Raw genomic sequence first — 144,179 nt, forward strand, 5'->3', positions numbered from 1 at the left:
GCCTATCCTATGCTCTATCCTATGCAATCCCATATCCTATCCTCAATCTTATCCTATCCTCTATCCTATCCTATCCTCTATCCTGTCCCATCCTCTATCCTATCCTATCCTCTATCCTATCCTATCCTCTATACTATCGTATTATCTATCTTGTCCTATCCTCTATCCAATCCTCTCCTCAATCCTATCCTTTCCTCTATCCAATCCTATCCTCTTTCCTCTATCCAATTCTATCCTCTATCCTCTATCCTATCCAATCCTCTGTCCTATATTATCCTCTATCCTATCCTATCCTCTATACTATCCTCTATCCTATCCACTATCCTATCCTATCCTCTATCCTATCCTATCCTCTATCTTATCCTTTCCTCTAACCTATCCTATCCTCTATCCTATCCTATCCTCTATCCTATCCTATTCTCCATCCTATCCTATCCTCCATCCTATCCTCTATCCTATCCTATCCACTATCCTATCCTATCCTTTATCCTATCCTATCCTCTATCCAATCCTATCATCAATTCTATCCTATCCTCTATCCTACAATATCCTCTATCCTCTAACCTATCCAATCCTCTGTCCTATATTATCCTCTATCCTATCATATCCTCTATACTATCGACTATCCTATCCTCTATCCTATCCTATCCTCTATCCTATCCTATCCTCTATCATATCCTATCATCCATCCTATCCTATCCACTACAATATCCTATCCTCTATCCTATCCTATCCTCTATCGTATCCTATCCTCTGTCCTATCCTATCCTCTATCCTATCCTGTCCTCTATCATATCTTATCATCCATTCTATTCTATCCACTATCCTATCCTATTCTCTATCCTATCCAATCCCCTATCCTATCCTCTATCCTATCCTCTATGCTATCCTATCATCTATCCTGTGATATCCAATCTTATCCCTTTCTCTATCGTATCCTATCCTCTATCCACTACCCCATCCAATCCTCTACCGTATCCTCTATCCTATCATCCATCCTATCCTATCCTATCCTCTATCCTATCCTATCCTCTATCCTATTCTATCCTCTATCATATCCTATCATCCATCGTATCATATCCTCTATCCTATCCTATCCTCTATCCTATCCTATCCTCTATCCTATCCTATCCTCCATCCTATCCTATCCTTTATCCTATCCTATCCTCTATCATATCCTATCATCCATCGTATCCTATCCTCTATCCTATCCTATCCTCTATCCAATCCTATCATCAATCCTATCCTATCCTGTATCCTACAATATCCTCTATCCTCTAACCTATCCAATCCTCTATCCTATCCAATCCTCTATCCTATCCTCTATACTTTCCTATCCTCAATCCTATCTTATCTTCTATCCTAACCTGTCCTGTATCAGATAATATCATATATCCTATCCTATCCTCTATACTATCGTCTATCCTATCCTCTATCCTATCATCCATCCTATCCTATCCTATCCTCTATCCTATCCTATCCTCTATCCTATTCTATCCTCTATCATATCCTATCATCCATCGTATCATATCCTCTATCCTATCCTATCCTCTATCCTATCCTATCCTCTATCCTATCCTATCCTCCATCCTGTCCTATCATCTATCCAATCCTATCCTCAATCCTATCCTTTCCTCTATCCTATCCTATCCTCTATCCTATCCTATCCGCTATCTTATCCTATCCTCAATCCTATCCTATCCTCTATCCTATAATATCCTCTATCGTCTCCTATCCTCTATCCTATTCAATCCCCTATCCTATCCTCTATTCTATCCTATCCTCTATCTTATCCTATTCTCTATCCTAACCTCTATTCTATCCTATCCTCTATCCTATCCAATTCTCTATCCTATCCTCTATCCTATCCTATCCTCCATCCAATCCTATCCTCTATCCTATCCAATACCCTATCCTATCCGATCCTCTATAATATCGTATACTCTATCATATCCTATCCTCTATCCTATAATATCATGTACCGTATCCTATTCTCTATCCTATCCAATCCCCTATCCTATCCTCTATCCTATCCTCTATGCTATCCTATCATCTATCCTGTGATATCCTCTATCCAATCTTATCCTTTTCTCTATCGTATCCTATCCTCTATCCTATCCTATCCTCTATCCAATCCTATCATCAATCCTATCCTATCCTGTATCCTACAATATCCTCTATCCTCTATCCTATCCAATCCTCTATCCTATCCTCTATACTTTCCTATCCTCAATCCTATCTTATCTTCTATCCTAACCTGTCCTGTATCCGATAATATCATATATCCTATCCTATCCTCTATCCTATCCTCTATCCTATCCTCTATCCTATCCTCTATCCTATCCTCTATCCTATCCTATCATCTATCCTGTCCTATCATCTATCCAATCCTATCCTCAATCCTATCCTTTCCTCTATCCTATCCTATCCTCTATCCTATCCTATCCTCTATCCTATCCTATCCTCTATCCTATCCTATCCTGTAGCCTATCCTATGCTCTTTCCTCTATCCAATTCTATCCTCTATCCTCTATCCTATCCAATCCTCTGTCCTATATTATCCTCTATCCTATCCTATCCTCTATACTATCCTCTATCCTATCCACTATCCTATCCTCTATCCTATCCTATCCTCTATCTTATCCTTTCCTCTATCCTATCCTATCCTCTATCCTATCCTATCCTCTATCCTATCCTATTCTCCATCCTCTCCTATCCTCCATCCTATCCTCTATCCTATCCTATCCACTATCCTATCCTATCCTTTATCCTATCCTATCCTCTATCCAATCCTATCATCAATTCTATCCTATCCTCTATCCTACAATATCCTCTATCCTCTAACCTATCCAATCCTCTGTCCTATATTATCCTCTATCCTATCCTATCCTCTATACTATCGACTATCCTATCCTCTATCCTATCCTATCCTCTATCCTATCCTATCCTCTTTCCTATCCTATCCTCTATCCTATCCTATCCTCTATCCTATCCTATCCTCTATCCTATCCTATCCTTTATCCTATCCTATCCTCTATCATATCCTATCATCCATCGTATCCTATCCTCTGTCCTATCCTATCCTCTATCCAATCCTATCATCAATCCTATCCTATCCTGTATCCTACAATATCCTCTATCCTCTAACCTATCCAATCCTCTATCCTATCCAATCCTCTATCCTATCCTCTATCCTATCCTCTATCCTATCCTATCATCTATCCTGTCCTATTATCTATCCAATCCTATCCTCAATCCTGTCCTTTCCTCTATCCTATTCTATCCACTATCCCATCCTATCCTCTTTCCTCTATCCAATCCGATCCTCTATCCTCTATCCTATCCAATCCTCTGTCCTATATTATCCTCTATCCTATCCTATTCTCTATACTATCCTCTATCCTATCCTCTATCCTATCCTATCTGCTATCCTATCCTCTATGTTATCCTATCCTCTATAATATCGTATCCTCTATCCTATCCACTATCCTATCCTATCCTTAATCCTCTCCTCTATCCTATCCTATCCTCAACCCTATCCTATCCTCAATCCTATCCTATACTCCATCCTATCCTATCCGCTATTCTATCCTATCCTCTATCCTATCGAATCCTCTATCCTATCCTCTATCCTATCCTCTATCGTATCCTATCCTCTAACCGATCCTATCCTCTATCCTATCCTATCCTCTATCCTATCCAATCCCCTATCCTATACTCCATCCTATCCTACCCGCTATCCTTTTATATCCTCTATCCTATCATATCCTCTATCGTCTGCTCTATCATATACTATCCTCTATCGTCTGGTCTATCCTATTCTCTATCGTTTGTTCTATCCTATCCTATCCTCTATCCTATCCAATCCCCTATCCTATCCTCTATCCGATTCTATACTCTATCCTTTCCTATCCTCTATCCTATCCTATCCTCTATCCTATCCTATCCTCTATCCTATCATATCCTCTATCCTATAATATCCTCTATGCTATCCAATCCTCTGTCCTATCCAATCCCCTATCCAATCCTCTATGCTATCCTATCCTCTATAATATCGTATCCTCTATCCTATGCAATCCTCTATCCTATCCTATCCTCAATCCTATCCTATCCTCTATCGTATCCTATCCTTTATCCTATCCAATCCCCTATCCTATCCTCTATCCTATCCAATCCACTATCCTATCCTCTATCCTATCCAATCCCCTATCCTATCCTCTATCCTATCCAATCCACTATCCTATCCTCTATCCTATCCTATCTGCTATTCTATCCTCTATAATATCCTATCCTCTTTCCTATAGTATCATCTATCCTATCCTATTCTCTATCCTATTCTATCCTCTAACTTATGCTATCCTCTATCCTATCCATTCCTCTATCCTATCCAATCCCCTATCCATTCCTCTATCCTATCCAATCCCCTATCCTACCCTCTATCCTATCCTATCCTCTAACTTATCCTATCCTCTCTCCTATCCTATCCTCTATCCTATCCTATACTTTATCCTATCCCATCCTCTATAATATCGTAACCTCTATCATATCCTATCCTCTTTCCTATAATATCATCTAACCTATCCTATTCTATATCCTATTCTATCCTCTCACATATGCTATCCTCTATCCTATCCTATCCCCTATCCCATCCAATCCCCTATCCTATCATCTATCCTCTCCTATACTCTATCCTATCCTATCCTCTATCCTATCCAATCCCCTATCCTATCCTCTATCCTATCCTATCCTATCCTCTATCCTATCCAATCCCCTATCCTATCCTCTATCCTATCCAATCCACTATCCTATCCTCTATCCTATCCTATCTGCTATCCTATCCTCTATAATATCCTATCCTCTTTCCTATAGTATCATCTATCCTATCCTATTCTCTATCCTACTCTATCCTCTAACTTATGCTATCCTCTATCCTATCCATTCCTCTATCCTATCCAATCCCCTATCCATTCCTCTATCCTATCCAATCCCCTATCCTACCCTCTATCCTATCCTATCCTCTAACTTATCCTATCCTCTCTCCTATCCTATCCTCTATCCTATCCTATACTTTATCCTATCCCATCCTCTATAATATCGTAACCTCTATCATATCCTATCCTCTTTCCTATAATATCATCTAACCTATCCTATTCTATATCCTATTCTATCCTCTCACATATGCTATCCTCTATCCTATCCTATCATCTATCCTATCCAATCCCCTATCCTATCATCTATCCTATCCTATACTCTATCCTATCCTATCCTCTATCCTATCCAATCCCCTATCCTATCCTCTATCCTATCCTATCCTGTATCTTATCCTATTCTCTATCCTATCCGATCCTCTATCCTATCCAATCCCCTATACTATCCTCTATCCTATCGTATCCTCTATCCTATAATATCCCCTATCCTATCCAATACTCCATACTATCCTCTATTCTATCCTCTATCCTATCCTATCCTCAAACCTACCCTATCCTCTATCGTATCCTATCCTCTACCCTATCCATTCCCCCTACCATATCCTCTATCCTATCTTATCCACTATCATATCCTATCCTCAATCCTACTATATCCTCTATCCTATCCTCTCCTTTATACTATCCAATCCTCTATCGTCTCCTCTATCCTATCCTATTCTCTATCCTATCCTCTATCGTCTCCTCTATCCTATCCTATCCACTATCTGATCCTAATCTCTATCCTATCCTCTATCCTATCCTATTCTCTATCCTATCCAATCCCCTATCGTATCCTCTATCCTATCCTATCCTATCCTCTATAATATCGTATCCTCTGTCCTATCCTATCCTCTATCCTATAATATCATCTATTCTATCCTATTCTCTTTCCTATCCTATCCTCTAGCATATCCTATACTCTATAGTCTCCTCTGTCCCATCCTATCCACTATCCTATCCTATCCTCAATCCTATCCTATCCTCTATCGTCTGCTCTATCCTATCCTATCCACTATGCTATCCTATCCTCAATCCTCTCCTGTCCTCTATCCTATCCTCTCCTTTATACTATCCAATCCTCTATCGTATCCTCTATCCTATCCTATACTCTATCCTATCCTATCCTCAACCCTATCCTATCCTCAATCCTAACCTATACTCCATCCTATCCTACCCGCTATCCTATTATATCCTCTATCCTATCCTATCCTCTATCCTATCCAATTCCCTATCCTATCCTCTATCCGATCCTACCCTCTATCCTATCCTATCCTCTATCCTATAATATCATCTATCCTATACTATTCTCTATCCTATCATATCCTCTATCCTATACCATCCTCTATCGTCTCCTATCCTCTATCCTATCCAATCCCCAATCCAATCCTCTAAACTATCCTATCCTCTAACCTATCCTATCCTCTATCCTATCCTCTATCCTAGCCTATCCACTATCCTATCCTCTATCGTATATCATCCTCTATCCGATCCTATCCTCTACCCTATCCTATCCTCTATCCTATCCTCTACCCTATCCTATCCTCTGTCCTATCCTATCGTCTATCCTATAATATCATCTATCCTATACTATTCTCTATCCTATCCTATACTCTATCCTATACTATCTTCTAGCGTCTCGTGTCCACTATCCTATCCTATCCTCTATCCTATCCTATCCTCCACCCTATCCTATCCGCTATCCTATCCTATCCTCTATCGTCTGCTCTATCCTATACTATACTCTATCCTATACTATTCTCTATCCTATCCTCTATCCTATAGTATCCTCTATCGTCTCCTATCCTCTGTCCTATCCAGTCCCCTATCCAATCCTCTATACTATCCTATCCTCTATAATATCGTATCCTCTATCCTATCCTCTATCCTATACTATCATCTAACCTATCCTATCCTCTATCCGATAATATCATCTATCCTATACTATTCTCTATCCTATCTTATCCTCTATCCTATACTATCCTCTATCGTCTCCTATCTTCTATCCTATCCAATCCCCTATCCAATCCTCTATCCTATCCTATCCGCTATATTATCATATCCTCTATCCTATCCTGTATCCTATACTATCATCTAACCTATCCTATCCACTATCCTATCCTATCCTTAATCCTCTCCTATCCTCTATCCTATCCTCTCCTGTATCCTATCCTTAATCCTCTCCTATCCTCTATCCTATTATATCCTGTATCCTATCCTATCCTCTATCCTATAATATCCTCTATCCTATCCAATCCTCTATCCTATCTTCTATCCGATCCTATCCTCCATCCTATCCTATCCTCTATCCTATAATATCCTCTATTCTATCCAATCCTCTATCCTATCTTCTATCCTATCCTCTATCCTATCCTATCCTCTATAATATCCAATCCCCTATCCTATCCTCTATCCGATCCTATCCTCTATCCTATAATATCACCTATCCTATACTATTCTCTATCCTATCCTATCCTCAATCCTCTCCTATCCTCTATCCTATCCTATACTCTATCCTATCCTATCCTCTATCCTATAATATCCTCTATTCTATCCTATCCTCTATCCTATAATATCATCTATCCTATACTATTCCTTATCCTATCCTATCCTCTATCCTATACTATCCTCTATCGTATCCTATCCTCTATCCGATCCTATCCTCTATCCTATCCTATCCTCTATCCTATCCTATCCTCTATCCGATAATATCATCTATCCTATACTATCCTCTATCCTATCTTATCCTCTATCCTATACTATCCTCTATCGTCTCCTATCTTCTATCCTATCCAATCCCCTATCCAATCCTCTATCCTATCCTATCCGCTATATTATCGTATCCTCTATCCTATCCTCTATCCTATACTATCATCTAACCTATCCTATTCTCTATCCTATCCTCTATCGTCTGTTCTATCCTATCCTATCCACTATCCTATCCTATCCTCAATCCTCTCCTATCCTCTATCCTATCCTATCCTCTATCCTATCCTATCCTCTATCCTATAATATCCTCTATCCTATCCTATCCTCTATCCTATAATATCATCTATCCTATACTATTCCTTATCCTATCCTATCCTCTATCCTATACTACCCTCTATCGTATCCTATCCTCTATCCGATCCTATCCTCTATCCTATCCTATCCTCTATCCTATCCTATCCTCTAGCCGATAATATCATCTATCCTATACTATTCTCTATCCTATCTTATCCTCTATCCTATACTATCCTCTATCGTCTCCTATCTTCTATCATATCCAATCACCTATCCAATCCTCTATCCTATCCTATCCTCTATAATATCGTATCCTCTATCCTATCCTGTATCCTATACTATCATCTAACCTATCCTATCCACTATCCTATCCTATCCTTAATCCTCTCCTATCCTCTATCCTATCCTATCCTGTATCCTATCCTTAATCCTCTCCTATCCTCTATCCTATTATATCCTGTATCCTATCCTATCCTCTATCCTATAATATCCTCTATCCTATCCAATCCTCTATCCTATCCGCTATCGTATCCTATCCTCTATCCGATCCTACCCTCTATCCTATCCTATCCTCTATCCTATCCTATTCTCTATCCTATCCTCTACCCTATCCTATCCTCTATCCTATAATATCATCTATCGTATACTATTCTCTATCCTATCCTATCCTATTCTGTATCCTATACTCTACCCTATCCTATCCTCTATCCTATCCTATCCTCTATCCTATAATATCATCTATCCTATACTATTCTCTATCCTATACTCTTCCCTATCCTATCCTCTATCCTATCCTATCCTCTATCCTATCCAATCCCCTATCCTATCCACTATCCGTTCCTATCCTCTATCCTATCCTATCCTCTATCCTATAATATCATCTATCCTATACTATTCTCTATCCTATCTTATCCTCTATCCTATACTATCCTCTATCGTCTCCCATCTTCTATCCTATCCAATCTCCTATCCAATCCTCTATCCTATCCTATCCTCAAATAATATCGTATCCTCTATCCTATCATCTATCCTATACTATCATCGAACCTATCCTATTCTCTATCCTATCCTCTATCGTCTGTTCTATCATATTCCATCCACTATCCTATCCTATCCTCAATCCTCTCCCATCCTCTATCCTATCCTATCCTGTATCGTATCCTAACCTCTATCCTATAATATCCTCTATCCTATCCAATCCTCTATCCTATTTTATTCTCTATCCTATCCTCTACCGTATCCTATCCTCTATCCGATCCTATCCTCTATCCTATCCTATCCTCTATCCTATCCTATTCTCTATCCTATCCTTACCCTATCCTATCCTCCATCCTATAATATCATCTAACCTATCCTGTTCTCTATCCTATCCTCTATCGTCTGTTCTATCTTATCCTATCCACTATCCTATCCTATCCTTAATCCTCTCCTATCCTCTATCCTATCCTGTCCTGTATCCAATCCTATCCTCTATCCTATAATATCCTCTATCCTATCCAATCCTCTATTCTATCCTCTGTCCTATCCTCTATCGTATCCTATCCTCTATCCGATCCTATGCTCTATCCTATCTTATCCTCTATCCTATACTATCCTCTATCGTCTCCTATCCTCTATCCTATCCTATACTCCATCCTATCCTATCCTCTATCCTAAAATATCCTCTATCCTATCCTATCCTCTATCCGATAATATCATCTATCCTATACTATTCTCTATCCTATCTTATCCTCTATCCTATACTATCCTCTATCGTCTCCTATCTTCCATCCTATCCAATCCCCTATCCAATCCTCTATCCTATCCTATCCACTATCCTATCCTATCCTTAATCCTCTCCTATATTCTATCCTATCCTCTCCTGTATCCTATCCTTAATCCTCTCCTATCCTCTATCCTATTATATCCTGTATCCTATCCTATCCTCTATCCTATAATATCCTCTATCCTATCCAATCCTCTATCCTATCTACTATCCGATCCTATCCTCCATCCTATCCAATCCTCTATCCTATAATATCCTCTATTCTATCCAATCCTCTATCCTATCTTCTATCCTATCCTCTATCCTATCCTATCCTCTATAATATCCAATCCCCTATCCTATCCTCTATCCGATCCTATCCTCTATCCTATAATATCACCTATCCTATACTATTCTCTATCCTATCCTATCCTCAATCCTCTCCTATCCTCTATCCTGTCCTATACTCTATCCTATCCTATCCTCTATCCTATAATATCCTCTATCCTATCCTATCCTCTATCCTATAATATCATCTATCCTATACTATTCCTTATCCTATCCTATCCTCTATCCTATACTATCCTCTATCGTATCCTATCCTCTATCCGATCCTATCATCTATCCAATCCTATCCTGTATCCTATCCTATCCTCTATACGATAATATCATCTATCCTATACTATTCTCTATCCTATCTTATCCTCTATCCTATACTATCCTCTATCGTCTCCTATCTTCTATCCTATCCAATCACCTATCCAATCCTCTATCCTATCCTATCCTCTATAATATCGTATCCTCTATCCTATCCTGTATCCTATTTTTTTTTTTTTTTTTTTTTTTATCGTGAGGAAATGTTTTATACATACCCCGACTCCCTGGGGGAAGCCGGGGTTATGTGGGATTCTCTCCGGGGGGCGGAGCCCCCGGAGACTACCCACTAAAACCTCACGCCCACCTAAGCTACACGGGAGGTGCCTGGATCACGCGAGTACTCAACAGGACACCTCCCAGCTATCATCATACCCCGGGGGAGGGGTTAGCCTCCCCCACTGCCTACGCTATAAGACCCCGGGCGGAGGGACCCGCCCGGTGTCCCCATCCCTGGAGCCTTCGGATTGGGCTTCCCGAGCCCCAGCTCGGTCCACCCACAGCTCCCGGAGTCTTCGTGCCCCGCTCGGAGCCGGTATCCCGAAGGAACCAGCCCCGGCCGAGGCAAGAAGACGCCGCCACCGGAAGGAAGGGCCGTCGGAGGCGTGATCCGGCACGCCCCGACCCTTCCTCACCCAATACCCCCCACGGATCCCCCTCCCCAATCGGGGAGGGACGGACCGACACCCCCTACATCGGGAAAATAACCCGGGGGTGTCGGCCTATCACGGGGGGAGCTATGCTCCCCCCCGGGGGCCCGGGTCAGCTCACACCCCGGGCCCCCAAGTACACCGCCCCCAGTTGTGGGGGCGTAACAGGGCGCGGGGAAACTTCCCGCGCCAGCCCCACTCCGCCCCCCACAACCGGGGGCACACGTTGGCGCGGGGGAGACCCCCGCGCCCTCCCTAACCTCTCCGCCCCCCTCCGGGGGGGCACACGTCGGCGCGGGGGTCGTCCCCGCGCCCACACCCTCCTCGCGGAGCCCGGGTCCCGTTCCCGGGCCCGCTCGGCGGCCTCCTTCTGCTTGATAACATCATCGCAGAAGGAGGCCACCGCCTTCCACGACCTCACGCTGTCGACCATGTGGTCGACCACGGTCGACAGCGAGAGGTCCCACCCTTCCACCGCGGCTCTAAGGACACGGCGCGGCTCGGCCCAGGCTGGGCACTCCTCCAGAGTGTGCCGCGCCGTGTCCACATCTTCGCCGCAGTGGTGGCACTGCGCAGTCGGCTCCCGCCCCATTCTGTGCAGGTACTCTCCGAAGCAACCGTGGCCGGAGAGCACCTGCGTGAGGCGGAAGGTCAACCTTCCCCGCCTCCTGCACCATATATAAAATATGGGCAGGAGGGCCCGGACAATCGGACGTGTGGAGGGCGTTAGCATCGCCCTCCACTCCGATAAACTTTCCGTCCGGGCCTGGCGATTCTGGCCCTCGAGCTCCTCCTCCTCCTCGCGCGTGAGTTCCACCCCCGGCGGGCGGCGGAAGGAGCGGGCGATGTGGTATAGCTTCGCCCGCTCCGCCGCCACCACAGTGAAGGGTGGAATCACGGCGAGGAGTCCCGCCGCCTCGGTGGAGATGGTGCGGTACCCCCGCATGACCCGCAGGGCCAGCCGCCGCCGCACTCTTTCTAAGAGTTTGCGGCTAGGCGTGCTGGCCCCGAGCGAGCGGTGCCACACGGGGGCCCATACAGGGCTATAGACCGCACCACCTCCGTATAGAGGCGGCGCACTTTCAAATCCGGCCCCCCGACATTCGGCAGCAGCCGCGCCAATGCGGCTGCCGTCTTCTCTAGTCGGGGGGCGAGGAGCTCGAAGTGTTCTTCGAATCGCCAGCGGCCGTCTATGACCAGGCCCAGGTATCTCATCCTGGGCCCGATCTCGACGGAGGTTTCAGCGACGCGAATCCGGAGGTCCTGACCATGGGGTAGCCGCCGCGGCCGAGGCGATCCGTACATCCAGATCGCCTCGGTCTTTGCGGCGGCCACGGTCAACCCCATCCTCCGGATTCGTCCGACCACGCGGTCCAGGGCGGCCTCGCACAGGTGCCTGGTTCTCCTCCAGTCCTCCCCCTCGGCATAGACCAGGGTGTCATCTGCATAGCAGATGACACCCGTATCCGGGGGGAGGACAACCCGCAGCACCGCGTCATATGCCAAGTTCCACAGGAGCGGTCCGAGGACCGACCCCTGTGGAACGCCGCGGTGCGTCTCCCTCGTGTAGACGATGTTATACCGGCCGGTAAACATCACCCTCCTGTCGCGGAGATAGTCTCCGACCACCTCCCGGAGATAGGGGGGCACCTGGAAATGTTCCATCGCCCCCACTATCTCCTTCCAGGGCAGGGCGTTGAAGGCGTTAGATATGTCTAACGACACCGCCACCAACGCCCTGCCCCGAGCGACAGCCCGTTCACGGAGGAGGCGCAGACGCTCCAGGGCGTCAATTGTGGAGCGCCCCCTCCGGAATCCATACTGGCTGTCGCTCAGGTCGGGACCACCCCGCGACAGATGCTCGACGAGGCGGGCGGCAATTATTCTTTCGAACAGCTTGCCCGCCTCGTCGAGTAAACACACCGGCCGGTATGCAGAGGGAGACTCTGCGGGCTTCCCCTCCTTTTGGAGGAGAACCAGGCACGCTTCTTTCCAATCCTTGGGGAAGACTCCCCGGCGCAGGCTCGCGTCCATGACGCTCCTGAACGCCGGGGCGAGGACCTCCATAGCTAAGGCCATTACACCACCGGGAACCCCATCGGGGCCAGGGGCCTTCTTGCCCCTGGCCCGGAGCTCCCGGACGGCCTGGTACAGCTCCCACTCAGTGACCCGGAACTCGTCCGACCAATCCATGGTCGGATCCGGGGCTCGTTCCCTCCTCCCCTCATTCCCATCACCAGGGGGGAAGAGGGTGTCAACGACGCGCCCCAGAAGTTCCGGGTCCAACCGCTCCGTGACCGGGGACGCCCAGGGGCGGAGCTTCCCAAGCACCGCCTTATACGGGCGTCCCCACGGATCGTCACGGAGGGTGAGCAGGAGCTCATTCCAGGCCTTGGCCTTAGCAGCGGCAATCGCACGCTTGAGGGCCACGGCCGCCGATCTGTACTCCCTGTACAGCTCGGCGACCCTCGGCTCCGCGTCGCCGCCCAGGAATTGGCGGCGACGGGCGCGGGTGTACTGGCGGCGGGCTCGGCCGGCCGAACTGCGAAGTTCGGCCAGCTCCCCCGACCGCCAGTAAACAGACTTTCTCGGGGGCTGAGCTCGGACCCGGGGCATCGCCGCGTCGCAGATCATCTGCAACGTGCCCCGGATCCAAGTCGCCCCCTCATTTACCCCGCGCTCCCTGGCCGAAGGCCAGGCGGAGCCAATTATCACGGCCCTCAGGAGGTCCCCGTCTAGTCGTTTCAGCGCCCATCTGGGCGCTGACGGGGTGCCACGTCGGAGGGGCGTGTCCAATGGCGAGTCCGAGACCACAGCCACGTCCATCAAGACGTAGCTGTGGTCAGACAGGGTCTCTCCACTCCAGACCCGCCAATTGGACACACGGCGTGAGGCGGCGGCTGTCGCGAACGACACGTCCACAATTGACCAGCCATTCCACCTCACGCACGTAGGCACGGAGCCCCGGTTTAGCAACCGGAGCTCCATCCCCTCCGCCCAGTCTTCCAGGACTCCGCCTCGGGCGTTGGTCCCGGGGTTACCCCAGGTGGTGGACCTCGCATTGAGGTCCCCCAGGACCAACACTGGACCGGCTATATACGGGGCTATCATTAGCCCCAGCCGGTCCAGAAACATCCCGAGTGCGGCGGAGTCACAACTGGGTGAGTTGTAGCACCCCACGACCAAAAGTCTTCCCCATTTAACCATAACCATCCCCCTGCCCCGTTCGACCACGGAGCAGGGGGGCACAGTCGCCGAGTGGCGACGCCACCACACCGCCACGGAGCCGTCATCGTCCCCGGACCAGTGTGGATGGTCCGGGACTCTGTACGGCTCCGTGGCGACGGCCAGGCCAACCCCCCACTCCTCCAGGCACTGGACCATCAGGTCCTGCGCCCGGCAGCAGTGGTTGAGGTTGGCCTGGACTACCAACTGGGGGGACCGGCTGGACGTGGCCATTAATTGGCTTCAGCCGGTCTCCCCTTTTCAGCCACCGACGAGGGTGGCGGGGGGCATGGGACCCCCTCCCCGCTGGGGACTGCCTCCGCCTCCATCTCCACTGTCTCAGTGGAGGTGGTGGGGGCGGCTACTGCCTCCCCGGCAGTCCCCTTCGTCGCGCTTTGGGGGGGCGCCACACCGCCCCCCTTTGCGCCCTTCTTCTGTTTGGGAGGCGGGGAGCACGCTTTGCTCCCCGCCTTGTGCCCCGCCGGTCGCCCCAAGGCCGCGCATACAACGCAGTGGGGTGGCGCCTTACAATCCACCGCCCGGTGGGCGGCGTCACCGCAGCGGTAGCAGTGACCGCTGCGGTCGACCTCCGCAGTGCACCGCTGCCGAACATGCCCCAGGGCAAGGCAGCGGAAGCACTGCAGCGGCCTAGCCGCCAGCACAACCACCTGGGCGGTGGACCACCCCACGCGAATCTTTCCGGCCTTCTCGATAGCCATGGCCGCCACGGCCGGGCACTGCACCCATATGGTGCCGAGCCCGCTGGGCGGAGCCTTAAGCTCCCCTACCCTAACGGACTCGGCGGTGCAGCCCCCGGCCTTAGAGACCGCCTCCACTACCTCCTGGGGGGTCACGGAAACCTCCAGGCCCGTGAGGCGGAATTCCGCCTTCTTCACGGGCCTGGACACCTTTACGTCCATCCCCCCCAGGACGGCGGCCATCTTGGCGGCCAAGGCATCGGCCTTGGGGCCCCCATCGGCACCGGGGACCTCAATAATGAGGCCCCCGGTTACCGCCCTCTTCCAATGGAGGGCCCCGATGCCAAGGGCGTCTAAATCGACGCCCTGGCGGGCCCTCCTAATGGCCTCCTCATACGAGGCCCCGCTCCCCTCCGGGACAGTCACGGTGACTGCCGCGGAGCGTGGCGGGGCCCTGACCTTGGCCGCTGCTTTCCCGCCCTTTGAGGCGGGGGCAGCGGCCCTCTTCGCCTTCGGGGCGCCAGCCGAGATGGCTGCCGCCACCTGAGCCGCGGCCTTAGCAGCGGCCTTGGCCGCGGAGATGGCCCGCCTCCCGACCACCTCCGCCCAGGTTCCCGGCTTAGCCGGGGTACCCGATGCAGGCGCAGGGGGCGGGGCCGGGCGGGCGACCGGAGGCTGGGGAGCCTCCCCAGCCTTCTTCCCCTTCTTCTTCTTCTTCTTCTTCCTGTCCCCCGTCCCCAGGGCAGGGGCAGGGACAGGCGTCGGCGGAGCGGGTGCAGGAAATGGCGCCAGCGGGACCAGAGGCGCGGGAGGCGGCTTTGGAGGGGCCTTACGCGCCCCCGCAGCCGGGGCAACGGCAGCTATCGCACGCCGGAGCTCCCCCCGCATCTCCTGGCGAATGGACGCCAGCCCCGCCTCCATAAGCGCCCGCATCTCGACCATCAGGTCCGATGCGGGCGTCGCTGTGTCCCCGACGGCAGCGGGTGCCGGCTGGGAGGGAGCGTCACGCAGCCGCTTTACAGCCATCAGTTCCTCCCTGATGGCTTCGAGGGAGCTACGGGTATCCCGCAACTCCCTCTCAAGGGCCGCGCAACGCTCCCTCAAAAATCCCTCCCCGGGGCCCGCGAGAGAGAGAGGATCTGAGTCGACCGCAGGGCATCCCCTCGGGAAGCCCCTGCGGTCGATCTCATTCGCCACGTCCTCTATCAGGTCGGAGGAGTCGCGGAACCCTTTGACGTACGTCCCCTTCAGGTTCCGGCTCCTCTCGGCCATATCCCGGTTCTCGCGGGCTAGCTCCACGAGGAGAGCGGTCAGCTCCCCGGGGAGCAGACTTCTTACCTCCGGGCGGGGGAGCTCGGAGAAAGTTATCCCCCGCTTGTCCCGCTTATCCGGTGCTGGGGTCGGCGAGGCTCTCCCCGGAGACGGGGTGAGCGGACGCTTCGCTCCCGCACCGCTGGTTGAGGGGGTCGAACTGGCCGATCTGGACGATCTGATCGATCTGATCGACCTGATCGAACCCCCGTCATCCTCCTGCTCGGGCACCGGAGTGCCCTTCCCAGGCCGTGGCCTGAGATCCCGGCGAACCGGTGCCGGAGGCGGCATCAGATCCACCGGGGCCGGCAATGGCATCAGCCCTGCCAACTCCTTCTCGTCCGCTTCCGGGTACGGTTCCCTCTCCTTAAACTCATCTTTTATTTCAATATTCTCCATTAAATTCCCACGATTGCGGCGGGAAAAGAGGTCCACCCGGGCAGAGCCCCCACTACCCGGGTAAGGCTATATACGCACTGGAGGCGCCAAGTATCCAGTGGTGGTTGGTGCGCTCGCGACTGGTGTACCCCACCAGCCACGCCCTGTTACCAGGGCGTACCCTCTCACCGCGCACCTAAGCTTAGGGTTGGGGATTTTTTATAGAGGTTATCATCCTCGCGGCCCGGCCGGTTAAGGCAAGACCACCGTTCCGGTAAAACATGACCACCGGTTTACGGCCAGGGCCCTGCGGCGACCTCCCCGGTCGTTATCGCAGGACCCATTCCGCGGTTTTTCATCCCTCCGTGTGAGCCTTACCGGCAAGGGAGGCCCTGCCAGGATCCGAAGATCCCGCCGGCATCGCCTCACACATCATTAGGACTACTTCCCGCGGAATACCCCTCGCTCCGTTAGCAACACACAACTATGTGTGTTCCCAGGGACCACCACGAGGAGGTGGAGCGTAGAGGATTTTAGGGATATGACCACCACCACTGTGGTATACCTAGCAGTGGATCCGAGTCACCACTACTAAGCCCATATCCCCTTGGTCCCCATCCTATCCTGTATCCTATACTATCATCTAACCTATCCTATCCACTATCCTATCCTATCCTTAATCCTCTCCTATCCTCTATCCTATCCTATCCTGTATCCTATCCTTAATCCTCTCCTATCCTCTATCCTATTATATCCTGTATCCTATCCTATCCTCTATCCTATAATATCCTCTATCCTATCCAATCCTCTATCCTATCCTCTATCGTATCCTATCCTCTATCCGATACTACCCTCTATCCTATCCTATCCTCTATCCTATCCTAATCTCTATCCTATCCTCTACCCTATCCTATCCTCTATCCTATAATATCATCTATCGTATACTATTCTCTATCCTATCCTATCCTATTCTGTATCCTATACTCTACCCTATCCTATCCTCTATCCTATCCTATCCTCTATCCTATAATATCATCTATCCTATAATATCATCTATCCTATACTATTCTCTATCCTATCTTATCCTCTATCCTATACTATCCTCTAGCGTCTCCTATCTTCTATCCTATCCAATCCCCTATCCAATCCTCTATCCTATCCTATCCTCAAATAATATCGTATCCTCTATCCTATCCTCTATCCTATACTATCATCGAACCTATCCTATTCTCTATCCTATCCTCTATCGTCTGTTCTATCATATTCCATCCACTATCCTATCCTATCCTCAATCCTCTCCTATCCTCTATCCTATCCTATCGTGTATCGTATCCTATCCTCTATCCTATAATATCCTCTATCATATCCAATCCTCTATCCTATCTTATTCTCTATCCTATCCTCTACCGTATCCTATCCTCTATCCTATAATATCATCTATCCTATACTATTTTCTATCCTATCCTATCCTCTATCCTATACTATCCTCTATCGTATCCTATCCTCTATCCGATCCTATCTTCTATCCTATCATATCCTCTATACTACCCAATCCCCTATACTATCCTCTATCCGATCCTATCCTCTATCCTATCCTAGCCTCTACCCTATAATTTCCTCTATCCTATCCTATCCTCTATCCTATCATATTCTCTATCCTATCCTCTTCCCTATCCTACCCTCTATCATATCATATCCTCTATCCTATCCAATCCCCTATCCTATCCTTTATCCGATCCTATCCTGTATCCTATCCTATCCTCTATCCTATCCTATCATCTATCGTATCCTATCCTCTATCCTATAATATCCTCTATCCTATCCAATCCTCTATCCTGTCTAATCCCCTATCCAATCCTCTATGCTATCCTATCCTCTATAATATCGTATCCTCTATCCTATCCAATCTTCTATCCTATCCTATCCTCAATCCTATCCTATCCTCTATCGTATCCTATCCTCTATCCTATCCAATCCCCTATCCTATCCTCTATCCTATCCAATCCACTATCCTATCCTCTATCCTATCCTATCTGCTATTCTATCCTCTATAATATCCTATCCTCTTTCCTATAGTATCATCTATCCTATCCTATTCTCTATCCTATTCTATCCTCTAACTTATGCTATCCTCTATCCTATCCATTCCTCTATCCTATCCAATCCCCTATCCATTCCTCTATCCTATCCAATCCCCTATCCTACCCACTATCCTATCCTATCCTCTAACTTATCCTATCCTCTCTCCTATCCTATCCTCTATCCTATCCTATACTTTATCCTATCCCATCCTCTATAATATCGTAACCTCTATCATATCCTATCCTCTTTCCTATAATATCATCTCACCTATCCTATTCTATATCCTATTCTATCCTCTCACATATGCTATCCTCTATCCTATCCTATCCCCTATCCCATCCAATCCCCTATCCTATCATCTATCCTCTCCTATACTCTATCCTATCCTATCCTCTATCCTATCCAATCCCCTATCCTATCCTCTATCCTATCCTATCCTATCCTCTATCCTATCCAATCCCCTATCCTATCCTCTATCCTATCCAATCCACTATCCTATCCTCTATCCTATCCTATCTGCTATCCTATCCTCTATAATATCCTATCCTCTTTCCTATAGTATCATCTATCCTATCCTATTCTCTATCCTATTCTATCCTCTAACTTATGCTATCCTCTATCCTATCCATTCCTCTATCCTATCCAATCCCCTATCCATTCCTCTATCCTATCCAATCCCCTATCCTACCCTCTATCCTATCCTATCCTCTAACTTATCCTATCCTCTCTCCTATCATATCCTCTATCCTATCCTATACTTTACCCTATCACATCCTCTATAATATCGTAACCTCTATCATATCCTATCCTCTTTCCTATAATATCATGTAACCTATCCTATTCTATATCCTATTCTATCCTCTCACATATGCTATCCTCTATCCTATCCTATCCTCAAACCTACCCTATCCTCTATCGTATCCTATCCTCTACCCTATCCATTCCCCCATCCTACCCTCTATCCTATCCTCTATCCTACCCAATTCTCTATCCTATCCGATCCCCTACCATATCCTCTATCCTATCTTATCCACTATCATATCCTATCCTCAATCCTACTATATCCTCTATCCTATCCTCTCCTTTATACTATCCAATCCTCTATCGTCTCCTCTATCCTATCCTATACTCTATCCTATCCTATCCTCAACCCTATCCTATCCTCAATCCTAACCTATACTCCATCCTATCCTACCCGCTATCTTATTATATCCTCTATCCTATCCTATCCTTTATCCTATCCAATTCCCTATCCTATCCTCTATCCGATCCTACCCTCTATCCTATCCTATCCTCTATCCTATAATATCATCTATCCTATACTATTCTCTATCCTATCATATCCTCTATCCTATACCATCCTCTATCGTCTCCTATCCTCTATCCTATCCAATCCCCAATCCAATCCTCTAAACTATCCTATCCTCTAACCTATCCTATCCTCTATCCTATCCTCTATCCTATCCTATCCACTATCCTATCCTCTATCGTATATCATCCTCTATCCGATCCTATCCTCTACCCTATCCTATCCTCTATCCTATCCTCTACCCTATCCTATCCTCTGTCCTATCCTATCGTCTATCCTATAATATCATCTATCCTATACTATTCTCTATCCTATCCTATACTCTATCCTATACTATCATCTAGCGTCTCGTGTCCTCTATCCTATCCTATCCTCTATCCTATCCTATCCTCCACCCTATCCTATCCGCTATCCTATCCTATCCTCTATCGTCTGCTCTATCCTATCCTATTCTGTATCCTATCCTATCCTCTATCCTATCCAATCCCCTATCCTATCCTGTATCCGATCCTATCCTCTATCCTATCCTATCCTCTATAATATCGTATCCTCTATCCTATCCTATCCTCTATCCTATCTTATCCTCTATCCTATCCTATTCTCTATCCTATCCAATCCCCTATGCTATCCTCTATCCTATCCTCTATCCTATCCTCTATCATATCCTATCCTCTATCCTATCCTATCCTCTATCCTATCCTAACCTCTATCCTATCTTATCCTCTATCCTATACTATTCTCTATCCTATCCTCTATCCTATCCTATCCTCTATTCTATCCAATCCCCTATCCTATCCTCTATCCGATCCTATCCTCTATCCTATCCTATCCTCTTTCCTATAATATCATCTATCCTATCATATTCTATATCCTATTCTATCCTCTAACGTATGCTATCCTCTATCCTATCCTATCCTCTATCGTATCCAATCCCCTATCCTATCCTCTATCCGATCCTATCCTCTATCCTATCCTCTATCCTATCCTATCCTCTATCCTATCCGATCCCCTATCCTATCCTCTATCCGATCCTATCCTCTATCCTATCCAATCCCCTATCCTATCCTCTATCCGATCCTATCCTCTATCCTATAATATCATCTATCCTATACTATTCTCTACCCTATCCTATCCTCTATCGTATACTATCCTCTATCGTCACCTATCCTCTCTCCTATCCAATCCCCTATCCAATCCTCTATGATATCCTATCCTCTATAATATCGTATCCTCTATCCTATCCTCTATTCTATACTATCATCTATCCTATCCTATTCTCTATCCTATCCTCTATCGTCTCCTCTATCCTATCCTATCCACGATCTGATCCTAATCTCTATCCTATCCTCTATCCTATCCTATTCTCTATCCTATCCAATCCCCTATCGTATCCTCTATCCTATCCTATCCTATCCTCTATAATATCGTATCCTCTGTCCTATCCTATCCTCTATCCTATAATATCATCTATCCTATCCTATTCTCTTTCGTATCCTATCCTCTAGCATATCCTATACTCTATAGTCTCCTCTGTCCCATCCTATCCACTATCCTATCCTATCCTCAATCCTATCCTATCCTCTATCCTCTGCTCTATCCTATCCTATCCACTATGCTATCATATCCTCAATCCTCTCCTGTCCTCTATCCTATCCTCTCCTTTATACTATCAAATCCTCTATCGTATCCTCTATCCTATCCTATACTCTATCCTATCCTATCCTCAACCCTATCCTATCCTCAATCCTAACCTATACTCCATCCTATCCTACCCGCTATCCTATTATATCCTCTATCCTATCCTATCCTCTATCCTATCCAACTCCCTATCCTATCGTCTATCCGATCCTACCCTCTATCCTATCCTATCCTCTATCCTATAATATCATCTATCCTATACTATTCTCTATCCTATCATATCCTCTATCCTATACCATCCTCTATCGTCTCCTATACTCTATCCTATCCAATCCCCAATCCAATCCTCTAAACTATCCTATCCTCTAACCTATCCTATCCTCTATCCTATCCTCTATCCTATCCGATCCCCTATCCTATCCTCTATCCGATCCTATCCTCTATCCGATCGTATCCTCTATCCTATCAAATCCCCTATCCTATCCTCTATCCGATCCTATCCTCTATCCTATAATATCATCTATCCTATACTATTCTCTACCCTATCCTATCCTCTATCGTATACTATCCTCTATCATCTCCTATCCTCTCTCCTATCCAATCCCCTATCCAATCCTCTATGATATCCTATCCTCTATAATATCGTATCCTCTGTCCTATCCTATCCTCTATCCTATAATATCATCTATCCTATCCTATTCTCTTTCCTATCCTATCCTCTAGCATATCCTATACTCTATAGTCTCCTCTGTCCCATCCTATCCACTATCCTATCCTATCCTCAATCCTATCCTATCCTCTATCGTCTGCTCTATCCTATCCTATCCACTATGCTATCCTATCCTCAATCCTCTCCTGTCCTCTATCCTATCCTCTCCTTTATACTATCCAATCCTCTATCGTATCCTCTATCCTATCCTATACTCTATCCTATCCTATCCTCAACCCTATCCTATCCTCAATCCTAACCTCTACTCCATCCTATCCTACCCGCTATCCTATTATATCCTCTATCCTATCCTATCCTCTATCCTATCCAATTCCCTATCCTATCCTCTATCCGATCCTACCCTCTATCCTATCCTATCCTCTATCCTATAATATCATCTATCCTATACTATTCTCTATCCTATCATATCCTCTATCCTATACCATCCTCTATCGTCTCCTATCCTCTATCCTATCCAATCCCCAATCCAATCCTCTAAACTATCCTATCCTCTAACCTATCCTATCCTCTATCCTATCCTCTATCCTATCCTATCCACTATCCTATCCTCTATCGTATATCATCCTCTATCCGATCCTATCCTCTACCCTATCCTATCCTCTATCCTATCCTCTACCCTATCCTATCCTCTGTCCTATCCCATCGTCTATCCTATAATATCATCTATCCTATACTATTCTCTATCCTATCCTATACTCTATCCTATACTATCTTCTAGCGTCTCGTGTCCTCTATCCTATCCTATCCTCTATCCTATCCTATCCTCCACCCTATCCTATCCGCTATCCTATCCTATCCTCTATCGTCTGCTCTATCCTATCCTATTCTGTATCCTATCCTATCCTCTATTCTATCCAATCCCCTATCCTATCCTGTATCCGATCCTATCCTCTATCCTATCCTATCCTCTATAATATCGTATCCTCTATCCTATCCTATCCTCTATCCTATAATATCCTCTGTCCTATCCTATCCTCTACCCTATCCAATCCCCTATCCTATCCTCTATCCGATCCTATCTTATTCTCGATCCTATCCTCTATCGTCTGTTCTATCCTATCCTATCCACTATCCTATCCTATCCTCAATCCTCTCCTATCCTCTATCCTATCCTATCTTCTATCCTCTCATATCCCCTATCCTATGTAATCCCCTATCCTATCCTCTATCCTATCCTATACTCTATCCTATACTATTCTCTATCTTATCCTCTATCCTATAGTATCCTCTATCGTCTCCTATCCTCTATCCTATCCAGTCCCCTATCCAATCCTCTATACTATCCTATCCTCTATAATATCGTATCCTCTATCCTATCCTCTATCCTATACTATCATCTAACCTATCCTATCCTCTATCCGATAATATCATCTATCCTATACTATTCTCTATCCTATCTTATCCTCTATCCTATACTATCCTCTATCGTCTCCTATCTTCTATCCTATCCAATCCCCTATCCAATCCTCTATCCTATCCTATCCGCTATATTATCGTATCCTCTATCCTATCCTGTATCCTATACTATCATCTAACCTATCCTATCCACTATCCTATCCTATCCTTAATCCTCTCCTATCCTCTATCCTATCCTCTCCTGTATCCTATCCTTAATCCTCTCCTATCCTCTATCCTATTATATCCTGTATCCTATCCTATCCTCTATCCTATAATATCCTCTATCCTATCCAATCCTCTATCCTATCTTCTATCCGATCCTATCCTCCATCCTATCCTATCCTCTATCCTATAATATCCTCTATTCTATCCAATCCTCTATCCTATCTTCTATCCTATCCTCTATCCTATACCATCCTCTATCGTCTCCTATCCTCTATCCTGTCCAATCTCCTATCCTTTCCTCAATCCGATCCAATGCTCTATCCTATCCTATCCTCTATCCTATCTTATTCTCTATCCTATCCCCTATCCTATCCTATCCTCTATCCTATCCAATCCCCTATCCTATCCTCTATCCGTTCCTATCCTCTATCCTATCCTATCCTCTATCCTATCCTACCCTCTATCCTATCCTATCCTCTATCCTATCCTATCCTCTATCCTATCCTATCCTCTATCCTATCCTATCCGCTATCTTATCCTATCCTTAATCCTATCCTATCCTCTATCCTATTCTATTCTCTATTCTATCCAATCCTCTAACTTATCCTATCCTATCCTGCATCCTATCCTATCCTCTATCCTATCCCATCCTCAATCCCATTCTGTCCACTATCCCATCCTATCCTCTATACTATCGTATACTCTATCCTATCCTGTCCTCTATACTATCCTCTATCCTATCCACTATCCTATCCTATCCTCTATCCTATCCTATCCTCTATCTTATCCTTTACTCTATCATATCCTATTATCCATCATATCCTATCCTCTATCCTATACTATCCTCTATCCTATACTATCCTCTATCCTATCCTCTATTCTACAATATCCTCTATCCTCTAACCTATCCAATCCTCTGTCCTATATTATCCTCTATCCTATCCTATCCTCTATACTATCGACTATCCTATCCTCTATCCTATCCTATCCTCTATCCTATCCTATCCTCTATCCTATCCTATCCTCTATCCTATCCTATCCTCTATCCTATCCTATCCTCTATCCTATCCTATCCTCTATCCTATCCTATCCTCTATCCTATCCTATCCTCTATCCTATCCTATCCTCTATCCTATCCTATCCTCTATCCTATCCTATCCTCTATCCTATCCTATCCTCTATCCTATCCTATCCTCTATCCTATCCTATCCTCTATCCTATCCTATCCTCTATCCTATCCTATCCTCTATCCTATCCTATCCTGTAGCCTATCCTATCCTCTATCCTATCCTATCCTCTATCCTATCCTATCCTCTGTCCTATCCTATCCTCTATCCTATCCTATCCTCTATCCTATCCTATCCTCTATCCTATCCTATCCTCTATCCTATCCTATCCTCTATCCTATCCTATCCTCTATCCTATCCTATCCTCTATCCTATCCTATCCTCTATCCTATCCTATCCTCTATCCTATCCTATCCTCTATCCTATCCTATCCTCTATCCTATCCTATCCTCTATCCTATCCTATCCTCTATCCTATCCTATCCTCTATCCTATCCTATCCTCTATCCTATCCTATCCTCTATCCTATCCTATCCTCTATCCTCTATCCTATCCTATCCTCTATCCTATCCTATCCTCTATCCTATCCTATTCTCTATCCTATCCTATCCTCTATCCTATCCTATCCTCTATCCTATCCTATCCTCTATCCTATCCTATCCTCTATCCTATCCTATTCTCTATCCTATCCTATCCTCTATCCTATCCTATCCTCTATCCTATCCTATCCTCTATCCTATCCTATCCTCTATAATATCGAATCTTCAATCATATCCTATCCTCTATCCTGTCCCATCCTCTAACCTATCCTATCCTCTATCTTATCCAATTCCATATCCTAGCCTATCCTATCCTCCAACCTATCCTATCCTCTATCATATACTATCATCTATCCTATCCTATCCTATGCTCTATCCTATCCTATCCACTATCCTATCCTCTATCCGACCCTATCCTCTATCCAATCCTATCCTGTAACCTCTCCTATTCTCTATCCTATCCTCTACTCTATCCTATCCTCTATCCTATCCTATACTCTATCCTATCCTATCCTCCATCCTATAATATCATCTATCCTATCCTATTCTCTATCCTATCCTATCCTCTAGCATATCCTATCCTCTATAGTCTGCTCTATCCCATCCTATCCACTATCCTATCCTATCCTCAATTCTATCCTATCCTCTATCGTCTGTTCTATCCTATCCTATCCACTATCCTATCCTATCCTCAATCCTCTCCTATCCTCTATCCTATCCTATCCTATAACCTATCCTATCCTCTATCCTATCCTATCCTCTATCCTATCCTATTCTCTATCCTATCCTCTACCCTATCCTCTATCCTATCCTCTATCCTATCCTATCCTCTATCCGATCCTATCCTCTATCCTATCCTATCCTCTATCCGATCCTATCCTCTATCCTATCCTATCCTCTATCCTATAATATCCTCTATCCTATTCAATCCTCTACCCTATCCTCTATCCTATCCTCTATCGTATCCTATCCTCTATCCGATCCTATCCTCTATCCTATCCTATCCTCTATCCTATCCTATTCTCTATCCTATCCTCTACCCAATCCTATCCTGTATCCTATAATATCATCTATCGTATACTATTCTCTGTCCTATCCTATCCTATTCTGTATCCTATACTCTACCCTATCCTATCCTCTATCCTATAATATCATCTATCCTATACTATTCTCTATCCTATCCTCTTCCCTATCCTATCCACTATCCTATCCTATCCTCAATCCTGTCCTATCCTCAACCTTGTCCTATCCTCTATCCTATCCTATCCTCTATCCTAGAATATCCTCTATCCTATAATATCATCTATCCTATACTATCCTCTATCCTATCCTATCCTCTATCCTATAATATCCTCTATCCTATAATATCATCTATCCTATACTATTCTCTATCCTATCCTATCCTCTATCCTATACTATCCGCTATCGTATAATATCCTTTATCCTATCCTATCCTCTATACTACCCAATCCCCTATCCTATCCTCTATCCAATCCTATCATCTATCCTATCCACTATCCTATCCTATCCTCTACCCTATCCTATCCTCTATCCTATAATATCATCTATCCTATACTATTCTCTATCCTATCCTATCCTCTATCCTATAATATCCTCTATCCTATCCAATCCTCTATCCTATCCTCTATCCTATCCGATCATCTATCCTATCCTATCCTCTATCCCATCGTATCCTCTATACTATCCAATCCCCTATCCTATCCTCTATCCGATCCTATCCTCTATGCTATCCTATCATCTGTCCTATCCTATTCTCTATCCTATCCTCTACCCTCTCCTATCCTCTATCCCATCCTAGCCTCTATCCTATAATATCATCTATCCTATCCAATCCTCTATCCTATCCTCTATCGTATCCTATCCTCTATCCGATCCTATCCTCTATCCTATCCTATCCACTATCCTATACTATTCTCTATCATATCCTCTACCCTATTCTATCCCCTATTCTATCCTATCCTCTATCCTAACCAATCCCCTATCCTATCCTCTATCCTACCCTATCCTCTATCCTATCCTATCCTCTATCCTATAATATGCTCTATCCTATCCAATCCTCTATCCTATAATATCATCTATCCTATACTATTCTCTATCCTATCTTATCCTCTATCCTATACTATCCCCTATCGTCTCCTATCTTCTATCCTATCCAATCCCCAATCCAATCCCCTATCCTATCCTCTATCCGTTCCTATCCTCTATCCTATCCTATCCTCTATCCGTTCCTATCCTCTATCCTATCCTATCCTCTATCCTATAATATCATCTATCCTATACTATTCTCTATCCTATCCTATCCTCTATCCTATACCATCCTCTATCGTCTCCTATCCTCTATCCTATCCAATCACCTATCCTATCCTCTATCCGATCCTATCCTCTATCCTATCCTATCCTCTATCCTATAATATCATCTATCCTATAATATTCTCTATCCTATCCTATCCTCTATCCTATCCTATTCTCTATCCTATCCTCTACCCTATCATATCCTCTATCCTATCCTATCCTCTATCCTATAATATCATCTATCCTATAATATTCTCTATCCTATCCTATCCTCTATCCTATAATATCATCTATCCTATAATATTCTCTATCCTATCCTATCCTCTATCCTATCCTATTCTCTATCCTATCCTCTACCCTATCACATCCTGTATCCTATCCTATTCTCTATCCTATCCAATCCCCTATCCTATCCTCTATCCGTTCCTATCCTCTATCCGATCCTATACTCTATCCTATCCTATCCTCTACCCTATCCTATCCTCTATCCTATAATATCATCTATCCTATACTATTCTCTATCCTATCCTATCCTCTATCCTATAATATCCTCTATCCTATCCAATCCTCTATCCTATCCTCTATCCTATCCGATCATCTATCCTATCCTATCCTCTATCCCATCGTATCCTCTATACTATCTAATCCCCTATCCTATCCTCTATCCGATCCTATCCTATATGCTATCCTATCATCTGTCCTATCCTATTCTCTATCCTATCCTCTACCCTATCCTATCCTCTATCCCATCCTAGCCTCTATCCTATAATATCATCTATCCTATCCAATCCTCTATCCTATCCTCTATCGTATCCTATCCTCTATCCGATCCTATCCTCTATCCTATCGTATCCACTATCCTATACTATTCTCTATCCTATCCTCTACCCTATTCTATCCCCTATTCTATCCTCTATCCGTTCCTATCCTCTATCCTATCCTATCCTCTATCCTATCCTACCCTCTATCCTATCCTATCCTCTATCCTATCCTATCCTCTATCCTATCCTATCCTCTATCCTATCCTATCCGCTATCTTATCCTATCCTTAATCCTATCCTATCCTCTATCCTATTCTATTCTCTATTCTATCCAATCCTCTAACTTATCCTATCCTCTATCCTATCCTATCCTGCATCCTATCCTATCCTCTATCCTATCCCATCCTCAATCCCATTCTGTCCACTATCCCATCCTATCCTCTATACTATCGTATACTCTATCCTATCCTGTCCTCTATACTATCCTCTATCCTATCCACTATCCTATCCTATCCTCTATCGTATCCTATCGTCTATCTTATCCTTTACTCTATCATATCCTATTATCCATCATATCCTATCCTCTATCCTATACTATCCTCTATCCTATCCTCTATTCTACAATATCCTCTATCCTCTAACCTATCCAATCCTCTGTCCTATATTATCCTCTATCCTATCCTATCCTCTATACTATCGACTATCCTATCCTCTATCCTATCCTATCCTCTATCCTATCCTATCCTCTATCCTATCCTATCCTCTATCCTATCCTATCCTCTATCCTATCCTATCCTCTATCCTATCCTATCCTCTATCCCATCCTATCCTCTATCCTATCCTATCCTCTATCCTATCCTATCCTCTATCCTATCCTATCCTCTATCCTATCCTATCCTCTATCCTATCCTATCCTGTAGCCTATCCTATCCTCTATCCTATCCTATCCTCTATCCTATCCTATCCTCTGTCCTATCCTATCCTCTATCCTATCCTATCCTCTATCCTATCCTATCCTCTATCCTATCCTATCCTCTATCCTATCCTATCCTCTATCCTATCCTATCCTCTATCCTATCCTATCCTCTATCCTATCCTATCCTCTATCCTATCCTATCCTCTATCCTATCCTATCCTCTATCCTATCCTATCCTCTACCCTATCCTATCCTCTATCCTATAATATCATCTATCCTATACTATTCTCTATCCTATCCTATCCTCTATCCTATAATATCCTCTATCCTATCCAATCCTCTATCCTATCCTCTATCCTATCCGATCATCTATCCTATCCTATCCTCTATCCCATCGTATCCTCTATACTATCCAATCCCCTATCCTATCCTCTATCCGATCCTATCCTCTATGCTATCCTATCATCTGTCCTATCCTATTCTCTATCCTATCCTCTACCCTCTCCTATCCTCTATCCCATCCTAGCCTCTATCCTATAATATCATCTATCCTATCCAATCCTCTATCCTATCCTCTATCGTATCCTATCCTCTATCCGATCCTATCCTCTATCCTATCCTATCCACTATCCTATACTATTCTCTATCATATCCTCTACCCTATTCTATCCCCTATTCTATCCTATCCTCTATCCTAACCAATCCCCTATCCTATCCTCTATCCTACCCTATCCTCTATCCTATCCTATCCTCTATCCTATAATATGCTCTATCCTATCCAATCCTCTATCCTATAATATCATCTATCCTATACTATTCTCTATCCTATCTTATCCTCTATCCTATACTATCCCCTATCGTCTCCTATCTTCTATCCTATCCAATCCCCAATCCAATCCCCTATCCTATCCTCTATCCGTTCCTATCCTCTATCCTATCCTATCCTCTATCCGTTCCTATCCTCTATCCTATCCTATCCTCTATCCTATAATATCATCTATCCTATACTATTCTCTATCCTATCCTATCCTCTATCCTATACCATCCTCTATCGTCTCCTATCCTCTATCCTATCCAATCACCTATCCTATCCTCTATCCGATCCTATCCTCTATCCTATCCTATCCTCTATCCTATAATATCATCTATCCTATAATATTCTCTATCCTATCCTATCCTCTATCCTATCCTATTCTCTATCCTATCCTCTACCCTATCATATCCTCTATCCTATCCTATCCTCTATCCTATAATATCATCTATCCTATAATATTCTCTATCCTATCCTATCCTCTATCCTATAATATCATCTATCCTATAATATTCTCTATCCTATCCTATCCTCTATCCTATCCTATTCTCTATCCTATCCTCTACCCTATCACATCCTGTATCCTATCCTATTCTCTATCCTATCCAATCCCCTATCCTATCCTCTATCCGTTCCTATCCTCTATCCGATCCTATACTCTATCCTATCCTATCCTCTACCCTATCCTATCCTCTATCCTATAATATCATCTATCCTATACTATTCTCTATCCTATCCTATCCTCTATCCTATAATATCCTCTATCCTATCCAATCCTCTATCCTATCCTCTATCCTATCCGATCATCTATCCTATCCTATCCTCTATCCCATCGTATCCTCTATACTATCTAATCCCCTATCCTATCCTCTATCCGATCCTATCCTATATGCTATCCTATCATCTGTCCTATCCTATTCTCTATCCTATCCTCTACCCTATCCTATCCTCTATCCCATCCTAGCCTCTATCCTATAATATCATCTATCCTATCCAATCCTCTATCCTATCCTCTATCGTATCCTATCCTCTATCCGATCCTATCCTCTATCCTATCGTATCCACTATCCTATACTATTCTCTATCCTATCCTCTACCCTATTCTATCCCCTATTCTATCCTCTATCCGTTCCTATCCTCTATCCTATCCTATCCTCTATCCTATCCTACCCTCTATCCTATCCTATCCTCTATCCTATCCTATCCTCTATCCTATCCTATCCTCTATCCTATCCTATCCGCTATCTTATCCTATCCTTAATCCTATCCTATCCTCTATCCTATTCTATTCTCTATTCTATCCAATCCTCTAACTTATCCTATCCTCTATCCTATCCTATCCTGCATCCTATCCTATCCTCTATCCTATCCCATCCTCAATCCCATTCTGTCCACTATCCCATCCTATCCTCTATACTATCGTATACTCTATCCTATCCTGTCCTCTATACTATCCTCTATCCTATCCACTATCCTATCCTATCCTCTATCGTATCCTATCGTCTATCTTATCCTTTACTCTATCATATCCTATTATCCATCATATCCTATCCTCTATCCTATACTATCCTCTATCCTATCCTCTATTCTACAATATCCTCTATCCTCTAACCTATCCAATCCTCTGTCCTATATTATCCTCTATCCTATCCTATCCTCTATACTATCGACTATCCTATCCTCTATCCTATCCTATCCTCTATCCTATCCTATCCTCTATCCTATCCTATCCTCTATCCTATCCTATCCTCTATCCTATCCTATCCTCTATCCTATCCTATCCTCTATCCCATCCTATCCTCTATCCTATCCTATCCTCTATCCTATCCTATCCTCTATCCTATCCTATCCTCTATCCTATCCTATCCTCTATCCTATCCTATCCTCTATCCTATCCTATCCTGTAGCCTATCCTATCCTCTATCCTATCCTATCCTCTATCCTATCCTATCCTCTGTCCTATCCTATCCTCTATCCTATCCTATCCTCTATCCTATCCTATCCTCTATCCTATCCTATCCTCTATCCTATCCTATCCTCTATCCTATCCTATCCTCTATCCTATCCTATCCTCTATCCTATCCTATCCTCTATCCTATCCTATCCTCTATCCTATCCTATCCTCTATCCTATCCTATCCTCTATCCTATCCTATCCTCTATCCTATCCTATCCTCTATCCTATCCTATCCTCTATCCTATCCTATCCTCTATCCTATCCTATCCTCTATCCTATCCTATCCTCTATCCTATCCTATCCTCTATCCTCTATCCTATCCTATCCTCTATCCTATCCTATCCTCTATCCTATCCTATTCTCTATCCTATCCTATCCTCTATCCTATCCTATCCTCTATCCTATCCTATCCTCTCTCCTATCCTATCCTCTATAATATCGAATCTTCAATCGTATCCTATCCTCTATCCTGTCCCATCCTCTAACCTATCCTATCCTCTATCTTATCCAATTCCATATCCTAGCCTATCCTATCCTCCAACCTATCCTATCCTCTATCATATACTATCATCTATCCTATCCTATCCTATGCTCTATCCTATCCTATCCACTATCCTATCCTCTATCCGATCCTATCCTCTATCCAATCCTATCCTGTAACCTATCCTATTCTCTATCCTATCCTCTACTCTATCCTATCCTCTATCCTATCCTATACTCTATCCTATCCTATCCTCCATCCTATAATATCATCTATCCTATCCTATTCTCTATCCTATCCTATCCTCTAGCATATCCTATCCTCTATAGTCTGCTCTATCCCATCCTATCCACTATCCTATCCTATCCTCAATTCTATCCTATCCTCTATCGTCTGTTCTATCCTATCCTATCCACTATCCTATCCTATCCTCAATCCTCTCCTATCCTCTATCCTATCCTATCCTATAACCTATCCTATCCTCTATCCTATCCTATCCTCTATCCTATCCTATTCTCTATCCTATCCTCTACCCTATCCTCTATCCTATCCTCTATCCTATCCTATCCTCTATCCGATCCTATCCTCTATCCTATCCTATCCTCTATCCGATCCTATCCTCTATCCTATCCTATCCTCTATCCTATAATATCCTCTATCCTATTCAATCCTCTACCCTATCCTCTATCCTATCCTCTATCGTATCCTATCCTCTATCCGATCCTATCCTCTATCCTATCCTATCCTCTATCCTATCCTATTCTCTATCCTATCCTCTATCCTATACTATCCTCTATCGTATCCTATCCTTTATCCTATCCTATCCTCTATACTACCCAATCCCCTATCCTATCCTCTATCCAATCCTATCATCTATCCTATCCAATCCTCTATCCTATACTATCATCTATCCTATTCTCTATCCTATCCTCTATCGTCTGTTCTATCCTATCCTATCCACTATCCTATCCTATCCTCAATCCTATCCTATCCTCTACCCTATACTATCATCTATCCTATCCTATCCTATCCTCTATCTTATCCAATCCCCTATCCTATCCACTATCCTATCCTATCCTCAATCCTGTCCTATCCTCAACCCTATCCTATCCTCTATCCTACCCTATCCTCTATCCTATCCTATCCTCTATCCTATCCTATTCTCTATCCTATCCTCTACCCTATCCTATCCTCTATCCTTTCCTATCCTCTATTCTATCCAATCCCTTATCCTATCCTATAGCCGATCCTATCGTCTATCCTATCCTATCCTCTATCCTATAATATCATCTATCCTACACTATTCTCTATCCTATCCTATCCTCTATCCTTTCCAATCCCCTATCCTACCCTCTATCCTATCCTATACTCTATCCTATCCTATCCTCTATAATATCGTATCCTCTATCCTATCCTATCCTCTATCCTATCCTATTCTCTATCCTATCCTATCCTCTATCCTATCCAATCATCTATCCTATAATCTATCCTATCCTCTATCCTATCCTCTATCCTATCCTCTATCCGATCCTATCCTCTATCCTATCCATTCCTCTATAATATCCAATCCCCTATCCAACCCTCTATCCTATCCCATTCTCTATCCTATCCTATCCTCTATAATATCGTATCCTCTATCCTATCCTATCCTGTGTCCTATCCTATGCTCAATCCTATCCAATCCCCTATCCTATCCTCTATCCTATCCAATCCCCTATCCTATGCTCAATCCTATCCTATCCTCTATAATATCGTATCCTCTATCCTATCCTATCCTCTATCCTATCCTATCCTCAATCCTATCCTATCCTCTATCCTATCCAATCCCCAATCCTATCCTCTATCCGATCCTATCCTCTATCCTATCCTATCCTCTATAATATCGTATCCTCTATCCTATCCTATCCTCTATCCTATACTATTCTCTATCCTATCCTATCCTCTATCCTATACTTTCCTCTAACGTATCCTATCCTCTATCCTATCCTATCCACTATCCTATCCTATCCTCTATCCTATCCTATTCTCTATCCTATCCGCTACCCTATCCTGTCCTCTGTCCTATCCTATCCTCTATCCTATCCTATCCTCAATCCTCTCCTATCCTCTATCCTATCCTATCCTATATCCTATCCTATCCTCTATCCTATAATATCCTCTATCCTATCCAATCCTCTACCCTATCCTCTATCCTATCCTCTATCGTATGCTATCCTCTATCCGATCCTATCCTCTATCCTATCCTATCCTCTATCCTATCCTATTCTCTATCCTATCCTCTACCCAATCCTATCCTCTATCCTATAATATCATCTATCGTATACTATTCTCTGTCCTAACCTATCCTATTCAGTATCCTATACTCTACCCTATCCTATCCTCTATCCTATAATATCATCTATCCTATACTATTCTCTTTCCTATCCTCTTCCCTATCCTATCCACTATGCTATCCTATCCTCAATCCTGTCCTATCCTCAACTTTATCCCATCCTCTATCCTATCCTATCCTCTATCCTATAATATCCTCTATCCTATCCAATCCTCTATCCTATCCTCTATCCTATCCGATCATCTATCCTATCCTATCCTCTATCCCATCGTATCCTCTATACTATCCAATCCCCTATCCTATCCTCTATCCGATCCTATCCTCTATGCTATCCTATCATCTGTCCTATCCTATTCTCTATCCTATCCTCTACCCTATCCTATCCTCTATCCCATCCTAGCCTCTATCCTATAATATCATCTATCCTATCCAATCCTCTATCCTATCCTCTATCGTATCCTATCCTCTATCCGATCCTATCCTCTATCCTATCCTATCCACTATCCTATACTATTCTCTATCCTATCCTCTACCCTATTCTATCCCCTATTCTATCCTCTATCCGTTCCTATCCTCTATCCTATCCTATCCTCTATCCTATCCTATCCGCTATCTTATCCTATCCTTAATCCTATCCTATCCTCTATCCTATTCTATTCTCTATTCTATCCAATCCTCTAACTTATCCTATCCTCTATCCTATCCTATCCTGCATCCTATCCTATCCTCTATCCTATCCCATCCTCAATCCCATTCTGTCCACTATCCCATCCTATCCTCTATACTATCGTATACTCTATCCTATCCTGTCCTCTATACTATCCTCTATCCTATCCACTATCCTATCCTATCCTCTATCCTATCCTATCCTCTATCTTATCCTTTACTCTATCATATCCTATTATCCATCATATCCTATCCTCTATCCTATACTATCCTCTATCCTATCCTCTATTCTACAATATCCTCTATCCTCTAACCTATCCAATCCTCTGTCCTATATTATCCTCTATCCTATCCTATCCTCTATACTATCGACTATCCTATCCTCTATCCTATCCTATCCTCTATCCTATCCTATCCTCTATCCTATCCTATCCTCTATCCTATCCTATCCTCTATCCTATCCTATCCTCTATCCTATCCTATCCTCTGTCCTATCCTATCCTCTATCCTATCCTATCCTCTATCCTATCCTATCCTCTGTCCTATCCTATCCTCTATCCTATCCTATCCTCTATCCTATCCTATCCTCTATCCTATCCTATCCTCTATCCTATCCTATCCTCTATCCTATCCTATCCTCTATCCTATCCTATCCTCTATCCTATCCTATCCTCTATCCTATCCTATCCTCTATCCTATCCTATCCTCTATCCTATCCTATCCTCTATCCTATCCTATCCTCTATCCTATCCTATCCTCTATCCTATCCTATCCTCTATCCTATCCTATCCTCTATCCTATCCTATCCTCTATCCTATCCTATCCTCTATCCTCTATCCTATCCTATCCTCTATCCTATCCTATTCTCTATCCTATCCTATCCTCTATCCTATCCTATCCTTTATCCTATCCTATCCTCTATCCTATCCTATCCTCTATAATATCGAATCTTCAATCATATCCTATCCTCTATCCTGTCCCATCCTCTAACCTATCCTATCCTCTATCTTATCCAATTCCATATCCTAGCCTATCCTATCCTCCAACCTATCCTATCCTCTATCATATACTATCATCTATCCTATCCTATCCTATGCTCTATCCTATCCTATCCACTATCCTATCCTCTATCCGATCCTATCCTCTATCCAATCCTATCCTGTAACCTATCCTATTCTCTATCCTATCCTCTACTCTATCCTATCCTCTATCCTATCCTATACTCTATCCTATCCTATCCTCCATCCTATAATATCATCTATCCTATCCTCTTCTCTATCCTATCCTATCCTCTAGCATATCCTATCCTCTATAGTCTGCTCTATCCCATCCTATCCACTATCCTATCCTATCCTCAATTCTATCCTATCCTCTATCGTCTGTTCTATCCTATCCTATCCACTATCCTATCCTATCCTCAATCCTCTCCTATCCTCTATCCTATCCTATCCTATAACCTATCCTATCCTCTATCCTATCCTATCCTCTATCCTATCCTATTCTCTATCCTATCCTCTACCCTATCCTCTATCCTATCCTCTATCCTATCCTATCCTCTATCCGATCCTATCCTCTATCCTATCCTATCCTCTATCCGATCCTATCCTCTATCCTATCCTATCCTCTATCCTATAATATCCTCTATCCTATTCAATCCTCTACCCTATCCTCTATCCTATCCTCTATCGTATCCTATCCTCTATCCGATCCTATCCTCTATCCTATCCTATCCTCTATCCTATCCTATTCTCTATCCTATCCTCTATCCTATACTATCCTCTATCGTATCCTATCCTTTATCCTATCCTATCCTCTATACTACCCAATCCCCTATCCTATCCTCTATCCAATCCTATCATCTATCCTATCCAATCCTCTATCCTATACTATCATCTATCCTATTCTCTATCCTATCCTCTATCGTCTGTTCTATCCTATCCTATCCACTATCCTATCCTATCCTCAATCCTATCCTATCCTCTACCCTATACTATCATCTATCCTATCCTATCCTATCCTCTATCTTATCCAATCCCCTATCCTATCCACTATCCTATCCTATCCTCAATCCTGTCCTATCCTCAACCCTATCCTATCCTCTATCCTACCCTATCCTCTATCCTATCCTATCCTCTATCCTATCCTATTCTCTATCCTATCCTCTACCCTATCCTATCCTCTATCCTTTCCTATCCTCTATTCTATCCAATCCCTTATCCTATCCTATAGCCGATCCTATCGTCTATCCTATCCTATCCTCTATCCTATAATATCATCTATCCTACACTATTCTCTATCCTATCCTATCCTCTATCCTTTCCAATCCCCTATCCTACCCTCTATCCTATCCTATACTCTATCCTATCCTATCCTCTATAATATCGTATCCTCTATCCTATCCTATCCTCTATCCTATCCTATTCTCTATCCTATCCTATCCTCTATCCTATCCAATCATCTATCCTATAATCTATCCTATCCTCTATCCTATCCTCTATCCTATCCTCTATCCGATCCTATCCTCTATCCTATCCATTCCTCTATAATATCCAATCCCCTATCCAACCCTCTATCCTATCCCATACTCTATCCTATCCTATCCTCTATAATATCGTATCCTCTATCCTATCCTATCCTGTGTCCTATCCTATGCTCAATCCTATCCAATCCCCTATCCTATCCTCTATCCTATCCAATCCCCTATCCTATGCTCAATCCTATCCTATCCTCTATAATATCGTATCCTCTATCCTATCCTATCCTCTATCCTATCCTATCCTCAATCCTATCCTATCCTCTATCCTATCCAATCCCCAATCCTATCCTCTATCCGATCCTATCCTCTATCCTATCCTATCCTCTATAATATCGTATCCTCTATCCTATCCTATCCTCTATCCTATACTATTCTCTATCCTATCCTATCCTCTATCCTATACTTTCCTCTAACGTATCCTATCCTCTATCCTATCCTATCCACTATCCTATCCTATCCTCTATCCTATCCTATTCTCTATCCTATCCGCTACCCTATCCTGTCCTCTGTCCTATCCTATCCTCTATCCTATCCTATCCTCAATCCTCTCCTATCCTCTATCCTATCCTATCCTATATCCTATCCTATCCTCTATCCTATAATATCCTCTATCCTATCCAATCCTCTACCCTATCCTCTATCCTATCCTCTATCGTATGCTATCCTCTATCCTATCCTATCCTCTATCCTATCCTATCCTCTATAATATCGAATCTTCAATCATATCCTATCCTCTATCCTGTCCCATCCTCTAACCTATCCTATCCTCTATCTTATCCAATTCCATATCCTAGCCTATCCTATCCTCCAACCTATCCTATCCTCTATCATATACTATCATCTATCCTATCCTATCCTATGCTCTATCCTATCCTATCCACTATCCTATCCTCTATCCGATCCTATCCTCTATCCAATCCTATCCTGTAACCTATCCTATTCTCTATCCTATCCTCTACTCTATCCTATCCTCTATCCTATCCTATACTCTATCCTATCCTATCCTCCATCCTATAATATCATCTATCCTATCCTATTCTCTATCCTATCCTATCCTCTAGCATATCCTATCCTCTATAGTCTGCTCTATCCCATCCTTTCCACTATCCTATCCTATCCTCAATTCTATCCTATCCTCTATCGTCTGTTCTATCCTATCCTATCCACTATCCTATCCTATCCTCAATCCTCTCCTATCCTCTATCCTATCCTATCCTATAACCTATCCTATCCTCTATCCTATCCTATCCTCTATCCTATCCTATTCTCTATCCTATCCTCTACCCTATCCTCTATCCTATCCTCTATCCTATCCTATCCTCTATCCGATCCTATCCTCTATCCTATCCTATCCTCTATCCGATCCTATCCTCTATCCTATCCTATCCTCTATCCTATAATATCCTCTATCCTATTCAATCCTCTACCCTATCCTCTATCCTATCCTCTATCGTATCCTATCCTCTATCCGATCCTATCCTCTATCCTATCCTATCCTCTAACCTATCCTATTCTCTATCCTATCCTCTATCCTATACTATCCTCTATCGTATCCTATCCTTTATCCTATCCTATCCTCTATACTACCCAATCCCCTATCCTATCCTCTATCCAATCCTATCATCTATCCTATCCAATCCTCTATCCTATACTATCATCTATCCTATTCTCTATCCTATCCTCTATCGTCTGTTCTATCCTATCCTATCCACTATCCTATCCTATCCTCAATCCTATCCTATCCTCTACCCTATACTATCATCTATCCTATCCTATCCTATCCTCTATCTTATCCAATCCCCTATCCTATCCACTATCCTATCCTATCCTCAATCCTGTCCTATCCTCAACCCTATCCTATCCTCTATCCTACCCTATCCTCTATCCTATCCTATCCTCTATCCTATCCTATCCACTATCCTATACTATTCTCTATCCTATCCTCTACCCTATTCTATCCCCTATTCTATCCTCTATCCGTTCCTATCCTCTATCCTATCCTATCCTCTATCCTATCCTATCCGCTATCTTATCCTATCCTTAATCCTATCCTATCCTCTATCCTATTCTATTCTCTATTCTATCCAATCCTCTAACTTATCCTATCCTCTATCCTATCCTATCCTGCATCCTATCCTATCCTCTATCCTATCCCATCCTCAATCCCATTCTGTCCACTATCCCATCCTATCCTCTATACTATCGTATACTCTATCCTATCCTGTCCTCTATACTATCCTCTATCCTATCCACTATCCTATCCTATCCTCTATCCTATCCTATCCTCTATCTTATCCTTTACTCTATCATATCCTATTATCCATCATATCCTATCCTCTATCCTATACTATCCTCTATCCTATCCTCTATTCTACAATATCCTCTATCCTCTAACCTATCCAATCCTCTGTCCTATATTATCCTCTATCCTATCCTATCCTCTATACTATCGACTATCCTATCCTCTATCCTATCCTATCCTCTATCCTATCCTATCCTCTATCCTATCCTATCCTCTATCCTATCCTATCCTCTATCCTATCCTATCCTCTATCCTATCCTATCCTCTATCCTATCCTATCCTCTATCCTATCCTATCCTCTATCCTATCCTATCCTCTATCCTATCCTATCCTCTATCCTATCCTATCCTCTATCCTATCCTATCCTCTATCCTATCCTATCCTCTATCCTATCCTATCCTCTGTCCTATCCTATCCTCTATCCTATCCTATCCTCTATCCTATCCTATCCTCTGTCCTATCCTATCCTCTATCCTATCCTATCCTCTATCCTATCCTATCCTCTATCCTATCCTATCCTCTATCCTATCCTATCCTCTATCCTATCCTATCCTCTATCCTATCCTATCCTCTATCCTATCCTATCCTCTATCCTATCCTATCCTCTATCCTATCCTATCCTCTATCCTATCCTATCCTCTATCCTATCCTATCCTCTATCCTATCCTATCCTCTATCCTATCCTATCCTCTATCCTATCCTATCCTCTATCCTATCCTATCCTCTATCCTCTATCCTATCCTATCCTCTATCCTATCCTATTCTCTATCCTATCCTATCCTCTATCCTATCCTATCCTCTATCCTATCCTATCCTCTATCCTATCCTATCCTCTATAATATCGAATCTTCAATCATATCCTATCCTCTATCCTGTCCCATCCTCTAACCTATCCTATCCTCTATCTTATCCAATTCCATATCCTAGCCTATCCTATCCTCCAACCTATCCTATCCTCTATCATATACTATCATCTATCCTGTCCTATCCTATGCTCTATCCTATCCTATCCACTATCCTATCCTCTATCCGATCCTATCCTCTATCCAATCCTATCCTGTAACCTATCCTATTCTCTATCCTATCCTCTACTCTATCCTATCCTCTATCCTATCCTATACTCTATCCTATCCTATCCTCCATCCTATAATATCATCTATCCTATCCTATTCTCTATCCTATCCTATCCTCTAGCATATCCTATCCTCTATAGTCTGCTCTATCCCATCCTTTCCACTATCCTATCCTATCCTCAATTCTATCCTATCCTCTATCGTCTGTTCTATCCTATCCTATCCACTATCCTATCCTATCCTCAATCCTCTCCTATCCTCTATCCTATCCTATCCTATAACCTATCCTATCCTCTATCCTATCCTATCCTCTATCCTATCCTATTCTCTATCCTATCCTCTACCCTATCCTCTATCCTATCCTCTATCCTATCCTATCCTCTATCCGATCCTATCCTCTATCCTATCCTATCCTCTATCCGATCCTATCCTCTATCCTATCCTATCCTCTATCCTATAATATCCTCTATCCTATTCAATCCTCTACCCTATCCTCTATCCTATCCTCTATCGTATCCTATCCTCTATCCGATCCTATCCTCTATCCTATCCTATCCTCTATCCTATCCTATTCTCTATCCTATCCTCTATCCTATACTATCCTCTATCGTATCCTATCCTTTATCCTATCCTATCCTCTATACTACCCAATCCCCTATCCTATCCTCTATCCAATCCTATCATCTATCCTATCCAATCCTCTATCCTATACTATCATCTATCCTATTCTCTATCCTATCCTCTATCGTCTGTTCTATCCTATCCTATCCACTATCCTATCCTATCCTCAATCCTATCCTATCCTCTACCCTATACTATCATCTATCCTATCCTATCCTATCCTCTATCTTATCCAATCCCCTATCCTATCCACTATCCTATCCTATCCTCAATCCTGTCCTATCCTCAACCCTATCCTATCCTCTATCCTACCCTATCCTCTATCCTATCCTATCCTCTATCCTATCCTATTCTCTATCCTATCCTCTACCCTATCCTATCCTCTATCCTTTCCTATCCTCTATTCTATCCAATCCCTTATCCTATCCTATAGCCGATCCTATCGTCTATCCTATCCTATCCTCTATCCTATAATATCATCTATCCTACACTATTCTCTATCCTATCCTATCCTCTATCCTTTCCAATCCCCTATCCTACCCTCTATCCTATCCTATACTCTATCCTATCCTATCCTCTATAATATCGTATCCTCTATCCTATCCTATCCTCTATCCTATCCTATTCTCTATCCTATCCTATCCTCTATCCTATCCAATCATCTATCCTATAATCTATCCTATCCTCTATCCTATCCTCTATCCTATCCTCTATCCGATCCTATCCTCTATCCTATCCATTCCTCTATAATATCCAATCCCCTATCCAACCCTCTATCCTATCCCATACTCTATCCTATCCTATCCTCTATAATATCGTATCCTCTATCCTATCCTATCCTGTGTCCTATCCTATGCTCAATCCTATCCAATCCCCTATCCTATCCTCTATCCTATCCAATCCCCTATCCTATGCTCAATCCTATCCTATCCTCTATAATATCGTATCCTCTATCCTATCCTATCCTCTATCCTATCCTATCCTCAATCCTATCCTATCCTCTATCCTATCCAATCCCCAATCCTATCCTCTATCCGATCCTATCCTCTATCCTATCCTATCCTCTATAATATCGTATCCTCTATCCTATCCTATCCTCTATCCTATACTATTCTCTATCCTATCCTATCCTCTATCCTATACTTTCCTCTAACGTATCCTATCCTCTATCCTATCCTATCCACTATCCTATCCTATCCTCTATCCTATCCTATTCTCTATCCTATCCGCTACCCTATCCTGTCCTCTGTCCTATCCTATCCTCTATCCTATCCTATCCTCAATCCTCTCCTATCCTCTATCCTATCCTATCCTCAATCCTCTCCTATCCTCTATCCTATCCTATCCTATATCCTATCCTATCCTCTATCCTATAATATCCTCTATCCTATCCAATCCTCTACCCTATCCTCTATCCTATCCTCTATCGTATGCTATCCTCTATCCGATCCTATCCTCTATCCTATCCTATCCTCTATCCTATCCTATTCTCTATCCTATCCTCTACCCAATCCTATCCTCTATCCTATAATATCATCTATCGTATACTATTCTCTGTCCTAACCTATCCTATTCAGTATCCTATACTCTACCCTATCCTATCCTCTATCCTATCCTCTATCCTATCCTATCCTCTATCCTATCCTATCCTCTATCCTATCCTATCCTTTATCCTATCCTCTATCCTATCCTATCCTCTATCCTATCCTATCCTCTATCCTATCCTATCCTTTATCCTATCCTATCCTCTATCCTATCCTATCCTCTATCCTATAATATCCTCTATCCTATAATATCATCTATCCTATACTATTCTCTATCCTATCCTATCCTCTATCCTATCCTATCCTCTATCCTATCCTCTATCCGATCCTATACTCTATCCTATCCTATCCTCTATCCTATCCTCTATCCTATCCTATCCTCTATCCTATCCTATCCTCTATCCTATCCTATCCTTTATCCTATCCTATCCTCTATCCTATCCTATCCTCTATCCTATCCTATCCTCTATAATATCGAATCTTCAATCATATCCTATCCTCTATCCTGTCCCATCCTCTAACCTATCCTATCCTCTATCTTATCCAATTCCATATCCTAGCCTATCCTATCCTCCATCCTATCCTATCCTCTATCATATACTATCATCTATCCTATCCTATCCTATGCTCTATCCTATCCTATCCACTATCCTATCCTCTATCCGATCCTATCCTCTATCCAATCCTATCCTGTAACCTATCCTATTCTCTATCCTATCCTCTACTCTATCCTATCCTCTATCCTATCCTATACTCTATCCTATCCTATCCTCCATCCTATAATATCATCTATCCAATCCTATTCTCTATCCTATCCTATCCTCTAGCATATCCTATCCTCTAGCATATCCTATCCTCTATAGTCTGCTCTATCCCATCCTATCCACTATCCTATCCTATCCTCAATTCTATCCTATCCTCTATCGTCTGTTCTATCCTATCCTATCCACTATCCTATCCTATCCTCAATCGTCTCCTATCCTCTATCCTATCCTATCCTATATCCTATCCTATCCTCTATCCTATAATATCCTCTATCCTATTCAATCCTCTACCCTATCCTCTATCCTATCCTCTATCGTATCCTATCCTCTATCCGATCCTATCCTCTATCCTATCCTATCCTCTATCCTATCCTATTCTCTATCCTATCCTCTACCCAATCCTATCCTCTATCCTATAATATCATCTATCGTATACTATTCTCTGTCCTATCCTATCCTATTCTGTATCCTATACTCTACCCTATCCTATCCTCTATCCTATAATATCATCTATCCTATACTATTCTCTATCCTATCCTCTTCCCTATCCTATCCACTATCCTATCCTATCCTCAATCCTGTCCTATCCTCAACCTTGTCCTATCCTCTATCCTATCCTATCCTCTATCCTAGAATATCCTCTATCCTATAATATCATCTATCCTATACTATCCTCTATCCTATCCTATCCTCTATCCTATAATATCCTCTATCCTATAATATCATCTATCCTATACTATTCTCTATCCTATCCTATCCTCTATCCTATCCTCTACCCTATCCTCTATCCTATCCTCTATCCTATCCTATCCTCTATAATATCGAATCTTCAATCATATCCTATCCTCTATCTTGTCCCATCCTCTAACCTATCATATCCTCTATCGTATCCAATTCCATATCCTAGCCTATCCTATCCTCTATCCTATCCTATCCTCTATCCTATACTATCCTCTATCGTATCCTATCCTTTATCCTATCCTATCCTCTATACTACCCAATCCCCTATCCTATCCTCTATCCAATCCTATCATCTATCCTATCCAATCCTCTATCCTATACTATCATCTATCCTATTCTCTATCCTATCCTCTATCGTCTGTTCTATCCTATCCTATCCACTATCCTATCCTTTTTTTTTTTTTTTTTTTTTTTTTAAAGGTATTTGCCTCTATTTGACTTTTCAATTTCTACAAAAATCGTTAAAAATCTATTATCGCTGGTTACGCATGTACTTAATTTAATTTACTCTAATCGATTCGCTTAGACTTAATGTATTTTATATCTACTAACACTTAAAGTACCTAGACTCGAGATTAACACTAGGATTACAAATCTAAAACGTAAACTCTAATACTTTACTAGCTAAACCTATCAACTAAAAACCAAAAAACTAACGCAAACAGTTGTAATTCTAATTTTTCTATTAACCTAACCTATGTTATCTACAAATCGCACAGAATCGCCGAGGTCCGCAGAAATCTACTTCACGGCTGCAAAGTTCTCTCTGCCTGCTAACTTCGGAAATTTGACGAATTTCGCAAAATTATTAGAATTTTTGGAAAAATCTCGTGCGATCGACGGGAAAAATTCTAAAAACGCTTCGACTTGTCTGCAGTCGTCTGAACGTGACGAAAATACGCTAAAAAATGCTAAAATTCTGCTAAATTCAGGATTTCGCAAGAGGGAAGTGGGGGTTTTTGGATAGTTAACCCCCACTTATTCTTATATGGTTGTAAAGCCCTCGCTGAATGCGTAATTTGCCTTGTTGAAAGTTTTTTCGAAAATCGGCTCCTTCCCCTTGTCAGTGCTGTTATCTCGAAAAGGGGGGGGGGGGGTTCCGAAAAAATTTTTTGCCTTGGGGAACTCCGTTCCCCAGATCAAAAACACCCCTTACACACTCCTACCGAGTCGACCCACGTACTCAGAATTTTTTCTGATCCGAAATTATTTGGTCACCCGGTATGCACGCTAATTTTAAACTATAACCGATTCCGGCGTTCAGCGGCTCGTTGTAAAGGTACGGGCGAGCACTTTACTTTCGTCTGGTCCGTTTCCCTAAATTCCGTAAAATAAGCCTGCTAATCGCTATATCTCCGAAATGGGTGGGTGTAGAGCAAAAAGGTTTTCAGGGGGAAGAATTACTTCTCCTTTCCGGCCCCCTTCGACTCGCCACCCTCCGAAATAGACCCTCCTAAAATTTTATTATGATCGGCCTATTTTCGAGTTCCACCCGTTTCTGTCCGATATTCTAAAACTTTATATCCGGTGTACTTATTACCCTGGCTATCCCTCTGTGGTATAAGTTCTTTCTAATTCCTACCTTACTTTTAGATTGACCGTTAGACCGACCCCTCACGTTGTGTGTGGACCTTTACCGCCGGGCCTTTCGGGTGTTCTCTATCCTCTATTGTTCTTTGTCTTTCTCTCTCTCTCTCTCTCTCTCTCTCTCTCTCTCTCACGTCACTAGACACTTGAAAGTTCTTGGTAACTATGTCTCGAGTGTACTTGGTCGTTTTTTCTACACCTTTTTTCACTGGTTTTAATTAATTATTAATTTTTCGAATCTAATTGAAATTTCTATTATTTTTAACGAGTTTCTAATCTTTTTTATTTCTTTTCAGGTATAGCTGTTCCCGAGGTAGATGCACGGTGCTATTTTACCCGAAGAGTTGCAGTTTTTCGGCTTTTCGGCACTCCCGTTACCCGGATTTTGCTGAAAGTTTCTTTTTTCACGTAAGTATTCCTGTTTTTATCTTTTAAGAGTTTAATCTTTTCTTTTTCTTTTTCAGGTATTCGCGTTTGGTTTTTCGAGTTTCTATACTTAATGATCTGCTATTTTCTTACGAATTATACAATTGTTATTCAATTATTTAATTTCGAATTAAAGCAGTTTATCCGCCCCTGAGGGGCTTTTGACCCGGTTTCCGTGTAACTCGCGTCTTTATTCACTTTTCGGCTTTTATAATCCTTTTGACTTTAAACTTTCCACTCACTTTTTACTTTTATATGTACTCATACTAATTCTATCGAGTAGGAATAAATTAAAGTAAAACTCGCGAGTGCGGTTGAAATTTTCGCGTTTCTATACTCTCTTACGATGTTTGCTCGGTGAGATTTCGATTCGCTCTGCTTTTCAAATTCGATCCTGGGGCACGGGAGGCCTCGGTGACTTTCCCCCTCCTTACCCGTTTTTCCGAGCGTTTTTCGGTCGTGGCGTGTTGTGTTACGCCGAGACAATGTAGTTGAACTCGAGTAACCCCATCATTTCAAAATTTTGATATTTTGATTGCTTTGACGTGGTCTGTTCTAACGTTAACGTCCTCGTCTTATAATTTTTTCCAGTTTTACCCTTGTGGTATAGAAACAGAGGGGCAAGTGTCCTATTTCTTCTTCTATTTTCGGTTAATATTTTGCCTAACTGTCTAATTTTAAAATATATTCTATGCTATCCGGTTAATACTTTCCTCCTGATAAACTTTCTTCGCGCGACCCGCCCGTGTTCTGGAATCGCGGCTATGTACATATTATACTATTACCGCGGCCTGAGCCGCGTATTCTGTGCTTCACGAAATTTCTTTTAATTATAAAATCAAGATTTTTAACATTTTATCTGGTCAAATTTTTTGAGGGCATTTAGAAAGGTGCAAATTTTTGTTTTCATCTTAATTTTTTGGCCCCCCCCCCTCTTGAAAATATCTTTTAAAATAGACCCTTTTCAGTTGTTTTTTCTATATCAGAAGATTCGCCGTTTCCAAAAAACGTCGGGTTTACAATTTGGCACGTTAAAAGTTCCCCTAACACTTATAATTTAATGAAATAAAATTCGCCACGTGTTGATAGCGTCGTCCGCCATCTTGTCGCTTGGTGCTAAGCAATACGCCGCTGGGAGTATGCCCCTGATTTACCTTGTCACTTCTCGCTCGCTATCTTCGCTTTCTCGCGCGATTCCTACTTTATCCTACTTTTCGCGGTGTCGCGCTCTGCCCGGAGTCGGTAAGTGGCGCCTGGGGAGCTGCAACCGGAGCCGCAAGTAATACGCCGCTGGTCCTTTAGCTTCAATGCCTTCCACCGTCTGCTCCGTGCTACAGCGTCCCCGGGGGAGGGTGGAGGGGCCAAGGGGGGGGAGCCGAGATGTTGAAGGGTTGTCTGCGTTGAGCTTGGAAGTTTCTCCCTCTACTTAGCGGTGGTTGATCTCCTTGTTGTCGCCCTAGCCTGGTCCCGCGTATTCGCTTCTTCACAGGCGTCGGTTGACCTTCGGCATCCTCCACCGTCTATTGAGGCCTCCTTTTCCCGCGATGTCCTCCGCTCCTCGCCCCCCCCCCCGCCCCCGGGAAGCGCTGCAACACAGAGAGATTACATTTATTTTAGCGAGTATCATACTTTCTAATATTTATTTTTACTAGTCGCAAATTATGATCTGATTAATACTTATCTAGAGGTCTCCCATGATTTCGGCATCGGCAGATTCCAGATCTTCGTCTGTACCTCTTATTATCAGATTGTCTATCAGCTCTTTCTCTCTTCTTCTTTCCTCTTCTTCCTTCGTGCTTAGGATGTTTCTGCAGAGGACCATAAATATTTTCCAAGTAGGTTCGCTCTCTAGGATACCGTCCATTATTTTCTCCGTAGACAGAGATTCCGCATCGGTTCGTAGGGCTTCCAAGAGCGGCTTCCTCTCCTCCGTCCATCTCTGGCATGAGACAATAGTGTGTTCCGGTGTGTCAGTGGTTCCCGGATGGAACCAGCACTCATCTGATTCGGTTTTGCCAATGCGTTTTCTAAACAAATTAAAGACTCCGTGCCCGGTAAGGGCTTGTGTTAGGTAAAAGTTCAACTCGCCGTGTTTCCTATTTACCCATTTATCTATATCAGGAATAATTTTGTGTGTCCATCGGCCTACAACGTTGTGGTTCCATTCATCTTGCCACTTTTGGAGAGTGATTTCTTTATTTTGTTTCCTGATTTGTTTTTTGAACTTGGAAATTGCTAATTCAACTATTTCTTCCGTAGTTTCTTCCTCTATGCCAGTAGTTGGTGGTGGATTTTGTCCTCTATTCTCCGCGGCGTTAGGCCCATGTTCTCTCAAAAATGACGTCATATCTTTTTCTTCCTCGAAGATTCTTCTTCTTTCCAATACTTTGAGATCCCAGGGGGGGATCCCCGCTAAGACTGCTAAAGTTTCTAACGGTACCGATCTATAGGCTGCTACTACTCTTGTAAGCCCCATTTTTTGCGTTTTTCTGAGTAATCTTCTAAAGAAAATTTTTTCCGCAGCTTCGGCCCATATTGGTGCTCCGTATAACACGATCGATTCCATAGTCATAAAGTACAGCTTTCTTCCTGTTTGTCTAGTCTTCATTTTATTTGTCATAATCCTGCTGAGGGCAGACATCGTTCTTATGGCCTTATTAGTTGCCTTCTCGATTTGTTTTTTAAAACTTTTATTGGATTCGAAGATTATTCCGAGGTATTTCAATTCATTCTTCGGTATTATCTCAGCGTCTCCTATTCTGAAACAAAGGTTCGGGTCAACATATTTACAATTCAGCCACATGATTTCTGTTTTGTCTTCCGCTAGGGACAGTCCGGCCGTGGTCATCCACTGTTTGGTGTCCTCAGCGATTTCTTCTGCTCTCAGCTTGAGTCTATTGGTGGTAGAAGCCTGAATAATAATGGCCAAGTCGTCTGCAAAGGCAATCTTTTGTGTCATCGGCGGTGTCGATCTATTTAGAAGTCCATCGTACACCAAATTCCACAAAAAAGGGCCGAGGACTGAGCCTTGAGGGACTCCCATTTTCATATTCAGTTCTATTGATTTTTCCGATGCTTCGTATTCTACCATTCTGCCCCTGAAATAGTCACTTATTATCCGGACGAGATACTCGGATACTTTCCTGTTTTTTAATTCGTTGTCGATTGCCTTCCAGCTCAAAGAGTTAAATGCGTTTTTTACGTCAAGGGCGATCATGACCGCAAATCTGTTTTTTGCCGAGGCCTCAATTGCCGCTTTCCTGACGATTTCCATTGCATGTATGGTTGATGTTCCCTTAGTGAATCCGAATTGATTTGAGCTGAAAGGTCTTTCTCCTAGCTCTCCATGTAATCTCGCCCGGATGACATATTCCAGGAGCTTGGCCACAGCATCTAGAATACAAATTGGTCTGTAGGCAGAGTGGGAGGAAGGGTCCTTACCTTCTTTTCTAAGAAGAATTGTTCTTGCTACTTTCCATTGCTGTGGTATACTCCCTCTAATTAGAATGCCCTTGAAGAGGGCAGCAAATCTGTCCGGCCTTGTTTCTGCTAATAGTTTTATAATTTCAGGTTGCATACCGTCTTTTCCCGGGGCTTTTCCGGATTTCAGCAATTTGGAAGCAGCTATGATTTCTTCCGAGGTAACCTCGGGTATGTTTCTTCCGATTGTCTCCTCTTGGTTTCTCAGGCTATTTTCCCTTTCTGTCTCATTGTTCTCGCTTCCGTTGTTTCCACTTGGTTGCTCGTCAGGTTGTCTAAAATCTTGTGGGAATAATCCCTCCATCACGTTTGCTACACACTCTGCTGAGAGAGAGGCTGGAGGATTGTCTTTTTTAACCTGTCTTATGATTATTTTATAGGGCTTGCCCCATATGTCCTTATTAATAGTTTCGCATAGTTCGTTCCATGATATCTCTTTCTGTTTGGAAATTAGTCTTTGTAGGTTCTTCTTAGCTCGTTTGTATAGGAAGGTTAAGGCCTCCCTTTCGTCGTCCTTACCCTTCCTCCTCGCTTTTTGGACTGACCTTCTAAGTTTCTGGGTTTTATCTCTTTCTTTCTTTAACTCAGGAGTCCACCAGATATTACTTTTAACCTTTCTATGCGTTGATTCGGGTTTATCTAGCTCTTCGTCGCAGATTTTATAAATATTGTTTAGAAACTTATTTTCCTCGTCTTTATTAAAATAGTTTGCTTCGTTGAGTCCTTCCTCTATGATAGATCTTTGCAGCGCCGTCCCCAGCCTGAGGAGTCCTGTTCTCGTTAATTTCCATTTATTGCTTTGACTTCCCTTGTTCCTTTGCATCTCGTCCTTAGTTTGAATCTCTGTGAACAAATATTTGTGATCGGATGCTGTTTCTTTATTAAGTACTTTATTAATGATTTTGTTGTCTTTTTCTTGTAGGTCCCGGGTAGTTGCTATGAAATCCAGATTTGAGGTGGATTTCCCTCTCTCAAAGGTGTGTCCTCCCTCAGGGATACAGGGGAAGATGTTTATCCTTAGCATTTCTTCCAATAATATAGTTCCTTTAAGATTCTGTTCTACAGATCCCCAGGCTGGGGATTTAGCATTAAAGTCTCCTCCTAACAAAATTCTTTTTCCTTTCAGGCGTTCCTGGTCGACAAACTGCATTAGTTTCTTTATTTTGTATGTGTAGAGATCCGTAGAGATATTTGGAGAAATGTAGGTACTTACTATCGTGAGGTTATCAATTCTTACCGCAACGTAGTCTTCCTGTACCCTGTCTCCGTCCTCTTGTCTTTTAAAGCCGTTTGTATTAGTGACCCAGATTGCTGCTGAATTTCCAGTTGAGTAAATCCAGTTTCCTGGATTGTAAAGTGGCTCTGAAATCAGAACGATGTCCACCCCCGTTTCTGCGACTGTTTGTGTTAGCAAGCAGTGAGCGAGCCTACAATGGTTCAGATTAATTTGCAATAATTTTAAATTGAATTTTATGCGTTACTCCTAGCTGATTGCTCCAAAAATTTTTTATATTGCGGGCAGTTTACCGCCCCCGCAACATGTTCGGCCTTCGATGCGTGTATCCCTTCTCGGATGCAGAGGACACAGCATCTTATTGCCTCACAGCCATTAATTTGGTGTCCTATTGCCCCGCATCTCCTGCAGAGTTCTTGACCCTTCAGATCTAACGTGCAGTTGTACGATAAGTGCCCGAAAGCGTGGCACTTGTAGCATCTTAGAATGTTCTGAGTCCTTTTGACTCTGCAGTTTGTAAAGCCGATTTTTAATTTATTTTCCTGTCCCAATTTTTCCAATATTTTAGCCGGAAGGGCAACTATGGCCATCCGAGTTCCTCCGTATCCGAATCGGATATTTTTTACCTCTATTTCATCCTTCTGAATTCCTAGACTTTTTTCGAGTTCCTCCTGGAGTTCCCCTCTGTCGATTGTTGGATCGAGATCTTTTATTTCGTACACTACCTTGGGGGCCATTCTCCTGATTTTGCAATCTCCCCCTAGGGTGTCCTTCGCGAATTTTTCCAGATCTCCGCCAGTGGTACCCTTTTCCATCTCTATAACGAGATCTCCTCCCCTCGACTTTCTTACGCTATGAATTCCATTCAATCTATCTCCAGCATTGGTCTTTAGTTGTTTAAATAAATCCGCGAAGGTCCTCGTTTCTGATGTTTTAATGATTATAGCTTCCGATTTTGGAGGCGGAGGAAGCTTGTTTCTTTTTTCTCGTTCCTTTTCTTGTTCCCGTTTCCTTTTCTCTGCTTCTGCTGCTTCTTCCTCTTCTTTCTTCTTTTTCCTTAAAGCTTTCTTCTCCTCGTTTTTATTTCTATTCTCGACTGTCTTCCATTCGTTTTCTTTCTCTTTATCATGGTCGATTTCCTTGTTCAATTTGCCGCTTGCTTCTTCCGCTTCACTTTCATACATTAATCTTTTCTTCAGTCCTTCTGCTGTCTTTTTATGCTTTTCGGGTTTCGGTGGAACATTATTTTCGTTTTTAGCTAAGGAGCATTGGGTTCCCATATCTCTATGCAGTATACTATTTTTGAGTTGTTTATTTTCTATTAAAAGTTCAATATTTTTTAGCTTGGTGATCGCCTCTTCGAGTTGTCTGTCTGCTTGGCTGGCGTGACATTTCGTCACGTTTTTTACCTCCGTTAGTGGGTCCGCACAATAATTTTTAACCTCGCGTGTTGAATTTTTAGTTTTTTTGAGGATTTTTATTAGTTGCCCTATTAGTTTTAATACGTCGTCTTCCTCATCCTTCTCTTCGTCGTCGGTCTGGTTGATTGCGTAGAGAGTTATATCTTCTAGTCGTTTCTTTTTTAAAGCCGTACTTCCGACCAGGATTACGTCCGAGATTACCGAGTCTGTGTCGGTTTCCTCTTCGTTTTCTCTTGGTCTTTTAATCAAGGATCTATCCTTTTCCTTTTCCGCGCTATGCTTTATTTTAGAGCTTTTCTTAAAGACATTGCTTTTTGCTGCTGGTTGCATTGGTGTGAGGAACTTTTCTTCCTCATCCATCTTCTTACTTATTTTGTTCTCTCTTTCTTTCGTTTTCTTTTCGGTATGCTATTTTTCTTTTACTGTCGTATTGATTTGAAACCGTATTGTCTGTTTGTGCTAACGTATGTGTCAAGTGAATGCTGTATGTGTGTCTTTGTTTGTGGGTGTCCGTGGTGGCGGTCGTTATCGTCCTCGGAGCGTGTTACTGTGTTAGGCTGTCTCTTACTTTGTCCTCTCGCTTTCGCTCGGGGTCGGCCGTTACGGTTCGGTATCTTAAACCCCCCTGGCTCTACCCTTCTGTACCTATCGTTTTCCCGGCGTTTTTTAACCTACCCTTTACCTTTCCTCTCTTTCCTTAATGCCTGTTTTCCTGTTTTTGTATCTATAAGACTTTAAATTTTGTATTTTAGCTTTTAACTACGAATGTTTTCTGCTATTAGTATCTTTTTCTGCTATTAGTATATTATTTTTGCTAACTTTTTTATTTATTTTATTTTGTATAACTACTACTATCTTGTTTTTATCTACTATCTTGTCTTTTGAAGGGTGATTTATCTGACAATTTGTTGCTTTTTTATTACTAATAGAGAGCTAAGCTATTATGATTTGATTTTAATACTATTTCTATTACTGATTTCTTGTTTTTAATTTTATTAAGCTATTGTATTTTATTGTTTATTTTATTTTATTACATTTTATTTGTATTATTTGTAGGTAGGGGAAGGCAGTAAGTCGGAAGACACGGAGAATTAAAGGTATTTGCCTCTATTTGACTTTTCAATTTCTACAAAAATCGTTAAAAATCTATTATCGCTGGTTACGCATGTACTTAATTTAATTTACTCTAATCGATTCGCTTAGACTTAATGTATTTTATATCTACTAACACTTAAAGTACCTAGACTCGAGATTAACACTAGGATTACAAATCTAAAACGTAAACTCTAATACTTTACTAGCTAAACCTATCAACTAAAAACCAAAAAACTAACGCAAACAGTTGTAATTCTAATTTTTCTATTAACCTAACCTATGTTATCTACAAATCGCACAGAATCGCCGAGGTCCGCAGAAATCTACTTCACGGCTGCAAAGTTCTCTCTGCCTGCTAACTTCGGAAATTTGACGAATTTCGCAAAATTATTAGAATTTTTGGAAAAATCTCGTGCGATCGACGGGAAAAATTCTAAAAACGCTTCGACTTGTCTGCAGTCGTCTGAACGTGACGAAAATACGCTAAAAAATGCTAAAATTCTGCTAAATTCAGGATTTCGCAAGAGGGAAGTGGGGGTTTTTGGATAGTTAACCCCCACTTATTCTTATATGGTTGTAAAGCCCTCGCTGAATGCGTAATTTGCCTTGTTGAAAGTTTTTTCGAAAATCGGCTCCTTCCCCTTGTCAGTGCTGTTATCTCGAAAAGGGGGGGGGGGGGTTCCGAAAAAATTTTTTGCCTTGGGGAACTCCGTTCCCCAGATCAAAAACACCCCTTACACACTCCTACCGAGTCGACCCACGTACTCAGAATTTTTTCTGATCCGAAATTATTTGGTCACCCGGTATGCACGCTAATTTTAAACTATAACCGATTCCGGCGTTCAGCGGCTCGTTGTAAAGGTACGGGCGAGCACTTTACTTTCGTCTGGTCCGTTTCCCTAAATTCCGTAAAATAAGCCTGCTAATCGCTATATCTCCGAAATGGGTGGGTGTAGAGCAAAAAGGTTTTCAGGGGGGAGAATTACTTCTCCTTTCCGGCCCCCTTCGACTCGCCACCCTCCGAAATAGACCCTCCTAAAATTTTATTATGATCGGCCTATTTTCGAGTTCCACCCGTTTCTGTCCGATATTCTAAAACTTTATATCCGGTGTACTTATTACCCTGGCTATCCCTCTGTGGTATAAGTTCTTTCTAATTCCTACCTTACTTTTAGATTGACCGTTAGACCGACCCCTCACGTTGTGTGTGGACCTTTACCGCCGGGCCTTTCGGGTGTTCTCTATCCTCTATTGTTCTTTGTCTTTCTCTCTCTCTCTCTCTCTCTCTCTCTCTCTCTCTCTCTCTCTCTCTCTCACGTCACTAGACACTTGAAAGTTCTTGGTAACTATGTCTCGAGTGTACTTGGTCGTTTTTTCTACACCTTTTTTCACTGGTTTTAATTAATTATTAATTTTTCGAATCTAATTGAAATTTCTATTATTTTTAACGAGTTTCTAATCTTTTTTATTTCTTTTCAGGTATAGCTGTTCCCGAGGTAGATGCACGGTGCTATTTTACCCGAAGAGTTGCAGTTTTTCGGCTTTTCGGCACTCCCGTTACCCGGATTTTGCTGAAAGTTTCTTTTTTCACGTAAGTATTCCTGTTTTTATCTTTTAAGAGTTTAATCTTTTCTTTTTCTTTTTCAGGTATTCGCGTTTGGTTTTTCGAGTTTCTATACTTAATGATCTGCTATTTTCTTACGAATTATACAATTGTTATTCAATTATTTAATTTCGAATTAAAGCAGTTTATCCGCCCCTGAGGGGCTTTTGACCCGGTTTCCGTGTAACTCGCGTCTTTATTCACTTTTCGGCTTTTATAATCCTTTTGACTTTAAACTTTCCACTCACTTTTTACTTTTATATGTACTCATACTAATTCTATCGAGTAGGAATAAATTAAAGTAAAACTCGCGAGTGCGGTTGAAATTTTCGCGTTTCTATACTCTCTTACGATGTTTGCTCGGTGAGATTTCGATTCGCTCTGATCCACTATCCTATCCTATCCTCAATCCTATCCTATCCTCTACCCTATACTATCATCTATCCTATCCTATCCTATCCTCTATCTTATCCAATCCCCTATCCTATCCACTATCCTATCCTATCCTCAATCCTGTCCTATCCTCAACCCTATCCTATCCTCTATCCTACCCTATCCTCTATCCTATCCTATCCTCTATCCTATCCTATTCTCTATCCTATCCTCTACCCTATCCTATCCTCTATCCTTTCCTATCCTCTATTCTATCCAATCCCCTATCCTATCCTATATCCGATCCTATCGTCTATCCTATCCTATCCTCTATCCTATAATATCATCTATCCTACACTATTCTCTATCCTATTCTATCCTCTATCCTTTCCAATCCCCTATCCTACCCTCTATCCTATCCTATACTCTATCCTATCCTATCCTCTATAATATCGTATCCTCTATCCTATCCTATCCTCTATCCTATCCTATTCTCTATCCTATCCTATCCTCTATCCTATCCAATCATCTATCCTATAATCTATCCTATTCTCTATCCTATCCTCTATCGTCTGTTCTATCCTATCCTATCCACTATCCTATCCTATCCTCAATCCTATCCTATCCTCTACCCTATACTATCATCTATCCTATCCTATCCTATCCTCTATCTTATCCAATCCCCTATCCTACCCACTATCCTATCCTATCCTCAATCCTGTCCTATCCTCAACCCTTTCCTATCCTCTATCCCATCCTATCCTCTATCCTATCCTATCCTCTATCCGATCCTATCCTCTATCCTATCCAATCCTCTATCCTATACTATCATCTATCTTATTCTCTATCCTATCCTCTATCGTCTGTTTTATCCTTTCCTATCCACTATCCTATCCTATCCTCAATCCTCTCCTATCCTCTACCCAATCCAATCTTTTATCGTATCATGTCCTCTATCCTATCCTATCCCCTATCCTATCCTCTATCCTGTTCTATCCTCTATCCTATTCTATTCTCTATCCTACCCAATCCCCTATCCTATCCTCTATCCGATCCTATCCACTATCCTATCCTATCCTCTATCCTATAATATCCTCTATCCTACAATATCATCTATCCTATACTATTCTCTATCCTATTCTATCCTCTATCCTATACTATCCTCTATCCTATACTATCCTCTATCGTACCCTATCCTCTATCCTATCCTATCCTGAACCCTATCGTATCCTCAATCCTATCCTATAATCCTTTCTATCCCATCCGCTATCCTATCCTATTCTGTATCCTATACTCTACCCTATCCTATCCTCTATCCTATCCTATCCTCTATCCTATCCTATCCTCTACCCTACCCTATCCTCTATCCGATCCTATCCTCTATCCTATCCTATCCTCTATCCTATCCTCTATCCGATCCTATACTCTATCCTATCCTATCCTCTATCCTATAATATCCTCTATCCTATAATATCATCTATTCTATACTATTCTCTATCCTATCCTCTACCCTATCCTATCCTCCATCCTATACTATCATCTATCCTATCCTATTCTCTATCCTATCCTCTATCGTCTGCGCTATCCTATCCTATCCACTATCCTATCCTATCCTCAATCCTATCCTATCCTCTATCCTGTCCTCTATCCTATCCTATCCTCTGTCCTCTATCCTATCCTATCCTCTATCCTATCCTATCCTCTATCCTATCCTATCCTCTATCCTATCCTATCCTCTATCCTATCCTATCCTCTACCCTATCCTATCCTCTATCCTATCCTATCCTCTATCCTATCCTATCCTCTATCCTATCCTATCCTCTATCCTATCCTATCCTCTATACTATCGACTATCCTATCCTCTATCCTATCCTATCCTCTATCCTATCCTATCCTCTATCCGATCCTATCCTCTATCCCATCCTATCCTCTATCCTATCCTATTCTGTGTCCTATACTCTACCCTATCCTATTCTCTATCCTATCCTCTATCGTCTGTTCTATCCTATCCTATCCACTATCCTATCCTATCCTCAATCCTCTCCTATCCTCTATCCTATCCTTTCCTATATCCTATCCTATCCTCTATCCTATAATATCCTCTATCCTATCCAATCCTCTACCCTATCCTCTATCCTATCCTCTATCGTATCCTATCCTCTATCCGATCCTATCCTCTATCCTATCCTATCCTCTATAATATCCTATTCTCTATCCTATCCTCTACCCAATCCTATCTTCTATCCTATAATATCATCTATCGTATACTATTCTCTGTCCTAACCTATCCTCTATCCAATACTTTCCGCTAACGTATCCTATCCTCTATCCTATCCTATCCACTATCCTATCCTATCCTCTATCCTATCCTATTCTCTATCCTATCCTCTACCCTATCCTGTCCTCTATCCTATCCTATCCTCTATCCTATCCTATCCTCAATCCTCTCCTATCCTCTATCCAATCCTATCTTTTATCGTATCATGTCCTCTATCCTATCCAATCCCCTATCCTATCCTCTATCCTGTTCTATCCTCTATCCTATTCTATTCTCTATCCTACCCAATCCCCTATCCTATCCTCTATCCTATCCTATCCTCTATCCTATAATATCCTCTATCCTACAATATCATCTATCCTATACTATTCTCTATCCTATCCTATCCTCTATCCTATACTATCCTCTATCGTATCCTATCCTCTCTCCTATCCTATCCTGAACCCTATCGTATCCTCAATCCTATCCTATACTCCTTTCTATCCTATCCGCTATCCTATCCTATCCTCCATCCTATCCAATCCCCTATCCTATCCTCTATCCGATCCTATACTCTATCCTATCCTATCCTCTATCCTATAATATCCTCTATCCTATAATATCATCTATCCTATACTATCCTATATCCTATCCTATCCTCTATCCTATAATATCCTCTATCCTATAATATCATCTATCCTATACTATTCTCTATCCTATCCTATCCTCTATCCTATACTATCCTCTATCCAATCCTATCATCTATCATATCCAATTCTCTATCCTATACTATCATCTATCCTATTCTCTATCCTATCCTCTATCGTCTGTTCTATCCTATCCTATCCACTATCCTATCCTATCCTCAATCCTATCCTATCCTCTATCCTGTCCTCTATCCTATACTATCCTCTATCCTCTATCATATCCTATCCTCAGATCCTATCCTATCCTCTATCCTATCCTATCCTCTATCCTATCCTATCCTCTACCCTATCCTATCCTCTATCCTATCCTATCCTCTATCCTATCCTATCCTCTATCCTATCCTATCCTCTATACTATCGACTATCCTATCCTCTATCCTATCCTATCCTCTATCCTATCCTATCCTCTATCCTATCCTATCCTCTATCCTATCCTATCCTCTATCCTATCCTATCCTCTATCCTATCCTATCCTCTATAGTATCCTATCCTCTATCCTACCCTCTATCCTATCCTATCCTCTATCCTATCCTATCCTCTATCCTATCCTATCCTGTAGCCTATCCTATGCTCTATTTTGTCCCATCCTCTATCATATCCTATCATCCATCGTATCCTATCCTCTATCCTATACTATCCTCTATCCTATCCTCTATTCTACAATATCCTCTATCCTCTAACCTATCCAATCCTCTGTCCTATATTATCCTCTATCCTATCCTATCCAATCCTCTATCCTATCCTATCCTGTAGCCTATCCTATGCTCTATCCCGTCCTATCCTCAGTCCTATCCTATACTGTTGTAACGGGTATATAGAAGGCCCGCGACTTCCCCGCCTAACACCGCGCCTCCCACCGCCCCACTCCCAGCGAGCGCGCCGAGACCGCGGCCGAGCACAGCCTCCCGTCACGGCCGCAAGGTGGCCGCCGCGACGAGCCGGCTGCTCGCGAGTGGAAATGGGCGGTGGGAAGGATAAGTAGGCCGCGAGAAGCAGAAATCGGGGCAGTTGAGGCCAGGCATGCGAGACCGAAAGCGACCGCCGAGTATGCCCTCCGCTGTACCTCCAACCCGACCGCACCCCGTTCCTCCCGAAACCACCGTTTCCGCCAGACACCCTCGTTCCCGTATCCAAGCCTGCACCGTGCAAACGGGCAGGAATCCCTCCCCCGAGGGGCGCAAGCCTACGGGAAACTCGTCCGAGCCGGCACCGTGCAAACGGGCCGGAATCCCTCCCCCGAGGGGCGCAAGCCTACGGGAAACTCGTCCGAGCCGGCACCGTGCAAACGGGCCGGAATCCCTCCCCCGAGGGGCGCAAGCCTACGGGAAATTCATCCGAGCCGGCACCGTGCAAACGGGCCGGAATCCCTCCCCCGAGGGGCGCAAGCCTACGGGAAACTCGTCCGAGCCGGCACCGTGCAAACGGGCCGGAATCCCTCCCCCGAGGGGCGCAAGCCTGCGGGACCGTCCTGCGAACCCCTGACCGACTCCCCGACGTCGAGGCGATACCGCGCCGCCGCGCTACCGATCCGCCGCGCTACCGATCCGCCGCGATACCACCGCGATACCGCCGCAATCACGCCACCTATGGGCACCCTCTGTACATAGAGAGAATACGGTCAATAAACACGAGTATTCTACCAGAAAACGACTACCAGTTATTCCTCCTCGAGGCGCTACCGACCCCTGGCAGCCGGCTGAGTCGGCACTCCCTCCACCCCGACGGATACCCGTCACACTGTATTATATCCTATGCTCAATCCGATCCTCTATCCTATCCTATCCTCCATCCTATCCTATCCTCTATCTTGTCCCATCCTCTATCATATCCTATCATCCATCGTATCCTATCCTCTATCCTATACTATCCTCTATCCTATCCTCTATTCTACAATATCCTCTATCCTCTAACCTATCCAATCCTGTGTCCTATATTATCCTCTATCCTATCCTATCCAATCCTCTATCCTATCCTATCCTGTAGCCTATCCTATGCTCTATCCTATCCAATCCCATATCCTATCCTCAATCCTATCCTATCCTCTATCCTATCCTATCCTCTATCCTATCCTATCCGCTATCTTATCCTATCCTCAATCCTATCCTATCCTCTATCCTATTCTATTCTCTATTCTATCCAATCCTCTAACTTATCCTATCCTATCCTGCATCCTATCCTATCCTCTATCCTATCCCATCCTCAATCCCATTCTGTCCACTATCCCATCCTCTCCTCTATACTATCGTATATTCTATCATATCCTATCCTCTATCCTATCCTATTATCTATCTTGTAGTATCCTCTATCCAATCCTTTCCTCAATCCTATCCTTTCCTCTATCCAATCCTATCCTCTATCCTCTATCCTATCCAATCCTCTATACTATCCTCTATCCTATCCACTATCCTATCCTATCCTCTATCCTATCCTATCCTCTATCTTATCCTTTACTCTATCCTATCCTATCCTCTATCCTATCCTATCCTCTATCCTATCCTATCCTCTATCCTATCCTATCCTCTATCCTATCCTATTCTCTATCCTATCCTATCCTCTATCCTATCCTATCCTCTATCCTATCCGATCCTATCCTCTATCCTATCCTATCCTCTATCCTATCCTATTCTGTATTCTATCCTATCCTCTACCCTATCCTATCCTCTATCCTATCCAATCCCCTATCCTATCCTCTATCCGATCCTAACCTCTACCCTATCCTATCCTCTATCCTACCCTATCCTATCTTCTTCCCTATCCTATCCTCTATCCTATCCTATCCTCTATCCTATACTATCCTCTATCCTATCCAATCCCCTATCCTATCCTCTATCCGATCCTATCCTCTATCCTATCCTATCCTCTATAATATCGTATCCTCTATCCTATCCTATCCTCTATCCTATACTATTCTCTATCCTATCCTATCTTCAATCCTATCCTATCCTCTATCCTATCCTATCCTCTATCCTGTCCCATCCTCTATCATATCCTATCATCCATCGTATCCTATCCTCTATCCTATACTATCCTATATCCAATCCTATCATCAATTCTATCCTATCCTATCCTCTATCCTCTATCCTATCCAATCCTGTATCTTATCCTTTCCTCTATCCTATCCAAATTCTACCCTATCTTCTATCCTATCCTATCATCTATCCTGTCCTATCCGGTATTCAATCCTATCCTCAATCCTATGCTTTCCTCTATCCTATCCTATCGTCTATCCTATCCTATTCTCTATCCTATCCTATCATCAATCCTATCCTATCCTCTATCTTATCCTATCCTCTATCCTATCCTATCCTCTATCCTATCCTATCCACTATCCTATCCTATCCTCTATCCCGTCCTATCCTCAGTCCTATCCTATACTGTATTATATCCTATGCTCAATCCGATCCTCTATCCTATCCTATCCTCCATCCTATCCTATATCCTATCCTCTAGCCTATCCTATCCTCTATAATAACGTATACTCTATGATATCCTATCCTCTATCCTATAATATCATCTATCCTATCCTATCCTCTATCCTATCCTATCCGCTATCTTATCCTATCCTCAATCCTATCCTATCCTCTATCCTATCCTATTCTCTATCCTATCCAATCCTCTAACTTATCCTATCCTCTATCCTATCCTATCCTCTATTTTATCCCATCCTCAATCCTATTCTGTCCACTATCCCATCCTATACTCTATACTATCGTATACTCTATCATATCCTACCCTCTATCCTATCCTATTATCTATCTTGTCCTATCCTCTATCCAATCCTTTCTTCAATCCTGTCCATTCCACTATCCAATCCTATTCTCTATCCTCTATCCTATCCAATCCTCTGTCCTATATTATCCTCAATCCTATATTATCCTCTATACTATCCTCTATCCTATCCACTATCCTATCCTATCCTCTATCCTATCCTATCCTCTATCTTATCCTTTCCTCTATCCTATCCTATCCTCTATGCCGTCCTATCCTCAGTCCTATCCTATACTGTATTATTTCCTATGCTCAATCCGATCCACTATCCTATCCTATCCTCCATCCTATCCTATATCCTATCCTCTATCCTATCCTATCCTCTATAATAACGTATACTCTATGATATCCTATCCTCTATCCTATAATATCATCTATCCTATCCTATCCTCTATCCTATCCTCTATTCTATCCCATCCTCAATCCTATTCTGTCCACTATCCCATCCTATACTCTATACTATCGTATACTCTATCATATCCTACCCTCTATCCTATCCTATTATCTATCTTGTCCTATCCTCTATCCAATCCTTTCCTCAATCCTATCCTTTCCTCTATCCAATCCTGTTCTCTATCCTCTATCCTATCCAATCCTCTGTCCTATATTATCCTCTATCCTATCCTATCCTCTATCCTATCCTATCATCTATCCTATCCTATCCTCTATCCTATCCTCTATCCTATCCTATCCACTATCCTTTCCTATCCTTTATCCTGTCCTATCCTCTATCATATCCTATCATCCATCGTATCCTATCCTCTATCCTTTCCTATTCTCTATCCTATACTATCCTCTATCCAATCCTATCATCAATTCTATCCTATCCTCTATCCTACACTATCCTCTATCCTCTAACCTATCCAATCCTCTGTCCTATATTATCCTCTATCCTATCCTATCCTCTATACTATCGACTATCCTATCCTCTATCCTCTATCCTACCCTCTATCCTATCCTATCCTCTATCCTATCCTATCCTCTATCCTATCCTATCCTCTATAATATCGAATCTTCAATCATATCCTATCCTCTATCCTGTCCCATCCTCTAACCTATCATATCCTCTATCGTATCCAATTCCATATCCTAGATTATCCTATCCTCTATCCTATCCTATCCTCTATCATATCCTATCATCAATCGTATCCTATCCAATTCCCTATCCTATCCTCTATCCTACCCTATCCTCTATCCTATCCCATCCTCTATCCTATCCTATTCTCTATCCTATCCTATCTTCAATCCTATCCTATCCTCTATCCTATCCTATCCTCTATCCTATCCTATCCTCTATCCTATCCTATCCTCTATCCTATCCTATCCTCTATCCTATCCTATTCTCTATCCTATCCTATCCTCTATCCTATCCTATCCTCTATCCTATCCTATTCTGTATTCTATCCTATCCTCTACCCTATCCTATCCTCTATCCTATCCAATCCCCTATCCTATCCTCTATCCGATCCTAACCTCTACCCTATCCTATCCTCTATCCTACCCTATCCTATCTTCTACCCTATCCTATCCTCTATCCTATCCTATCCTCTATCCTATACTATCCTCTATCCTATCCAATCCCCTATCCTATCCTCTATCCGATCCTATCCTCTATCCTATCCTATCCTCTATAATATCGTATCCTCTATCCTATCCTATCCTCTATCCTATACTATTCTCTATCCTATCCTATCTTCAATCCTATCCTATCCTCTATCCTATCCTATCCTCTATCCTGTCCCATCCTCTATCATATCCTATCATCCATCGTATCCTATCCTCTATCCTATACTATCCTATATCCAATCCTATCATCAATTCTATCCTATCCTATCCTCTATCCTCAATCCTATCCTATCCTCTGTCCTATCCTATCCTCTATACTATCGACTATCCTATCCTCTATCCTATCCTATCCTCTATCCTATCCTATCCTCTATCCTATCCTATTCTCTATCCTATCCTATCCTCTATCCTATCCTATCCTCTATCCTATCCGATCCTATCCTCTATCCTATCCTATCCTCTATCCTATCCTATTCTGTATTCTATCCTATCCTCTACCCTATCCTATCCTCTATCCTATCCAATCCCCTATCCTATCCTCTATCCGATCCTAACCTCTACCCTATCCTATCCTCTATCCTACCCTATCCTATCTTCTACCCTATCCTATCCTCTATCCTATCCTATCCTCTATCCTATACTATCCTCTATCCTATCCAATCCCCTATCCTATCCTCTATCCGATCCTATCCTCTATCCTATCCTATCCTCTATAATATCGTATCCTCTATCCTATCCTATCCTCTATCCTATACTATTCTCTATCCTATCCTATCCTCTATCCTATACTATCCTCTATCGTATCCTATCCTCTATCCGATCCTATCCAATATCCTCTCCTATCCTCAATCCTCTCCTATCCTCTATCCTATCCTATCCCCTATCCGATCGTATCCTCTATCCTATCCTATCGTCTATCCTATACTATTCTCTATCCTATCCTCTATCCTATCCTCTCCACTATACTACCCAATCCCCTATCCTATCCTCTATCCGATCCTATCCTCTATCCTATCCTATCCTCTATCCGATCCTATCCTCTATCCCATCCTATCCTCTATCCTATCCTATTCTGTGTCCTATACTCTACCCTATCCTATTCTCTATCCTATCCTCTATCGTCTGTTCTATCCTATCCTATCCACTATCCTATCCTATCCTCAATCCTCTCCTATCCTCTATCCTATCCTATCCTATATCCTATCCTATCCTCTATCCTATAATATCCTCTATCCTATCCAATCCTCTACCCTATCCTCTATCCTATCCTCTATCGTATGCTATCCTCTATCCGATCCTATCCTCTATCCTATCCTATCCTCTATCCTATCCTATTCTCTATCCTATCCTCTACCCAATCCTATCCTCTATCCTATAATATCATCTATCGTATACTATTCTCTGTCCTAACCTATCCTATTCAGTATCCTATACTCTACCCTATCCTATCCTCTATCCTATAATATCATCTATCCTATACTATTCTCTTTCCTATCCTCTTCCCTATCCTATCCACTGTGCTATCCTATCCTCAATCCTGTCCTATCCTCAACCTTATCCCATCCTCTATCCTATCCTATCCTCTATCCTATAATATCCTCTATCCTATAATATCATCTATCCTATACTATTCTCTATCCTATCCTATCCTCTATCCTATACTATCCTCTATCCAATCCTATCATCTATCATATCCAATCCTCTATCCTATACTATCATCTATCCTATTCTCTATCCTATCCTCTATCGTCTGTTCTATCCTATCCTATCCACTATCCTATCCTATCCTCAATCCTATCCTATCCTCTACCCTATACTATCATCTATCCTATCCTATCCTATCCTCTATCTTATCCAATCCCCTATCCTACCCACTATCCTATCCTATCCTCAATCCTGTCCTATCCTCAACCCTATCCTATCCTCTATCCCATCCTATCCTCTATCCTATCCTATCCTCTATCCGATCCTATCCTCTATCCTATCCAATCCTCTATCCTATACTATCATCTATCTTATTCTCTATCCTATCCTCTATCGTCTGTTTTATCCTTTCCTATCCACTATCCTATCCTATCCTCAATCCTCTCCTATCCTCTATCCAATCCTATCTTTTATCGTATCATGTCCTCTATCCTATCCAATCCCCTATCCTATCCTCTATCCTGTTCTATCCTCTATCCTATTCTATTCTCTATCCTACCCAATCCCCTATCCTATCCTCTATCCGATCCTATCCACTATCCTATCCTATCCTCTATCCTATAATATCCTCTATCCTACAATATCATCTATCCTATACTATTCTCTATCCTATTCTATCCTCTATCCTATACTATCCTCTATCGTACCCTATCCTCTATCCTATCCTATCCTGAACCCTATCGTATCCTCAATCCTATCCTATAATCCTTTCTATCCCATCCGCTATCCTATCCTATTCTGTATCCTATACTCTACCCTATCCTATCCTCTATCCTATAATATCCTCTATCCTATCCAATCCTCTACCCTATCCTCTATCCTATCCTCTATCGTATCCTATCCTCTATCCGATCCTATCCTCTATCCTATCCTATCCTCTATCCTATCCTATTCTCTATCCTATCCTCTACCCAATCCTATCTTCTATCCTATAATATCATCTATCGTATACTATTCTCTGTCCTAACCTATCCTCTATCCAATACTTTCCTCTAACGTATCCTATCCTCTATCCTATCCTATCCACTATCCTATCCTATCCTCTATCCTATCCTATTCTCTATCCTATCCTCTACCCTATCCTGTCCTCTATCCTATCCTATCCTCTATCCTATCCTATCCTCAATCCTCTCCTATCCTCTATCCAATCCTATCTTTTATCGTATCATGTCCTCTATCCTATCCAATCCCCTATCCTATCCTCTATCCTGTTCTATCCTCTATCCTATTCTATTCTCTATCCTACCCAATCCCCTATCCTATCCTCTATCCGATCCTATCCTCTATCCTATCCTATCCTCTATCCTATAATATCCTCTATCCTACAATATCATCTATCCTATACTATTCTCTATCCTATCCTATCCTCTATCCTATACTATCCTCTATCGTATCCTATCCTCTCTCCTATCCTATCCTGAACCCTATCGTATCCTCAATCCTATCCTATACTCCTTTCTATCCTATCCGCTATCCTATCCTATCCTCCATCCTATCCAATCCCCTATCCTATCCTCTATCCGATCCTATACTCTATCCTATCCTATCCTCTATCCTATAATATCCTCTATCCTATAATATCATCTATCCTATACTATCCTATATCCTATCCTATCCTCTATCCTATAATATCCTCTATCCTATAATATCATCTATCCTATACTATTCTCTATCCTATCCTATCCTCTATCCTATACTATCATCTATCCTATCCTATCCTATCCTCTATCCTATACTATCATCTATCCTATCCTATCCTATCCTCTATCTTATCCAATCCCCTATCCTATCCACTATCCTATCCTATCTTTAATCCTGTCCTATCCTCAACCCTATCCTATCCTCTATCCTATCCTATCCTCTATCCTATCCTATCCTCTATCCTATAATATCCTCTATCCTACAATATCATCTATCCTATACTATTTTCTATCCTATCCTATCCTCTATCCGATCCTATCCTCTATCCTATCCTATCCTCTATCCTATCCTATCCTCTATCCGATCCTATCCTCTATCCTATACTATCATCTATCTTATTCTCTATCCTATCCTCTATCGTCTGTTTTATCCTTTCCTATCCACTATCCTATCCTCTATCCTATCCTATCCACTATCCTATCCTATCCTCTATCCTATAATATCCTCTATCCTATAATATCATCTATTCTATACTACTCTCTATCCTATCCTCTACCCTATCCTGTCCTCCATCCTATACTATCATCTATCCTATCCTATTCTCTATCCTATCCTCTATCGTCTGCGCTATCCTATCCTATCCACTATCCTATCCTATCCTCAATCCTATCCTATCCTCTATCCTGTCCTCTATCCTATCCTATCATCCATCCTCTATCCAATCCTATCCTCAGATCCTATCCTATCCTCTATCCTATCCTATCCTCTATCCTATCCTATCCTCTATCCTATCCTATCCTCTACCCTATCCTATCCTCTATCCTATCCTATCCTCTATCCTATCCTATCCTCTATCCTATCCTATCCTCTATCCTATCCTATCCTCTATACTATCGACTATCCTATCCTCTATCATATCCTATCCTCTATCCTATCCTATCCTCTATCCTATCCTATCCTCTATCCTATCCTATCCTCTATAGTATCCTATCCTCTATCCTACCCTCTATCCTATCCTATCCTCTATCCTATCCTATCCTCTATCCTATCCTATCCTCCATCCTATCCTATCCTCTATCTTGTCCCATCCTCTATCATATCCTATCATCCATCGTATCCTATCCTCTATCCTATACTATCCTCTATCCTATCCTCTATTCTACAATATCCTCTATCCTCTAACCTATCCAATCCTCTGTCCTATATTATCCTCTATCCTATCCTATCCAATCCTCTATCCTATCCTATCCTGTAGCCTATCCTATGCTCTATCCTATCCAATCCCATATCCTATCCTCAATCCTATCCTATCCTCTATCCTATCCTATCCTCTATAATATCGAATCTTCTATCATATCCTATCATCAATCCTATCCTATCCAATTCCCTATCCTATCCTCTATCCTACCCTATCCTCTATCCTATCCCATCCTCCATCCTATCCTATTCTCTATCCTATTCTCTATCATATCCTATCTTCAATCCTATCCTATCCTCCATCTTATCCTATCCTCTATCCTATCCTATCCACTATCCTATTCTATCCTCTATCCCGTCCTATCCTCAGTCCTATCCTATACTGTATTATATCCTATGCTCCATCCGATCCTCTATCCTATCCTATCCTCCATCCTATCCTCTATCCTATCCTCTATCCTATCCTATCCTCTATAATAACGTATACTCTATGATATCCTATCCTCTATCCTATAATATCATCTATCCTATCCTATCCTCTATCCTATCCTATCCGCTATCTTATCCTATCCTCAATCCTATCCTATCCTCTATCCTATTCTATTCTCTATTCTATCCAATCCTCTAACTTATCCTATCCTATCCTGCATCCTATCCTATCCTCTATCCTATCCCATCCTCAATCCCATTCTGTCCACTATCCCATCCTCTCCTCTATACTATCGTATATTCTATCATATCCTATCCTCTATCCTATCCTATTATCTATCTTGTAGTATCCTCTATCCAATCCTTTCCTCAATCCTATCCTTTCCTCTATCCAATCCTATCCTCTATCCTCTATCCTATCCAATCCTCTATACTATCTTCTATCCTATCCACTATCCTATCCTATCCTCTATCCTATCCTATCCTCTATCTTATCCTTTACTCTATCCTATCCTATCCTCTATCCTATCCTATCCTCTATCCTGTCCCATCCTCTATCATATCCTATCATCCATCGTATCCTATCCTCTATCCTATACTATCCTCTATCCTATCCTCTATTCTACAATATCCTCTATCCTCTAACCTATCCAATCCTCTGTCCTATATTATCCTCTATCCTCTAACCTATCCAATCCTCTGTCCTATATTATCCTCTATCCTATCCTATCCTCTATACTATCGACTATCCTATCCTCTATCCTGTCCTATCCTCTATCCTATCCTATCCTCTATCCTATCCTATCCTCTATCCTATCCTATCCTCTATCCTATCCTATCCTCTATCCTATCCTATCCTCTATCCTATCCTATCCTCTATCCTCTATCCTATCCTATCCTCTATCCTATCCTATCCTCTATCCTATCCTATCCTCTATCCTATCCTATTCTCTATCCTATCCTATCCTCTATCCTATCCTATCCTCTATCCTATCCTATCCTCTATCCTATCCTATTATCTATCCTATCCTATCCTCTATAGTATCCTATCCTCTATCCTACCCTCTATCCTATCCTATCCTCTATCCTATCCTATCCTCTATCCTATCCTATCCTCTATCCTATCCTATCCTCTATCCTATCCTATCCTATCCTCTATCCTATCCTATCCTATAGCCTATCCTATCCTATCCTCTATAATATCGAATCTTCAATCATATCCTATCCTCTATCCTGTCCCATCCTCTAACCTATCATATCCTCTATCGTATCCAATTCCATATCCTAGCCTATCCTATCCTCTATCCAATCCTATCCTCTATCATATCCTATCTTCAATCCTATCCTATCCTCTATCCTATCCTATCCTCTATCCTGTCCCATCCTCTATCATATCCTATCATCCATCGTATCCTATCCTCTATCCTATACTATCCTATATCCAATCCTATCATCAATTCTATCCTATCCTATCCTCTATCCTCTATCCTATCCTATCCTCTGTCCTATCCTATCCTCTATCCTATCCTATTCTGTATTCTATCCTATCCTCTACCCTATGCTATCCTCTATCCTATCCAATCCCCTATCCTATCCTCTATCCGATCCTAACCTCTACCCTATCCTATCCTCTATCCTACCCTATCCTATCTTCTACCCTATCCTATCCTCTATCCTATCCTATCCTCTATCCTATACTATCCTCTATCCTATCCAATCCCCTATCCTATACTCTATCCGATCCTATCCTCTATCCTATCCTATCCTCTATAATATCGTATCCTCTATCCTATCCTATCCTCTATCCTATACTATTCTCTATCCTATCCTATCCTCTATCCTATACTTTCCTCTAACGTATCCTATCCTCTATCCTATCCTATCCACTATCCTATCCTATCCTCTATCCTATCCTATTCTCTATCCTATCCTCTACCCTATCCTGTCCTCTGTCCTATCCTATCCTCTATCATATCCTATCCTCAATCCTCTCCTATCCTCTATCCAATCCTATCTTTTATCGTATCATGTCCTCTATCCTATCCAATCCCCTATCCTATCCTCTATCCTATCCTATCCTCTATCCTATCCTATCCTCTATCCTATAATATCCTCTATCCTACAATATCATCTATCCTATACTATTTTCTATCCTATCCTATCCTCTATCCGATCCTATCCTCTATCCTATCCTATCCTCTATCCTATTCTATTCTGTATCCTATACTCTACACTATCCTATCCTCTATCCTATAATATCATCTATCCTATACTATTCTCTATCCTATCCTATCCTCTATCCTATACTATCCTCTATCGTATCCTATCCTCTATCCGATCCTATCCAATATCCTCTCCTATCCTCAATCCTCTCCTATCCTCTATCCTATCCTATCCTCTATCCGATCGTATCCTCTATCCTATCCTATCCTCTATCCTATACTATTCTCTATCCTATCCTCTATCCTATCCTCTCCTCTATACTACCCAATCCCCTATCCTATCCTCTATCCGATCCTATCCTCTATCCTATCCTATCCTCTATCCGATCCTATCCTCTATCCCATCCTATCCTCTATCCTATCCTATTCTGTGTCCTATACTCTACCCTATCCTATTCTCTATCCTATCCTCTATCGTCTGTTCTATCCTATCCTATCCACTATCCTATCCTATCCTCAATCCTCTCCTATCCTCTATCCTATCCTATCCTATATCCTATCCTATCCTCTATCCTATAATATCCTCTATCCTATCCAATCCTCTACCCTATCCTCTATCCTATCCTCTATCGTATCCTATCCTTTATCCGATCCTATCCTCTATCCTATCCTATCCTCTATCCTATCCTATTCTCTATCCTATCCTCTACCCAATCCTATCCTCTATCCTATAATATCATCTATCGTATACTATTCTCTGTCCTAACCTATCCTCTATCCAATACTTTCCTCTAACGTATCCTATCCTCTATCCTATCCTATCCACTATCCTATCCTATCCTCTATCCTATCCTATTCTCTATCCTATCCTCTACCCTATCCTGTCCTCTATCCTATCCTATCCTCTATCCTATCCTATCCTCAATCCTCTCCTATCCTCTATCCAATCCTATCTTTTATCGTATCATGTCCTCTATCCTATCCAATCCCCTATCCTATCCTCTATCCTGTTCTATCCTCTATCCTATTCTATTCTCTATCCTACCCAATCCCCTATCCTATCCTCTATCCGATCCTATCCTCTATCCTATAATATCCTCTATCCTACAATATCATCTATCCTATACTATTCTCTATCCTATCCTATCCTCTATCCTATACTATCCTCTATCGTATCCTATCCTCTCTCCTATCCTATCCCGAACCCTATCGTATCCTCAATCCTATCCTATACTCCTTTCTATCCTATCCGCTATCCTATCCTATCCTCCATCCTATCCAATCCCCTATCCTATCCTCTATCCGATCCTATCCTCTATCCTATCCTATCCTCTATCCGATCCTATCCTCTATCCCATCCTATCCTCTATCCTATCCTATTCTGTGTCCTATACTCTACCCTATCCTATTCTCTATCCTATCCTCTATCGTCTGTTCTATCCTATCCTATCCACTATCCTATCCTATCCTCAATCCTCTCCTATCCTCTATCCTATCCTATCCTATATCCTATCCTATCCTCTATCCTATAATATCCTCTATCCTATCCAATCCTCTACCCTATCCTCTATCCTATCCTCTATCGTATCCTATCCTCTATCCGATCCTATCCTCTATCCTATCCTATCCTCTATCCTATCCTATTCTCTATCCTATCCTCTACCCAATCCTATCCTCTATCCTATAATATCATCTATCGTATACTATTCTCTGTCCTAACCTATCCTCTATCCAATACTTTCCTCTAACGTATCCTATCCTCTATCCTATCCTATCCACTATCCTATCCTATCCTCTATCCTATCCTATTCTCTATCCTATCCTCTACCCTATCCTGTCCTCTATCCTATCCTATCCTCTATCCTATCCTATCCTCAATCCTCTCCTATCCTCTATCCAATCCTATCTTTTATCGTATCATGTCCTCTATCCTATCCAATCCCCTATCCTATCCTCTATCCTGTTCTATCCTCTATCCTATTCTATTCTCTATCCTACCCAATCCCCTATCCTATCCTCTATCCGATCCTATCCTCTATCCTATAATATCCTCTATCCTACAATATCATCTATCCTATACTATTCTCTATCCTATCCTATCCTCTATCCTATACTATCCTCTATCGTATCCTATCCTCTCTCCTATCCTATCCCGAACCCTATCGTATCCTCAATCCTATCCTATACTCCTTTCTATCCTATCCGCTATCCTATCCTATCCTCCATCCTATCCAATCCCCTATCCTATCCTCTATCCGATCCTATACTCTATCCTATCCTATCCTCTATCCTATAATATCCTCTATCCTATAATATCATCTATCCTATACTATCCTATATCCTATCCTATCCTCTATCCTATAATATCCTCTATCCTATAATATCATCTATCCTATACTATTCTCTATCCTATCCTATCCTCTATCCTATACTATCCACTATCCTATCCTATCCTCAATCCTCTCCTATCCTCTATCCTATCCTATCCTATATCCTATCCTATCCTCTATCCTATAATATCCTCTATCCTATCCAATCCTCTACCCTATCCTCTATCCTATCCTCTATCGTATGCCATCCTCTATCCGATCCTATCCTCTATCCTATCCTATCCTCTATCCTCTATCCTATCCTATCCTCTATCCTATACTATACTCTATCGTATCCTATCCTTTATCCTATCCTATCCTCTATACTACCCAATCCCCTATCCTATCCTCTATCCAATCCTATCATCTGTCCTATCCAATCCTCCATCCTATACTATCATCTATCCTATTCTCTATCCTATCCTCTATCGTCTGTTCTATCCTATCCTATCCACTATCCTATCCTATCCTCAATCCTATCCTATCCTCTACCCTATACTATCATCTATCCTATCCTATCCTATCCTCTATCTTATCCAATCCCCTATCCTATCCACTATCCTATCCTATCCTCAATCCTGTCCTATCCTCAACCCTATCCTATCCTCTATCCTATCCTATCCTCTATCCTATCCTATCCTCTATCCAATCCTATCTTTTATCGTATCATGCCCTCTATCCTATCAAATCCCCTATCCTATCCTCTATCCTGTTCTATCCTCTATCCTATTCTATTCTCTATCCTACCCAATCCCCTATCCTATCCTCTATCCTATCCTATCCTCTATCCTATCCTATCTTCTATCCTATCCTATCCTCTATCCTATCCTATCCTCTATCCTCTATCCTATCCTATCCTCTATCCTATCCTATCCTCTATCCTATCCTATCCTCTATCCTATCCTATCCTCTATCCTATCCTATCCTCTATCCTATCCTATCCGCTATCCTATCCTATCGTCTATCCTATCCTATCGTCTATAGTATCCTATCCTCTATCCTACCCTCTATCCTATCCTATCCTCTATCCGATCCTATCCTCTATCCTATCCTATCCTCTATCCTATCCTATCCTCTATCCTATCCTATCCTCTATCCTATTCTATCCTCTATCCTATCCTATTCTCTATCCGATTTTTTTTTTTTTTTTTTTTTTTTCCGAGGAGGTAATCTCGTTACGGATACCCGAATCCCCCCGGGGGGGGGGGTGGTCCGGGTTATGTGGGACTCCTCGGCTGGTTGGTGCAACGCCGAGTATACCCACTAACTCCTCCCCGTCCGTCCCTAGACTCCTGGGGGCACCCGTGCTCTGCGCGCGCATGTCAATCCGGTGTGCCCCCGCCTTAGCATACCACCCAGGGGGGGGACGCGGCCCCCTCCCGTACCTACTCTATCCGAAGGCACCACGCAACGGACGACGTGGCGCCTTCCCCCCCTGTTAGGCCGCCCGATGAGCATCCGGGCCCCCGCCCGAGGTGCCCGGCGGCCTCCGGGGACGCCGTTGGTGACCGAGTGTAAGGGGATATCCGATCCCCCGCCTCGAGATCATCAAGGGCGTCCCCGCTCGCGTCAGAGGCGTCGCAACGGGGGTACGCCCCCGGGGCGTACCCTGCGCCGCCTCCCCCCCCTTCGGCCGGGATCGTGACTACGCTCCCGATCCCGTTCCGCAGCCTCCTTCCGCAGCATAACCCGCTCGCAGAAGGAAGCGAACCCCCTCCACGCCTCCTCGCCACCGGCTGCCGCAGCGACGACAGCCGGGAGCGAGAGGTCGTGGCCCACCGCGCGCCGCAGGGCACGGCGCTCTCCCCCCCATGCCGGACACTCCTCCAGAGTGTGTTGCGCCGTGTCGCGCGGCTCGCCGCAGTGGTGACACGCCTCCTCGGTCTCCCTCCCGATGCGACACAGGTAGTCGCCGAAGCACCCGTGCCCGCTCATCACCTGCGTCACACGGTAGGAGACCCTATGCCCCATCCATCCCCTGTTCCATTGATCGAACACCGGGAGGATGGCCCGAACGGCCCGCCTCTCGCCCTCCCTCGTCCCGGGAAGGCTATCGCGCCACTCCCGGGCTGCGTGCCGCCGAGCATGTCGCCTGAGCTCATCCACCATGAGCCGCGCCTGATCCGGGGCCACCCCCCGGAGCCGGAGTTCCCTGGAGTGCGTATGCACATCCGCCAACACGCGGGCCTCCAGCTCGAGGGGGATCAGCCCCGACATCACCATCGCCGTCGCGTATGAAATGGTGCGGTACCCCCGCACGATGCCTATGGCCAGCCTGCGCTCGATGCGACGCAGCAGCGACCGTGTGCCGCCACTGCGCCCCCTAGCCAAGACATCGTGCGCTCATACAGGGGCTCCGTACAGGACCAAAACTCGCACCACCACCGCGAACAGACGACGCACCCGTCCACAGGGTCCCCCGAGATTCGGGAGAAGGCGACCGAGCGCAGCGGTCGCCCTCTCCGCCCGGGGCGCCAGCGACTCAATGTGGCGGTCAAAACGCCACCGGCCGTCAAGCTCGAGTCCCAGGTACCGCATCTGGGACCCGACCTTGACCATCCCCTCCCCCACGCAGATCCAGCACTGGGGAGGCGCCGCCAACCGGGCCGAGCGGAGAAACCACATGGCCCTGGTTTTCTCGACGGACACCTCTAGGCCCAGCGACCGGATCGCGCGCACCGCGCGCCACGCGCCGCGCTCCGCCAGGCAGATGGCCTCCTTCGCATACCTCCCGGTGGCCAATACCAGCGTGTCGTCGGCGTAACACGTCAGGCTGACCCCGGGAGGCATCTCCTCCCGCAGGACGCGATCGTACGCAAGATTCCACAGCAACGGGCCCAACACCGAGCCCTGCGGAACCCCGCGCACGACGCCCCTGCGCACCATCCCGTACCGGCCGGGATACTCTATACCCCTGTCGGAGAGATAGCTCCCGATCACCCTTCTGAGATACAGAGGCACCCGGTGGAAGACCAGGGCCTCCATTATCCGATCCCAGGGGACGGTGTTGAACGCGTTAGCGATATCCAAGGATATCGCCAACGCAACACCGCCCCCCCTCGTACAGGCCTCCGAGAGAGCTCTCACCCGCCGAATAGCGTCGACGGTGGAGAGACCCTCCCGGAAGCCGAATTGAACCCCGCTCAGATCGGGGACCCCTCCCGCCGACAGGTGCCGGACGAGGCGTCCAACGAGTACGCGCTCGAACAACTTCCCCGCCTCGTCCAGCAGACAAATTGGCCGGTACCCTGAGGGCGAGTCCCGGGACTTGCCCCCCTTCGGAAGGAGGACCAACCTGCCCGACTTCCACTCCGTGGGGAACACCCCCTCCCTCAGACAGCCGTTATACAGCTGCCGGAGTTCGGCGGCGAGTCCCCCCTCCAGGGCCAAGACCAACGCGCGGCCCGGCACCCCGTCCGGGCCCGGGGCCTTGCGGCCCACCCGCCGCGCCCTGGCCATCGCCTCACCCAGCTCGCCGGCCGACACCTCCCACTCTGCGGACCAGGAGAGAGGCTCCTGTTCCCAATGGGAGCGGCGCAGTTGTCCCCCCTCTCGCGGGAAGAGGGACGCCACCACTCCCTCGAGCAGGTGGGGGTCCATCGACTCCGTCACCGGAGGCGCCCACGCGCGCAGCTTGTTCATGACAAGCTTGTACGGGCGCCCCCATGGATCGGAGTCCACCGTGCCGACGAGCTCCGACCACGCGTCGGCCTTGGCCCGCGCGATAGCCCTGCGGAGAACCCCGAGCGCGGCTCGGTACTCCCCGCCGAGCCTCGCCGTCGCCTCCTCGTCGTCGCGCCTCCTACGCGCTCGGCCGTACCGACGCCGCGCGGCATTGCAGGCACGCCGGAGCTCCGCAATGCCGGCGGACCACCAGTACGCCGCCCTCCTGGGGGCGAACCGGCTGCGGGGCATGGCGGTGTCGCACACCGCCGTCATTACCTCCCGCAGCCGCCTCGCCCCTTGCGCAGGCGCCAGCTCGGACAGGGCCGGCCCCGTCCATGTCGCCGCGGCTACCGCGGCCCCGAACGCGTCCGCGTCCAGCCGCTTCAAGGCCCATCGCGGCCGTCGGTCGCCCCGGCCCGGCCGGGAATCCCGCGCGTGGAGGGTGGGCCACACGTCCATGACGATGGGCGTATGGTCTGACGCAATCTCTATCTCCTCGGCCACCCTCCATCCCGACACCCGGCGCACGGCCGAGGGAGTCCCCCATGTCAGGTCGACAATCGAGACCCCCTGCGGACGCACGCACGTCGGCGTGGATCCCCGGTTAATCAACCGAAGATCCAGGCCGGCCGCCCAGGTTAACACCTCGCTACCCCTAGTGGTCGTCCTGGGACTCCCCCACGATACCGCGTGGGCATTGAAGTCTCCCAAAACGAGAACCGGGCGGGCGCTGCACCGCGCGATGCAGCTGTTCAGCCCGCCCAGGAACCCCCGAAATTGATCGAGGCCACAGCTCGGCGAGATGTAGATCCCGACAACCGCGATGTCCCCCCATTGCACCGCCACGAATCCCTCGCCCCGCTCCAGAAGGGAGACCGACGGGGACCCGGGGCGGCTTCCCGCCACTATTACTACGGAGCCGATCTCGTCCCCCACCCAGAAGGGGTGTTCGGGGATTGCGTACGGCTCCGCCGCAACTGCCAGCCCAGCCCCCCACTCGCGCACGGCTTGGACAAACAGGTCCTGTGCCGCGCGCGAGTGGTTGAGGTTCGCCTGCAGAACCGGAGTAGGATTAAAAGTACCTACTCTAACATGGGCTCTGCAGAGTCCCCTCCCTGGGAGGTCCGGGCCCCCGGCGCCGTCCGCGGCCGCTGCGCGGATGCAGCCCCAGACGCGCCCTTCTCTTTCGTCGCCGCGCGGCCCCTCTTGGGAGCCGGGGCACACGCTTTGGCCCCGAATCTATGGCCCGATGGTCTCCCCAGGTCCGCGCAGAGCGGACACCTGGGGGCGGCCTTACAGGCCGAAGCCCGATGCTCCGCCTCCCCGCAGCGGTAGCACATCGCGCCTCTGTCGACCGCGCTCTTGCATGTCGCCCGCGTGTGCCCCGTCTCCAAACAACGGAAGCATTGGAGGGGCCGCTCCCTCAGCGCCTCGACGCGGGCCGAGGACCAGCCGACCAGCAGCCGGCCTCCCGCCAACACTTTCTTGACGGCCGCGAGGGGGCCCTGGGCCCAACAGGAGCCCAGCGCCTGCTCCGAGGCGGGTCTGCGGATCTCGCCGACCCGGAACTCCGCCGCGGAACACCCCCCCGCCGCCGCCAGCGCCGCCGCTACGTCCCCGGGCGACACCGAGTCGTCCATGCCCGCCACGCGCACCTCGCCGCGCTTGACCGCCTGGGAGACCTTAACCCCGGTCCCCCCAAGCGCCTCGGCGATCCTCCCGGAGAGGGCCCGTGCCTTCTCCTGGCACCCCGTGCCCCTGACCTCCAGGAGGATCCCGCCGGTTTTCGACCGCCTGGGAAGCACCCCCGACTCGATCCCGATAGCCTTGAGGTCCACCCTCTCTTTTGCCCTGGCCATCACCTCCGAATAAGTGAGCTTGCAGCTCTCGGGGATGGTGATGGCCACTGCTCCCGTTCTGGGGGTGCGTCCCAGGCCACCGTCCCTCCCGGCGGCGGGCTTCGCCGCGCTCGCGCCGCCCTGCACTCGTGCGCCGCCCGCCGCCCTCGGCTCCCTCGCAGCCTGCAGCCGTGAAGCGGCGGCAGCTGCCTCGGCCGCGGCTGCTCTCGCCGCAGCCTCCTCCGCGGCCATCTTCTTCTTGGCCCTCTTCGCCGCCTTGCTCGTCACCTCCATCCACGAGGCCGGGACGACCGGTGGCGGAATGATAACGGGGGGCACCACCCTCACGTTGGACACGACCACCGGTCCAGTCCCCTTGGTGACAGACGTCGCCGGCAGAGAAGCCACCGGCGTCGCCTCGCGCGCCGACTTACCCTCCGCCCGGAGGGCCGGGGCCAACCCGGCCAGAATCGTCCGGAACCGCTCCTCCATCCGGGCCTCTAGCTCCCGGTTCCTGGCCGTTATCAGCGCGCCGACCCGGAGAAGCAGGGCTTCGGAGTCCAAAACTCCCGCTCCCTCCCCCGACGATCCCATCGCCTCCATCCCCCGCGTACGGACCCCCGCTGTCGAGGAGGCGGGGGGCGCTTCCCCTATTGGCGCATGTCCCGCCCGGCGACCGCTGTCGGTGTTCGCCCGCCGCCCGGCCTCCATTGACCGGAGCCTCGCCCGGAGGTCACCCGCCTCCTTCGCGAGGGCCGCGTTCTGCTCGCGGAGGCGGGCCACCTCCTGGCTCCCCTGCCACGCCATCCCGGTAAAGCACCGCTGCATCAAGGTGGTGCAGTGGGCCCTGGCGACTGCAGAACAATCCCGCAAGTCTTTAGCCAGGTCCCCCTTGAGGCCCTTTGAGACGGTGGAGACTCTCTCCACCCTCAACATCGCCTCCTCCACCTCCCCTACTAGCTGCGCTGTCGGCATCCTCCCACCCAGCTCGATGAGGTCATCCACCCTCCTCGTCTGACTCCTCTCGGCGCGGCCGCCGAGGGCCAGATCCATGGTGGGCGTCCCCGACGAGCCCTCCCCGGGGTCCGTCCGCGACACCGACCCGCCGCGGGTGTGCTGCCCCCCCTCTAACCGGGCACGCTTGGGGTCAGAGACCCCAGATGTCGCGCCCCGCTTCTCCGCGCCCCCGCGCGTCACGATCGAGCCGACGGAGCTCGAGATGGAGATGATTGTTTCATCCCCATCCGAGTCCTCGTCCGCGATGACCACGACCGCGTCCTCCCCGGCAGTAATCGTTGCCATCCCCTCCCCGTCAGTGACCGCTGCCGTCTCTTCCCCCGCCACAGCTGCTGCCGTATCGGCAGCCTCCCCCACAACATCAAGGTTTTTATTATACGATTCCATATCTGGTCCCACGAGATTGGCAGGAAAAAACACGTCCGCCCGGGCAGAGCCTCCTTGCCCGGGTAAGGCTAATTTCAACTGGAGTTCGCCAGGTATCCAGAGATGGTGCGCTAGTGGCTGATGTACCCCGCCAGCCGCGCCCTGTAGCCAGGGCGTACCCTCTCACCGCGCACCTAAGCTTAGGGCATTAGGGATTTTTATAGAGGTTATCATCCTCGCGGCCCGGCCGATTAAGGCAAGACCACCGTTCCGGTAAAACATGACCACCGGTTTACGGCAAGGGCCCTGCGGCGACCTCCCCGGTCGTTATCGCAGGACCCATTCCGCGGTTTTTTTTCCCTCCGTGTGAGCCTTACCGGCAAGGGAGGCCCTGCCAGGATCCGAAGATCCCGCCGGCATCGCCTCATACATCATTGGGACTACTTTCCGCGGAATACCCCTCGCTCCGTTAGCAACACACAACTATGTGTGTTCCCAGGGACCACCACGAGGAGGTGGAGCGTAGAGGATTTTAGGGATATGACCGCCACCACTGTGGCATACCTAGTAGTGGATCCGAGTCACCACTACTAAGCCCATATCCCCTCGGTCCCCATCCTATTCTCTATCCGATCCTATCCTCTATCCTATCCTATCCTCTATCCTATTCTATTCTGTATCCTATACTCTACACTATCCTATCCTCTATCCTATAATATCATCTATCCTATACTATTCTCTATCCTATCCTATCCTCTATCCTATACTATCCTCTATCGTATCCTATCCTCTATCCGATCCTATCCAATATCCTCTCCTATCCTCAATCCTCTCCTATCCTCTATCCTATCCTATCCTCTATCCGATCGTATCCTCTATCCTATCCTATCCTCTATCCTATACTATTCTCTATCCTATCCTCTATCCTATCCTCTCCTCTATACTACCCAATCCCCTATCCTATCCTCTATCCGATCCTATCCTCTATCCTATCCTATCCTCTATCCGATCCTATCCTCTATCCCATCCTATCCTCTATCCTATCCTATTCTGTGTCCTATACTCTACCCTATCCTATTCTCTATCCTATCCTCTATCGTCTGTTCTATCCTATCCTATCCACTATCCTATCCTATCCTCAATCCTCTCCTATCCTCTATCCTATCCTATCCTATATCCTATCCTATCCTCTATCCTATAATATCCTCTATCCTATCCAATCCTCTACCCTATCCTCTATCCTATCCTCTATCGTATCCTATCCTCTATCCGATCCTATCCTCTATCCTATCCTATCCTCTATCCTATCCTATTCTCTATCCTATCCTCTACCCAATCCTATCCTGTATCCTATAATATCATCTATCGTATACTATTCTCTGTCCTAACCTATCCTCTATCCAATACTTTCCTCTAACGTATCCTATCCTCTATCCTATCCTATCCACTATCCTATCCTATCCTCTATCCTATCCTATTCTCTATCCTATCCTCTACCCTATCCTGTCCTCTATCCTATCCTATCCTCTATCCTATCCTATCCTCAATCCTCTCCTATCCTCTATCCAATCCTATCTTTTATCGTATCATGTCCTCTATCCTATCCAATCCCCTATCCTATCCTCTATCCTGTTCTATCCTCTATCCTATTCTATTCTCTATCCTACCCAATCCCCTATCCTATCCTCTATCCGATCCTATCCTCTATCCTATAATATCCTCTATCCTACAATATCATCTATCCTATACTATTCTCTATCCTATCCTATCCTCTATCCTATACTAACCTCTATCGTATCCTATCCTCTCTCCTATCCTATCCCGAACCCTATCGTATCCTCAATCCTATCCTATACTCCTTTCTATCCTATCCGCTATCCTATCCTATCCTCCATCCTATCCAATCCCCTATCCTATCCTCTATCCGATCCTATACTCTATCCTATCCTATCCTCTATCCTATAATATCCTCTATCCTATAATATCATCTATCCTATACTATCCTATATCCTATCCTATCCTCTATCCTATAATATCCTCTATCCTATAATATCATCTATCCTATACTATTCTCTATCCTATCCTATCCTCTATCCTATACTATCCACTATCCTATCCTATCCTCAATCCTCTCCTATCCTCTATCCTATCCTATCCTATATCCTATCCTATCCTCTATCCTATAATATCCTCTATCCTATCCAATCCTCTACCCTATCCTCTATCCTATCCTCTATCGTATGCCATCCTCTATCCGATCCTATCCTCTATCCTATCCTATCCTCTATCCTCTATCCTATCCTATCCTCTATCCTATACTATACTCTATCGTATCCTATCCTTTATCCTATCCTATCCTCTATACTACCCAATCCCCTATCCTATCCTCTATCCAATCCTATCATCTGTCCTATCCAATCCTCCATCCTATACTATCATCTATCCTATTCTCTATCCTATCCTCTATCGTCTGTTCTATCCTATCCTATCCACTATCCTATCCTATCCTCAATCCTATCCTATCCTCTACCCTATACTATCATCTATCCTATCCTATCCTATCCTCTATCTTATCCAATCCCCTATCCTATCCACTATCCTATCCTATCCTCAATCCTGTCCTATCCTCAACCCTATCCTATCCTCTATCCTATCCTATCCTCTATCCTATCCTATCCTCTATCCAATCCTATCTTTTATCGTATCATGCCCTCTATCCTATCAAATCCCCTATCCTATCCTCTATCCTGTTCTATCCTCTATCCTATTCTATTCTCTATCCTACCCAATCCCCTATCCTATCCTCTATCCTATCCTATCCTCTATCCTATCCTATCTTCTATCCTATCCTATCCTCTATCCTATCCTATCCTCTATCCTATCCTATCCTCTATCCTCTATCCTATCCTATCCTCTATCCTATCCTATCCTCTATCCTATCCTATCCTCTATCCTATCCTATCCTCTATCCTATCCTATCCTCTATCCTATCCTATCCTCTATCCTATCCTATCCTCTATCCTATCCTATCGTCTATAGTATCCTATCCTCTATCCTACCCTCTATCCTATCCTATCCTCTATCCGATCCTATCCTCTATCCTATCCTATCCTCTATCCTATCCTATCCTCTATCCTATCCTATCCTCTATCCTATTCTATCCTCTATCCTATCCTATTCTCTATCCGATCCTATCCACTATCCTATCCTATCCACTATCCTCTATCCGTTCCTATCCTCTGTCCTATCCTATCCTCTATCCTATAATATCATCTATCCTATACTATCATCTATCCTATCCTATCCTATCCTATCCTATCCTATCCTGTATCCTATCCTATCCTCTATCCTATCCTATCCTCTATCCTATCCTATCCTCTATCCTATCGTATCCTCTATCCTATCCTATCCTCTATCCTATCCTATCCTCTATCCTATCCTATCCTCTATCCTCTATCCTCTATCCTATCCTATCCTCTATCCTATCCTAACCTCTATCCTATCCTATCCTCTATAGTATCCTATCCTCTATCCTACCCTCTATCCTATCCTATCCTATCCTATCCTGGAGCCTATCCTATGCTCTATCCTATCCAATCCCATATCCTATCCTCAATCCTATCCTATCCTATCCTCTATCCTATCCTATCCTCTATCCTATCCTATCCTCTATCCTATCCTATCCTCTATCCTATCCTATCCTCTATCCTATCCTATCTTCTATCCTATCCTATCCTCTATCCTATCCTATCCTCTATCCTCTATCCTATACTATCATCTATCTTATTCTCTATCCTATCCTCTATCGTCTGTTTTATCCTATCCTATCCACTATCCTATCCTATCCTCAATCCTCTCCTATCCTCTATCCAATCCTATCTTTTATCGTATCATGCCCTCTATCCTATCAAATCCCCTATCCTATCCTCTATCCTGTTCTATCCTCTATCCTATTCTATTCTCTATCCTACCCAATCCCCTATCCTATTCTCTATCCGATCCTATCCACTGTCCTATCCTATCCTCTATCCTATAATATCCTCTATCCTACAATATCATATATCCTATACTATTCTCTATCTTATCCCATCCTCTATCCTATCCTATCCTCTACCCTACCCTATCCTCTATCCGATCCTATTCTCTATCCTATCCTATCCTCTATCCTATCCTCTATCCGATCCTATACTCTATCCTATCCTATCCTCTATCCTATAATATCCTCTATCCTATAATATCATCTATTCTATACTATTCTCTATCCTATCCTCTACCCTATCCTATCCTCCATCCTATACTATCATCTATCCTATCCTATTCTCTATCCTATCCTCCATCGTCTGCGCTATCCTATCCTATCCACTATCCTATCCTATCCTCAATCCTATCCTATCCTCTATCCTATCCAATCCCCTATCCTATCTTCTATCCGATCCTATACTCTATCCTATCCTATCCTCTATCCTATAATATCCTCTATCCTATAATATCATCTATTCTATACTATCTTCTATCCTATCCTATCCTCTATCCTATAATATCCTCTATCCTATAATATCATCTATCCTATACTATTCTCTATCCTATCCTATCCTCTATCCTATACTATCCTCTATCGTATCCTATCCTTTACCCTATCCTATCCTCTATACTACCCAATCCCCTATCCTATCCTCTATCCAATCCTATCCTCTATCCTATCGAATCCTCTATCCTATACAATCATCTATCCTATTCTCTATCCTATCCTCTATCGTGTGTTCTGTCCTATCCTATCCACTATCCTATCCTATCCTCAATCCTATCCTATCCTCTACCCTATACTATCATCTATCCTATCCTATCCTCTATCCTATCCTATCCTCTACCCTATCCTGTCCTGTATCCTATCCTATCCTCTATCCTATCCAATCCCCTATCCTATCCTCTATCCGATCCTATCCTCTATCCTATCCTATCCTCTATCCTATCCAATCCTATACTCTATCCTCTATCCTATCCTCTATCCTATCCTATCCTCTATCCTATAATATCCTCTATCCTATAATATCATCTATCCTATACTATTCTCTATCCTATCCTATCCTCAATCCTATCCTATACTCTATCCTATCCAATCCCCTATCATATCCTCTATCGTATCCTATAATATCATCTATCCTATACTATTATCTATCCGATACTATCCTATCCTCTATCCTATACTATACTCTATCGTATCCTATCCTTTATCCTATCCTATCCTCTATACTACCCAATCCCCTATCCTATCCTCTATCCAATCCAATCATCTGTCCTACCCAATCCTCCATCCTATACTATCATCTATCCTATTCTCTATCCTATCCTCTATCGTCTGTTCTATCCTATCCTATCCACTATCCTATCCTATCCTCAATCCTATCCTATCCTCTACCCTATACTATCATCTATCCTATCCTATCCTATCCTCTATCTTATCCAATCCCCTATCCTATCCACTATCCTATCCTATCCTCAATCCTGTCCTATCCTCAACCCTATCCTATCCTCTATCCTATCCTATCCTCTATCCTATCCTATCCTCTATCCTATCCTATCCTCTATCCTATCCTATCTTCTATCCTATCCTATCCTCTATCCTATCCTATCCTCTATCCTCTATCCTATCCTATCCTCTATCCTATCCTATCCTCTATCCTATCCTATCCTCTATCCTATCCTATCCTCTATCCTATCCTATCTTCTATCCTATCCTATCCTCTATCCTATCCTATCCTCTATCCTCTATCCTATCCTATCCTCTATCCTATACTATACTCTATCGTATCCTATCCTTTATCCTATCCTATCCTCTATACTACCCTATCCCCTATCCTATCCTCTATCCAATCCTATCATCTGTCCTATCGAATCCTCCATCCTATACTATCATCTATCCTATTCTCTATCCTATCCTCTATCGTCTGTTCTATCCTATCCTATCCACTATCCTATCCTATCCTCAATCCTATCCTATCCTCTACCCTATACTATCATCTATCCTATCCTATCCTATCCTCTATCTTATCCAATCCCCTATCCTATCCACTATCCTATCCTATCCTCAATCCTGTCCTATCCTCAACCCTATCCTATCCTCTATCCTATCCTATCCTCTATCCTATCCTATCCTCTATCCTATCCTATCCTCTATCCGATCCTATCCTCTATCCTATCCAATCCTCTATCCTATACTATCATCTATCTTATTCTCTATCCTATCCTCTATCGTCTGTTTTATCCTATCCTATCCACTATCCTATCCTATCCTCAATCCTCTCCTATCCTCTATCCAATCCTATCTTTTATCGTATCATGCCCTCTATCCTATCAAATCCCCTATCCTATCCTCTATCCTGTTCTATCCTCTATCCTATTCTATTCTCTATCCTACCCAATCCCCTATCCTATTCTCTATCCGATCCTATCCACTGTCCTATCCTATCCTCTATCCTATAATATCCTCTATCCTACAATATCATATATCCTATACTATTCTCTATCTTATCCCATCCTCTATCCTATCCTATCCTCTACCCTACCCTATCCTCTATCCGATCCTATTCTCTATCCTATACTATCCTCTATCGTATCCTATCCTCTATTCTGTATCCTATACTCTATCCTATCCTATCCTCTATCCTATCCTATTCTGTATCCTATACTCTACCCTATCCTATCCTCTATCCTATCCTATCCTCTATCCTATAATATCATCTATCCTCTACTATTCTCTATCCTATCCTCTTCCCTAACCTATCCTCTATCCTATCCTATCCTCTATCCTATCCGATCATCTATCCTATCCTATCCTCTATCCCATCGTATCCTCTATACTATCCAATCCCCTATCCTATCCTCTATCCGATCCTATCCTCTATCCTATCCTATCCTCTATCCTATCCTATTCTCTATCCTATCCTCTACCGTATCCTATCCTCTATCCTATCCAATCACCTATCCTATCCTCTATACGATGCTATCCTCTATCCTATCCTATCCTCTATCCTATTCTATCCTCTATCCTATCCAATCCTCTATCCTATCCTCTATCGTATCCTATCCTCTATCCGATCCTATCCTCTATCCTATCCTATCCTCTATCCTATCCTATTCTCTATCCTATCCTCTACCATATCCTATCCTCTATCCTATAATATCATCTATCCTACACTATTCTTTATCCTATCCTATCCTCTATCCTATACTATCCTCTATCGTATCCTATCCTCTATTCTGTATCCTATACTCTATCCTATCCTATCCTCTATCCTATCCTATCCTATATCCTATACTATCATCTAACCTATCCTATTCTCTATCCTATCCTCTATCGTCTGTTCTATCCTATCCTATCCACTATCCTATCCTATCCACTATCCTATCCTATCCTCAATCCTATCCTATCCTCTATCCTACCCAATCCCCTATCCTATCCTCTATCCGATCCTATCCTCTATCCTATAATATCATCTATCCTATCCTATCTTCTATCCTATCATATCCTCTATCCTATCCAATCCCCTATCCTATCCTCTATCCTATCCTATCCTCTATCCTATCCTATCCTCTATCCTATCCTATCCTCGATCCGATCCTATCCTCTATCCTTTCCTATCCTCTATCCTATGTTATCCTCTATCCTATACCATCCTTTATCTTCTCCTATCCTCTATCCCATCCAATCACCTATCCTATCCTCTATCCGATCCTATCCTCTATCCTATCCTATCCTCTATCCTATAATATCATCTATCCTATACTATTCTCTATCCTATCCTATCCTCTATCCTATACTATCCTCTATCCTATCCTATCCTCTATCCTATACTATCCTCTATCGTATCCTATCCTCTATTCTGTATCCTATACTCTATCCTATCCTATCCTCTTTCCTATCCTATTCTGTATCCTATACTCTACCCTATCCTATCCTCTATCCTATCCTATCCTCTATCCTATAATATCATCTATCCTATACTATTCTCTATCCTATCCTCTTCCCTATCCTATCCTCTATCCTATCCTATCCTCTATCCTATCCGATCATCTATCCTATCCTATCCTATATCCCATCGTATCCTCTATACTATCCAATCCCCTATCCTATCCTCTATCCGATCCTATCCACTATCCTATCCTATCCTCTATCCTATCCTATTCTCTATCCTATCCTCTACCCTATCCTATCCTCTATCCTATCCAATCACCTATCCTATCCTCTATACGATCCTATCCTCTATCCTATCCTGTCCTCTATCCTATCCTATCCTCTATCCTATCCAATCCTCTATCCTATCCTCTATCGTATCCTATCCTCTATCCGATCCTATCCTCTATCCTATCCTATCCTCTATCCTATCCTATTCTCTATCCTATCCTCTACCCTATCCTATCCTCTATCCTATAATATCATCTATCCTATACTATTCTCTATCCTATCCTATCCTCTATCCTATACTATCCTCTATCGTATCCTATCCTCTATTCTGTATCCTATACTCTATCCTATCCTATCCTCTATCCTATCCTATTCTGTATCCTATACTCTACCCTATCCTATCCTCTATCCTATCCTATCCTCTATCCTATAATATCATCTATCCTATACTATTCTCTATCCTATCCTCTTCCCTATCCTATCCTCTATCCTATTCCATCCTCTATCCTATCCAATCCCCTATTCTATCCTCTATCCTATCCTATCCTCTATCATATCCAACCCCTATCCTATCCTCTATCCTATAATATCATCTAACCTATCCTATTCTCTATCCTATCCTCTATCGTCTGTTCTATCATATCCTATCCACTATCCTATCCTATCCTCAAACCTCTCCTATCCTCTATCCTATCCTATCCTCTATCCTATCCAATCCCCTATCCTATCCTCTATCCGATCCTATCCTCTATCCTATCCTATCCTCTATCCTATCCTATCCTCTATCCTATCCAATCCCCTATCCTATCCTCTATCCGATCCTATCCTCTATCCTATCCTATCCTCTATCCTATCCTATTCTCTATCCTATCCTCTACCCTATCCTATTCTCTATCCTATCCTATCCACTATCCTATACTATTCTCTATCCTGTCCTCTACCCTATCCTATCCCCTATCCTATCCTATCCTCTATCCTATCCAATCCCCTATTCTATCCTCTATCCGATCCTATCCTCTATCCTATCCTATCCTCTATAATATCGTATCCTCTATCCTATCCTATCGTCTATAATATCGTATCCTCTATCCTATCCAATCCTCTATCCTATAATATCCTCTATCCTATCCTATCCTCTACCCTATCCAATCCTCTATCCTATCCTCTTTCCGATCCTATCCTCTATCCTATCCTATCCTCTATCCTATAATATCATATATCCTATACGATTCTCTATCCTGTCCTGTCCTCTACCCTATCCTATCCTCTATCCTATTCTATCCTCTATACTACCCAATCCCCTATCCTATCCACTATCCGATCCTATCATCTATCCTATCCTATCCTCTATCCTATAATTTCCTCTATCCTATCCAATCCTCTATCCTATCCTCTATCCTATCCTCTATCCGATCCTATCCTCTATCCTATCCTATCCTCTATCCTATCGAATCCCCTATCCTATCCTCCGTCCTATCCTATCCGCTATCCTATCCTATCCTCTATCCTATCCAATCCCCTATCCAATCCTCTATGCTATCCTATCCTCTATAATATCGTATCCTCTATCCTATCTTCTATCCTATACAATCATCTAACATATCCTATTCTGTATCCTATCCTCTATCGTCTGTTCTATCCTATCCTATCCACTATCCTATCCTATCCTCAATCCTCTCATATCCTCTATCCTATCCTATCCACAATCCTATCCTATACTCCATCCTACCCTATCCGCTATCCTATCCTATCCTCTATCCTATCCAATCTTCTATCCTATCCTCTATCCTATCCTCTATCCTATCCTCTATCCTATCCTATCCTGTGTCCTATCCTATCCTCTATCCTATGGAATAACCTATCCTATCCTCTATCCGATCCTATCCTCTATCCTATCCTATCCTCTATAATGTCGTATCCTCTATCCTATCCAATCCTCTATCCTATAATATCCTCTATCCTATCCTATCCTCTACCCTATCCAATCCCCTATCCTATCCTCTATCCGATCCTATCCTCTATCCTATCCTATCCTCAATCCTATCCTATCCTCTACCCTATCCTATCCTCTATCCTATCCTATCCTATCCTCTACCCTATCCTATCTTCTATCCTATCATATCCAATATCCTATCCAATCCCCTATCCTATCCTCTATCCTATCCTATCCTCTATCCTATCCTATCCTCTATCCTATCCTATCCTCTATACTATCCAATCCCCTATCCTGTCCTCTATCCGATCCTATCCTCTATCCTATCCTATCCTCTATCCTGTCCTATTCTCTATCCTATCATCTACCCTATCCTATCCTCTATCCTATCCAATCACCAATCCTATCCTCTATCCGATCCTATCCTCTACCCTATCCTATCCTCTATCCTATCCTATCCTCTTTCCTATCCTATTCTCTATCCTATCATCTAGCCTATCCTATCCTCTATCCTATCCAATCCCCTATCCTATCCTCTATGCGATCCTATCCTTTATCCTATCCTATCCTCTATCCTATAGTATCATCTATCCTATACTATTCTCTAACCTATCCAATCTTCTATCCTATCCTCTATCCTATCCTCTATCCTATCCTCTATCCTATCCTCTATCCTATCCTATCCTGTGTCCTATCCTATCACCTATCCTATCCAATCCCCTATTATATCCTCTATCCGATCCTATCCACTACCCTACCCAATCGCCTATCCTATCCTCTATCCGATCCTATCCTCTATCCTATCCTATCCTCTATCCTATCCTATTCTCTATCCTATTATCTACCCTATCCTATACTCTATCCTATCCAATCACCTATACCATCTTCTATACGATCCTATCCTCTATCCTATCCTATCCTCTATCCTATAATATCATCTATCCTATACTATTCTCTATCCTATCCTATCCTATCCTCTATCCTAACCAATCCCCTATCCTATAATATCCTCTATCCTATCCTATCCTCTACCCTATCCAATCCCCTATCCTATCCTCTATCCTATCCTATCCTCAATCCTATCCTATTCTCTACCCTATCCTATCCTCTATCCTATCCTATCCTATCCTCTACCCTATCCTATCTTCTATCCTATCCTCTATCCTATCCTATCCTCTTTCCTATCCTATTCTCTATCCTATCATCTAGCCTCTATCCGATCCTATCCTTTATCCTATCCTATCCTCTATCCTATAGTATCATCTATCCTATACTATTCTCTAACCTATCCTATCCTCTATCCTATCCGATCCTCTATCCTATCCTATCCTCTATCCTATCCTATCCTCTATACTATCCAATCCCCTATCCTATCCTCAATCCGATCCTATCCTCTATCCTATCCTATCCTCTATCCTGTCCTATTCTCTATCCTATCCTCTATCCTATCCTATCCTGTGTCCTATCCTATCCTCTATCCCATGCAATCCCCTACCCAATCCTCTACCCTATCCTATCCTCTATCCGATCCTATCCTCTATCCTATCCTATCCTCTATCCTATAATTTCCTCTATCCTTTCCAATCCTCTATCCTATCCTCTATCCTATTCTCTATCCGATCCTATCCTCTATCCTATCCTATCCTCTATCCTATCGAATCCCCTATCCTATCCTCCGTCCTATCCTATCCGCTATCCTATCCTATCCTCTATCCTATCCATCCCCTATCCAATCCTCTATGCTATCCTATCCTCTATAATATCGTATCCTCAATCCTATCCTATCCTCTACCCTATCCTATCCTCTATCCTATCCTATCCTATCCTCTACCCTATCCTATCTTCTATCCTATCATATCCTCTATCCTATCCAATCCCCTATCCTATCCTCTATCCTATCCTATCCTCTATCCTATCCTATCCTCTATCCTATCCGATCCTCTATCCTATCCTATCCTCTATCCTATCCAATCTTCTATCCTATCCTCTATCCTATCCTCTATCCTATCATCTATCCTATCCTATCCTGTGTCCTATCCTATCCTCTATCCTATGGAATCCCCTATCCTATCCTCTATCCGATCCTATCTTCTATCCTATCCTATCCTCTATAATTTCGTATCCTCTATCCTATCCAATCCTCTATCCTATAATATCCTCTATCCTATCCTATCCTCTACCCTATCCAATCCCCTATCCTATCCTCTATCCGATCCTATCCTCTATCCTATCCTATCCTCAATCCTATCCTATCCTCTACCCTATCCTATCCTCTATCCTATCCTATCCTATCCTCTACCCTATCCTATCTTCTATCCTATCATATCCTCTATCCTATCCAATCCCCTATCCTATCCTCTATCCTATCCTATCCTCTATCCTATCCTATCCTCTATCCTATCCGATCCTCTATCCTATCCTATCCTCTATCCTATCCTATCCTCTATACTATCCAATCCCCTATCCAATCCCCTATCCTATCCTCTATCCGATCCTATCCTCTATCCTATCCTATCCTCTATCCTGTCCTATTCTCTATCCTATCATCTACCCTATCCTATCCTCTATCCTATCCAATCACCAATCCTATCCTCTATCCGATCCTATCCTCTACCCTATCCTATCCTCTATCCTATCCTATCCTCTTTCCTATCCTATTCTCTATCCTATCATCTAGCCTATCCTATCCTCTATCCTATCCAATCCCCTATCCTATCCTCTATCCGATCCTATCCTTTATCCTATCCTATCCTCTATCCTATAGTATCATCTATCCTATACTATTCTCTAACCAATCCAATCTTCTATCCTATCCTCTATCCTATCCTCTATCCTATCCTCTATCCTATCCTATCCTGTGTCCTATCCTATCCTCTATCCTATCCAATCCCCTATTACATCCTCTATCCGATCCTATCTTCTATCCTATCTTATCCTCTATAATATCGTATCCTCTATCCTATCCAATCCTCTATCCTATCATATCCTCTACCCTATCCTATACTCTATCCTATCCAATCACCTATACCATCTTCTATACGATCCTATCCTCTATCCTATCCTATCCTCTATCCTATAATATCATCTATCCTATACTATTCTCTATCCTATCCTATCCTATCCTCTATCCTAACCAATCCCCTATCCTATAATATCCTCTATCCTATCCTATCCTCTACCCTATCCAATCCCCTATCCTATCCTCTATCCTATCCTATCCTCAATCCTATCCTATTCTCTACCCTATCCTATCCTCTATCCTATCCTATCCTATCCTCTACCCTATCCTATCTTCTATCCTATCATATCCTCTATCCTATCCAATCCCCTATCCTATCCTCTATCCTATCCTATCCTCTTTCCTATCCTATTCTCTATCCTATCATCTAGCCTCTATCCGATCCTATCCTTTATCCTATCCTATCCTCTATCCTATAGTATCATCTATCCTATACTATTCTCTAACCTATCCTATCCTCTATCCTATCCGATCCTCTATCCTATCCTATCCTCTATCCTATCCTATCCTCTATACTATCCAATCCCCTATCCTATCCTCAATCCGATCCTATCCTCTATCCTATCCTATCCTCTATCCTGTCCTATTCTCTATCCTATCCTCTATCCTATCCTATCCTGTGTCCTATCCTATCCTCTATCCTATCCAATCCCCTATTATATCCTCTATCCGATCCTATCCTCTATCCTATCCTATCCTCTATAATATCGTATCCTCTATCCTATCCAATCCTCTATCATATCCTCTATCCTATCCAATCCCTTATCCTATCCTCTATCCGTTCCTATCCTCTATCCTATCCTATCCTCTATCCTATACTATCCTCTATCGTCTCCTATCGTCTATCCCATGCGATCCCCTACCCAATCCTCTACCCTATCCTATCCTCTATCCGATCCTATCCTCTATCCTATCCTATCCTCTATCCTATAATTTCCTCTATCCTTTCCAATCCTCTATCCTATCCTCTATCCTATTCTCTATCCGATCCTATCCTCTATCCTATCCTATCCTCTATCCTATCGAATCCCCTATCCTATCCTCCGTCCTATCCTATCCGCTATCCTATCCTATCCTCTATCCTATCCATCCCCTATCCAATCCTCTATGCTATCCTATCCTCTATAATATCGTATCCTCAATCCTATCCTATCCTCTACCCTATCCTATCCTCTATCCTATCCTATCCTATCCTCTACCCTATCCTATCTTCTATCCTATCATATCCTCTATCCTATCCAATCCCCTATCCTATCCTCTATCCTATCCTATCCTCTATCCTATCCTATCCTCTATCCTATCCGATCCTCTATCCTATCCTATCCTCTATCCTATCCAATCTTCTATCCTATCCTCTATCCTATCCTCTATCCTATCATCTATCCTATCCTATCCTGTGTCCTATCCTATCCTCTATCCTATGGAATCCCCTATCCTATCCTCTATCCGATCCTATCCTCTATCCTATCCTATCCTCTATAATTTCGTATCCTCTATCCTATCCAATCCTCTATCCTATAATATCCTCTATCCTATCCTATCCTCTACCCTATCCAATCCCCTATCCTATCCTCTATCCGATCCTATCCTCTATCCTATCCTATCCTCAATCCTATCCTATCCTCTACCCTATCCTATCCTCTATCCTATCCTATCCTATCCTCTACCCTATCCTATCTTCTATCCTATCATATCCTCTATCCTATCCAATCCCCTATCCTATCCTCTATCCTATCCTATCCTCTATCCTATCCTATCCTCTATCCTATCCGATCCTCTATCCTATCCTATCCTCTATCCTATCCTATCCTCTATACTATCCAATCCCCTATCCAATCCCCTATCCTATCCTCTATCCGATCCTATCCTCTATCCTATCCTATCCTCTATCCTGTCCTATTCTCTATCCTATCATCTACCCTATCCTATCCTCTATCCTATCCAATCACCAATCCTATCCTCTATCCGATCCTATCCTCTACCCTATCCTATCCTCTATCCTATCCTATCCTCTTTCCTATCCTATTCTCTATCCTATCATCTAGCCTATCCTATCCTCTATCCTATCCAATCCCCTATCCTATCCTCTATCCGATCCTATCCTTTATCCTATCCTATCCTCTATCCTATAGTATCATCTATCCTATACTATTCTCTAACCAATCCAATCTTCTATCCTATCCTCTATCCTATCCTCTATCCTATCCTCTATCCTATCCTATCCTGTGTCCTATCCTATCCTCTATCCTATCCAATCCCCTATTACATCCTCTATCCGATCCTATCTTCTATCCTATCTTATCCTCTATAATATCGTCTCCTCTATCCTATCCAATCCTCTATCCTATCATATCCTCTACCCTATCCTATACTCTATCCTATCCAATCACCTATACCATCCTCTATACGATCCTATCCTGTATCCTATCCTATCCTCTATCCTATAATATCATCTATCCTATACTATTCTCTATCCTATCCTATCCTATCCTCTATCCTAACCAATCCCCTATCCTATCCACTATCCTATCCTATCCTCAATCCTATCCTATCCTCAACCCTATCCTATCCTCTATCCTATCCTATCCTCTATCCTATCCTATCCTCTATCCTATCCTATCCTCTATCCTATCCGATCCTCTATCCTATCCTATCCTCTATCCTATCCTATCCTCTATACTATCCAATCCCCTATCCTATCCTCAATCCGATCCTATCCTCTATCCTATCTTATCTTCTATCCTATCATATCCTCTATCCTATCCAATCCAATATCCTATCCTCTATCCGATCCTATCCTCTATCCTATCCTATCATCTATCCTATCCTATTCTCTATCCTATCCTCTACCCTATCCTATTCTCTATCCTATCCTATCCACTATCCTATACTATTCTCTATCCTATCCTCTACCCTATCCTATCCCCTATCCTATCCTATCCTCTATCATATCCAATCCCCTATTCTATCCTCTATCCGATCCTATCCTCTATCCTATCCTATCCTCTATAATATCGTATCCTCTATCCTATCCTATCCTCTATAATATCGTATCCTCTATCCTATCCAATCCTCTATCCTATAATATCCTCTATCCTATCCTATCCTCTACCCTATCCAATCCTCTATCCTATCCTCTTTCCGATCCTATCCTCTATCCTATCCTATCCTCTATCCTATAATATCATATATCCTATACGATTCTCTATCCTGGCCTATCCTCTACCCTATCCTATCCTCTATCCTATCCTATCCTCTATGCTACCCAATCCCCTATCCTATCCACTATCCGATCCTATCCTCTATCCTATCCTATCCTCTATCCTATCCAATCCTCTATCCTATCCTCTATCCTATCCTCTATCCTATCCCAGAACTCAACACTATCCTATCCTCAATCCTATCCTATACTCCATCCTACCCTATCCGCTATCCTATCCTATCCTCTATCCTATCCAATCTTCTATCCTATCCTCTATCCTATCCTCTATCCTATCCTCTATCCTATCCTCTATCCTATCCTATCCTGTGTCCTATCCTATCCTCTATCCTATGGAATCCCCTATCCTATACTCTATCCGATCCTATCCTCTATCCTATCCTATCCTCTATAATGTCGTATCCTCTATCCTATCCAATCCTCTATCCTATAATACTCTCTATCCTATCCTATCCTCTACCCTATCCAATCCCCTATCCTATCCTCTATCCGATCCTATCCTCTATCCTATCCTATCCTCAATCCTATCCTATCCTCTACCCTATCCTATCCTCTATCCTATCCTATCCTATCCTCTACCCTATCCTATCTTCTATCCTATCATATCCTCTATCCTATCCAATCCCCTATCCTATCCTCTATCCTATCCTATCCTCTATCCTATCCTATCCTCTATACTATCCAATCCCCTATCCTATCCTCAATCCGATCCTATCCTCTATACTATCCAATCCCCTATCCTATCCTCAATCCGATCCTATCCTCTATCCTATCTTATCTTCTATCCTATCATATCGTCTATCCTATCCAATCCCCTATCCTATCCTCTATCCGATCCTATCCTCTATCCTATCCTATCCTCTATCCTATCCTATTCTCTATCCTATCCTCTACCCTATCCTATTCTCTATCCTATCCTATCCACTATCCTATACTATTCTCTATCCTATCCTCTACCCTACCCTATCCGCTATCCTATCCTATCCTCTATCCTATCCAATCTTCTATCCTATCCTCTATCCTATCCTCTATCCTATCCTCTATCCTATTCTATCCTGTGTCCTATCCTATCCTCCATCCTATGGAATCCCCTATCCTATCCTCTATCCGATCCTATCCTCTATCCTATCCTATCCTCTATAATGTCGTATCCTCTATCCTATCCTATCCTGTGTCCTATCCTATCCTCTATCCTATGGAATCCCCTATCCTATACTCTATCCGATCCTATCCTCTATCCTATCCTATCCTCTATAATGTCGTATCCTCTATCCTATCCAATCCTCTATCCTATAATACTCTCTATCCTATCCTATCCTCTACCCTATCCAATCCCCTATCCTATCCTCTATCCGATCCTATCCTCTATCCTATCCTATCCTCAATCCTATCCTATCCTCTACCCTATCCTATCCTCTATCCTATCCTATCCTATCCTCTACCCTATCCTATCTTCTATCCTATCATATCCTCTATCCTATCCAATCCCCTATCCTATCCTCTATCCTATCCTATCCTCTATCCTATCCTATCCTCTATACTATCCAATCCCCTATCCTATCCTCAATCCGATCCTATCCTCTATACTATCCAATCCCCTATCCTATCCTCAATCCGATCCTATCCTCTATCCTATCTTATCTTCTATCCTATCATATCGTCTATCCTATCCAATCCCCTATCCTATCCTCTATCCGATCCTATCCTCTATCCTATCCTATCCTCTATCCTATCCTATTCTCTATCCTATCCTCTACCCTATCCTATTCTCTATCCTATCCTATCCACTATCCTATACTATTCTCTATCCTATCCTCTACCCTACCCTATCCGCTATCCTATCCTATCCTCTATCCTATCCAATCTTCTATCCTATCCTCTATCCTATCCTCTATCCTATCCTCTATCCTATTCTATCCTGTGTCCTATCCTATCCTCCATCCTATGGAATCCCCTATCCTATCCTCTATCCGATCCTATCCTCTATCCTATCCTATCCTCTATAATGTCGTATCCTCTATCCTATCCAATCCTCTATCCTATAATATCCTCTATCCTATCCAATCCTCTATCCTATAATATCCTCTATCCTATCCTATCCTCTACCCTATCCAATCCCCTATCCTATCCTCTATCCTATCCTATCCTCAATCCTATCCTATTCTCTACCCTATCCTATCCTCTATCCTATCCTATCCTATCCTCTACCCTATCCTATCTTCTATCCTATCATATCCTCTATCCTATCCAATCCCCTATCCTATCCTCTATCCTATCCTATCCTCTTTCCTATCCTATTCTCTATCCTATCATCTAGCCTCTATCCGATCCTATCCTTTATCCTATCCTATCCTCTATCCTATCCAATCCCCTATCCTATCCTCAATCCGATCCTATCCTCTATCCTATCCTATCCTCTATCCTGTCCTATTCTCTATCCTATCCTCTATCCTATCCTATCCTCTATCCTATCCGATCCTCTATCCTATCCTATCCTCTATCCTATCCTATCCTCTATCCTATCCTATCCTCTATCCTATCCTATCCTCTATCCTATCCGATCCTCTATCCTATCCTATCCTCTATCCTATCCGATCCTCTATCCTATCCTATCCTCTATCCTATCCTATCCTCTATACTATCCAATCCCCTATCCTATCCTCAATCCGATCCTATCCTCTATACTATCCAATCCCCTATCCTATCCTCAATCCGATCCTATCCTCTATCCTATCTTATCTTCTATCCTATCATATCGTCTATCCTATCCAATCCCCTATCCTATCCTCTATCCGATCCTATCCTCTATCCTATCCTATCCTCTATCCTATCCTATTCTCTATCCTATCCTCTACCCTATCCTATTCTCTATCCTATCCTATCCACTATCCTATACTATTCTCTATCCTATCCTCTACCCTACCCTATCAGCTATCCTATCCTATCCTCTATCCTATCCAATCTTCTATCCTATCCTCTATCCTATCCTCTATCCTATCCTCTATCCTATTCTATCCTGTGTCCTATCCTATCCTCCATCCTATGGAATCCCCTATCCTATCCTCTATCCTATCCTATCCTATCCTCTACCCTATCCTATCTTCTATCCTATCATATCCTCTATCCTATCCAATCCCCTATCCTATCCTCTATCCTATCCTATCCTCTTTCCTATCCTATTCTCTATCCTATCATCTAGCCTCTATCCGATCCTATCCTTTATCCTATCCTATCCTCTATCCTATAGTATCATCTATCCTATACTATTCTCTAACCTATCCTATCCTCTATCCTATCCAATCCCCTATCCTATCCTCAATCCGATCCTATCCTCTATCCTATCCTATCCTCTATCCTGTCCTATTCTCTATCCTATCCTCTATCCTATCCTATCCTCTATCCTATCCTATCCTCTATCCTATCCGATCCTCTATCCTATCCTATCCTCTATCCTATCCTATCCTCTATACTATCCAATCCCCTATCCTATCCTCAATCCGATCCTATCCTATCCTCTATCCTCTCCTATTCTCTATCCTATCCTCTATCCTATCCTATCCTGTGTCCTATCCTATCCTCTATCCTATCCAATCCCCTATTATATCCTCTAATCGATCCTATCCTCTATCCTATCCTATCCTCTACCCTATCCAATCCCCTATCCTATAATATCATCTATCCTATACTATTCTCTATCCTATCCTATCCTTTATCCTATACTATCCTCTATCGTATCCTACCCTCTATCCTATCCTATTCTGTAATCCTATCCTCTACCCTATCCTATCCTCTATCCTATCCTATCCTATCCTCTACCCTATCCTATCCTTTATCCTATCCTATCCTCTATCCTATCCTATCCTCTATCCTATCCTATCCTCTACCCTATCCTATCCTCTATCCTATCCTATCCTATCCTCTACCCTATCCTATCCTCTATCCTATCCTATCCTCTATCCTATCCAATCCCCTACCCTATCCTCTATCCGATCCTATCCTCTATCCTGTCCTATCCTTTATCCTATCCTATCCCCTATACTACCTAATCCCCTATCCTATCCTATACTACCATCTAACCTATCCTATTCTCTATCCTATCCTCTATAGTCTGTTCTATCCTATCCTATCCACTATCCTATTCTACCCTCAATGCTCTCCTATTCTCTATCCTATCCTATCTTGTATCCTATCATATCCTCTATCCTATCCTATCTTCTATCCTATCATATCCTCTATCCTATCCAATCCCCTATCCTATCCTCTATCCTATCCTATCCTCTATCCTATCCTATCCTCTATCCGATCCTATCCTCTATCCTATCCTATCCTCTATCCTATCCTATTCTCTATCCTATCCTCTACCCTATCCTATCCTCTATCCTATCCAATCACCTATCCTATCCTCTATACGATCCTATCCTCTATCCTATCCTATCCTCTATCCTATAATATCATCTATCCTATACTATTCTCTATCCTGTCCTATCCTATCCTCTATCCTATCCAATCCCCTATCCTATCCACTATCCTATCCAATCCTCAATCCTATCCTATCCTCAACCCTATCCTATCCTCTATCCTATCCTCTATCCTATCCTATCCTCTATCCTATCCTATCCTCTATCCTATCCGATCCTCTATCCTATCCTATCCTCTATCCTGTCCTATTCTCTATCCTATCCTCTATCCTATCCTATCCTGTGTCCTATCCTATCCTCTATCCTATCCAATCCCCTATTATATCCTCTATCCGATCCTATCCTCTATCCTATCCTATCCTGTATAATATCGTATCCTCTATCCTATCCAATCCTCTATCATATCCTCTATCCTATCCTATCCTGTGTCCTATCCTATCCTCTATTCTATCCAATCCCCTATCCTATCCTCTACCCTATCCTATCTTCTATCCTAGCATATCCTCTATCCTATCCAATCCCCTATCCTATCCTCTAACCTATCCTATCCTCTATCCTATCCTATCCTCTATCCTATCCTATACTCTATCCTATCCTATTCTCTATCCTATCCTCTATAGTCTGTTCTATCCTATCCTAACCACTATCCTAGTCTATCCTCAATGCTCTCCTATCCTCTATCCTATCCTATCCTCTATCCTATCCTATTCTCTATCCTATCCTCTACCCTATCCTATCCTCTATCCTATCCAATCACCTATCCTATCCTCTATACGATCCTATCCTCTATCCTATAATATCATCTATCCCATACTATTCTCTATCCTATCCTATCCTCTATCCTACACTATCCTCTATCGTATCCTATCCTATATCACATCCTATCCTCTATCCTATCGTATCCTCTATCCTATCCTATTCTCTATCCTATCATCTACCCTATCCTATCCTCTATCCTATCCTATCCTCTATCCTATCCAATCCCCTATCCTATCCTGTATCCGATCCTATCCTTTATCCTCTCCTATCCTCTATCCTATAATATCATATATCCTGTACTTTTCTCTTTACTATCTTATCCTCTATCCTATACTATCCTCTATCGTCTCGTATCTTCTATCACATCCAATCCGATATCCTATCCTCTACCCTATCCTATCCTATCCTCTACCCTATCCTATCCTTTATCCTATCCTATCCTCTATCCTATCCTATCCTCTATCCTATCCTATCCTCTACCCTATCCTATCCTCTATCCTATCCTATCCTATCCTCTACCCTATCCTATCCTCTATCCTATCCTATCCTCTATCCTATCCAATCCCCTACCCTATCCTCTATCCGATCCTATCCTCTATCCTGTCCTATCCTTTATCCTATCCTATCCCCTATACTACCTAATCCCCTATCCTATCCTATACTACCATCTAACCTATCCTATTCTCTATCCTATCCTCTATAGTCTGTTCTATCCTATCCTATCCACTATCCTATTCTACCCTCAATGCTCTCCTATTCTCTATCCTATCCTATCTTGTATCCTATCATATCCTCTATCCTATCCTATCTTCTATCCTATCATATCCTCTATCCTATCCAATCCCCTATCCTATCCTCTATCCTATCCTATCCTCTATCCTATCCTATCCTCTATCCGATCCTATCCTCTATCCTATCCTATCCTCTATCCTATCCTATTCTCTATCCTATCCTCTACCCTATCCTATCCTCTATCCTATCCAATCACCTATCCTATCCTCTATACGATCCTATCCTCTATCCTATCCTATCCTCTATCCTATAATATCATCTATCCTATACTATTCTCTATCCTGTCCTATCCTATCCTCTATCCTATCCAATCCCCTATCCTATCCACTATCCTATCCAATCCTCAATCCTATCCTATCCTCAACCCTATCCTATCCTCTATCCTATCCTATCCTATCCTCTACCCTATCCTATCCTCTATCCTATCCTATCCTCTATCCTATCCAATCCCCTACCCTATCCTCTATCCGATCCTATCCTCTATCCTGTCCTATCCTTTATCCTATCCTATCCCCTATACTACCTAATCCCCTATCCTATCCTATACTACCATCTAACCTATCCTATTCTCTATCCTATCCTCTATAGTCTGTTCTATCCTATCCTATCCACTATCCTATTCTACCCTCAATGCTCTCCTATTCTCTATCCTATCCTATCTTGTATCCTATCATATCCTCTATCCTATCCTATCTTCTATCCTATCATATCCTCTATCCTATCCAATCCCCTATCCTATCCTCTATCCTATCCTTTCCTCTATCCTATCCTATCCTCTATCCGATCCTATCCTCTATCCTATCCTATCCTCTATCCTATCCTATTCTCTATCCTATCCTCTACCCTATCCTATCCTCTATCCTATCCAATCACCTATCCTATCCTCTATACGATCCTATCCTCTATCCTATCCTATCCTCTATCCTATAATATCATCTATCCTATACTATTCTCTATCCTGTCCTATCCTATCCTCTATCCTATCCAATCCCCTATCCTATCCACTATCCTATCCAATCCTCAATCCTATCCTATCCTCAACCCTATCCTATCCTCTATCCTATCCTCTATCCTATCCTATCCTCTATCCTATCCTATCCTCTATCCTATCCGATCCTCTATCCTATCCTATCCTCTATCCTGTCCTATTCTCTATCCTATCCTCTATCCTATCCTATCCTGTGTCCTATCCTATCCTCTATCCTATCCAATCCCCCATTATATCCTCTATCCGATCCTATCCTCTATCCTATCCTATCCTGTATAATATCGTATCCTCTATCCTATCCAATCCTCTATCATATCCTCTATCCTATCCTATCCTGTGTCCTATCCTATCCTCTATTCTATCCAATCCCCTATCCTATCCTCTACCCTATCCTATCTTCTATCCTAGCATATCCTCTATCCTATCCAATCCCCTATCCTATCCTCTAACCTATCCTATCCTCTATCCTATCCTATCCTCTATCCTATCCTATACTCTATCCTATCCTATTCTCTATCCTATCCTCTATAGTCTGTTCTATCCTATCCTAACCACTATCCTAGTCTATCCTCAATGCTCTCCTATCCTCTATCCTATCCTATCCTCTATCCTATCCTATTCTCTATCCTATCCTCTACCCTATCCTATCCTCTATCCTATCCAATCACCTATCCTATCCTCTATACGATCCTATCCTCTATCCTATAATATCATCTATCCCATACTATTCTCTATCCTATCCTATCCTCTATCCTATACTATCCTCTATCGTATCCTATCCTATATCACATCCTATCCTCTATCCTATCCTATCCTCTATCCTATCCTATTCTCTATCCTATCATCTACCCTATCCTATCCTCTATCCTATCCTATCCTCTATCCTATCCAATCCCCTATCCTATCCTGTATCCGATCCTATCCTTTATCCTCTCCTATCCTCTATCCTATAATATCATATATCCTGTACTTTTCTCTTTACTATCTTATCCTCTATCCTATACTATCCTCTATCGTCTCGTATCTTCTATCACATCCAATCCGATATCCTATCCTCTACCCTATCCTATCCTATCCTCTACCCTATCCTATCCTTTATCCTATCCTATCCTCTATCCTATCCTATCCTCTATCCTATCCTATCCTCTACCCTATCCTATCCTCTATCCTATCCTATCCTATCCTCTACCCTATCCTATCCTCTATCCTATCCTATCCTCTATCCTATCCAATCCCCTACCCTATCCTCTATCCGATCCTATCCTCTATCCTGTCCTATCCTTTATCCTATCCTATCCCCTATACTACCTAATCCCCTATCCTATCCTATACTACCATCTAACCTATCCTATTCTCTATCCTATCCTCTATAGTCTGTTCTATCCTATCCTATCCACTATCCTATTCTACCCTCAATGCTCTCCTATTCTCTATCCTATCCTATCTTGTATCCTATCATATCCTCTATCCTATCCTATCTTCTATCCTATCATATCCTCTATCCTATCCAATCCCCTATCCTATCCTCTATCCTATCCTATCCTCTATCCTATCCTATCCTCTATCCGATCCTATCCTCTATCCTATCCTATCCTCTATCCTATCCTATTCTCTATCCTATCCTCTACCCTATCCTATCCTCTATCCTATCCAATCACCTATCCTATCCTCTATACGATCCTATCCTCTATCCTATCCTATCCTCTATCCTATAATATCATCTATCCTATACTATTCTCTATCCTGTCCTATCCTATCCTCTATCCTATCCAATCCCCTATCCTATCCACTATCCTATCCAATCCTCAATCCTATCCTATCCTCAACCCTATCCTATCCTCTATCCTATCCTCTATCCTATCCTATCCTCTATCCTATCCTATCCTCTATCCTATCCGATCCTCTATCCTATCCTATCCTCTATCCTGTCCTATTCTCTATCCTATCCTCTATCCTATCCTATCCTGTGTCCTATCCTATCCTCTATCCTATCCAATCCCCTATTATATCCTCTATCCGATCCTATCCTCTATCCTATCCTATCCTGTATAATATCGTATCCTCTATCCTATCCAATCCTCTATCATATCCTCTATCCTATCCTATTCTCTATCCTATCATCTACCCTATCCTATCCTCTATCCTATCCTATCCTCTATCCTATCCAATCCCCTATCCTATCCTGTATCCGATCCTATCCTTTATCCTCTCCTATCCTCTATCCTATAATATCATATATCCTGTACTTTTCTCTTTACTATCTTATCCTCTATCCTATACTATCCTCTATCGTCTCGTATCTTCTATCACATCCAATCCGATATCCTATCCTCTACCCTATCCTATCCTATCCTATATCGTATCCTATCATCTATTCTATCCGATCATTTATCCTTTTCTATCCTCTATACTATCCAATCCCCTATCCTATCCTTTATCCTAACCTATCCTCTATCCTATCCTATCCTCTATCCTATCCGATCCTCTATCCTATCCTATCCTCTATCCTATCCTATCCTCTATACTATCCAATCCCCTATCCTATCCTCTATCGTATCCTATCCTCTATCCTGTCCTATTCTCTATCCTATCCGCTATCCTATCCTATCCTCTATCCTGTCCTATTCTCTATCCTATCCTCTATCCTATCCTATCCTGTGTCCTATCCTATCCTCTATCCTATCCAATCCCCTATTATATCCTCTATCCGATCCTATCCTCTATCCTATCCTATCCTCTATAATATCGTATCCTCTATCCTATCCAATCCTCTATCATATCCTCTATCCTATCCTATCCTGTGTCCTATCCTATCCTCTATTCTATCCAATCCCCAATCCTATCCTCTATCCGATCCTATCCTCTATCCTATCATATCCTCTATCCTATCCAATCCCCTATCCTATCCTCTATCCTATCCTATCCTCTATCCTATCCTATCCTCTCTCCGATCCTATCCTCTATCCTATCCTATCCTCTATCCTATCCTATTCTCTATCCTATCCTCTACCCTATCCTATCCTCTATCCTATCCAATCACCTATCCTATCCTCTATACGATCCTATCCTCTATCCTATAATATCATCTATCCCATACTATTCTCTATCCTATCCTATCCTCTATCCTATCCAATCCCCTATTACATCCTCTATCCGATCCTATCTTCTATCCTATCTTATCCTCTATAATATCGTCTCCTCTATCCTATCCAATCCTCTATCCTATCATATCCTCTACCCTATCCTATACTCTATCCTATCCAATCACCTATACCATCCTCTATACGATCCTATCCTGTATCCTATCCTATCCTCTATCCTATAATATCATCTATCCTATACTATTCTCTATCCTATCCTATCCTATCCTCTATCCTAACCAATCCCCTATCCTATCCACTATCCTATCCTATCCTCAATCCTATCCTATCCTCAACCCTATCCTATCCTCTATCCTATCCTATCCTCTATCCTATCCTATCCTCTATCCTATCCTATCCTCTATCCTATCCGATCCTCTATCCTATCCTATCCTCTATCCTATCCTATCCTCTATACTATCCAATCCCCTATCCTATCCTCAATCCGATCCTATCCTCTATCCTATCTTATCTTCTATCCTATCATATCCTCTATCCTATCCAATCCAATATCCTATCCTCTATCCGATCCTATCCTCTATCCTATCCTATCATCTATCCTATCCTATTCTCTATCCTATCCTCTACCCTATCCTATTCTCTATCCTATCCTATCCACTATCCTATACTATTCTCTATCCTATCCTCTACCCTATCCTATCCCCTATCCTATCCTATCCTCTATCATATCCAATCCCCTATTCTATCCTCTATCCGATCCTATCCTCTATCCTATCCTATCCTCTATAATATCGTATCCTCTATCCTATCCTGTCCTCTATAATATCGTATCCTCTATCCTATCCAATCCTCTATCCTATAATATCCTCTATCCTATCCTATCCTCTACCCTATCCAATCCTCTATCCTATCCTCTTTCCGATCCTATCCTCTATCCTATCCTATCCTCTATCCTATAATATCATATATCCTATACGATTCTCTATCCTGGCCTATTCTCTACCCTATCCTATCCTCTATCCTATCCTATCCTCTATGCTACCCAATCCCCTATCCTATCCACTATCCGATCCTATCCTCTATCCTATCCTATCCTCTATCCTATCCAATCCTCTATCCTATCCTCTATCCTATCCTCTATCCTATCCCAGAACTCAACACTATCCTATCCTCAATCCTATCCTATACTCCATCCTACCCTATCCGCTATCCTATCCTATCCTCTATCCTATCCAATCTTCTATCCTATCCTCTATCCTATCCTCTATCCTATCCTCTATCCTATCCTCTATCCTATCCTATCCTGTGTCCTATCCTATCCTCTATCCTATGGAATCCCCTATCCTATACTCTATCCGATCCTATCCTCTATCCTATCCTATCCTCTATAATGTCGTATCCTCTATCCTATCCAATCCTCTATCCTATAATACTCTCTATCCTATCCTATCCTCTACCCTATCCAATCCCCTATCCTATCCTCTATCCGATCCTATCCTCTATCCTATCCTATCCTCAATCCTATCCTATCCTCTACCCTATCCTATCCTCTATCCTATCCTATCCTATCCTCTACCCTATCCTATCTTCTATCCTATCATATCCTCTATCCTATCCAATCCCCTATCCTATCCTCTATCCTATCCTATCCTCTATCCTATCCTATCCTCTATACTATCCAATCCCCTATCCTATCCTCAATCCGATCCTATCCTCTATACTATCCAATCCCCTATCCTATCCTCAATCCGATCCTATCCTCTATCCTATCTTATCTTCTATCCTATCATATCGTCTATCCTATCCAATCCCCTATCCTATCCTCTATCCGATCCTATCCTCTATCCTATCCTATCCTCTATCCTATCCTATTCTCTATCCTATCCTCTACCCTATCCTATTCTCTATCCTATCCTATCCACTATCCTATACTATTCTCTATCCTATCCTCTACCCTACCCTATCCGCTATCCTATCCTATCCTCTATCCTATCCAATCTTCTATCCTATCCTCTATCCTATCCTCTATCCTATCCTCTATCCTATTCTATCCTGTGTCCTATCCTATCCTCCATCCTATGGAATCCCCTATCCTATCCTCTATCCGATCCTATCCTCTATCCTATCCTATCCTCTATAATGTCGTATCCTCTATCCTATCCTATCCTGTGTCCTATCCTATCCTCTATCCTATGGAATCCCCTATCCTATACTCTATCCGATCCTATCCTCTATCCTATTATATCCTCTATAATGTCGTATCCTCTATCCTATCCAATCCTCTATCCTATAATACTCTCTATCCTATCCTATCCTCTACCCTATCCAATCCCCTATCCTATCCTCTATCCGATCCTATCCTCTATCCTATCCTATCCTCAATCCTATCCTATCCTCTACCCTATCCTATCCTCTATCCTATCCTATCCTATCCTCTACCCTATCCTATCTTCTATCCTATCATATCCTCTATCCTATCCAATCCCCTATCCTATCCTCTATCCTATCCTATCCTCTATCCTATCCTATCCTCTATACTATCCAATCCCCTATCCTATCCTCAATCCGATCCTATCCTCTATACTATCCAATCCCCTATCCTATCCTCAATCCGATCCTATCCTCTATCCTATCTTATCTTCTATCCTATCATATCGTCTATCCTATCCAATCCCCTATCCTATCCTCTATCCGATCCTATCCTCTATCCTATCCTATCCTCTATCCTATCCTATTCTCTATCCTATCCTCTACCCTATCCTATTCTCTATCCTATCCTATCCACTATCCTATACTATTCTCTATCCTATCCTCTACCCTACCCTATCCGCTATCCTATCCTATCCTCTATCCTATCCAATCTTCTATCCTATCCTCTATCCTATCCTCTATCCTATCCTCTATCCTATCCTCTATCCTATTCTATCCTGTGTCCTATCCTATCCTCCATCCTATGGAATCCCCTATCCTATCCTCTATCCGATCCTATCCTCTATCCTATCCTATCCTCTATAATGTCGTATCCTCTATCCTATCCAATCCTCTATCCTATAATATCCTCTATCCTATCCAATCCTCTATCCTATAATATCCTCTATCCTATCCTATCCTCTACCCTATCCAATCCCCTATCCTATCCTCTATCCTATCCTATCCTCAATCCTATCCTATTCTCTACCCTATCCTATCCTCTATCCTATCCTATCCTATCCTCTACCCTATCCTATCTTCTATCCTATCATATCCTCTATCCTATCCAATCCCCTATCCTATCCTCTATCCTATCCTATCCTCTTTCCTATCCTATTCTCTATCCTATCATCTAGCCTCTATCCGATCCTATCCTTTATCCTATCCTATCCTCTATCCTATCCAATCCCCTATCCTATCCTCAATCCGATCCTATCCTCTATCCTATCCTATCCTCTATCCTGTCCTATTCTCTATCCTATCCTCTATCCTATCCTATCCTCTATCCTATCCGATCCTCTATCCTATCCTATCCTCTATCCTATCCTATCCTCTATCCTATCCTATCCTCTATCCTATCCTATCCTCTATCCTATCCGATCCTCTATCCTATCCTATCCTCTATCCTATCCGATCCTCTATCCTATCCTATCCTCTATCCTATCCTATCCTCTATACTATCCAATCCCCTATCCTATCCTCAATCCGATCCTATCCTCTATACTATCCAATCCCCTATCCTATCCTCAATCCGATCCTATCCTCTATCCTATCTTATCTTCTATCCTATCATATCGTCTATCCTATCCAATCCCCTATCCTATCCTCTATCCGATCCTATCCTCTATCCTATCCTATCCTCTATCCTATCCTATTCTCTATCCTATCCTCTACCCTATCCTATTCTCTATCCTATCCTATCCACTATCCTATACTATTCTCTATCCTATCCTCTACCCTACCCTATCAGCTATCCTATCCTATCCTCTATCCTATCCAATCTTCTATCCTATCCTCTATCCTATCCTCTATCCTATCCTCTATCCTATTCTATCCTGTGTCCTATCCTATCCTCCATCCTATGGAATCCCCTATCCTATCCTCTATCCTATCCTATCCTATCCTCTACCCTATCCTATCTTCTATCCTATCATATCCTCTATCCTATCCAATCCCCTATCCTATCCTCTATCCTATCCTATCCTCTTTCCTATCCTATTCTCTATCCTATCATCTAGCCTCTATCCGATCCTATCCTTTATCCTATCCTATCCTCTATCCTATAGTATCATCTATCCTATACTATTCTCTAACCTATCCTATCCTCTATCCTATCCAATCCCCTATCCTATCCTCAATCCGATCCTATCCTCTATCCTATCCTATCCTCTATCCTGTCCTATTCTCTATCCTATCCTCTATCCTATCCTATCCTCTATCCTATCCTATCCTCTATCCTATCCGATCCTCTATCCTATCCTATCCTCTATCCTATCCTATCCTCTATACTATCCAATCCCCTATCCTATCCTCAATCCGATCCTATCCTATCCTCTATCCTCTCCTATTCTCTATCCTATCCTCTATCCTATCCTATCCTGTGTCCTATCCTATCCTCTATCCTATCCAATCCCCTATTATATCCTCTAATCGATCCTATCCTCTATCCTATCCTATCCTCTACCCTATCCAATCCCCTATCCTATAATATCATCTATCCTATACTATTCTCTATCCTATCCTATCCTTTATCCTATACTATCCTCTATCGTATCCTATCCTCTATCCTATCCTATTCTGTAATCCTATCCTCTACCCTATCCTATCCTCTATCCTATCCTATCCTATCCTCTACCCTATCCTATCCTTTATCCTATCCTATCCTCTATCCTATCCTATCCTCTATCCTATCCTATCCTCTACCCTATCCTATCCTCTATCCTATCCTATCCTATCCTCTACCCTATCCTATCCTCTATCCTATCCTATCCTCTATCCTATCCAATCCCCTACCCTATCCTCTATCCGATCCTATCCTCTATCCTGTCCTATCCTTTATCCTATCCTATCCCCTATACTACCTAATCCCCTATCCTATCCTATACTACCATCTAACCTATCCTATTCTCTATCCTATCCTCTATAGTCTGTTCTATCCTATCCTATCCACTATCCTATTCTACCCTCAATGCTCTCCTATTCTCTATCCTATCCTATCTTGTATCCTATCATATCCTCTATCCTATCCTATCTTCTATCCTATCATATCCTCTATCCTATCCAATCCCCTATCCTATCCTCTATCCTATCCTATCCTCTATCCTATCCTATCCTCTATCCGATCCTATCCTCTATCCTATCCTATCCTCTATCCTATCCTATTCTCTATCCTATCCTCTACCCTATCCTATCCTCTATCCTATCCAATCACCTATCCTATCCTCTATACGATCCTATCCTCTATCCTATCCTATCCTCTATCCTATAATATCATCTATCCTATACTATTCTCTATCCTGTCCTATCCTATCCTCTATCCTATCCAATCCCCTATCCTATCCACTATCCTATCCAATCCTCAATCCTATCCTATCCTCAACCCTATCCTATCCTCTATCCTATCCTCTATCCTATCCTATCCTCTATCCTATCCTATCCTCTATCCTATCCGATCCTCTATCCTATCCTATCCTCTATCCTGTCCTATTCTCTATCCTATCCTCTATCCTATCCTATCCTGTGTCCTATCCTATCCTCTATCCTATCCAATCCCCTATTATATCCTCTATCCGATCCTATCCTCTATCCTATCCTATCCTGTATAATATCGTATCCTCTATCCTATCCAATCCTCTATCATATCCTCTATCCTATCCTATCCTGTGTCCTATCCTATCCTCTATTCTATCCAATCCCCTATCCTATCCTCTACCCTATCCTATCTTCTATCCTAGCATATCCTCTATCCTATCCAATCCCCTATCCTATCCTCTAACCTATCCTATCCTCTATCCTATCCTATCCTCTATCCTATCCTATACTCTATCCTATCCTATTCTCTATCCTATCCTCTATAGTCTGTTCTATCCTATCCTAACCACTATCCTAGTCTATCCTCAATGCTCTCCTATCCTCTATCCTATCCTATCCTCTATCCTATCCTATTCTCTATCCTATCCTCTACCCTATCCTATCCTCTATCCTATCCAATCACCTATCCTATCCTCTATACGATCCTATCCTCTATCCTATAATATCATCTATCCCATACTATTCTCTATCCTATCCTATCCTCTATCCTATACTATCCTCTATCGTATCCTATCCTATATCACATCCTATCCTCTATCCTATCCTATCCTAAATCCTATCCTATTCTCTATCCTATCATCTACCCTATCCTATCCTCTATCCTATCCTATCCTCTATCCTATCCAATCCCCTATCCTATCCTGTATCCGATCCTATCCTTTATCCTCTCCTATCCTCTATCCTATAATATCATATATCCTGTACTTTTCTCTTTACTATCTTATCCTCTATCCTATACTATCCTCTATCGTCTCGTATCTTCTATCACATCCAATCCGATATCCTATCCTCTACCCTATCCTATCCTATCCTCTACCCTATCCTATCCTTTATCCTATCCTATCCTCTATCCTATCCTATCCTCTATCCTATCCTATCCTCTACCCTATCCTATCCTCTATCCTATCCTATCCTATCCTCTACCCTATCCTATCCTCTATCCTATCCTATCCTCTATCCTATCCAATCCCCTACCCTATCCTCTATCCGATCCTATCCTCTATCCTGTCCTATCCTTTATCCTATCCTATCCCCTATACTACCTAATCCCCTATCCTATCCTATACTACCATCTAACCTATCCTATTCTCTATCCTATCCTCTATAGTCTGTTCTATCCTATCCTATCCACTATCCTATTCTACCCTCAATGCTCTCCTATTCTCTATCCTATCCTATCTTGTATCCTATCATATCCTCTATCCTATCCTATCTTCTATCCTATCATATCCTCTATCCTATCCAATCCCCTATCCTATCCTCTATCCTATCCTTTCCTCTATCCTATCCTATCCTCTATCCGATCCTATCCTCTATCCTATCCTATCCTCTATCCTATCCTATTCTCTATCCTATCCTCTACCCTATCCTATCCTCTATCCTATCCAATCACCTATCCTATCCTCTATACGATCCTATCCTCTATCCTATCCTATCCTCCATCCTATAATATCATCTATCCTATACCATTCTCTATCCTGTCCTATCCTATCCTCTATCCTATCCAATCCCCTATCCTATCCACTATCCTATCCAATCCTCAATCCTATCCTATCCTCAACCCTATCCTATCCTCTATCCTATCCTCTATCCTATCCTATCCTCTATCCTATCCTATCCTCTATCCTATCCGATCCTCTATCCTATCCTATCCTCTATCCTGTCCTATTCTCTATCCTATCCTCTATCCTATCCTATCCTGTGTCCTATCCTATCCTCTATCCTATCCAATCCCCTATTATATCCTCTATCCGATCCTATCCTCTATCCTATCCTATCCTGTATAATATCGTATCCTCTATCCTATCCAATCCTCTATCATATCCTCTATCCTATCCTATCCTGTGTCCTATCCTATCCTCTATTCTATCCAATCCCCTATCCTATCCTCTACCCTATCCTATCTTCTATCCTAGCATATCCTCTATCCTATCCAATCCCCTATCCTATCCTCTAACCTATCCTATCCTCTATCCTATCCTATCCTCTATCCTATCCTATACTCTATCCTATCCTATTCTCTATCCTATCCTCTATAGTCTGTTCTATCCTATCCTAACCACTATCCTAGTCTATCCTCAATGCTCTCCTATCCTCTATCCTATCCTATCCTCTATCCTATCCTATTCTCTATCCTATCCTCTACCCTATCCTATCCTCTATCCTATCCAATCACCTATCCTATCCTCTATACGATCCTATCCTCTATCCTATAATATCATCTATCCCATACTATTCTCTATCCTATCCTGTCCTCTATCCTATACTATCCTCTATCGTATCCTATCCTATATCACATCCTATCCTCTATCCTATCCTATCCTCTATCCTATCCTATTCTCTATCCTATCATCTACCCTATCCTATCCTCTATCCTATCCTATCCTCTATCCTATCCAATCCCCTATCCTATCCTGTATCCGATCCTATCCTTTATCCTCTCCTATCCTCTATCCTATAATATCATATATCCTGTACTTTTCTCTTTACTATCTTATCCTCTATCCTATACTATCCTCTATCGTCTCGTATCTTCTATCACATCCAATCCGATATCCTATCCTCTACCCTATCCTATCCTATCCTCTACCCTATCCTATCCTTTATCCTATCCTATCCTCTATCCTATCCTATCCTCTATCCTATCCTATCCTCTACCCTATCCTATCCTCTATCCTATCCTATCCTATCCTCTACCCTATCCTATCCTCTATCCTATCCTATCCTCTATCCTATCCAATCCCCTACCCTATCCTCTATCCGATCCTATCCTCTATCCTGTCCTATCCTTTATCCTATCCTATCCCCTATACTACCTAATCCCCTATCCTATCCTATACTACCATCTAACCTATCCTATTCTCTATCCTATCCTCTATAGTCTGTTCTATCCTATCCTATCCACTATCCTATTCTACCCTCAATGCTCTCCTATTCTCTATCCTATCCTATCTTGTATCCTATCATATCCTCTATCCTATCCTATCTTCTATCCTATCATATCCTCTATCCTATCCAATCCCCTATCCTATCCTCTATCCTATCCTATCCTCTATCCTATCCTATCCTCTATCCGATCCTATCCTCTATCCTATCCTATCCTCTATCCTATCCTATTCTCTATCCTATCCTCTACCCTATCCTATCCTCTATCCTATCCAATCACCTATCCTATCCTCTATACGATCCTATCCTCTATCCTATCCTATCCTCTATCCTATCCTATCCTCTATCCTATCCGATCCTCTATCCTATCCTATCCTCTATCCTATCCTATCCTCTATCCTATCCAATCCCCTATCCTATCCTCTATCCGATCCTATCCTTTATCCTATCCTATCCTCTATCCTATAGTATCATCTATCCTATACTATTCTCTATCCTATCCAATCTTCTATCCTATCCTCTATCCTATCCTCTATCCTATCCTCTATCCTATCCTCTATCCTATCCTCTATCCTATCCTCTATCCTATCCTCTATCCTATCCTCTATCCTATCCTATCCTGTGTCCTATCCTATCCTCTATCCTATCCTATTCTCTATCCTATCATCTACCCTATCCTATCCTCTATCCTATCCTATCCTCTATCCTATCCAATCCCCTATCCTATCCTGTATCCGATCCTATCCTTTATCCTCTCCTATCCTCTATCCTATAATATCATATATCCTGTACTTTTCTCTATACTATCTTATCCTCTATCTTATACTATCCTCTATCGTCTCGTATCTTCTATCATATCCAATCCCCTATCCTATCCTCTACCCTATCCTATCCTCTATCGTATCGTATCCTCTATCCTATCCAATCCCCTATCCTATCAACTATCCGATCTTATCCCTTATCCTATCCTATCCTCTATCCTATCCCATCCTCTATCCTATCCTATCCTCTATCCTATCCTATCATATATCCTATCCTATCCTCTATTCTATCCGATCATTTATCCTATCCTATCCTCTATACTATCCAATCCCCTATCCTATCCTCTATCCGATCCTATCCTCTATCCTATCCTATTCTCTATCCTATCCTCAACCCTATCCTATTCTCTATCCTATCCAATCACCTATCCTATCCTCTATACGATCCTATCCTCTATCCTATAATATCATCTAGCCCATACTATTCTCTATCCTATCCTATCCTCTATCCTATCCAATCCCCTATCCTATCCTCTATCCGTTTCTATCCTCTATCCTATCCTATCCTCTATCCTATAATAACATCTATCCTATACTATTCTCTATCCTATCTTATCCTCTATCCTATACCATCCTCTATCGTCTCCAATCCTCTATCCTATCCAATCACCTATCCTATCCTCTATCCGATCCTATCCTCTACCCTATCCTATCCTCTATCCTATAATATCATCTATCCTATACTATTCTCTATCCTATCCTATCCTCTATCGTATCCTATCCTCTATCCAATTCTATCCCTTACCCTATCCTATCCTCTATCCTATCCTATTCTGTATCCTATACTCTACCCTATCCTATCCTCCATCCTATCCTATCCTGTATCCTATAATGTCATCTATCCTACCCTATCCTCAATCCTCACCTATCCTCTATCCTATCGTATCTTGTATCCTATCCTATCCTCTATCCTATAATATCCTCTATCCTATCCAATCCTCTATCCTATCCTCTATCCTATCCTCTATCGTATCCTATCCACTATCCGATCCTATCCTCTATCCTATCCTATCCTCTGTCCTATCCTATTCTCTATCCTATCTTCTACCCTATCCTATCCTCTATCCTATCCTATTCTCTATCCTATCTTCTACCCTATCCTATCCTCTATCCTATAATATCATCTATCGAATACTATTCTCTATACTATCCTATCCTATTCTGTATCCTATAATCTACCCTATCCTCTATCCTATCCTCTATCCTATCCTATCCTGTGTCCTATCCTATCCTCTATCCTATCCTATTCTCTATCCTATCATCTACCCTATCCTATCCTCTATCCTATCCTATCCTCTATCCTATCCAATCCCCTATCCTATCCTGTATCCGATCCTATCCTTTATCCTCTCCTATCCTCTATCCTATAATATCATATATCCTGTACTTTTCTCTATACTATCTTATCCTCTATCTTATACTATCCTCTATCGTCTCGTATCTTCTATCATATCCAATCCCCTATCCTATCCTCTACCCTATCCTATCCTCTATCGTATCGTATCCTCTATCCTATCCAATCCCCTATCCTATCAACTATCCGATCTTATCCTTTATCCTATCCTATCCTCTATCCTATCCTATCATATATCCTATCCTATCCTCTATTCTATCCGATCATTTATCCTATCCTATCCTCTATACTATCCAATCCCCTATCCTATCCTCTATCCGATCCTATCCTCTACCCTATCCTATCCTCTATCCTATAATATCATCTATCCTATACTATCCTCTATCCGATCCTATCCTCTATCCTATCCTATCCTCTATCCTATCCTATCCTCTACCCTATCCAATCCCCTATCCTATAATATCATCTATCCTATACTATTCTCTATCCTATCCTATCCTTTACCCTATACTATCCTCTATCGTATCCTATCCTTTATCCGATCCTATCCTCTATCCTATCCTATCCTCTATCCTATCCTATCCTCTATCCTATCCTATTCTGTAATCCTATCCTCTACCCTATCCTATCCTCTATCCTATCCTATCCTATCCTATCCTCTATCCTATCCTATCCTCTATCCTATCCTATCCTCTATACTATCCAATCCCTTATCCTATCCTCAATCCGATCCTATCCTCTATCCTATCCTGTTCTGTAATCCTATCCTCTACCCTATCCTATCCTCTATCCTATCCTATCCTATCCTCTACCCTATCCTATCCTCTATCCTATCCTATCCTCTATCCTATCCTATCCTCTATCCTATCCTATCCTCTACCCTATCCTATCCTCTATCCTATCCTATCCTATACTCTACCCTATCCTATCCTCTATCCTATAATATCCTCTATCCTATCCTATCCTCTACCCTATCCAATCGCCTATCCTATCCTCTATCCGATCCTATCCTCTATCCTATCCTATCCTCTATCCTATCCTATTCTCTATCCTATTATCTACCCTATCCTATACTCTATCCTATCCAATCACCTATACCATCCTCTATACGATCCTATCCTCTATCCTATCCTATCCTCTATCCTATAATATCATCTATCCTATACTATTCTCTATCCTATCCTATCCTATCCTCTATCCTAACCAATCCCCTATCCTATCCACTATCCTATCCTATCCTCAATCCTATCCTATCCTCAACCCTATCCTATCCTCTATCCTATCCTATCCTCTATCCTATCCTATCCTCTATCCTATCCTATCCTCTATCCTATCCGATCCTCTATCCTATCCTATCCTCTATCCTATCCTACCCTCTATACTATCCAATCCCCTATCCTATCCTCAATCCGATCCTACCCTCTATCCTATCTTATCTTCTATCCTATCATATCCTCTATCCTATCCAATCCCCTATTATATCCTCTATCCGATCCTATCCTCTATCCTATCCTATCCTCTATAATATCGTATCCTCTATCCTATCCAATCCTCTATCCTATCCTCTATCCTATCCTATCCTCTATCCTATCCTATTCTCTATCCTATCCTCTACCCTATCCTATCCTCTACCCTATCCTATCCACTATCCTATAATACCATCTATCCTATACTATTCTCTATCCTATCCTATCCTTTATCCTATACTATCCTCTATCGTATCCTATCCTCTATCCGATCCTATCCTCTATCCTATCCTATCCTCTATCCTAACCAATCCCCTATCCTATCCACTATCCTATCCTATCCTCAATCCTATCCTATCCTCAACCCTATCCTATCCTCTATCCTATCCTATCCTCTATCCTACCCTATCCTCTACCCTATCCAATCCCCTATCCTATAATATCATCTATCCTATCCTATCCTCTATCCTATCCTATTCTCTATCCTATCCTATCCTCTATCCTATCCTATTCTATATCCTATCCTCTACCCTATCCTATCCTCTACCCTATCCTATCCACTATCCTATAATATCATCTATCCTATACTATTCTCTATCCTATCCTATCCTTTATCCTATACTATCCTCTATCGTATCCTATCCTCTATCCGATCCTATCCTCTATCCTATCCTATCCTCTATCCTAACCAATCCCCTATCCTATCCACTATCCTATCCTATCCTCTATCCGATCCTATCCTCTATCCTATCCTATTCTCTATCCTATGCTCAACCCTATCCTATCCTCTATCCTATCCAATCACCTAGCCTATCCTCTATACGATCCTATCCTCTATCCTATAATATCATCTAGCCCATACTATTCTCTATCCTATCCTATCCTCTATCCTATACTATCCTCTATCGTATCCTATCCTCTATCCCATCCTATCCTCTATCCTATCCTATCCTCCATCCTATCCTATCCTCTATCCTATCCAATCCCCTATCCTATCCTCTATCCGATCCTATCCTCTATCCTATAATATCATCTATCCTATACTATTCTCTATCCTATCCTATCCTCTATCCTATCCTATCTTCTATCGTATCATATCCTCTATCCTATCCAATCCCCTATCCTATCCTATATCCGATCCTATCCTCTATCCTATCCTATTCTCTATCCTATCCTCTACCCTATCCTATCCTCTATCCTATCCTATCCACTATCCTATACTATTCTCTATCCTATCCTCTACCCTATCCTATCCCCTATCCTATCCTATCCTCTATCCTATCCAATCCCCTATCCTATCCTCTATCCGTTTCTATCCTCTATCCTATCCTATCCTCTATCCTATAATATCATCTATCCTATACTATTCTCTATCCTATCTTATCCTCTATCCGCTACCATCCTCTATCGTCTCCTATCCTCTATCCTATCCAATAACCTATCCTATCCTCTATCCGATCCTATCCTCTACCCTATCCTATCCTCTATCCTATAATATCATCTATCCTATACTATCCTCTATCCTATACTATCCTCTATCGTCTCCTATCTTCTATCCTATCCAATCCCCAATCCAATCCTCTATCCTAAACTATCCTCTATAATATCGTATCCTCTATCCTATCCTCTATCCTATACTATCATCTAACGTATTCTGTTCTCTATCCTATCCTCTATTGTCTGTTCTATACTATCCTATCCACTATCCAATCCTATCCTCAATCCTCTCCTATCCTCTATCCTATCCTATCCTGTATCCTATCCTATCCTCTATCCTATACTATCCTCTATCGTATCCTATCCTCTATTCTGTATCCTATACTCTATCCTATCCTATCCTCTATCCTATCCTATTCTGTATCCTATACTCTACCCTATCCTATCCTCTATCCTATCCTATCCTCTATCCTATAATATCCTCTATCCTATCCAGTCCTCTATCCTAACCAATCCTCTATCCTATCCTCTATCCTATCCTCTATAATATCCTCTATCGTATCCTATCCTCTATCATATCCTATCCTCTTCCCTATCCTATCCTCTATCCTATCCCATCCTCTATCCTATCCAATCCCCTATCCTATCCTCTATCCTATCCTATCCTCTATCATATCCAACCCCTATCCTATCCTCTATCCGATCCTATCCTCTATCGTATAATATCATCTAACCTATCCTATTCTCTATCCTATCCTCTATCGTCTGTTCTATCATATCCTGTCCACTATCCTATCCTATCCTCAATCCTCTCCTATACTCTATGGTATCCTATCCTGTATCCTATCCGATCCTCTATCCTATAATATCCTCTATCATATCCAATCCCCTATCCTATCCACTATCCGTTCCTATCCTCTATCCTATCCTATCCTCCATCCTACAATATCATCTATCCTATACTATTTTCTATCCTATCTTATCCTCTATCCTTATACCATCCAATATCGTCTCCTATCCTCTATCCTGTCCAATCACCTATCCTATCCTATCCTCTATCCTATAATATCATCTATCCTATACTATTCTCTATCCTATGTTATCCTCTATCCTATACCATCCTCTATCTTCTCCTATCCTCTATCCCATCCAATCACCTATCCTATCCTCTATCCGATCCTATCCTCCATCCTATCCTATCCTCTATCCTATAATATCATCTATCCTATACTATTCTCTATCCTATCCTATCCTCTATCCTATGCTATCCTCTATCCTATCCTATCCTCTATCCTATCCTATCCTCAATCCTATCCTATCCTCAACCCTATCCTATCCTCTATCCTATCCTATTCTCTATCCTATCCTCTACCCTATCCTATTCTCTATCCTATCCTATCCTCTATCCTATACTATCCTCTATCCTATCCTATCCTCTATCCGATCCTATCCTCTATCCTATCCTATCCTCTATCCTATCCTATCCTCTGTCCTATCCTATCCTCTATCCTATCCTATCCTCTATCCTATACTATCTTCTAACCTATCCTATTCTCTATCCTATCCTCTATCGTCTGTTCTATCCTATCCTATCCACTATCCTATCATATCCTCTATCCTATCCTATCCTCTATCCTATCCAATCCCCTATCCTATCCTCTATCCGATCCTATCCTCTATCCTATCCTATCCTCTATACTATAATATCATCTATCCTATACTATTCTCTATCCTATCTTATCCTCTATCCTATACTATCCTCTATCGTCCCCTATCTTCTATCCTATCCAATCCCCAATCCAATCCTCTATCCTATACTATCCTCTATAATATCGTATCCTCTATCCTATCCTCTATCCTATACTATCATCTAACGTATTCTGTGCTCTATCCTATCCTCTATTGTCTGTTCTATACTATCCTATCCACTATCCTATCCAATCCTCAATCCTCTCCTATCCTCTAGCCTATCCTATGCTGTATCCTATCCTATCATCTATCCTGTAATATCCTCTATCCTATCCAGTCCTCTATCCTAACCAATCCTCTATCCTATCCTCTATCCTATCCTCTATAATATCCTCTATCGTATCCTATCCTCTATCATATCCTATCCTCTATCCTATCCTATCCTCTATCCTATAATATCATCTATCCCATACTATTCTCTATCCTATCCTATCCTCTATCCTATACTATCCTCTATCGTATCCCATCCTCTATCCCATCCTATCCTCTATCCTATCCTATCCTCTATCCTATCCTATTCTCTATCCTATCATCTACCCTATCCTATCCTCTATCCTATCCTATCCTCTATCCTATCCAATCCCCTATCCTATCCTGTATCCGATCCTATCCTTTATCCTCTCCTATCCTATATCCTATAATATCATACATCCTGTACTTTTCTCTACACTATCTTATCCTCTATCCTATACTATCCTCTATCGTCTCGTATCTTCTATCATATCCAATCCCTATCCTATCCTCTACCCTATCCTATCCTCTATCGTATCGTATCCTCTATCCTATCCAATCCCCTATCCTATCAACTATCCGATCCTATCCTCTATCCTATCCTATCATCTATCCTATCCTATCCTCTATCCTATCCTATCCTATATCCTATCCTATCCTCTATTCTATCCGATCATTTATCCTATCCTATCCTCTATACTATCCAATCCCCTATCCTATCCTCTATCCGATCCTATCCTCTATCCTATCCTATCCTCTATCCTATCCTATTCTCTATCCTATCCTCAACCCTATCCTATCCTCTATCCTATCCAATCACCTATCCTATCCTCTATACGATCCTATCCTCGATCCTATAATATCATCTAGCCCATACTATTCTCTATCCTATCCTATCCTCTATCCTATACTATCCTCGATCGTATCCTATCCTCTATCCCATCCTATCCTCTATCCTATCCTATCCTCTATCCTATGCAATCACCTATCCTATCCTCTACCCGATCCTATCCTCTATCCTATCCTATCCTCTATCCTATAATATCATCTATCCTATACTATTCTCTATCCTATCCTATCCTCTATCCTATACTATCCTCTATCCTATACTATCCTCTATCCTATCCTATCCTCTATCCGATCCTATCCTCTATCCTATCCTATCCTCTATCCTATCCTATCCTATATCCTATACTATCATCTAACCTATCCTATTCTCTATCCTATCCTCTATCGTCTGTTCTATCCTATCCTATCCACTATCCTATCCTATCCACTATCCTATCCTATCCTCAATCCTATCCTATCGTCTATCCTACGCAATCCCCTATCCTATCCTCTATCCGATCCTATCCTCTATCCTATAATATCATCTATCCTATCCTATCTTCTATCCTATCATATCCTCTATCCTATCCAATCCCCTATCCTATCCTCTATCCTATCCTATCCTCTATCCTATCCTATCCTCTATCCGATCCTATCCTCTATCCTATCCTATCCTCTATCCTATGTTATCCTCTATCCTATACCATCCTCTATCTTCTCCTATCCTCTATCCCAACCAATCACCTATCCTATCCTCTATCCGATCCTATCCTCTATCCGATCCTATCCTCTATCCTATCCTATCCTCTATCCTATAATATCATCTATCCTATACTATTCTCTATCCTATCCTATCCTCTATCCTATACTATCCTCTATACTATCCTATCCTCTATCCTATACTATCCTCTATCCTATCCTATCCTCTATCCTATACTATCCTCTATCGTATCCTATCCTCTATTCTGTATCCTATACTCTATCCTATCCTATCCTCTATCCTATCCTATTCTGTATCCTATACTCTACCCTATCCTATCCTCTATCCTATCCTATCCTCTATCCTATAATATCATCTATCCTCTACTATTCTCTATCCTATCCTCTTCCCTAACCTATCCTCTATCCTATCCAATCCCCTATCCTATCCTCTATCCTATCCTATCCTCTATCCTATCCTATCCTCGATCCGATCCTATCCTCTATCCTATCCTATCCTCTATCCTATGTTATCCTCTATCCTATACCATCCTTTATCTTCTCCTATCCTCTATCCCATCCAATCACCTATCCTATCCTCTATCCGATCCTATCCTCTATCCTATCCTATCCTCTATCCTATAATATCATCTATCCTATACTATTCTCTATCCTATCCTATCCTCTATCCTATACTATCCTCTATCCTATCCTATCCTCTATCCTATACTATCCTCTATCGTATCCTATCCTCTATTCTGTATCCTATACTCTATCCTATCCTATTCTGTATCCTATACTCTACCCTATCCTATCCTCTATCCTATCCTATCCTCCATCCTATAATATCATCTATCCTATACTATTCTCTATCCTATCCTCTTCCCTATCCTATCCTCTATCCTATCCTATCCTCTATCCTATCCGATCATCTATCCTATCCTATCCTATATCCCATCGTATCCTCTATACTATCCAATCCCCTATCCTATCCTCTATCCGATCCTATCCACTATCCTATCCTATCCTCTATCCTATCCTATTCTCTATCCTATCCTCTACCCTATCCTATCCTCTATCCTATCCAATCACCTATCCTATCCTCTATACGATCCTATCCTCTATCCTATCCTGTCCTCTATCCTATCCTATCCTCTATCCTATCCAATCCTCTATCCTATCCTCTATCGTATCCTATCCTCTATCCGATCCTATCCTCTATCCTATCCTATCCTCTATAATGTCGTATCCTCTATCCTATCCAATCCTCTATCCTATAATATCCTCTATCCTATCCTATCCTCTACCCTATCCAATCCCCTATCCTATCCTCTATCCGATCCTATCCTCTATCCTATCCTATCCTCTATCCTATCCTATTCTCTATCCTATTATCTACCCTATCCTATACTCTATCCTATCCAATCACCTATACCATCTTCTATACGATCCTATCCTCTATCCTGTCCTATCCTCTATCCTATAATATCATCTATCCTATACTATTCTCTATCCTATCCTATCCTATCCTCTATCCTATAATATCATCTATCCTATACTATTCTCTATCCTATCCTATCCTATCCTCTATCCTAACCAATCCCCTATCCTATCCACTATCCTATCCTATCCTCAATCCTATCCTATCCTCAACCCTATCCTATCCTCTATCCTATCCTATCCTCTATCCTATCCTATCCTCCATCCTATCCTATCCTCTATCCTATCCGATCCTCTATCCTATCCTATCCTCTATCCTATCCTATCCTCTATCCGATCCTATCCTCTATCCTACCCTTTCCTCTATAATGTCGTATCCTCTATCCTATCCAATCCTCTATCCTATCCTATCCTCTACCCTATCCTATCCTCTATCCTATCCTATCCTATCCTCTACCCTATCCTATCTTCTATCCTATCATATGCTCTATCCTATCCAATCCCCTATCCTATCCTCTATCCTATCCTATCCTCTTTCCTATCCTATTCTCTATCCTATCATCCAGCCTCTATCCGATCCTATCCTTTATCCTATCCTATCCTCTATCCTATAGTATCATCTATCCTATACTATTCTCTAACCTATCCTATCCTCTATCCTATCCGATCCTCTATCCTATCCTATCCTCTATCCTATCCTATCCTCTATACTATCCAATCCCCTATCCTATCCTCAATCCGATCCTATCCTCTATCCTATCCTATCCTCTATCCTGTCCTATTCTCTATCCTATCCTCTATCCTATCCTATCCTGTGTCCTATCCTATCCTCTATCCTATCCAATCCCCTATTATATCCTCTATCCGATCCTATCCTCTATCCTATCCTATCCTCTATAATATCGTATCCTCTATCCTATCCAATCCTCTATCATATCCTCTATCCTATCCAATCCCTTATCCTATCCTCTATCCGTTCCTATCCTCTATCCTATCCTATCCTCTATCCTATACTATCCTCTATCGTCTCCTATCGTCTATCCTATGCAATCCCCTATCCAATCCTCTACCCTATCCTATCCTCTATCCGATCCTATCCTCTATCCTATCCTATCCTCTATCCTATAATTTCCTCTATCCTATCCAATCCTCTATCCTATCCTCTATCCTATTCTCTATCCGATCCTATCCTCTATCCTATCCTATCCTCTATCCTATCGAATCCCCTATCCTATCCTCCGTCCTATCCTATCCGCTATCCTATCCTATCCTCTATCCTATCCATCCCCTATCCAATCCTCTATGCTATCCTATCCTCTATAATATCGTATCCTCAATCCTATCCTATCCTCTACCCTATCCTATCCTCTATCCTATCCTATCCTATCCTCTACCCTATCCTATCTTCTATCCTATCATATCCTCTATCCTATCCAATCCCCTATCCTATCCTCTATCCTATCCTATCCTCTATCCTATCCTATCCTCTATCCTATCCGATCCTCTATCCTATCCTATCCTCTATCCTATCCAATCTTCTATCCTATCCTCTATCCTATCCTCTATCCTATCATCTATCCTATCCTATCCTGTGTCCTATCCTATCCTCTATCCTATGGAATCCCCTATCCTATCCTCTATCCGATACTATCCTCTATCCTATCCTATCCTCTATAATTTCGTATCCTCTATCCTATCCAATCCTCTATCCTATAATATCCTCTATCCTATCCTATCCTCTACCCTATCCAATCCCCTATCCTATCCTCTATCCGATCCTATCCTCTATCCTATCCTATCCTCAATCCTATCCTTTTTTTTTTTTTTTAAAGGTATTTGCCTCTATTTAACTTTTCAATTTCTACAAAATCGTTAAAAATCTATTATCGCTGGTCGCGCATGTACTTAATTTAATTTAATCTAATCGATTCGCTTAAACTTAATCTATTTTATATATACTAACACTTAAAGTAACTAAACTCGAGATTAACCCTAAGATTACAAATCTAAAACCTAAACTCTAAAAATTTACTAGCTAAACCTTATTAACCAAAAACCAAAAAAAAACAACACAAACAGTTGTAATTCTAATTTTTTCTATTAACCTAACCTATCTTATCTAAAATTCGCACAGAATCGCCGAGGTCCGCAGAAATCTACTTAGCGGCTACGATATTCTCTCTACCTACTAGCTACGAAAATTTGACGAAATTCGCAAAATTGTAAGAATTTTTTAAGAAATCTCGTGCGATCGACGGGAAAAATTCTAAAATCGCTTCGAATTATCTAAAATCGTCTGAAAGTGACGAAAAAACGCTAAGAAATGCTAAAATTCTGCTAATTTCTGGATTTCGCAAGAGGGAAGTGGGGGTTTTTGGATAGTTGACCCCCACTTATTCTTATATGTTTGTAAAGCCCTCGTTGAATGCGTAACTTGCCTCGTTGAAAGTTTTTTGGAGAATCAGCTCCTTCCCCTTGTCCGTGTTGTTATCTCGAAAAGGGGGGGGGGGTTTCGACAAATTTTTTGCCTTGGGGAACTTTGTTCCCCAGATCACAGACACCCCTTAGATTCCCCTAACGAGTCGACCCACGTACTCAGATTTTTTAGGATCCGAAATTATTTGGTCACCCGGTATGCACGCTAATTTTCAACTTTCACCGATTCCGGCGTTCAGCGGCTCGTTGTAACGGTACGGGCGAGCACTTTACTTTCGTCTGGTCCGTTTCCCTAATTTCCGTAAAATAAGCCTGCTAATCGCTATATCTCCGAAATGGGTGGGTGCAGAGCAAAAAAGTTTTCGGGGGGGAGAATAACTTCTCCTTTCCGACCCCCTTCGACTCGCCACCCTTCGAAATGGGCGGCCCTAAAATTTTATTGAGATCGGCCTATTTTTGTATTTTACCCGAGTTCTATCTCTTTCTCCTAAGACTTTATATCCGGTGTATAATTACTACTGGTTATCCCTCTGCGGTTTTAACTCTTCTAGTTCCTACCTTACTTTAGGTAACACCGTCCGACCGACCCCTCACGTTGTGTGAACTTCTCGGCTTGGCCTTTCGGGTGTTCTCTATCCTCTCTTGTTCTATGTATTTTCTCTCTATCTCTCTCGTCACTTGACACTTGGAAATTCTAAACTGCTTTATAGTCCACTTGGTATTAATCTATCGAGTGTAATTGTTCGTTTTCTAACACTGTTATTTCACCGGTTTTAATTATTTATTTATTTTTAAAATTTAATTGACATCTCTACTATTTTTAAAAACTTCTAGTCTTTTTCTATTTCTTTCTTTTCAGGTATATGCAGTTTTTCGGCACTCCCGTTTCCCGGATTTTGCTGGAAGTATCTTATTTTCACGTAAGTGTACCCGATTTAATTTTAAGAGTTTAATCTTTTCTTTTTCTTTTTCAGATGTTCGCGTTTGGTTTTTCGAGATTCTATAGTTGATGATCTGCTATTTTCTTTCAAGTTATTTTCCTCTTAGGAGTTTATCCGCCCCTGAGGGGTTTTTAACCCGAACTCCGCGTGAATCGCGTCTTTATTCGCGTTTTGGCTTTATAGTCCTTTTGGTTTTGAATTTTCCACTCACTTTTTACTTTTATATATACTCATACTTATTATTTCGAGTAAGAATAAATTAAAGTAAAACTCGCGAGTGCGGTTGAAATTTTCGCGTTTCTATGCTCTCTTACGATGTTAGCTCGGTGAGATTTCGATTCGCTCTCATCCTCAATCCTATCCTATCCTCTACCCTATCCTATCCTCTATCCTATCCTATCCTATCCTCTACCCTATCCTATCTTCTATCCTATCATATCCTCTATCCTATCCAATCCCCTATCCTATCCTCTATCCCATCCTATCCTCTATCCGATCCTATCCTCTACCCTATCCTATCCTCTATCCTATCCTATCCTCTTTCCTATCCTATTCTCTATCCTATCATCTAGCCTATCCTATCCTCTATCCTATCCAATCCCCTATCCTATCCTCTATCCGATCCTATCCTTTATCCTATCCTATCCTCTATCCTATAGTATCATCTATCCTATACTATTCTCTAACCAATCCAATCTTCTATCCTATCCTCTATCCTATCCTCTATCCTATCCTCTATCCTATCCTATCCTGTGTCCTATCCTATCCTCTATCCTATCCAATCCCCTATTACATCCTCTATCCGATCCTATCTTCTATCCTATCTTATCCTCTATAATATCGTATCCTCTATCCTATCCAATCCTCTATCCTATCATATCCTCTATCCTATCCTATCCTCTACCCTATCCAATCGCCTATCCTATCCTCTATCCGATCCTATCCTCTATCCTATCCTATCCTCTATCCTATCCTATTCTCTATCCTATTATCTACCCTATCCTATACTCTATCCTATCCAATCACCTATACCATCCTCTATACGATCCTATCCTCTATCCTATCCTATCCTCTATCCTATAATATCATCTATCCTATACTATTCTCTATCCTATCCTATCCTATCCTCTATCCTAACCAATCCCCTATCCTATCCACTATCCTATCCTATCCTCAATCCTATCCTATCCTCAACCCTATCCTATCCTCTATCCTATCCTATCCTCTATCCTATCGAATCCCCTATCCTATCCTCCGTCCTATCCTATCCGCTATCCTATCCTATCCTCTATCCTATCCATCCCCTATCCAATCCTCTATGCTATCCTATCCTCTATAATATCGTATCCTCAATCCTATCCTATCCTCTACCCTATCCTATCCTCTATCCCATCCTATCCTATCCTCTACCCTATCCTATCTTCTATCCTATCATATCCTCTATCCTATCCAATCCCCTATCCTATCCTCTATCCTATCCCAGAACTCAACACTATCCTATCATCAATCCTATCCTATACTCCATCCTACCCTATCCGCTATCCTATCCTATCCTCTATCCTATCCAATCTTCTATCCTATCCTCTATCCTATCCTCTATCCTATCCTCTATCATATCCTCTATCCTATCCTATCCTGTGTCCTATCCTATCCTCTATCCTATGGAATCCCCTATCCTATACTCTATCCGATCCTATCCTCTATCCTATCCTATCCTCTATAATGTCGTATCCTCTATCCTATCCAATCCTCTATCCTATAATACTCTCTATCCTATCCTATCCTCTACCCTATCCAATCCCCTATCCTATCCTCTATCCGATCCTATCCTCTATCCTATCCTATCCTCAATCCTATCCTATCCTCTACCCTATCCTATCCTCTATCCTATCCTATCCTATCCTCTACCCTATCCTATCTTCTATCCTATCATATCCTCTATCCTATCCAATCCCCTATCCTATCCTCTATCCTATCCTATCCTCTATCCTATCCTATCCTCTATACTATCCAATCCCCTATCCTATCCTCAATCCGATCCTATCCTCTATCCTATCCCATCCTCTATTCTGTCCTATTCTCTATCCTATCCTCTATCCTATCCTATCTTGTGTCCTATCCTATCCTCTTTCCTATCCAATCCCCTATTATATCCTCTATCCGATCCTATCCTCTATCCTATCCTATCCTCTATAATATCGTATCCTCTATCCTATCCAATCCTCTATCATATCCTCTATCCTATCCAATCCCTTATCCTATCCTCTATCCGTTCCTATCCTCTATCCTATCCTATCCTCTATCCTATACTATCCTCTATCGTCTCCTATCGTCTATCCTATGCAATCCCCTATCCAATCCTCTACCCTATCCTATCCTCTATCCGATCCTATCCTCTATCCTATCCTATCCTCTATCCTATAATTTCCTCTATCCTATCCAATCCTCTATCCTATCCTCTATCCTATTCTCTATCCGATCCTATCCTCTATCCTATCCTATCCTCTATCCTATCGAATCCCCTATCCTATCCTCCGTCCTATCCTATCCGCTATCCTATCCTATCCTCTATCCTATCCATCCCCTATCCAATCCTCTATGCTATCCTATCCTCTATAATATCGTATCCTCAATCCTATCCTATCCTCTACCCTATCCTATCCTCTATCCTATCCTATCCTATCCTCTACCCTATCCTATCTTCTATCCTATCATATCCTCTATCCTATCCAATCCCCTATCCTATCCTCTATCCTATCCTATCCTCTATCCTATCCTATCCTCTATCCTATCCGATCCTCTATCCTATCCTATCCTCTATCCTATCCAATCTTCTATCCTATCCTCTATCCTATCCTCTATCCTATCATCTATCCTATCCTATCCTGTGTCCTATCCTATCCTCTATCCTATGGAATCCCCTATCCTATCCTCTATCCGATCCTATCCTCTATCCTATCCTATCCTCTATAATTTCGTATCCTCTATCCTATCCAATCCTCTATCCTATAATATCCTCTATCCTATCCTATCCTCTACCCTATCCAATCCCCTATCCTATCCTCTATCCGATCCTATCCTCTATCCTATCCTATCCTCAATCCTATCCTATCCTCTACCCTATCCTATCCTCTATCCTATCCTATCCTATCCTCTACCCTATCCTATCTTCTATCCTATCATATCCTCTATCCTATCCAATCCCCTATCCTATCCTCTATCCTATCCTCTATCCTATCCTATCCTGTGTCCTATCCTATCCTCTATCCTATCCAATCGCCTATCCTATCCTCTATCCGATCCTATCCTCTATCCTATCCTATCCTCTATCCTATCCTATTCTCTATCCTATTATCTACCCTATCCTATACTCTATCCTATCCAATCACCTATACCATCCTCTATACGATCCTATCCTCTATCCTATCCTATCCTCTATCCTATAATATCATCTATCCTATACTATTCTCTATCCTATCCTATCCTATCCTCTATCCTAACCAATCCCCTATCCTATCCACTATCCTATCCTATCCTCAATCCTATCCTATCCTCAACCCTATCCTATCCTCTATCCTATCCTATCCTCTATCCTATCCTATCCTCTATCCTATCCTATCCTCTATCCTATCCGATCCTCTATCCTATCCTATCCTCTATCCTATCCTATCCTCTATACTATCCAATCCCCTATCCTATCCTCAATCCGATCCTATCCTCTATCCTATCTTATCTTCTATCCTATCATATCCTCTATCCTATCCAATCCAATATCCTATCCTCTATCCGATCCTATCCTCTATCCTATCCTATCATCTATCCTATCCTATTCTCTATCCTATCCTCTACCCTATCCTATTCTCTATCCTATCCTATCCACTATCCTATACTATTCTCTATCCTATCCTCTACCCTATCCTATCCCCTATCCTATCCTATCCTCTATCATATCCAATCCCCTATTCTATCCTCTATCCGATCCTATCCTCTATCCTATCGTATCCTCTATAATATCGTATCCTCTATCCTATCCTATCCTCTATAATATCGTATCCTCTATCCTATCCAATCCTCTATCCTATAATATCCTCTATCCTATCCTATCCTCTACCCTATCCAATCCTCTATCCTATCCTCTTTCCGATCCTATCCTCTATCCTATCCTATCCTCTATCCTATAATATCATATATCCTATACGATTCTCTATCCTGTCCTATCCTCTACCCTATCCTATCCTCTATCCTATCCTATCCTCTTACTACCCAATCCCCTATCCTATCCACTATCCGATCCTATCCTCTATCCTATCCTATCCTCTATCCTATAATTTCCTCTATCCTATCCAATCCTCTATCCTATCCTCTATCCTATCCTCTATCCTATCCCAGAACTCAACACTATCCTATCCTCAATCCTATCCTATACTCCATCCTACCCTATCCGCTATCCTATCCTATCCTCTATCCTATCCAATCTTCTATCCTATCCTCTATCCTATCCTCTATCCTATCATCTATCATATCCTCTATCCTATCCTATCCTGTGTCCTATCCTATCCTCTATCCTATGGAATCCCCTATCCTATACTCTATCCGATCCTATCCTCTATCCTATCCTATCCTCTATAATGTCGTATCCTCTATCCTATCCAATCCTCTATCCTATAATACTCTCTATCCTATCCTATCCTCTACCCTATCCAATCCCCTATCCTATCCTCTATCCGATCCTATCCTCTATCCTATCCTATCCTCAATCCTATCCTATCCTCTACCCTATCCTATCCTCTATCCTATCCTATCCTATCCTCTACCCTATCCTATCTTCTATCCTATCATATCCTTTATCCTATCCAATCCCCTATCCTATCCTCTATCCTATCCTATCCTCTATCCTATCCTATCCTCTATACTATCCAATCCCCTATCCTATCCTCAATCCGATCCTATCCTCTATCCTATCCCATCCTCTATTTGTCCTATTCTCTATCCTATCCTCTATCCTATCCTATCTTGTGTCCTATCCTATCCTCTTTCCTATCCAATCCCCTATTATATCCTCTATCCGATCCTATCCTCTATCCTATCCTATCCTCTATAATATCGTATCCTCTATCCTATCCAATCCTCTATCATATCCTCTATCCTATCCAATCCCTTATCCTATCCTCTATCCGTTCCTATCCTCTATCCTATCCTATCATCTATCCTATACTATCCTCTATCGTCTCCTATCGTCTATCCTATGCAATCCCCTATCCAATCCTCTACCCTATCCTATCCTCTATCCGATCCTATCCTCTATCCTATCCTATCCTCTATCCTATAATTTCCTCTATCCTATCCAATCCTCTATCCTATCCTCTATCCTATTCTCTATCCGATCCTATCCTCTATCCTATCCTATCCTCTATCCTATCGAATCCCCTATCCTATCCTCCGTCCTATCCTATCCGCTATCCTATCCTATCCTCTATCCTATCCATCCCCTATCCAATCCTCTATGCTATCCTATCCTCTATAATATCGTATCCTCAATCCTATCCTATCCTCTACCCTATCCTATCCTCTATCCTATCCTATCCTATCCTCTACCCTATCCTATCTTCTATCCTATCATATCCTCTATCCTATCCAATCCCCTATCCTATCCTCTATCCTATCCTATCCTCTATCCTATCCTATCCTCTATCCTATCCTATCCTCTATCCTATCCTATCCTCTATCCTATCCGATCCTATCCTCTATCCTATCCTATCCTCTATACTATCCAATCCCCTATCCAATCCCCTATCCTATTCTCTATCCGATCCTATCCTCTATCCTATCCTATCCTCTATCCTGTCCTATTCTCTATCCTATCATCTACCCTATCCTATCCTCTATCCTATCCAATCACCAATCCTATCCTCTATCCGATCCTATCCTCTACCCTATCCTATCCTCTATCCTATCCTATCCTCTTTCCTATCCTATTCTCTATCCTATCATCTAGCCTATCCTATCCTCTATCCTATCCAATCCCCTATCCTATCCTCTATCCGATCCTATCCTTTATCCTATCCTATCCTCTATCCTATAGTATCATCTATCATATACTATTCTCTAACCAATCCAATCTTCTATCCTATCCTCTATCCTATCCTCTATCCTATCCTCTATCCTATCCTATCCTGTGTCCTATCCTATCCTCTATCCTATCCAATCCCCTATTACATCCTCTATCCGATCCTATCTTCTATCCTATCTTATCCTCTATAATATCGTATCCTCTATCCTATCCAATCCTCTATCCTATCATATCCTCTATCCTATCCTATCCTCTACCCTATTTTTTTTTTTTTTTTTCCGAGGAGGTAATCTCGTTACGGATACCCGAACCCCCCCGGGGGGGGGGGTGGTCCGGGTTATGTGGGACTCCTCGGCTGGTTGGTGCAACGCCGAGTATACCCACTAACTCCTCCCCGTCCGTCCCTAGACTCCTGGGGGCACCCGTGCTCTGCGCGCGCATGTCAATCCGGTGTGCCCCCGCCTTAGCATACCACCCAGGGGGGGACGCGGCCCCCTCCCGTACCTACTCTATCCGAAGGCACCACGCAACGGACGACGTGGCGCCTTCCCCCCTGTTAGGCCGCCCGATGAGCATCCGAGCCCCCGCTCGAGATGCCCGGCGGCCTCCGGGGACGCCGTTGGTGACCGAGTGTAAGGGGATATCCGATCCCCCGCCTCGAGATCATCAAGGGCGTCCCCGCTCGCGTCAGAGGCGTCGCAACGGGGGTACGCCCCCGGGGCGTACCCTGCGCCGCCTCCCCCCCCTTCGGCCGGGATCGTGATTACGCTCCCGATCCCGTTCCGCAGCCTCCTTCCGCAGCATAACCCGCTCGCAGAAGGAAGCGAACCCCCTCCACGCCTCCTCGCCACCGGCTGCCGCAGCGACGACAGCCGGGAGCGAGAGGTCGTGGCCCACCGCGCGCCGCAGGGCACGGCGCTCTCCCCCCCATGCCGGACACTCCTCCAGAGTGTGTTGCGCCGTGTCCCGCGGCTCGCCGCAGTGGTGACACGCCTCCTCGGTCTCCCTCCCGATGCGACACAGGTAGTCGCCGAAGCACCCGTGCCCGCTCATCACCTGCGTCACACGGTAGGAGACCCTATGCCCCATCCATCCCCTGTTCCATTGATCGAACACCGGGAGGATGGCCCGAACGGCCCGCCTCTCGCCCTCCCTCGTCCCGGGAAGGCTATCGCGCCACTCCCGGGCTGCGTGCCGCCGAGCATGTCGCCTGAGCTCATCCACCATGAGCCGCGCCTGATCCGGGGCCACCCCCCGGAGCCGGAGTTCCCTGGAGTGCGTATGCACATCCGCCAACACGCGGGCCTCCAGCTCGAGGGGGATCAGCCCCGACATCACCATCGCCGTCGCGTATGAAATGGTGCGGTACCCCCGCACGATGCCTATGGCCAGCCTGCGCTCGATGCGACGCAGCAGCGACCGTGTGCCGCCACTGCGCCCCCTAGCCAAGACATCGCGCGCCCACACAGGGGCTCCGTACAGGACCAAAACTCGCACCACCACCGCGAACAGACGACGCACCCGTCCACAGGGTCCCCCGAGATTCGGGAGAAGGCGACCGAGCGCAGCGGTCGCCCTCTCCGCCCGGGGCGCCAGCGACTCAAGGTGGCGGTCAAAACGCCACCGGCCGTCAAGCTCGAGTCCCAGGTACCGCATCTGGGACCCGACCTTGACCATCCCCTCCCCCACGCAGATCCAGCACTGGGGAGGCGCCGCCAACCGGGCCGAGCGGAGAAACCACATGGCCCTGGTTTTCTCGACGGACACCTCTAGGCCCAGCGACCGGATCGCGCGCACCGCGCGCCACGCGCCGCGCTCCGCCAGGCAGATGGCCTCCTTCGCATACCTCCCGGTGGCCAATACCAGCGTGTCGTCGGCGTAACACGTCAGGCTGACCCCGGGAGGCATCTCCTCCCGCAGGACGCGATCGTACGCAAGATTCCACAGCAACGGGCCCAACACCGAGCCCTGCGGAACCCCGCGCACGACGCCCCTGCGCACCATCCCGTACCGGCCGGGATACTCTATACCCCTGTCGGAGAGATAGCTCCCGATCACCCTTCTGAGATACAGAGGCACCCGGTGGAAGACCAGGGCCTCCATTATCCGATCCCAGGGGACGGTGTTGAACGCGTTAGCGATATCCAAGGATATCGCCAACGCAACTCCGCCCCCCCTCGTACAGGCCTCCGAGAGAGCCCTCACCCGCCGAATAGCGTCGACGGTGGAGAGACCCTCCCGGAAGCCGAATTGAACCCCGCTCAGATCGGGGACCCCTCCCGCCGACAGGTGCCTGACGAGGCGTCCAACGAGTACGCGCTCGAACAACTTCCCCGCCTCGTCCAGCAGACAAATTGGCCGGTACCCTGAGGGCGAGTCCCGGGACTTGCCCCCCTTCGGAAGGAGGACCAACCTGCCCGACTTCCACTCCGTGGGGAACACCCCCTCCCTCAGACAGCCGTAATACAGCTGCCGGAGTTCGGCGGCGAGTCCCCCCTCCAGGGCCAAGACCAACGCGCGGCCCGGCACCCCGTCCGGGCCCGGGGCCTTGCGGCCCACCCGCCGCGCCCTGGCCATCGCCTCACCCAGCTCGCCGGCCGACACCTCCCACTCTGCGGACCAGGAGAGAGGCTCCTGTTCCCAGTGGGAGCGGCGCAGTTGTCCCCCCTCTCGCGGGAAGAGGGACGCCACCACTCCCTCGAGCAGGTGGGGGTCCATCGACTCCGTCACCGGAGGCGCCCACGCGCGCAGCTTGTTCATGACAAGCTTGTACGGGCGCCCCCATGGATCGGAGTCCACCGTGCCGACGAGCTCCGACCACGCGTCGGCCTTGGCCCGCGCGATAGCCCTGCGGAGAACCCCGAGCGCGGCTCGGTACTCCCCGCCGAGCCTCGCCGTCACCTCCTCGTCGTCGCGCCTCCTACGCGATCGGCCGTACCGACGCCGCGCGGCATTGCAGGCACGCCGGAGCTCCGCAATGCCGGCGGACCACCAGTACGCCGCCCTCCTGGGGGCGAACCGGCTGCGGGGCATGGCGGTGTCGCACACCGCCGTCATTACCTCCCGCAGCCGCCTCGCCCCTTGCGCAGGCGCCAGCTCGGACAGGGCCGGCCCCGTCCATGTCGCCGCGGCTACCGCGGCCCCGAACGCGTCCGCGTCCAGCCGCTTCAAGGCCCATCGCGGCCGTCGGTCGCCCCGGCCCGGCCGGGAATCCCGCGCGTGGAGGGTGGGCCACACGTCCATGACGATGGGCGTATGGTCTGACGCAATCTCTATCTCCTCGGCCACCCTCCATCCCGACACCCGGCGCACGGCCGAGGGAGTCCCCCATGTCAGGTCGACAATCGAGACCCCCTGCGGACGCACGCACGTCGGCGTGGATCCCCGGTTAATCAACCGGAGATCCAGGCCGGCCGCCCAGGTTAACACCACGCTACCCCTAGTGGTCGTCCTGGGACTCCCCCACGATACCGCGTGGGCATTGAAGTCTCCCAAAACGAGAACCGGGCGGGCGCTGCACCGCGCGATGCAGCTGTTCAGCCCGCCCAGGAACCCCCGAAATTGATCGAGGCCACAGCTCGGCGAGATGTAGATCCCGACAACCGCGATGTCCCCCCATTGCACCGCCACGAATCCCTCGCCCCGCTCCAGAAGGGAGACCGACGGGGACCCGGGGCGGCTTCCCGCCACTATTACTACGGAGCCGATCTCGTCCCCCACCCAGAAGGGGTGTTCGGGGATTGCGTACGGCTCCGCCGCAACTGCCAGCCCAGCCCCCCACTCGCGCACGGCTTGGACAAACAGGTCCTGTGCCGCGCGCGAGTGGTTGAGGTTCGCCTGCAGAACCGGAGTAGGATTAAAAGTACCTACTCTAACATGGGCTCTGCAGAGTCCCCTCCCTGGGAGGTCCGGGCCCCCGGCGCCGTCTGCGGCCGCTGCGCGGATGCAGCCCCAGACGCGCCCTTCTCTTTCGTCGCCGCGCGGCCCCTCTTGGGAGCCGGGGCACACGCTTTGGCCCCGAATCTATGGCCCGATGGTCTCCCCAGGTCCGCGCAGAGCGGACACCTGGGGGCGGCCCTACAGGCCGAAGCCCGGTGCTCCGCCGCCCCGCAGCGGTAGCACATCGCGCCTCTGTCGACCGCGCTCTCGCATGTCGCCCGCGTGTGCCCCGTCTCCAAACAACGGAAGCATTGGAGGGGCCGCTCCCTCAGCGCCTCGACGCGGGCCGAGGACCAGCCGACCAGCAGCCGGCCTCCCGCCAACACTTTCTTGACGGCCGCGAGGGGGCCCTGGGCCCAACAGGAGCCCAGCGCCTGCTCCGAGGCGGGTCTGCGGATCTCGCCGACCCGGAACTCCGCCGCGGAACACTCCCCCGCCGCCGCCAGCGCCGCCGCTACGTCCTCGGGCGACACCGAGTCGTCCAGGCCCGCCACGCGCACCTCGCCGCGCTTGACCGCCTGGGAGACCTTAACCCCGGTCCCCCCAAGCGCCTCGGCGATCCTCCCGGAGAGGGCCCGTGCCTTCTCCTGGCACCCCGTGCCCCTGACCTCTAGGAGGATCCCGCCGGTTTTCGACCGCCTGGGAAGCACCCCCGACTCGATCCCGATAGCCTTGAGGTCCACCCTCTCTTTTGCCCTGGCCATCACCTCCGAATAAGTGAGCTTGCAGCTCTCGGGGATGGTGATGGCCACTGCTGCCGTTCTGGGGGTGCGTCCCAGGCCACCGTCCCTCCCGGCGGCGGGCTTCGCCGCGCTCGCGCCGCCCTGCACTCGTGCGCCGCCCGCCGCCCTCGGCTCCCTCGCAGCCTGCAGCCGTGAAGCGGCGGCAGCTGCCTCGGCCGCGGCTGCTCTCGCCGCAGCCTCCTCCGCGGCCATCTTCTTCTTGGCCCTCTTCGCCGCCTTGCTCGTCACCTCCATCCACGAGGCCGGGACGACCGGTGGCGGAATGATAACGGGGGGCACCACCCTCACGTTGGACACGACCACCGGTCCAGTCCCCTTGGTGACAGACGTCGCCGGCAGAGAAGCCACCGGCGTCGCCTCGCGCGCCGATTTACCCTCCGCCCGGAGGGCCGGGGCCAACCCGGCCAGAATCGTCCGGAACCGCTCCTCCATCCGGGCCTCTAGCTCCCGGTTCCTGGCCGTTATCAGCGCGCCGACCCGGAGAAGCAGGGCTTCGGAGTCCAAAACTCCCGCTCCCTCCCCCGACGGTCCCATCGCCTCCATCCCCCGCGTACGGACCCCCGCTGTCGAGGAGGCGGGGGGCGCTTCCCCTATTGGCGCATGTCCCGCCCGGCGACCGCTGTCGGTGTTCGCCCGCCGCCCGGCCTCCATTGACCGGAGCCTCGCCCGGAGGTCACCCGCCTCCTTCGCGAGGGCCGCGTTCTGCTCGCGGAGGCGGGCCACCTCCTGGCTACCCTGCCACGCCATCCCGGTAAAGCACCGCTGCATCAAGGTGGTGCAGTGGGCCCTGGCGACTGCAGAACAATCCCGCAAGTCTTTAGCCAGGTCCCCCTTGAGGCCCTTTGAGACGGTGGAGACTCTCTCCACCCTCAACATCGCCTCCTCCACCTCCCCTACTAGCTGCGCTGTCGGCATCCTCCCACCCAGCTCGATGAGGTCATCCACCCTCCTCGTCTGACTCCTCTCGGCGCGGCCGCCGAGGGCCAGATCCATGGTGGGCGTCCCCGACGAGCCCTCCCCGGGGTCCGTCCGCGACACCGACCCGCCGCGGGTGTGCTGCCCCCCCTCTAACCGGGCACGCTTGGGGTCAGAGACCCCAGATGTCGCGCCCCGCTTCTCCGCGCCCCCGCGCGTCACGATCGAGCCGACGGAGCTCGAGATGGAGATGATTGTTTCATCCCCATCCGAGTCCTCGTCCGCGATGACCACGACCGCGTCCTCCCCGGCAGTAATCGTTGCCATCCCCTCCCCGTCAGTGACCGCTGCCGTCTCTTCCCCCGCCGCAGCTGCTGCCGTATCGGCAGCCTCCCCCACAACATCAAGGTTTTTATTATACGATTCCATATCTGGTCCCACGAGATTGGCAGGAAAAAACACGTCCGCCCGGGCAGAGCCTCCTTGCCCGGGTAAGGCTAATTTCAACTGGAGTTCGCCAGGTATCCAGAGATGGTGCGCTAGTGGCTGATGTACCCCACCAGCCGCGCCCTGTAGCCAGGGCGTACCCTCTCACCGCGCACCTAAGCTTAGGGCATTAGGGATTTTTATAGAGGTTATCATCCTCGCGGCCCGGCCGATTAAGGCAAGACCACCGTTCCGGTAAAACATGACCACCGGTTTACGGCAAGGGCCCTGCGGCGACCTCCCCGGTCGTTATCGCAGGACCCATTCCGCGGTTTTTTATCCCTCCGTGTGAGCCTTACCGGCAAGGGAGGCCCTGCCAGGATCCGAAGATCCCGCCGGCATCGCCTCATACATCATTGGGACTACTTTCCGCGGAATACCCCTCGCTCCGTTAGCAACACACAACTATGTGTGTTCCCAGGGACCACCACGAGGAGGTGGAGCGTAGAGGATTTTAGGGATATGACCGCCACCACTGTGGCATACCTAGTAGTGGATCCGAGTCACCACTACTAAGCCCATATCCCCTCGGTCCCCATCCTATCCTCTACCCTATCCAATCGCCTATCCTATCCTCTATCCGATCCTATCCTCTATCCTATCCTATCCTCTATCCTATCCTATTCTCTATCCTATTATCTACCCTATCCTATACTCTATCCTATCCAATCACCTATACCATCCTCTATACGATCCTATCCTCTATCCTATCCTATCCTCTATCCTATAATATCATCTATCCTATACTATTCTCTATCCTATCCTATCCTATCCTCTATCCTAACCAATCCCCTATCCTATCCACTATCCTATCCTATCCTCAATCCTATCCTATCCTCAACCCTATCCTATCCTCTATCCTATCCTATCCTCTATCCTATCCTATCCTCTATCCTATCCTATCCTCTATCCTATCCGATCCTCTATCCTATCCTATCCTCTTTCCTATCCTATCCTCTATACTATCCAATCCCCTATCCTATCCTCAATCCGATCCTATCCTCTATCCTATCTTATCTTCTATCCTATCATATCCTCTATCCTATCCAATCCAATATCCTATCCTCTATCCGATCCTATCCTCTATCCTATCCTATCATCTATCCTATCCTATTCTCTATCCTATCCTCTACCCTATCCTATTCTCTATCCTATCCTATCCACTATCCTATACTATTCTCTATCCTATCCTCTACCCTATCCTATCCCCTATCCTATCCTATCCTCTATCATATCCAATCCCCTATTCTATCCTCTATCCGATCCTATCCTCTATCCTATCCTATCCTCTATAATATCGTATCCTCTATCCTATCCTATCCTCTATAATATCGTATCCTCTATCCTATCCAATCCTCTATCCTATAATATCCTCTATCCTATCCTATCCTCTACCCTATCCAATCCTCTATCCTATCCTCTTTCCGATCCTATCCTCTATCCTATCCTATCCTCTATCCTATAATATCATATATCCTATACGATTCTCTATCCTGTCCTATCCCCTACCCTATCCTATCCTCTATCCTATCCTATCCTCTATACTACCCAATCCCCTATCCTATCCACTATCCGATCCTATCCTCTATCCTATCCTATCCTCTATCCTATAATTTCCTCTATCCTATCCAATCCTCTATCCTATCCTCTATCCTATCCTCTATCCTATCCCAGAACTCAACACTATCCTATCCTCAATCCTATCCTATACTCCATCCTACCCTATCCGCTATCCTATCCTATCCTCTATCCTATCCAATCTTCTATCCTATCCTCTATCCTATCCTCTATCCTATCCTCTATCATATCCTCTATCCTATCCTATCCTGTGTCCTATCCTATCCTCTATCCTATGGAATCCCCTATCCTATACTCTATCCGATCCTATCCTCTATCCTATCCTATCCTCTATAATGTCGTATCCTCTATCCTATCCAATCCTCTATCCTATAATACTCTCTATCCTATCCTATCCTCTACCCTATCCAATCCCCTATCCTATCCTCTATCCGATCCTATCCTCTATCCTATCCTATCCTCAATCCTATCCTATCCTCTACCCTATCCTATCCTCTATCCTATCCTATCCTATCCTCTACCCTATCCTATCTTCTATCCTATCATATCCTCTATCCTATCCAATCCCCTATCCTATCCTCTATCCTATCCTATCCTCTATCCTATCCTATCCTCTATACTATCCAATCCCCTATCCTATCCTCAATCCGATCCTATCCTCTATCTTATCCCATCCTCTATTCTGTCCTAT

Source organism: Halictus rubicundus, unplaced genomic scaffold, assembly GCF_050948215.1.
Source record: "Halictus rubicundus isolate RS-2024b unplaced genomic scaffold, iyHalRubi1_principal scaffold0022, whole genome shotgun sequence".
Lineage (NCBI taxonomy): Eukaryota > Metazoa > Arthropoda > Insecta > Hymenoptera > Halictidae > Halictus > Halictus rubicundus.